This window comes from Bos grunniens, chromosome 16 (genome assembly GCF_055505025.1).
Source record: "Bos grunniens cultivar Pamir isolate PY7600 chromosome 16, Bosgru_T2T1.0, whole genome shotgun sequence".
Lineage (NCBI taxonomy): Eukaryota > Metazoa > Chordata > Mammalia > Artiodactyla > Bovidae > Bos > Bos grunniens.
The window spans coordinates 14,909,467-15,019,111 of NC_141180.1; the positions used below are offsets into that span (position 1 = coordinate 14,909,467).

At 40.0% G+C, this 109,645-nt stretch overlaps 1 protein-coding gene and 1 pseudogene across 2 annotated transcripts; one reads left to right on the forward strand and one right to left on the reverse strand.

Annotated features, from left to right (window-relative positions):
- Positions 1-2,505: 2,505 nt before the first annotated feature.
- Positions 2,506-47,232, reverse strand: RNF2 (ring finger protein 2). 2 transcript variants are annotated; one of them, XM_086343404.1, is made up of 8 exons: positions 47,140-47,232; positions 34,640-34,686; positions 12,046-12,134; positions 9,006-9,166; positions 8,186-8,401; positions 5,724-5,996; positions 4,750-4,921; positions 2,506-4,479 (listed from the first exon to the last, which is right to left on the reverse strand). In XM_086343404.1, the coding sequence occupies exons 3-8, from the start codon at positions 12,130-12,132 to the stop codon at positions 4,378-4,380; spliced, it is 1,011 nt and encodes a 336-aa protein (XP_086199530.1). In that variant the 5' UTR covers positions 12,133-12,134; positions 34,640-34,686; positions 47,140-47,232; the 3' UTR covers positions 2,506-4,377. The 2 variants fall into 2 exon arrangements, with proteins under 2 accessions (XP_086199530.1, XP_086199529.1); XM_086343403.1 differs by lacking the exon at positions 34,640-34,686.
- Positions 47,233-47,526: 294 nt separating this feature from the next.
- On the forward strand, positions 47,527-105,424 carry LOC147356209 (small ribosomal subunit protein eS4, X isoform-like; annotated as a pseudogene).
- Positions 105,425-109,645: the final 4,221 nt, after the last annotated feature.

The following is a 109,645-nucleotide window of genomic DNA, read 5'->3' on the forward strand; positions in this document are numbered from 1 at the left end:
ACAACTCTGCCTTAGCTTTCACTTCCTACTTACAGAGCCTCAAGTTCTGTCACAGGTTAGATTAATGCTTTTTCTTTTGGGTATGCATACATCTTATACATGCAGCCTTCTAGATTCCCAGGAATTATGCTGGAACTTTTCAAAGCCCTCTACAGACATGATATTTTTTTGTTTTTGTTTTTGGTCAGCATCTGTTTAGCCTCAATTGTTATCACAGCCTCAAGTAGCTTCTATGGTAAACAGGGTAAAGATACAGATCTTTGCAGAGTGAGTGGAGTCAGGTCAAATAAAGACAGAACTCTTTAGAATACAGAGCTTTTCAGTGAGGTACCAGACAGGTCAAATAGTGACAATTCTCTAGAGTGGGCTTTTTGTGGTGCTTCAAGTTCCCTCCAGTGGTAGTACTAGGCTGCTGGTTTTAACAGTTGCAAGGTTGCTTGTTGTCAAAGCTGACCTAGAACTGAGGAAATATGGACAGGGAAATTTAAAATGTTACAAACCATTTTGTTACAGTTTCTGTTGAATAAATGCTTTTTAGACTACTGGAAGCTTTTAGTTTTTTTTTTTTTAGAGTTCTGACAAAGTTGATTTTGACAACTTTTAGTGTTATCATTGTTTTTATGGAACAACAGATTTTCAGCGGTCCTTACTCCATTAATTCAGAAAAGTTATCAAGGAAGCCATTTTTATAGTTACAACAATGGAACACTAATTACTTTTCCTTTCTAATAATTATGTTTCTAAGACTTAGTAAACTAAGTTTTCTAAGTAGAAATGTGGTGGGAATTTACGAGAGATCTTTTCTCATTTGGCATTTCAATTATTTCATGTTTGGTTCTCCAAGTTGAGAGTCCTGAGACTCAATTTTCTCAAAGGTACAAGTGAAATATTGTCGTTCCCAGGGTTCAGAAGACTTAAAACGATAATGTAAAACTAATTACAAAGGTACAGGAATCAAAACAGAGTGGTACTGGCAAAAGAAAAGTCATACAGACCAATGGGATACAAGCCCATACATAAACCATCCTATATGTACGGTCAATTGATTTTCATTAACTGAAAATTAATTAAGGCTGCCAAGACAATTCAGTGGAGAAAGGGCAATCTTTTCAACAAATGGTGCTGGGGAAACTTCATATCCAAATGCTAACAAAGCTGATTTCTTATCTTTTGCCATATACAAAACTCAAGATGGAAAAAAAGACCTAAAAAAAGACTCTTGGAGGAAAATCTTCATGATATTAGATTTGGCAATGCATTCTTGTACATGACACCAGAAGCACAGGCAACAAATAGAAAAATTGGAACTTATCAAAATTAAAAACTTTTGTGTATCACAGGACACTTCTGAAAGAGTGAAAAGCCAGCCCACAGAATGGGAGAAAATACATGAGTAAATCATATATCTGATGACAGATTAATATCCAGAATATATTAAGAACTTCTACAATACACACAAACAATCCAATTAAAAATGGGCAAAAGACTTAAATGGGTATTTCTCCACAGAGGATATACAAATGGCCAGTAAGCACGTGAAAATATGCTTAGCATCACAAGCCATTAGGGAAATACAACTCCAAAACACAATGAAATAACACTTTATACCCATAAATACAGCTACTGAAAACAAAAACAGCAAGTGTTAGTGAAGAAGTAGAGAGAGTGGAATCCTTCTGTATTGCTGGGGGGATTGTAAAATGGTGCAGCCATTGTGGCAAAGTCTGAGGTTCCTCAAAAAATTAAATATAGAATTGACATGTGATTCAGCAACTTCACTCTTAAGTGTATACCCAAAAGAACTTAAAGAACTCTCACAGATACTTGTACAAAAATGGTCATAGCAGCATGATTCACAATAGCAAAAGGTTTCCATTAATCTAAGTACCCATCAACAATGAATGGATACAGTGGAATATTATTCAGACATAAAAAGGAATGGAATTCTGATATATGCTACAACTTGGATGAACCTTAAAACCATTATGCTACAAGACATTAAGACACAACGTACAAATGCTGCACGATTCCACATATATAATATGCCTAAAATAGTCAAATTCAAAGAAAAATAGAGTTTACCTGGGGTATATCACATATCAGGTACAGTTTCTGATTGGGATGATAGTTCTAGAAATAACAGATAGCGGTGATGGCTAAAAAACACTCTGAATGTATCTTAATGTCATTCAATTGTATGGTTAAAGTGATAAATTAGGTTATATATATTTTAGCATAATATTAATAAATTTAAAATGATAATGTATAATCCAAAGGCCCTATTTAGTGAGTCTTTCATTTCTCAGTTGAGAAGGTGGTCATAGAAGTTACTTGGATAATACTTTATGAAACACTCATAGTTAATAGTATGTTTAACAGTACCCACCCTCCAGCACACACAAACATACACACACACACACACACACACACAACACTATACACTCAGTGCTCTATCAAACACCTGTAATTATATTTTGCAAAGGATTACACATCCAGTACATTCACTAATGATGCAAAGAATTTATATCCTCCCATACTGATGGATAAAAACACATACATTCTCTAAGCACAAAGCTTATATTCACAAATAACTTTTTGCTTAAAGACAAATGTCAATTAATAATCACAATGGAATTTAGTTGTTTAATGCAACCACTAATCTAATATCACCAATAAAATCTAAGCAGTTATATCACAAAACCAGGGTTATATTCAGTGGACATGCATTAATAATCTATACAATTTAACATTACACCAGAAAAGGAACTGAATACAAAATTTTCCTTGATATTTGGTGGTTTTCAAACTTCATGGCACAGATTACCAAAAAAAAAAAAAAAATTGTAAAAACAGATTTTAAATATTTTCAATAGAATGGTAAAAAATTGAACAAGCCTTTAAATTTTCATATTGGGGTGAATATTTAAAACATCAAGCTGGCCCCGATCTGTCAAAAATGACAGGTAAATATTTACAACGACTAGACAGGCTTTCAGTTACAATGGTATTGGAGGGTAACTTTCCCCTGGTAAAAACCTTTTATGGTTAATTTCCCAATGCAAATATGTTTTCATAAATACTGTGATAATTTAAACTTGGAAACATACCTGAAATCAGGACAGGGACAAAAAAAAACAACACAAGTCAATCTTATTTCTGACCTGTTATCATAAAGCCTTTTTGGGTCCAGACACCACACACTGTCCTTCATTATAAAACTAAATTAAGAAGAGTAGAATGACTTTACCATTCTGGCTGACATTCTTCTACAGAGTTATCTTTCACTACACATCAAGGCAGGGTTCAAGCTCCATTAGCTTGCTTCTCTAGATACAGTGTAATTAGCAGAGCACCAAATTTATAAACTGATATGGCAACCCAAAATGCTAAACACACTTTTCAAACAGAAGCAAATTTTCCCTATTGTTAGTTCTATGTGCCATGTTATTTTTGAAACTTATGCAGCTATGAATAAGAAAAGAATTAGGGAAGCTTTGAACATATCTTGTACTTTTCATCCAGGCTAAAGTGCAAAATATCTCCATGTCTCTGGTATTTTAATAGGAAAAAAACATACACATAATAAAGGAAATGAGGTGACAATAAAATACAAAGAAAAAGACTTTTTAAAATACACACTTGAAAACTACATAAGAACAATTTAATTTTTCTTTCTTCAATGAAATCTGTGAATGAACCAAGTTCTCACAGAACTTGGGATCTTGTTTGGTTCTCTTTCCCAGGATCAGAAATTCCAAATTTAGAGGGACAAAAATGGAAGAAAATAACATTGCATGACAATGGACACTAAGTTCATAAAGAACTTTTCTTTAAAAATGAGATATTATGGAAGAAAATACCATGAAAATAATAATCCTATGAGAATTGTTTTTTAAGCACAGTAAATTTGAGCCTTGGTCTTCATGAAGATACTACAGCTTATATAGAAAACTATAAATATACAAGACTCCAGGAAAAAAAGTCAAAATACATATTTAACATTCTGTAGGCCTAAAAAACTTCTGAGGGGAGGGAGAAAGATGGCCAACTAAATCTTCGCTTAAGAATACAGAACTATGAAAAATTCCTGGGTCAAAAGCTCCAAGATGCTCCAAATGGAACCACACTCTGTGAAAACATACAATTTAGATATACTTTTTAAAGGAAAAATAAAGTACTGAATAATTGCAGTTCCTTCCAAAAAGGAGATCTTAAATTAAGGGGAAAAGATTCTAATAGTGTAAACGAATCTGGCTCAGAAAGAAAACTGAATAACATATCCAAAGTTCTGTCCATAAAAGTAATGACGGTACATCTTTAATATTAAAGAAATAGGCTATAAAAAAGTTCATTCTCAGAACTGGTTTTAGTAAAATCTCATTTGTGCTCCTTTGTGGGTGCATAATAAAGTTCCATGGGTTTGTTCACCTTCCAGTATTTCTCACTGACCAATTCCAAAGAAAAAGAGCCATTTAACACCTAAAACAAAAAAGAAACAATTATGAAAACTACTCAAAGCACAAAATAGTGAGATGGAACTACATTAAAGTCCATCTGAAAAAAAAAACAGGATAAACTTGTTGTCACTTATACCATTCATAAAAGAAAAATGGATATATCAAGTTAACTACCCTGCTGCAATTTCTCTTCAGTGTATGCACCGTTTTATTAGGCCCCACCCCACAACTTGCCACTCTCAGATGTTCAATGTGCCCCCAATATCAACAGCCTATTATTTTAAATACTTACAGTGAACTGGCCACTGGCTGTTGCTATGTAAATGGTATACTGCTTCTCACTGGCCGTATCAAGGTTCATCTGGTTTGATTCTCCTTTGCTTCGAAGTTCTTCTAAAGCTAACCTCACAGCCAGATACTTGGATAAGTGATCAACAGTGGCATTACCTGAAGTCTTTATGTATCTGGAAAAACAAATCATTAAAACCTTAATTTCTAGATTAATGATAAAAATGTATGTAAGTTATAAAACATTTCCAAAAAGCCATACCAAATGCAAATATCTCAAATGTTGACAAAATAATATCAGAAATTTATTCCTCTATTATCTAAAAATTTCTTATTGAAAGGTACAGAAGAGAGAAAAGTACAAGCTCACATCCACCAGGCCATGAAAGCTCTACCTACCTTACCATCCATAATATATGACATAAAATAACAAAAATCAAATACACACTGTACTAAGAGGAAAAACAGAACATATCGCTCAACCCCAACAATCAGTTCTGAATCTATAGCAGCAAGAATACTGCTAAGAATAAAAGCAAATTTCTTCTTGTCTTTTTTAGGTTTTTCAGAATGAGCGTAAGTGCTAATTTTCATGTTTTTTTTTAAAGCATGGTGTATCATTCAATCACTCACTCAACCTGATGCGTATCTGCACTTGATGGCAGGTAGTGTGCTCTTTGGAGAGATGTAATAAAGCAGCCATGCTGGCCAGCCAAAAATTTTAGAGCATTACTGTAAAGACATTTAAATGATTCTTTCTCCTCCTCTGCCTAGGAGGGTCATTCCTTTCAGATATGCATGTGTAGACGGCAAGCACATGAGGAATAAAGAAAACAAAATGCAGGCAGCTAAACTATCCAGCTGGCCTCTGGCAACAATAGGATGACAAATATCACCCTTAATTCTTACCTGAAATTGCTTTCTAACTCCAAAGTAACCATTCTAAATTCAGACAATCTGAAACTAACCCACACTTACCTTGTCTGTGCACTGTCATCTTTTTCCATAAGTGTGGGATGAGGCCTGAATACTAATTCAATTTCACTAGCGCCATCCATTACTGGGTCAATTGCCACTGTTGCATTATTATTATCAAGCTCAAGCCCGGAATCATCAGATGTTTTGGTCCGTTTGTTACTAGGTCCTGCTTCCTGATTGCTATGCGTGGATGCATTACTACAGTGAGAACTGTCTCCATTGTCTTCTGCTCCGCTACCATTTTCAATCTGTTGTTTCTTACCTCGCTGTAATCTAGTTAAGAGGAAAATAACACAAAAACAGGTTGCATGAAATTTACATGTAGGCCTTCTTAATGCATCAAGTTAGAAGTACATTCATTGAAGTTATTAAATTCTAAGTTCCCTGGTAGCCTAGAGGTTAGGGTTCCAGACTTTTATTGCTGTGGCCTGGGTTCAACCCTTGGTTGGGGAATTGAGATCTTGAAGCCACTTTAGTGTGGACAAAAAAAAAACCTAAATTCTAAAAACATGTTAATAACTGAATTTGCTCCAAGTTGAATAACGGCATCTATTTCCCACATGTCCCTGAAAAGTTTAGGGAAACACACACAGGCAAACATTCGAACAAATTTAACAAATATTTACATTCACTGAAAAAATTTCTTTTTTGATTATGGGGACTACTGGCAAATACTTATTTACATTTGGAGACTTTTCTTATGAGATTTTAAATCGAAACAAAGGTATAATTCAGATATGTCAGCACTCTCTGCCTGCTGACCTCACCCAAAGTCGGCTAATGCAATGCAAAATTATTCTAAAGCAAAAGATGAGATATCTAAATACAGAGCATGAATACAGAAGCATCTCTCTAACAAGCTCAAATACTATAAACCGGTAACTGGGCAAGGCGCTTCGTGCACACATCTTATTTATTCATCAAAACAACCGTCAAGGCAGTTAACAATACCATCACTTTATAACTGGGGTGGAAAATGGAAACTTAGCAGACACTTGAAAAAATAGTGTATGCCATGCAGATTATCTAGAAGAGGTTCCTGAAAGACAGAACAGTAAGTATAAAGGCACCAAGGCATAAACAAGCTTGCTAAGTCTGAAAAACACCGAAGAAGCTTTAATAATGTTGTTAACAACTGAACAAAGCTTCTGTCACATACTCCCACCACTAGAAATGTTCAAGCAAAATCAAAAGTCTATCTATAAAGGATTTCACAAAGGGGATTCTTTCTCTGGGTAGATGACTGAAAGTCTGCATTTCAGAATCACTTCTAGAACCTTTAAATATGAATGCATATTCCCCAGTCAAAGATTTTGATTTACTTAGCCTGGAGTGATAACTTTGAGGCTCTAGGATTCAAAAACTTCCCAAGTGATTCTGATGTTCAGCCAAAGTGAAAGCCGCGAGACTGGGATGTGGCTTTGGAAAGTCCTGACTCCCCCTGAGGCCTAAACATATAAGGAGATGTCAGAGCAGAAAAAAGAGTGGGGGTGAAGAAAGTGCTCAGATTATGTAGGGCTTTGGAAGCTACCATTAAGGTCTTTTAGCCTGAATATGAAGAGAAGATATTAGAGGCCTCAAAGCAAAGGAGAATTTGGACCTGACTTTCACCTTATCATTCTGGCTGCTGTGCTTTGAACAGATGGTATGGCAGTAAGCATGGAAAGTAGAAAGACAAATCAGGAGGCTACTTCAATACTTCAAATGAAAGACAGTGGCTGCTTATACCAACTTGGATGTATTATGGGAAAAGCTAAAAATATATTTACTTGCAGACTGGTATACAGGCTGGGGAAAAAAGGAGAGAGATTAAAAGTAACCCCAAAATTTTTGGCTAAAGCAAGTGTGATGATGGTTTTGCCATCAACTGAAACAAGCAAGAAAGAAGAGAAGTAGGGGGTAAAAACTGACAATTCAGTACTGAACATGTTAAGTTTGGAGACAAGAAACAGCTAATGACATACAAAGGGAATCAGGAGAATATGATCTCTTGAAAGACAGGTAAAGAAAACCAATCAAAGAGAAATTAACTGTGTAAAATATTAAGTAAGATTAGATCTCAGAATCAGTGACTAGATTTTTCCATGTGGAGGTCAATGATAACTTTGACAAGGGTGATATGAGGAGTCAGGGTGAAGCCTGACTGGGGGAGTTCAAAATGGGAAGAAATCGGAGCTGGTGAGCACAGACAACTCTTATGAAGAGAAGAAGAGAAGTACAGTGGTGAGTGGAGACAGAAGTGGGTATATGAGAGGTTTCTGTTTTGTTTTTAAGATTCTATTACTTTAAAGGAATCCCCTATTACCCCAGGAAACATATATTATACCTGCATGAAAAACTAATTACAGAGAACTACTGTTGGTTACTGCATTTTATCTTTTCAAAATGGAAGGCGGTAAGTAAATTCAGTCTTTAATAAAACACTAAGAAAAGCGGCCACCGTCTCTGCCTCTCGCCCCTACCTGTTCATAGCCTGAATCTTCAGTCCCTCCTCAATGCTGTGGCTGAGTGCCTGCTGATTATTGTGCTTGTTGATCCTGGCTAATACTCTTTCTTGATGAGCTTCATACTCATCACGACTCGGATAAATTTTGCTGATGAGTGCATCGAAGTTTGGGTCTGGTCTTAGTGATCTTTTGGAAACTAGCTTTTTCCGACAGGTAGGGCATTCTTTATTGCTAAATAAAAAGAGGGAAAAGAAATGTAAGTAATGCTAGTATCTTTGGGCTGAAGACAAAAATAGCCAGCTTCCAGATTATTATCATCTTTTCCCCAATACCTTTACTAAGTCACAGAAAGTTAAACTGATTACCTGACTTCCCGTGAATATCTGACTAGTGGCTATAAGCACGATCTCTGAAAACTGAGATACTCTCTACTACTTGCCAATAGAGAAAAATCTAAATACTTCCTTGTGATAATTTATATATAACCATTTAGAAATGAAAATCTAGTTTTTCCTAATATAAAGTTCCCCTTTCTGATATCCATGCCATATAAGGAAAAAGTATCCATTAATATATATTCATGTTATCAATTATTTTATTAAAATAGCTTTCATCAGGGTATTATTTTACATACCTAAGAAGTGGAAAAGCCATGGTTTCAAGCTTTGTAGTTTCCTCAAAATAAAAACTCATCCTGAAAAGCTTCTAAAATTATATAAAACCAACTGTTTCAAAACAAAGATTCTCCAACAATTACAACCTGGACTTTAGATAAAGCACTAGAATACCGTCCTCACATAATTTAAATACCTAGGTGTCACTCATTTTAACATACCCACTTCTGAGGGCTGTGATAATGCAGTCTGCACAAAAACGATGTAAGCACTCTTTTGTAGTCATGGTGTTCTTCAACATATCCAAACAAATTGGGCACATTAATTCACTGTGTAGACTTCGAGGTGAAACCACAATTTCTAAGCCATCTGTTATTGCCTCCTGTAAAAACATCACTTTAAAATTAAATGCTACCTTTTTAAAAAAAAGTTATGGACAAGTTCAAACATATAAGAATACAGAAGCGACAAAAATGAACACCTGTGCAGCCATCATCCAGTCACCATCACTGTCAATTCACAACCAATCTTGTTTTATCTATAATCTCCTTCAACTTCCCTCAGCCCCAGCACCAAAGCATTATATAAATCTGTTATCATAATGTTAAAGATAGCATATCATATATTTAAAAGACAACTAATGGTAAGTTAGCCTGGTATAATTTTAAAATAGCACTGAATATGGAGTCAGATGGCTTAGGTTCTAGTTCAACAACTAGCTCTGCAACTCTAAATATTTTAACATTGTCTTCTTACCTGAAAAATGAGGAAGTTAAGGCTAAAGGAACCCTAAAAATTCTTCCATCTGCAAAAGTGCACCACTATGATAATAAACTATATATTTCATGCCATCCATTAAGATTTTAAAATATGAATTTAAATATTCTCTAAGGACTGATGCTAAAGCTGAAACTCCAGTACTTTGGCCACCTCACGTGAAGAGTTGACTCATTGGAAAAGACTCTGATGCTGGGAGGGATTGGGGGCAGGAGGAGAAGGGGACTTCCCGACAAGAGGATGAGATGGCTGGATGGCATCATCAACTCAATGGACGTGAGTCTGAGTGAACTCTGGGAGATGGTGATGGACAGGGAGGCTTGGCATGCTGCAATTCATGGGGTCACAAAGAGTCGGACATGACTGAGTGACTGAACTAAACTGATGCACAGTTTAACAGGATTTTGTTTTAAAATCACTTTTTAAACCTTAAACATTCTTGATCCACAGAGCAGTTTTATACCAAGTGGTCAGGTTCTCAGGCTAATCTACAAACTGATTTAAACTACAGCACGTCTGTCTGAAGTAACAAGTATTAGTATTTCTAACTGTCATGACTAAAACTGTTGTCAGTGAGAAATGCACTTGGAGTTGCAATGTAGAATTCAGGCCGCATCTCCCAGAGGCACAGATCAGCAACTCCTACTTTTGGCCTCACTACCACAACCTACCCTTCCCACAAGGCAGCACTGAGAACAAAGGCACCAATACTCCTGTGGATTGAGGGGAGAGGTCTAGTTAGTGGCCATGAAAAGGAAGATGCAGGTAGAAATGAGGGCTTCCAACAGGCTTACTGACACTTCCTATTTCCACTGGCTCTCCATCATACTTGTGTTTTCTCTATAGGGTCAAAGATTGATGACTCCACAAAAAAAGACAATGAAACTGTGGATACTGTCCCTTATCAAGTTATCTCTTATATTTCAACCTTTCTATATAAAGCACTTTCTGCATTTTACTTAGTTTAATATGCACACAAACTTTTGACTTAGGAATTATAACCTCCATTTTATGAATCACACAGGGTATGATGATGACCCAGCTAGTAATCAAGCCTGTCCCCCTCGGCCTCTTGAAAACTTGCCTAGCAAAATCCCAAGCCTGGAAAACCATCCATCTGGGTTTGCATTCCTGTCCCTGTGCATCTGTGTAGCACTGCAGAGGGGAAAGGGGGAGGGATCACACACCAGACTGGTGTCAGTAAAACTCACTTTTCTTTTCACTACAGCGTTTTTCACACCTTTTCTTCTATCTGCAGACCTTCTACCATGTAAACGTTAAGCAGATTACCTTACTTCATTAAAAGGAGCTCTCATTTTCTCTCTACCTGATCTTTATTAGGTATCTTCCTCATTCTTATTATAAGGAGAAAGCACACCACTTCCTATCAAATGTACGTTCCTTTCTACCTTCTCAAGCATGCTCCCCTTTCAATTATTCTGTCTGCTCTCAGACTTCAGCAATCTCTCCCTCCTCACTAAATCAATCTGGATTAACATAGGATTGCTGCAGTGAAACGTGAACCTTAGAGCTGTGTCCAGAGGGAGCTGGGGTTCCTGATTCTAAGTTCCCCTCAAGTTTTCATTCATTTTGCATCTCTGCACAGCCAAACTTCTCTAAAGCGTTACCTATCCATCTTCACCTCCCCTCCTCCCTCTTTAACACAGCACAGTCTACTCAAGTGAATCTATTCTTCTCAAGGGTTACCAACTTTATACTGCCAACTCGAATGTTCACTTTTGTAATCCTCATCTTACTCATCCTCCCAGTAGTACTGAACACAGTAGCTGCATCCTCCTTGAAACACTCTGTCCTCTTTTTTTTATCTCCTCTCATCTCCCACTTTTCCTTCCATTTCTCTGGCTGTTCCTTCTCAGCCTCCTTTCCTATTACTTAATTTCTAAATGCTGAAGCTCCTGTGGATGAAGTTCTGAGCCTTCTGCTCATCTCTCTAGGTAATCTGGCATTCCTGTGCTCCAAATGCACTGACAAGTCCTGAAACTTTATATTTAGCCCAGACCCCTAGGTAGCATTTCTGCTTGTCTTACAGGCATTTCAAACTTTCAGACTTCAGTTTTAAGAATGTTTATCTCCTTCAAACTTGTTCCTTTCCCAGTCTTTCCCGTCTTCACCTTCTCAAAATAGTCTTCCCTAGTTACCCTGTTATTATTACAGCATCGAGGAACTTACCTATGTACAGCTTCTCATATGTGTAATTTACCTGCTTGGTGTCTAAACTCCCTGAGCTGATGCCACATCTGTTTTATTCACCACTTTACCTAGTCCCTAATTTAGGACCTGGTACACAATAGGCACTCAAATTATTTCTTCAATGAATGGTCAACCAACATACACAAAAATTAGGACTATTTTGTATATAAATGTATTATTATGGTTATGTTCTTTCAAATTTTCATTTTCTAAAAATATATTCCGGTTTACATATGTCTCATATTTTCCCTAAATTATCTTGGTCTACATTACCTGAGGTGTTCGTTGTAGTTCATATAAACTGAGTTCCCATGTTTTGCTTAATGGCTGAGTTCCATTTGTCTGCACAGCCTGAGACATTGCTAGGAATAAAGAGGAGAGAAAAACAATTTTAGTATCTGAAAGGGAAGTAAATCTCAAAACTAATTTTTGGACATTGTAAATCCTGAGAATAATAGTAAAAAAAAAAAAAAGTTACACACTGGTTCAAGAATGGAAATGAAGAAAAGCTCGAGAATATTTCCATTTATAAATACAAGCTACTTGACAGCAAGAGGCTATCACTGATCTCTGAACACCTAACAGCCCGCATACAGAGAATGCTTCATTACTAACGTACAGAAAATCCTCTTCAACCAAGATAGCAAGTTATCTTTCTGAAACTAGTGGTCATGGAATTTAGAACTAAGTCAGGAAAATGTCAGACTTTTCAGCATGGCCACCTGGTTTTTCCCGGAAACACAGAATCTACCGTCTAAGCACTTTAAGCCACCAGCTATCCCGCCTCTACTTTCACAGCTCCACTCATGAAAACTCCTGTCTACTAAGTCAGCTTAGAATTCAGAAAGCTCCTCCTAATGGTGAGTCCAAAACTGCTACCTATCCACCCATAGCTTGCCCTCTGGAGGCAAGCTGATTTAAGCCAAACCATTTTTCTACACAACAGTCTTTCAAATATTTGGACACGGTTATCACATCCCACCTGATTTTTCTTTACTTCTGGCTGAATGTCTTAGTTCCTCCTAGTACTGACCATTTGATACAATTTCAAGGTCTCCTTGAGTTCTAGTTATTTAATGGAGCACTAAGGGAGGGAGAGTGGTCCAGTAGACAGTGAGAAGGAAAAACATCACACTTGCCTAAAGACACAGCTTGCACGATCACAGAATGTCATATACTCTACACTGGCACATAAACAACGAAGGACATGATCCATCTGTATCCAGGATGGTGAATTTCCCACTTTTAGCAGATACCATTTTAAAATACCTGCTCAAGACTCCACCTAATGAGCAATTAACTCAACTTTGCTTTTATAAGTAAAAGCACTTTACTGAACTTTAACCTAAATTCTAGTCCCCTCTAAAATTCAACACACATTGTTTCATTGACAGAAAGCTACATTTTCACATGAAGTTTCTCCTTTGTCCAAGCAAAAATGTGAAATGTTCAAATTTTTCAAATTTGAATGAATCATGGATTTTGTTTATAATTTTCAGGCTGTCCACTGAGTCTACTCTAAAGACTTGTTCATTTTGCTTACTGGAACTAGTGACTCCCAAACAAGCAAACATTCCTTAAGCCTTTTGTCCTTGAACTAAAATTAGCATTCAGGTCCTGTATGATCCCTGATCAGTGTCCCCAACGGTAATCTGGAATCTCAGCAATTTTTCTCAGCTATTATAGCTGAGTTGCACAGTCACTAGACTAGCTGAGTTTGTTAATTCTACGATTAGTATCCTGTGGTTCTTTGAGTATCTCCCTGAATGCTTTAACTCCATTCTCTGAGAATCATAAATTGAAAGAATTTTGTGAAAGAAACTTCTTGATGAAATACTGTCTTTTCTGTATCATTCAATCTTCAGAAGATCAAATGATGGCACAGGCTCTACTAACTGCTATGTAGTTAAACTTTAGCAGCCAACAGATAAGAGACCCAAGAGACCAGTGTCTGGTCTCTGGAGCAACAAACTTTGCCATAAGCCTCTCTAAAATCTTCAATAGGAGATATCTAAAAGAGACATCACTTTGTTTAATGGAGGAGGCCATTCTTCATTTTTGTACTCGGGGACTAAGGTTAACATTTCTGTACTTTAGGGACTAAATCATGGTTTCTAGCCACCACGTTATGGGCTTCCCAGGCGGCTCAGTGGTAAAGAATCCGCTTGTCAACGCAAGAGACACAGGTTTGTTCCCTGGGTCGGGAAGAACCTCTGGAGAAGAAAATGGCAGCCCACTCCGGTATTCTTGCCTGGGAAGTCCCATGGACAGAGAGGCCTGGTGGGCTACAGTCCACAGCGTCGCCAAGAGGGGGACATGACTTAGCAACTAAACAAGAAGCCACCACTTTATGAGCGTTGCTTGATCCTACTGTCTGCAGTGTGTGTTATCAATACAACTAAAACAAGCTCTAGAAAAGAAAGGAGAAAAAGTACCAAATATACGCTGGCCAGTCTTTCTGACTGGCATGCTGAAGCCTTAAACTTGGAGTTCAAAGCAGCGTATATTTAAAGACTCTCTAGCAAAGAAAAATGCATTCAGATTATCTGAAACCTGCCCTCCTTATGTACCCAACATTATGTTTTGGCATCACCACCTTTTATACTCTGTTCCCCTTTACTGCCTCCCCTGAAATTCCAAATGAACTATCTTTTTCTCAAGGTCTTCCCCAAGAAAACAACAAATGGCCCAGACCCACTTAAGACTGCTACAATGGTAGATAAACCAATGGAAACTAAAGTAAGGTACAGTTCAGGTTAACAGTCATAATAAAAAACTTTCCAAAACCATAAGGCAGAGAGACTAATGGCCGCTATTGGATTTCATTCTGTTAAGACACTGTCCAGGAATCCCAGGCTTATATTAATGACTCCATTTACTTGTAGCCTCTCAGATGAGTAAAACTGAAAACTGGCTGGAAAAACAGAAAAAAAGAAAGTACAAAACACTTCACAGGAGACTAGGGAATGCAAGGGACTAGAAAAAGCAAGAAAACAAGAGTGATACACAGGCCTTTTCTGATGCCTTTCCTTTAAAAGTCAGACTAAAACTCAAGGCTGAAAGCAAGGAATGGAACAATAAATAGGAAACATAAGAAACTGGCATCAAGGTGTGCAACCTGTATTGTGGGACAGGCCCAACAGATAATGTAAAAAGAACCTGTCCTTCTTTTTCTTAACAGGCTCACATCTAAAATACAGGATTAAAAAAAAAAAAAAAAAAAGGATCGGAAATTTGAAAATTTGGATAATTTCCAACACAGCAGTTGAAAATGTGAGAAGACCTTTAGAAAACTGACAAAGTACAAAGTAAAACAAACATATGATACTTCAGATTAAAAAACCAAAGATCCTTTAGCCTCTAAGTTTCAAGGACCTATTCGTAAAGATACTGACCGATACAGCAATCAGAAAAAATTAGTGGAAGAGGCACTGCCCCATAATAGCAAATAAAGGGTATATGTGGGGTGGGGTCAGGTGGGATGTGTGTGTGTAAAGAACAATGGCCTCAAACCTACAAAGGATGCAGCTCTGAAGCTGACTCTGGCATTCACTGAACTCAAGGTAAACTACCTTTAAATACAGCTTCCCTGTAAACACATGTGCCACTTTTCTACCATAAACTCTGTACTAACAAAATTAATCTATTAGAAACTAAAACTACTAAGACAGGAGGAATTTCTCAGAACTCTAAATCCTAACCCATGTCCCCACACTGTTACCCTGGGGTCAACTATAAACAGAACACGCCTTTCATCTGTCTAAAACGCTCCCCCAGCAAATAATAGGAACTGTCAAATAAAATGTTCTCCTAAGGCCTTGTTTCTAGAGATATCAATTCTGCTGAACATAGCCAAATTTTATCTGATTTGGGTATTGGTATACCTGTGGCAACTAAGATTTAGAAAGTAAACCACAAGTTAGTTGTAGTTCCAAAACATCACAGTATCATTTGGAAAACTAGGATCAATATGACTTTTGAAAATTTTCCAGTCTTTCTGTTTGAATCTGTATTACAATCAATCATAAGTTCCCTGGTAACTAGTCTTTAATGCTACTGCATGGATGCCATCTTACCAGATAACACAGCAGGTGTTACAAAAAAAGAAAAAGAAAAGGATACAATGTTGCTGATTACCAAAACCACTATCTCATTTTTTTTCTTCTTTCTTTTTTAAATTATGAAAGTATGATAACACAATTAGAGGAGATCTGGAAAATACAGAACAAGGTTACATATAGTTCCACTATATATTATTTTTTAAGTAGATTACGATTTTTTAGTTGGAGTTTCAACATCAAACTCTCAAAATTAACAGAATGAATATAAAGAGAAATAGAAGAATACAGTAGACCTGAAAATCACTATGAGAACCAATTCAACATAATTAAGACTTCTACAGTTTTCACACAACAGTGGGATACAAGTTCTGTTCAAGTTCCCAGACAATAAACTAGGAAACAGTGGAAGATACCCATGGACATAAAACAAAGTGCAAAAATTCCATGGTCTAAAGGTACTGAAATAGAGTCTGTTTGTTCTCTTATCACTGTGGAATTATGTTAGAAATCAGTATCGAAAGATATTTGAAAATAACCCACATATTTCCAAGTGCGATGTGACACTTACCAAGAGAGATCTTTGACTTTGCCATTGAAAGCCTCAATAAAGTTAGAAGTCTAAGAAAACACAGAGGGTGTATCTCAATTTTTGAGAACATGTCAGCAGTGCAGATATCAACAATGTTTAGTAACATCTCCTGTGATCTGGCCAAGGAGGGTCAAAAGGGGATCTGAGATGAAAACTTCCATTTTTTGACTCAAGACAATCCACATATACAGAGGGAGCTATAAATTCTACTTTGGCCTAAAGCACGTGAACTGCATGTATTCAGGAAGCTCACACTTCCACTCTGGCAGTTACCAAACAGATAAGCGCCCCAGAACTAGTTCCTCTTTGCTTTTAGGTCAATATATATTTTTTCACTTAAATTTAACCTAAATTCTATCCTTCCCCCAAATCATATACAAACTTTCCCCTTCTTTGGTTTAGTGACAAGCTGCATTTCTGTCTGCAGCTCATTCCTGCCCAAGCCAAGAACATGAAAGACATTTAGCTTGTTTTTCAGGTGAGAACGAATTGACTTTGATGACTGGTATTTGGGAGTCATCTAGATATTCATACTACTGACATATACATAGAGCAAAGAAAGAGAAAAGGAGTAAGAATAGATAGCCTAGATAAAAACTACAATCTGAAAGGCTGGAAAGTAGAGCTGAAGCCCGTGAAGGAGGGAAATGAAGTGTCAGACAAAGTAGATTCTTTCTAGTAACAGGAGTTGACTACTGTCTCAAGATCCTTGCCACAAAACAGAAGATCTGGGTCTACCCATGGCCCAACCCCCACCTAGATGACACTTCTGAATAAGAAAAGAGATACCCAACAAAACAGAAATGTTTCTTGCACAAAGTAGACACTCAAAGTTGTGAAGTGAATATTAGCATTACAGTTCAGACAAGATAATTTTAGTAGCAGTGACAGAAACAAAATAAATCCTGAGAAAAGATCTAGTCACAGTTAAATGTTGAGAGTTCACAGTTTCAATAACCAAAGGGAAAATATCAATAGTATATTCAGAACATTCTTTGAAGGACCATAAATATCTGGCTTTCATGCTGACTTTCCACATTGTCACATACGGCAAATCACAAAGTCCTTCTGTGGATACTCAATGTGGTTTCAAAAGCTTTTTCAATACAACAACCTCAAAATGATTGGATGGCATCACGAACTCCACACACAAGAGTTTGAGCAAACTCTGGTAGATGGAGAAGGACAAGTGTGCTGCAGTCCATGGGGTGGCAAAGAGTTGGACACAGCCGAGCGACTGAACAACTGAACGCCACCACTCAACAAGTTCAGTTCAGTTCAGTCGCTCAATCGTGTCCGACTCTTTGTGACCCCATGGACTGCAGCACAGCAGGCTTCCCTGTCCTTCACCGAGTCCTGGAGCTTGCTCAAACTCACATCCATCAGGTCGGTGATGCCATCCAACCATCTCATCCTCTGTCGTCCCCTTTTCCTCCCACCTTCAATCTTTCCCAGCATCAGAGTCTTTTCAAATGAGTCAGTTCTTCGCACCAGGTGGCCCAAGTATTGGGAGTTTCAGCTTCAGCATCAGTCCTTCCAATGAATATTCAGGACTGATCTCCTTTAGGATGGACTGGTTGGATCTCCTTGCAGTCCAAGGGACTCTCAAGAGTCTTCTCCAACACCACAGTTCAAAGGCATGAATTCTTTAGCGCTCAGCTTTCTTTATAGTCCAATTCTCACATCCATACACGACTACTGGAAAAACCATAGCTTTGACTAGATGGACCTCTGTCAGTAACATCTCTGTTTTTTAATACGCTGTCTAGGTTGGTCATAGCTTTTCTTCCAAGGAGCAAGCATCTTTAATTTCACGGCTGCAGCCACCATCTGCAGTGATTCTGGAGCCCAAGCAAATAAAGTCTGTCACTGTTCCACTGTTTCCCCATCTATTTGCCATAAAGTCATGGGACTGGATGCCATGATCTTAGTTTTTTTGCATGTTGAGTTTTTCTCAACAGTAGTACTAAAAGTAGTTTTTCTCAGAGGCCACTACTACTAAATGCCTTTTTGTAACAAGTGACTACCCATAAAGAGAAGGGCAGAGAAGGGAAAGAGATGAAAACTCCTACGCATTCTACACAAAGAGGTTTACTAGCTTATCTTTCTCTTTTCAAAAAAAAAAATAAGAAAAAAGATTAAGACTTTCATTTCCAGTTCTGCATGTAAAGCTGAACAGACTGAAAAATGGACTACTCTTCCAGGATCCATAAGTGAGGGGAGGACAAAAGCATAGTGACTGTCCCCAAACTGGAGAGACAGAAACTGGGAATCTCAACACCGCAACTGCAGGAGGAACCAGTGTCAGGGGGGAGACTCTACACTGTACCTGAAAAAGTCTTGGAGTATGCTGAGTGTGGACAAGGCTGAGAGTTAGAAACTCCAGGAGGACCCAGTCACAGAGAGGGGAGGCCCCAAAATACCGTCACATTTACCTCCAGAACCCCAAACATTCCCACAGCAAGTATCAGAGAAAAATCCCTTGATGCTTCCAGCAGAGAGAGAGGGAAAGGAAACCATTTTAAAATACGCCAGAGCACTCTAGTTCTTAACAAAGCCTGCCCTTAGAGAAAACTAGGTAACCAAACCTAACCTGCTGGGATATTATCAGAACCTAGGTGACCTGGGGAAGGGAAATAAACAACTCCAGTCCATTCTAGTCATCCTGTCCCACCTAAAAGGGGTTAAAAAGAAAAAAAACTAACAGCCACTAGTGAAGTTCACAGCCCAGAGGAATAGATTGTGAGACCAATTAAAAGAGTACGGAACCATCACTTTCCCCCAACACCTCACCAACACACTACTAAAGGCCTTTTTGCAACAGTTGCTTTTACCCAGTACAACACATCAGCATGCTGGCAATAGAAAAAATTACAAGGCATATCAAACAACAAAAACATAATCTGAGAAACAAAGCATCAGAACCAGACATGGCAGGGATACTGGAATTATCAGACCAGAAAAGAAAGACATAAGAAAATTTAAAGATAAACCAATTGACAAAGAGAAAATTCAAACAACAAAAACATAATCTGAGAAACAAAGCATCAGAACCAGACATGGCAGGGATACTGGAATTATCAGACCAGAAAAGAAAGACGTAAGAAAATTTAAAGATAAGCCAATTGACAAAGAGAAAATACTTGCAACATACATAATAAACAAAGGTCAAAATCCATAATATATAATAGATCCTGCCCTAAGTCAATTTAAAAGACAACTCAATATAGGCTAAATGATAAATGGGTAATTAATGGGAATTACGAGTGGCCAACAAAATCAAATCATGCTTAACTTCACTACAAATCACTAAACTGCAAATCAATGTTATCTATATATGTTCTATTTTTTGGCTGTGATGCTGACAAAAATTAAGATGACTGATAGCTGGGTGTGTGTTTAGGGGGTGGGGGTGGGGCCAAAAAGGACCCAATGATGGCAGGCAAGATAAAAGGCCAAGAGGGAGACGTCAGATTACAGCCACGGATTTCTACCGATTTCAAGTTTTCTTTAGATGACAGAAAATAACTTTTCATTGAAGAAGATAGAAATTAGCGTTTCAGAAGCAGAAAAGCGAACTGGAAGAAATGCCATGAACATGCAGGAAACAGAAGCAACTGACAAACAACTAATCTCAAAAATATACAAGCAACTCCTACAGCTCAACTCCAGAAAAATAAATGACCTAATCAAAAAATGGGCCAAAGAACTAAATAGACATTTCTCCAAAGAAGACATACAGATGGCTAACAAACACATGAAAAGATGCTCAACATCACTCATTATCAGAGAAATGCAAATCAAAACCACTATGAGGTACCATTTCACGCCAGTCAGAATGGCTGCCATCCAAAAGTCTACAAGCAATAAATGCTGGAGAGGGTGTGGAGAAAAGGGAACCCTCTTACACTGTTGGTGGGAATGCAAACTAGTACAGCCACTACGGAGAACAGTGTGGAGATTCCTTAAAAATTTGCTCTTTATTTTCAGAGATTTTCAGTCCCCTGTTGTTTTCACTTCTTTCATTAGGTAGCTTCTGTTCTATGGTCCAGCATTTCTAGCATCCTCCTGTCAATATATTTAAAGTCTTTCTGTATTTCCAAAAAAAAAAAAAAGAACTGCCTTATGATCCAGCAATCCCACTGCTGGGCATACACACTGAGGAAATCAGAATTGAAAGAGACACGTGTACCCCAATGTTCATCGCAGCATTGTTTATAATAGCCAGGACATGGAAGCAACCTAGATGTCCATCAGCAGATGAATGGATAAGAAAGCTGTGGTACATATTCACAAGGGAGTATTACTCAGCCATTAAAAAGAATACATTTGAATCAGTTCTAATGAGGTGGATGAAACTGGAGCCTATTATAGAGTGAAGTAAGCCAGAAAGAAAAACACCAATACAGTATACTAACGCATATATATGGAATTTAGAAAGATGGTAACAATAACCCTGTGTACGAGACAGCAAAAGAGACACTGATGTACAGAACAGTCTTATGGACTCTGTGGGAGAGGGAGAGGGTGGGAAGATTTGGGAGAATGGCATTGAAACATGTATAATATCATGTATGAAACAAGTTGCCAGTCCAGATTCGATGCATCATACTGGATGCTTGGGGCTGGTGCAGTGGGACGACCCAGAAGGATGGTATGGGGAGGGAGGAGGGAGGAGGGTTCAGGATGGGGAACACATGGATACCCGTGGCGGATTCATTTTGATATTTGGCAAAATACAATATTTTAAAGTTTAAAAATAAAATTAAAAAAAATAATAAATTAAAAAAAAAAAAGGAAATAAGATGACTGATAATACTGTTAGAAAAGGTGTACAGAAACAGGAGTTCTCAAATCACTGGAAGTGTACAGTGGCATGGTTTCGAGGACAGAATAATCTGGCTATTAAATTTTTATCATTCTGACACAAAGAATTTGGTTGCTAAAACATGTCTTGCAATTCAGGCTTTAGGAAAAGTGACAATTTTTTTAAATGAATACAAAAATTAGTTTTCAGGACAAAAGTATATTAATCCCCAACTTAGAAATTAAAATTACCACTTAAAGTTTTTTTCCATTAAAAATATATTATACTTAAATTATGTGTCTATATTACTGGAAAATGTGTACTTGTGTACTAATTCAATTACATTATGGATTCATCTTTCGGAGACTCATCCAGGGACTTGAGACGCTAATCATAACATTGTTGGGCTTCCCTGGTAGCTCAGTGGTAAAGAATTCACCTGCGATGCAGGAGATGTGGGTTCGATCCCTGGGTCAGGAAGATCCCCTGGAGGAGCAAACAGCAAGCCACTCCACTATTCTTGCCTGGGAAATCCCATGGACAGAGGAGCCTGGCAGGCTACAGTCCATGGGGTCGCAAAGAGTCAGACATGACTTGAGCAACTAAATACACACGAACACACATAACATGGCTGCACATAAATATTCACTTAGTAGTACCTGGCAAAGTACTGCAAAGGCTCTCCAAAGTGTCTTTTTATTCCACCCCGATCTCTAACCCTCAAATTGGTTGAGGGGAGTATTAAAAAACCATATAGACATTGTTATTGTTGTTGTTTAGTCGCTGAGTCATTTCCTACTCTTTTATAGCCCATGGACTGTAGCCGGCCAGGTTCTCTTCCATGGGATTTCCTAGGCAAGAAATACTGGAGTGGGTTGCCATTTTTCTCCTCCAGAGGATCTTCCTGACCCAGGGACTGTACCCACATTCCCTGCATCTCCAGCATTGCAGGTGGATTCTTTACCACTGAGCCACCTGGGAAGCCCCTATAGACACTAAATGTGGCAAAGAGCAGGTTTCATATGAAAAAAAAAAAAAAGAGGACAATACTAATACAGGTTCCATTCAACTCTTTGAGACCTCCAAAACCCTCAAATTCCTTGACTAGGTTATATTATATATTTGCTCCCAAGATCATTCTCTGGCTCCCCTAGAAGGAAAAACAAATCCACTAAACCAAAAATTCCTCAAGCATAAAGTCAGCAAACTTCATACTTTAGGGATAGCCTTGTTATAGTAAAATACATGAGACACCTAGAAAGCACAGAGTTCTTTGGAACTGGATCAGCTTGAGTTCCCATCCTAACGCTAGCAGTTACTGGCTATGGATCCATGAACAAACACTCAAGGCTTTATCTTTTAATCTGCAAAGTGACAAATCTTTTCAGGGTCATTGATAAAGCTGAATGAGATGGTCATAATAAAATGTGTGGCATTTTATAAATGATAAGCCATAAAACTGAAGAGATAATTTTCTCTGTTTCAACAAATAGGAACTATTATTTCTTAGGCTCCCAACAGGTGAAGTACAAGGGGAAAAAATGATTTAGACACTCTCTAACATTAACCCCCTTTTAAAAATAATAATTTTATTATTTTCGAAAAGACATGTTCATGGGGTTCTCATTCCCATCACTTCATGGCAAATAGAAAGGGAAAAAGTGGAAGCAGTGATAGATTTTATTTTCTTGGGCTCCAAAATCACTGTGGATGGTGACTGCAGCCACAAAATTAAAAAGACACGCCTTGGAAGGAAAGCTATGACTAACCTAGACAGTGTATTAAGAAGCAGAGATGTCACTTTGTTGACAATGGTCCACAGAGTCAAAGCTACGGTTTTTCCATTAGTCATGTACAAATATGAGAGCTGGACCATAAAAAAGGCTGGGCACCAAAGAACTGACGCTTTTGAACTGTGGTGCTGGAGAAGACTACTGAGAGTCCCTTCGGACTGCAAGGAGATCAAACCAGTCAATCCCAAAGGAAATCAATCAACCTTGAATATTCATTGGAAGGACTGATGCTGAAGCTCCAATACCTTGGCCACCTGATGCAAAAAGCTAACTTGTTGGGAAAGACCTGGATGCTGGGAAAGCTAGAAAGCAAAGGAGAAGGGGGCGGCAGAGGATGAGATGACTAGAAAGCATCACTGATTCAATGGACATGAATTTTGAGCAAACTGGAAGACGGTGAAGGACAGGGGAGCCTGGCGTTCTGCAGTCCATGGGGTCACAAAGAGTCGGACACAACTTAGCAACTGAATAACAACAACAAAGGAACATAAGAATGCTTCAGCATGTGCCTTGTGTGATTAAAAAAAAATTTTTAATCAAACTGACAGGCTTATTTGCTCTTAAGAATTTAAGGCTTTTTCTATAACAAACAAAAGTTACCAAAAAGGGCTGATGTGTCATCGTCTATTGCTAGAAACCTGTATGTAGATGAATACTAAGAGTAGTTTCTGGAAGCTTAATGGAAAAAAAGAAGTTATCAGAAACATTTCTGGCTCAAATCCCACTAGAAACTTGTGGATTTTTTTATAGAAGGGGGCACTAGATGGCATAAAAAAAAGAGCATCTTAAACCACAGCTTTGAATAACATATACAGACATTCAAATGCATGTTTCCTGAATTATCCTTCTCTTTCCCCAAACACATATATAATCTTTGAGAAGGTGAAGATACTATAGGCCAGGTACACTGGTGTCTGATCATTAATGATATGGGGCTAAAGTGCAAAGAACCGATACAATCTTTACGCTTGGGCAGACTCCCAGTAAACCAGTCTCAAGTCTTGAAGACTCCCTGGCAGAAGCCTGGGTCATCAGATCAGATCAGATCAGATCAGTCGCTCAGTCGTGTCTGACTCTTTGCGACCCCATGAATCACAGCACGCCAGGCCTCCCTGTCCATCACCAACTCCCGGAGTTCACTCAGACTCACGTCCATCGAGTCAGTGATGCCATCCAGCCATCTCATCCTCTGTCGTCCCCTTCTCCTCCTGCCCCCAATCCCTCCCAGCATCAGAGTCTTTCCCAATGAGTCAACTCTTCGCATGAGGTGGCCAAAGTACTGGAGTTTCAGCTTCGGCATCAGTCCTTCTAATGAACCCCCAGGACTGATCTCCTTCAGGATGGACTGGTTGGATCTCCTTGCAGTCCAAGGGACTCTCAAGGGTCTTCTCCAACACCACAGTTCAAAAGCATCAATTCTTCGGCCCTCAGCCTTCTTCACAGTCCAACTCTCACATCCATACACGACCACAGGAAAAACCATAGCCTTGACTAGACGAACCTTTGTTGGCAAAGTAATGTCTCTGCTTTTGAATATGCTATCTAGGTTGGTCATAACTTTCCTTCCAAGGAGTAAGCGTCTTTTAATTTCATGGCTGCAGTCACCATCTGAAGTGATTTTGGAGCCCCCCAAAATAAAGTCTGACACTGTTTCCACCGTTTCCCCATCTATTTCCCATGAAGTGGTGGGACCGGATGCCATGATCTTCATTTTCTGAATGTTGAGCTTTAAGCCAACTTTTTCACTCTCCACTTTCACTTTCATCAAGAGGCTTTTGAGTTCCTCTTCACTTTCTGCCATAAGGGCGGTGTCATCTGCATATCTGAGGTTATTGATATTTCTCCCGGCAATCTTGATTCCAGCTTGTGCTTCTTCCAGTCCAGCATTTCTCATGACGTACTCTGCATATAAGTTAAATAAGCAGGGTGACAATATACAGCCTTGACGTACTCCTTTTCCTATTTGGAACCAGTCTGTTGTTCCATGTCCAGTTCTAACTGTTGCTTCCTGACCTGCATACAAATTTCTCAAGAGGCAGGTCAGGTGGTCTGGTATTCCCATCTCTTTCAGAATTTTCCACAGTTGATTGTGATCCACACGGTCAAAGGCTTTGGCATAGTCAATAAAGCACAAATAGATGCTTTTCTGGAACAATCTTGCTTTTTCCATGATCCAGCGGATGTTGGCAATTTGATCTCTGGTTCCTCTGCCTTTTCTAAAAACAGCTTGAACATCAGGAAGTTCACGGTTCACATATTGCTGAAGCCTGGCTTGGAGAATTTTGGGCATTACTTTACTAGCGTGTGAGATGAGTGCAATTGTGTGGTAGTTCGAGCATTCTTTGGCATTGCCTTTCTTTGGGATTGGAATGAAAACTGACCTTTTGCAGTCCTGTGGCCACTGCTGAGTTTTCCAAATTTGCTGGCATATTGAGTGCAGCACTTTCACAGCATCATCTTTCAGGATTTGGAATAGCTCAACTGGAATTCCATCAACTCCACTAGCTTTGTTCATAGTGATGCTTTCTAAGGCCCACTTAACTTCACATTCCAGGATGTCTGGCTCTAGGTCAGTGATCACACCATCGTAATTATCTGGGTCGTGAAGCTCTTTTTTGTACAGTTCTTCTGTGTATTCTTGCCATCTCTTCTTAATATCTTCTGCTTCTGTTAGGTCCATACCATTTCTGTCCTTTATCGAGCCCATCTTTGCATGAAATGTTCCTTTGGTATCTCTGATTTTCTTGAAGAGATCTCTAGTCTTTCCCATTCTGTTGTTTTCCTCTCTTTCTTTGCATTGATTGCTGAAGAAGGCTTTCTTACCTCTTCTTGCTATTCTTTGGAACTCTGCCTTCAGATGTTTATATCTTTCCTTTTCTCCTTTGCTTTTTGCCTCTCTTCTTTTCACAGCTATTTGTAAGGCCTCCCCAGACAGCTGGGTCATAAAAACTCCTAACTCCATTCTCAATAAGAGTCTCAAGTGCACCTTTTCTGTAGTATGGGTAAAAGGATTCTTATTAAATAGCAGATGCACAGGCAAAACAGCTGACATTGTGTTGTAAAATTTTAGGAGTCTAAAGTGTACTCTTACCAAAGTGGAGCTACAGAACAGCCACCAGGGAGATTCCAGAATGAATAAAAACTCTTCTCCCCAAAAGGAGGTTCAAATATAACATGTTTTGAGCTAAACCTCAGAGTTCTGTGCCTAAAAATGCTTACCAGTTGCTTTAATCATAAAAATTGCCTGGTCTTTTCAGAGTATCTGAAATAGAACTAGTCTAAGGAGTTTGAGCTATAAGTATACCCCCGCCAAAAGGATGAAGAGTTAAAGTATATGGAGTATATTATACTTTAACTCTTCATCCTTTTGGGGGGGTATACTTATATGGAGTTATTTATACTCCATATACTTTATATGTATAGGGAATTCATTTATACTCTGAAGAATGATTGATGTATTAGTTTCCTGTGACTGCTGTAACAAATTATCACGTTTGGTGGTTTAAAACAACAGAAACTTCTCTCTCTCAGTCCTGGAGGCCACAAATCCTAAACTGGTATCACAGGGCCAAAATGAAGGTGTTGGCAGGCTGCGCTTCTTTCAGAGATTTTATGAAAGATTCTGCTCCTTGCCTCTTCCAGCTTGGAGTAACTGCTGGCGTTTCTTGACCTGCGGCCACATGATTCCAATCTTTGCCTCTGTGGTCATACTGCCTCCTCTTCTAAATGTAAACTCTCTCTGTTGCTCTTTTATAAAGACACACGTAATTAACATTTAGAACCCACTCAGACAACCTAGGGTAATCTCCTTGTATCAAAATCTTTAACTTAATGACATCTACAAAGACTCCTCCCCTCTAAAAAAGTAACATTACAGATTTCAGGGGTTTGGATGTGGATATCTTTGGGGGGGGGGGGCGGGCAGGGGTCCACTTTTTAGCCTACGAGGACTGCTAAAGGTAAAAGTTATTATATAATCAACCCCTCACAGCCAACACTTATGTCTTTATTCTGTATATGATTTACAGTTTTTTTAAAAAAAACTGTGAACCATATATTGGAAAACACAATCACTTTTAAAGTACTTACATTATCCCATTTTCCTAGAAAGCATCTTTCTTCATTTGCTTGAGATCCCTACCACTATGAAACCCAACTATGAAACTTTTTCCCCCTATATTAAGAAACTTATCTTTTTCTTCCATGGTTATTGCCATCTTTGAACATAAAGTAAATAAAGGTCACATCAAAATTAACTCTCCCAATCTTTAACATTTTTATTTTCCTCTTGTATTTCATTATACAACATGGGAATGAGCAAACAATTTGTTCCTTAATTAAAACACTGCTTGCTCAAAGGATACAGGTGTTAAAAGAGTTTAGAAATTTATTCAAGACTAGGCAAACCATGGAGCAATAATAAATTCTGAGTAAGCAATCCAACTGCCATCATAACACTGCCTGCAGTAAGCATCACCTCATAAAAACCACTCACAGCAGTTTAATCTAAAGCTACAGCTGTAAGACAGATACTGATTTCTGTAAGCTTCTAAAAATGCAAAGAAAGTGTTCTTTATTGGAAAAGTTGTTTTTGGATTCAACATCTGGAATAAAAAGCTAAATTACTTCCAGTAACCCAACAGCTTTATTTAAAAAGAAAAAATAATCAATTCCTATTTGGATTATATCTTTTCACACTATGGAACATAGAGCAGGAACCTTTCAAAGGTGATTTACCAAATCTTCATTATCCAGTCTTAATTAAGTTTTTGACTACTGTTGGTAACAGATGTAACATTTTTTGGTCTCTATGTAAAATTAACTTATTGTCACAGGAAAAATAAATGCTTTAAGATATTTTTAAAGCATTTAAAATGCAGATCTAGATAATTTAGTGTAAACTGTACCCTCCTATAATACTTCTCATTACTATCTCACCTCCTCTAACATTACTACTTCAGTTCCCAAGCCCCTACGGATACTTTCTTAATAGCCCAAGTCAGTCTTTCCCCCAGACTTCAGAATGCATCAAGGGTTATTATCAGCCTTGTTTTCATTCTGTCCCTTTGTGTATCCATCTGGGACGTTTTGAGCTGTGATACTAGAGAAAACACCTGGGAATCCCATCAACAGCAAGGAGATCAAACCTGTCAATTCTAAAGGAAATCAACCCTGAATATTCATTGGAAGGACTGATGCTGAAGCTCCAATACGTTGGCCACCTGATGCAAAGAGCCAATTCGTTGGAAAAGACGCTGATGGTAGGAAAGACTGAAGGCAGGAGAAGGGGAAGACAGATGAGATGGTTGGATGGCATCACCGACTCAATGGACATGAGTGTGAGTAAGCTCCGGGAGTTGGTGATGGACAGGGAAGTCTGGCGTGCTGCAGTAAATGGGGTCACTAAGAGTCGAACACAACTCAGCAACTGAACTGAACTAATCACTGAACTGAACTAATCACAGGGGTGGGCAGTAGAGTCCACATGCCAATGTAAGAGACACAGATTCGATCCCTAAGTCAGGAGGATCCCCTGGAGAAGGCAATGGCAACTCACTCCCGTATTCTTGTCTGGGAAATCCCATGGACAGAAGAGCCTGGTGGTACAGTCCATAGAGTCATAAAAGAGTGAGACACAACTGAACACCTAAACAAGAATCAGAAGGGTCCTTAAAAAAAGAGAAGGCAATATGATGGAAGCAGAGATATAAATCAAAGAAAGAAATCTGAAGATGCTATACTGCTGGCTTGACAACGGAGGAAGAATTTGTGAGCCCAAGGGCTGTAGGTATAGCAGCCTCTAGAAGCTAAAGAAGAAAAGGAACGTGAATTCTCCCCTAAAGCCTCCAGAAGGAACACAGCCCTGTCAACACCTTGATTCCGCAAGATCCACTGTGAACTTCTGGCTGTCGGAACTGTAAGATAACAAACTTGTGTTATTTTTTAAGCCATCATATTGCGGTAATTGATCATCGCAGCAATAGCAAAGAAATATACCACCTGAACCCAAATTATCAAGAGAAAGCCAAAGGGAGAGTGGGACAAAGTGAAAAAAATATGAATTTCAGTTAACTTGTCCAGTAGTCTTATCTTCTGCCAGAAGAAAATTAATGCACTCACAGGAAAAATAATCTTAATCTAGAGATGTAGTTCTCAAATTTGGCTCCATACAGGAACCACCCGGAGAGCTTTAACACAATTCTGATACCAAGGTTCCATTCCAGACTACCTGAATTATCATCTCTGGGGCTCTTGGTACGGTTAGAAAGACAACCACAAGGTTGGTGATGGACAGGGAAGCCTGGCGTGCTGCAGTCCGTGGGGTCACAAAGAGTTGAACACAACTCAGCAACTGAACTGAACTAATCACTGAACTGAACTAATCACAGGGGTGATTCCATGATTCATTTATCCATGAAAACATGCATAGCCAGGGTGGAGAACCCACTGTTCTAGCTAAAGATTAGTTTTTAGTGATCCAAGGAAACTTCTGAGATTCCCAATTGGTACAAGTTTCTGAAACTGTCCCCCATAAAGATGTGGTTCACCATTCATCAAATGTATGTTTTGTTGACTTTATATTTTACAGTAAGAAGTTGCCTAGGCAAATTCCTAAAGGCAAAATGACTGGCTCAAATGGCAGGTAACTATTTTTATTCAGACAAATACTGCTAAATTGCTAGACCACTGTACCCTTCTACCAATTAAGAATCAGCAACACTTTGTTTAAAAGCCTGCCTGATTTGCCAGATGGAAAATAATATTTCATTGTTGTTTTCATTTGCAAGCTTCAACCATGAGTGAAACTGAGTAAATTTTCATAGCTTTACTGGCCATTTTGGGGGCTCTGTCAATTACTTATTCATATTCATTTCTATTAGTTTTTTAAAAGATAATTTGTAAGAACCTCTTCTGCTAAGGAAATCAACCTTTTGCCTGTCATGACTGTTAAATATTTCCCCCGTTTGTTGTCTTTTGCCTTCGGCTTCTTTAAGCCACAGATTTTATTTTTTATATATCTTTAATGTATCTTTCCCTCTATGGCTTCTTTGGAAAGCTAATCCATACTCTAAGATTATAAACAACATCAACCATACACCCATACTTTATTCTAATATTTCCAGAATTTCATATTTTACAAAGGTTGGGACCTTTTCCCCTCCACCCGCCCCTCATTGTCCAAGTATCATTTACCGTTTAGTTCATCTCTTCTCCGTAACGTCCATTGACAGAAGTTATCATGCTTTTAACTTAAAACAAAGATGGAAAAAGAGGGGGAAAAATGTATATATGTGTGTGCGCGCACACACACACATATCCTTATGTAATATGTATGTGTGTGTACATGAAAAACTCTGAAGTAAAAGCTTAACACACTTTTTACATAGTCAACAATAAATATAACACCTAATTCAGGTATAAAGAGTTTACAAATTCCCATAAGGTTATGGAAAATTAAAGTAAGCATTAGGCACATTGTCTCTTCCTCTCCCCTCTCCAAAGCAACACAACTGTCAGCAGGCTGACTTCCTCACAAGCAGTGAGGAATAAAGGCCCCCAGCGGTTTTTTCCTACAGTTGTCCTCATTCTTGCAAAATACTTGTTGCCACTAGGTGGAGACAATTTTATAACAGGAAGATGAGTTACTGAAAGCGGAGTAGCCACAAATTTTCTACAAATATATACAAATAGTAAAGAAGGTCTGCTTTCAATTTTTGGGTAAACTAAGGCTGCTGCTGCTAAGTCGCTTCAGTCGTGTCTGATTCTGTGCAACCCCATAGAGGGCAGCCCACCAGGCTCCCCCGTCCCTGGGATTCTCCAGGCAAGAACACTGGAGTGGGTTGCCATTTCCTTCTCCAGTGCATGGAAGTGAAAAGTGAAAGTGAAGTCGCTCAGTCGTGTCCGACTCCTAGCGACCCCATGGACTGCAGCCCACCAGGCTCCTCTGTCCATGGGATTTTCCAGGCAAGAGTACTGGAGCGGGGTGCCAATGCCTTCTCCTAGTCATTTTAATTGAGGATCCAGTTTCCTTATTTGTAAATTTAAGAATTTATATTAAGTAATACCAAGAGCCCCCTTAGCCCTAATATTTTATAGATCAAAAGGCTTTCCAAATGTCCTTTCCCTAATGGCTCAGCAGTAAAGAATCTGCCTGCCTATGCAGGAGACACAGGAGACGCAGGTTCAATCCCTGAGTCAGGAAGATCCCCTGGAGGAGGAAATGGCAACCCATCCAGTATTCTTGCCTAGGAAATCCCATGGACAGAGAAGCCTGGCAGGCTACAGTCCAAAGGGCTGCAAACAGTCAGACTCAACTGAGCAACTAAGTATGTCCTCTTGGGCTAAGAAGGTATTCTACTTCCAGCAACTTCTTTCAACTTGAAAACTTCACCAACCAAAACCAGTCATTTCCTCCAATCTTTTTTTTCAAAGCTGATCAAAAAGAGGTGTGTTGTGTATTAAAGTTCACACATCTAACACTCCAGGTCACATACAAGGCTTTCTGCACTTCCTTATATATACTTCTCCACATCCATCTGGCATGTGTGCACACATATTTTAAACAATGAGCTAGCTATATAGATTTTCCTCTGACCTGGTATCTCTGTGCTAGAAGTTGTACATCTGGAGGGGTTTCTTTGCTTTTTCCCTTGTATTTTTTTTCTTCTTTGCTCCATTTGGTCAGAACCTTCCATTTTTGTTGATTTCCTGAATTCTTAGTTGTCTGCACTCTGATAAGACATTCCCTGCACTTGCACTTAAGCTCCTGGTTCTCATCTGCCGGTCTAGATTTTGTAACCCTTCTAAAATTTTATCAACCTCTGCTTGCCTAAGGGGTTCCCAGTCAGCTGCTTCATCCAATTATTGAATCTAGTGAACTACTGGCAAACTACTGATTTACTTAGCTCTCAAACTCAGGCACAATCTAGGTTCTCAGCCCCGAACATGCACCAACTCTACCACAAACTAACCACATTCTTAGAGAAGGATTAATTTTCATTCTCCCCATGCTTCAAGATCAAGAGACACACCGTACACTGTTAATTTCCTGAGCAGAGCAGAAAAATTCTGAGTTCTTAAGCTGAGCAAGAGGAGCTACCAACTTCATTTCACATCCCTACCCAGATTACAAGAAACTGTAAACAGGGCAACATATTGATGTGTGTAAACAGCTTACTACTGACTGTGGACTACTGCTCTATGCCGTCAGCATACATGGTTGGCTCCCAATAAAAATCTGCAGATTTAATGGCAGAAACAGATCAGTATTTCTATCTCTGAGAGGAAGATGTGAAACACAAGGAAAGCATAAAGCAAAGCTTGAAGATTTACATATGCTTATCAATAATGGCAAAGCTAAAAAGAGACTTCTAACAACTAATGACTTTTAGTCCAAAATCCCACGTGCCAGAATAGACGTTTAACAACTTTGGAAAAGTGGTACACCTCCCGTTCTTGGGAGGAGAAATGCCCATCAAGTGCAGATTCCTGCTGGAAGGAGCAGAAATGCTGCTGAACACACGTCAGCAAGTGACAACACACGAGGTAACAGCAACATTCCCTACGTCACAGAAAATAGACCCACAGGGTCTACATTTCTCACAAGGGCATACTTCGTTGAAAAATTAAGCTGCAGAAAGGGACGGACAGAGAAATTTAAAAATCACATTAGGAAAGATAAGAGAGAAAGCTGAAGGCTGATGTCTCCACATTCTCTCAACAACAACTGGAATAAGCCTTTCAGAAAACAGCTAGGCAATTCATTTCCAGAGATACAAACATTCATAATCTTTCACCCAGTAATCCCAGTCTAAGGAAATAACACTATTAATAACAACAGATAACATTTATATTTATCACTTTATATGAAATCTTTCTTAATCCTAACAACCCTATGAAACATGTACTATTAATTTCCTTCATTTAATAAATCAAGCCAAAATATAAATAACTAAATAAACAAGCAAGCAACTAGCTTAAAGTTTGCAGTGTCAGAGTAAAGACTCAAAACTCAGGTTTGCCTGACTAAGAAGGCCATGCCCTTAACTATCACACCAATTATTACTCCTACTACAACAGTAAAAATGCTGTCAGCACGGACACGTCTGCTGCATCATCAACAATCGGAAATTTTTTCAATCATTAAAAATAACAATTAGTCATACTATAGGAAATGATTAGTAACACTTATAAGGCAGAGAGAGGAAAGGAACGACTAAGTTGTAGTTGTGCTACAATTTGTTGTTGTTGAGTTGATCAGTCGTGTCTGACTTTTTTTGCAACCCCACAGACTAGACCGCCAGGCTTCTCTGTCCATGGGATTTTCCAGGCAAGAATACTGGAGTGGGTTGCCATTTCCTTCTCCAGGGGACCTTCCCAACCCAGGGATGGAACCCGGGTCTCCTGCATCTCCTGTAATGGCAGGCAGATTCTTTACTACTTCGCCATCAGGGAAGCCCCGTGCTACAATTACAGCTACGTAAAAGTTAACATTTTAGAAGGCAGCATGGAGTTGTCAGGAGTCTGTGGAGAGGGTTTCCCTCATTTTCCAACTCCTACTACTATTATGACCAAAATACAACAGGCACAGGTTTGAACAGTTTTAAAACAATAGATTACAGGAGTAAAGAATGTGTTTCTGGTGTCACTTTGGCACACGGGGTAGATTTTCTCTTGCAGAAAAGCAACTATTATGGAAAACAGCGGCAGCCAGACTGGGATTTAGGAGACCTCAATTCTCATTGTGGGTTCTTGATACTTCAAAAATGTAAACTGATTTCTCTTCTACCCTTATCTCCTGGTTTTTGCAACTTGCATCAAAAAACAAAGTTTAAAACTGGCAAAAAGCAGAGCCTGCAGTTTCAAAGGCTGGAGTCTTAGAAGAAAAATGAAACCAGAAATTTTTAGAAAGCTGTGTTACAGCTCTAATAAATCTAAAGATTAGCATAATCCCTAGATTCATGAAAGCAGCAAAAATTTGGCATAGCTCAAATATACCAGAAATCAACATGACTTTGAACAAGTCAATATACAGCTTTTAATTTATCTATAAAATGAGCATGCTTTAGGAAATACATACTTATTTTCAATGTCCATTAGGGCAGAGTTTCTTATTAGCAATTAAAAAATATATTTAAATGTGTATATATTAAAAATGTATAGATACATATGTCTACTAGGGTAAAGTTACTTATTACCAATTAGCTTTCAAAAATCTTTATGTGGGTTCTTCAAATAACCAATATTAAGAAGAGAAAACCATAATAATACTATAAAAAAGAAGAACTTAAGTAGCTAAAGCAGCAAAACTCATTGTCTCCTAAGGAAAATTTATCCTATATTAAATAATAAATGGAAAGGAAAACTAACATTAATTTGGTACAACAGACACTGTTTTCGGGCACTTTTTATAAATAGCTTTCCCTCTACCTCTACTTTTTAAACAAAATCCTATAAGTTCATGGCCCTTGCTTAATTTTTCTAAGTCTATATGCCCCTTGAGAATCTGATGAAAGCTAGGAATTCTTATCTTGGGGGAGGGAATACAAAGATAAAAAAAAACACAAAAGAACACACATACAAAATTTCAGAGTATTCATGGATCCCTAAGAGATACCTGGACTGAAGGCCAAGAACACTTGCTCCACACAAAGAGTTCCAGATCTGCAACAAGGAAACAGAAGTTACCTTCTCTCTGTTTTCTTCAGCTGTACTACACAACAAGCTGTTGCCAACAATGATGCATTTATTCTAAGCAAAAATAAACAAACAGGACCTAATCACACTTACAAGCTTTTGCACAGCAAAAGAAACCATAAACAAAATGAAAAGACAATCTACAGAATAGCAGAAAATATTTCCAAATGATGTGACTGACAAGGGATTAAATTCCAAAACATACAAATAGCTCATACAGCTAAACCACAACAACAAAAACCAAACAACCCAATTGAAAAATAGGAAAATTACTGAAATAGACATTTCTCCAAAAAAGATATACAGATGGCCAACAACCATATAAAAAGATGTTCAACATCACAAATTATTAGAGAAACGCAAATCAAAACTATGTAAGGCACTGTCTTACTCCAGCCAGAATGGCCATGATCAAAGTAAACAAATAACAAATGTTGAAGAGGATGTAGAGAAAAGGGAACTTTCCTACACTCTTGGTGAGAATGCAAGCTGGTGCAGCCATTATGGAGAACGGTATGGCAGTTCCTCAAAAAACTTAAAATTGAGTTGCCATTTGATCCAGCAATCCCAATTCTGGGCACATATCCAGACAAAACTATAATTTGAAACGATACATGCACCCCTAAATTCACAGCAGCACTGCTTACAATAGCCAAGACATGGAAGCAAACTAAGTGTCTATAACAGATGAATGGATAAAGAAGATGTGGTACATATATACAGTTGAATACCACTCAGCCATAAAAAGGACTTAACGCCATTTGCAGCAACATGGATAGACCTAGAGACTCGTACTAAACGAAGTCAAGTCAGAACGACAAAGACGGATCCACACAATATCACTTAGATGTGTAATCTACAGTGGGACACAAACGCACCTACGGATAACACAGAAACAGATGTGACAGACAGACCTGTGGTTGCCAAGGGGGCGGGGTATGAGGGAGGGAAGGACTAGGAATTTGGGATTAGCTCATGTAAACTAGCATATATAGCACGGATAAACAACAAGAAACTATATTCAATATCCCGGGATAAACCACATGGTAAGGAATGTATGCACACAGCTGAATCACTTTGTTGTACAGTAGAAAATAACACAACACTGTAAATCAACTCTGTGTTGCTGTGTGCTGTACTCAGTTGCTCAGTCGTGTCCAGTTTTTTGCGAACCCATGGACTGTAGCCAGCCAGGCTCTTCTGTCCATGGAATTCTTCAAGCAAGTATACTGGAATGGGTTCACACTTCCTACTCCAGGGGATCTTCCTGACCCAGGGATCGAACCTGTGTCTCCTGGGTCTCCTGCACTGGCAGGCAAATTCTTTACCACTGCACTACCAGGAAAGCCCTTAATCAACTATACTTCAATTAAAAAAAAAAGATTTGTTCTTACAAAGATAAACTACGGAGACAATAGGTGCTACTTGTTAAATACTTCCATCTGGCTGCCACAATGAACGCTGTAGGTCCCTACCATCAACATCAGTACAAAGATAAAAGGAACCTTAGAATCCAACCATAAGGAAATGGATAAATACACCATGATACATCCACTTGAAATATCACACAATCATCAAAAATGTTATCAAGTTGATTATGGAATAGAAAATGTTAGTAATATCAAAAGTTAGATTTTAAAATACACATAAATTTAGACTTATATAAAAAACACAGTTAAAACTATGCTTTAAAAAGCCTAAGTCAGTCAGATCAGTTAGTTCAGTAGCTCAGTTGTGTCCGACTCTTTGCGACCTCATGAATCAGAGCACCCAGGCCTCCCTGTCCATCACCAACTCCCGGAGTTCACTCAGACTCATGTCCATCAAGTCAGTGATGCCATCCAGCCATCTCATCCTCTGTCGTCCCCCTTTCCTCCGGCCCCCAATCCCTCCCAGCATCAGTGTCTTCTCCAATGAGTCAACTCATCACATCAGGTGGCAAAGTATTGAAGTTTCAGCTTCAACATCAGTCCTTCCAATGAACACACAGGACTCATCTCCTTTAGAATGGACTGGTTGGATCTCCTTGCAGTCCAAGGGACTCTCAAGAGTCTTCTCCAACACCACAGTTCAAAAGCATCAATTCTTCGGCCCTCAGCTTTCTTCACAGTCCAACTCTCACATCCATACATGACCACAGGAAAAACCATAGCCTTGACTGGATGGACCTCTGTTGGCAAAGTAATGTCTCTGCTTTTGAATATGCTATCTAGGTTGGTCATAACTTTCCTTCCAAGGGGTAAGTGTCTTTTAATTTCATGGCTGCAATCACCATCTGCAGTGATTTTGGAGCCCCCCAAAATAAAGTCTGACACTGTTTCTCCATCTATTTGCCATGAAGTGATGGGACCAGATGCCATGATCTTCGTTTTCTGAATGTTGAGCTTTACGCCAACTTTTTTACTCTCCACTTTTACTTTCATCAAGAGGCTTTTGAGTTCCTCTTCACTTTCTGTCATAAGGGTGGTGTCGTCTGCATATCTGAGGTTATTGATATTTCTCCCAGCAATCTTGATTCCAGCTTGTGCTTCTTCCAGTCCAGCGTTTCTCATGATGTACTCTGCATAGAAGTTAAATAAGCAGGGTGACAATATACAGCCTTAATATACTCCTTTTCCTATTTGGAACCAGTCTGTTGTTCCATGTCCAGTTCTAACTGTTGCTTCCTGGCCTGCATATAGGTTTCTCAAGAGGCAGGTCAGGTGGTCTGGTATTCCCATCTATTTCAGAATTTTCCAGAGTTTGTTGTGATCCACACAGTCAAAGGCGTTGGCATAGTCAATAAAGCACAAATAGATGTTTTTCTGGAACTCTCTTGTTTTTTTGATGTTCCAATAAATGTTGGCATTTGATCTCTGGTTCCTCTGCCTTTTCTAAAACCAGCTTGAACATCAGGAAGTTCATGGTTCACGTATTGCTGAAGCCTGGCTTGGAAAATTTTGAGCATCACTTTACTAGCGTGTGAGATGAGTGCAATTGTGCAGTAGCTTGAGCATTCTTTGGCATTGCCTTTCTTTGGAATTGGAATGAAACTGACCTTTTCCAGTCCTGTGGCCACTGCTGAATTTTCCAAATCTGCTGGCATATTGAGCGCAGCACATTCACAGCATCATCATTTAGGATTTGAAATAGCTCAACTGGAATTCCATCACCCCCACTAGCTTTGTTCATAGTGATGCTTCCTAAGGCCCACTTGACCTCACATTCCAGGATGTCTGGCTCTAGGTGAGTGATCACACCATCGTGATTATCTGGGGCATGAAGATCTTTTTTGTACAGTTCTTCTGTGTATTCTTGCCACCTCTTTTTAATATCTTCTGCTTCTGTTTGGTCCATACCATTTCTGTCCTTTATCGAGCCCATCTGTGCATGAAATGTTCCCTTGGTATCTCTAATTTTCTTGAAGAGATCTCTAGCCTTTCCCATTCTGCTGTTTTCCTCTATTTCTTTGCACTGATAGATGAGGAAGGCTTTCTTATCTCTCCTTGCTATTCTTTGGAACTCTGCATTCAGATGCTTATATCTTTCCTTTTCTCCTTTGCTTTTCACTTCTCTGCTTTGTGCAGAAGCGCAGTGGCCAAGAGGAGCTACCCCATGCCCAAGGTCAGGGGCAGCGACCGAGACGAACTACCCCAAGTCCGAGGTCAGGGGCGGCAGCCGAGAGGAGCAACCCCATGTCCAAGGAGCGGCGGCTGCGCGGGCGCAGGAGGGCTGAGAGGAGCTACTCCACGTTCAAGGTCAGGAGGGGCGACCTCGTCCAAGGTAAGGAGCAGCGGCTACACTTTGCTGGAACAGCTGTGAAGAGATACCCCACGTCCAAGGTAAGAGAAACCCAAGTAAGATGGTAGGTGTTGCGAGAGGGCATCAGAGGGCAGACTGAAACACTGAAACCATAATCACAGAAAACTAGTAAATCTAATCACGTGGACCACAGCCTTGTCTAAATCAATGAAACTAAAGCCATGCCCTGTGGAGCCACCCAAGATGGACGGGTCATGGTGGAGAGGTCTGACAGAATGTGGTCCACTGGAGAAGGGAATGGCAAACCACTTCAGTATTCTTGCCTTGAGAACCCCAGGAACAGTATGAAAAGGCAAAATGACAGGATACTGAAAAGAGGAACTCCCCAGGTCAGTAAGTGCCAAATATGCTACTGGAGATCAGTGGAGAAATAACTCCAGAAAGAATGAAGGGATGGAGCCAAAGCAAAAACAACACCCATTTGTGAATGGGACTGGTGATGGAAGCAGGGTTCAATGCTGTAAGAGCAATATTGCATGGGAACCTGGAATGTCAGGTCCATGAATCAGGGCAAACTGGAAGTGGTCAAACAGAAGATGGCAAGAGTGAACATTGATATTTTAGGAATCAGTGAACTAAAATGGACTGGAATGGGTGAATTTAATTCAGATGACCATTATATCTACTACTGTGGGCAGGAATCCCTTAGAAGAAATGGAGTAGCCATCATGGTCAACAAGAGAGTCTGAAATGCAGTACTTGGATGCAATCTCAAAAACGACAGAATGAACTCTGTTCGTTTCCAAGGCAAACCATTCAATATCACGGTGATCCAAGCCTATGCCCCAACCAGTAACGCTGAAGAAGCTGAAGTTGAACAGTTCTATGAAGACCTACAAGACCTTTTAGAACTAACACCCAAAAAAGATGTCCTTTTCATTATAGGGGACTGGAATGCAAAAGTAGGAAGTCAAGAAACACCTGGGGTAACAGGCAAATTTGGCCTTGGAGTACAGAATGAAGCAGGTCAAAGGCTAATAGAGTTTTGCCAAGAGAACATACTGGTCATAGCAAACACCCTCTTCCAGCAACACAACAGAAGACTCTACACATGGACATCACCAGATGGTCAACACCGAAATCAGACTGATTATATTCTTTGCAGCCACAGGTGGAGAAGCTCTACACAGTCAGCAAAAACAAGACTGGGAGCTGACTGTGGCTCAGACCATGAACTCCTTATTGCCAAATTCAGACTTAAATTGAAGAAAGTAGGGAAAACCACTAGACCATTCAGGTATGACCTAAATCAAATCCCTTATGATTATACAGTGGAAGTGAGAAGTAGATTTAAGGGACTAGATCTGATAGACAAAGTGCCTGATGAACTATGGACGGAGGTTCCTGACATTGTACAAGACACAGGGATCAAGACCATCCCCGAGGAAAAGAAATGCAAAAAAGCAAAATGGCTGTCTGAGGAGGCCTTACTGTGAAAAGAAGAAAAGCAAAAAAGCCCAAAGCTAAAATTTATTTCCAAAGGGAAATACGTCAAAATTTAACAGCAATTAAAACTGAATACTGAAAGCATGATTTTTCCAGTTCTTAAATTATCCAATATTAAAAAAAAATTTTTAATAAACTGACAACTGAAAATTATTGTATTGGTTAAAAAGACAACTTAATAACATCGATTTTCCCCCATTCTTAGCTCTTAATTACTTTTAAAAGGACTGAGCAACATATTGCACATAGGAATTAAAACTAAAAACAATCCATTTAAGAAGTGAATGACAGCTTATGTACTCTGTGAAACTTCATGTTTCAGAATAAAATTAATTGACATTAAAAATCATGTTACTTAAATTATACAAAACCGTAACATTAGTTTTTCAAAAGTTACAGAGACTTTTGTGGAAAAAAATATTTCAGGAGACTAAACTATGGTTTCCATGGTGGCTCAGATGGTAAAGCATCTGCATGCAATGCAGGAGACCCAGGTTCAATCCCTGGATTAGGAAGATCACCTGGAGAAGGAAATGGCAACCCACTCCACTGCTCTTGTCTGAAAATTTCCATGGACAGAGGGGCCTGGTGGGCTACAGTCCATGGGATCGAAAAAGTCAGACACGACTGAGTGACTTCGCTTTTTTTTAAACTATGATAAATTATCACTAGTTAACTCAAATTAGTAAATGAGACCCACCTCTGAAGACAAACGAAATCGATTACAACATTAGTAAAAGAGAAATTTAGTCTTGACATTTTAGACAATACTCAACTATCAATATCCTAGAGTCTTCAACGTGTTACCATTACTTTACAATTTGGAAGGAAATATTCCTAGAGGACAGCACCTCACAAAAAATAAAAAAGCTATAAAAAAATCTTTCCACTAATTCAACAAGGCATGTTTTCTTCACAAATATGTCAATTAAAACTTTTAAGATCAAGGATAAGAGGGTAAGTTCATTAAAACTAAACAACAGATACAATTTCTAATCCTGCTAAATGTATTTTTAAAAGTACAGAGATTTTTCTCTAAGTGATATTATAAAACAGCATAAATAAAAATAGGTAGTTTCCAGTAAAAATAGTAATAGCATCTACTTCTACTCCCTCAGGCCCGTCATTTAAACAATCTGTGAAGTGGTAGTTTTGGTCCTAGGTGTGTAAATTTCAGGTATCGTCTCCTAAGATATTTAGTCCTGGAGAAAAGAAATTAATGAAGCACATCGACCTTAACAGTTACTTGAGGAGATTGAGAATACTACACAATCGACCAGACTTGGGGAAAGTAGGGTTACAGGACATCCACAATTCCTCCTACACCCCATATTTTCACTCTAACAACCTTCTTTTAAATATGAAGACTCAAAAACTTGGAAGTAGACACACAACTATTCCCAAGATCTCTTTCAAGATCCATGCCACAGATAAATCTCTGTCTCTTTCTTAACATACATCTTCTTATATTTACAATGCTCTTTGCTGTTTACCTCTTTTTACCTACATTACCTCTTATATCTTTACAAATAACCTCCAAGTTCAATGGGGATGCAACTTTTTTATTATTATTTTTATAGAAAAGAAAATAGACAGGCCAAGAAGCTTGCTAGTAGTGGAACCAGGCCTAGAAACCAAGTCTCCTGCCTTGAATTCTAAAGTGCCTTCTTCCATGCACAACACTACCCCTCTGTAATACAGGAAAGCCTTCCATAAAACATTTGGCTGGCTTCCAAGACAGCCGTCCCAGGCTGAATTAAACTCTATATAGTAAATAGTATAAATAGTGAGGGTTTAATGCAATTACTGGCATAGAGGCATACATCTTTTTATAAGTGAAAAATCAGTTGGTTTTAAGTTAAATCAACATAGTCTGTGTATGGTGGGGGAAACAAGTAGAATAATTCTAAAAACAAGTCAAAATGAAGTATACAGATCTGCACATCTTACAATAGCTAACAGAGCCAGCATAATCAACACAGGGAGTAGATAAAAACAGTGGACAACTAAGAAGAATAATGTAAAAAGAAACTGCATGATGCTTTTATTTTTAGAAAATAAAATGAGGAGCTTGTCTTTTCTTCCTCCCTCCATCCCGAAATAATGGAAATTTTAGAACATATATTAGGCTATAAAATAGTAAGAGAAGTAGAAGAGGATTTTATTTAATAGCCATCAAACGAAATCCCTACCAAAATGGCTGGCTCTGGACTATAACACATCAAAAATCCAAAGTCCTATTTCTAGTTCAGTTACTGGTAGTATACAGCTTACATGAACCAATTACTTTCAGCTTTCAATTCTCACATCTATTAAATCATAACACTCTAGCCAAACTATTTGCTCATGACCCTGGAAGGAGGAAACAATGTCTACAAAGGTAATGAGCAATACTTTAATCCCCATTATCCACTGCAAAAATAACTATTTCTCAAACATCTTCTAGGTGTGAAGTACTAAGCTAGGCTAAAAGTGCAGAGAAAACGATGGTCTTTATAATCTAAAAAAATAAAGCAAAGAGAAATACTTAACTAAAGACAATAACTGCATGATAAAATTAAGGCATCTCAGAGGAATGGCTTTCATAGGACATCAAACGGAATGAACTTGGGTTTGATCAAAACACCAAACAAAAATAGTGGTCATTAGGTTTAGCTGGGAAAAGAGGCAAGTAGGCTGCTTGTCCTCTGGATTCCCAAAGCACATCATTTATGTATTATTGCATTTAACACTCTGTACAGAAGTTTGTCATCTCCGCTTAGATTGTAAATTCCTCAAGAACAGAGACTTTATTCAATTCACTTTTATATTCCTAATTCCTAGCAGAGGATCTGGCACACAGAAGATAATCAGTAAATGTTTTTTTAAGCAGGCGAGGTAAGGACAGGATTCCCTATCTAAATTATTTTAATCTGTATTACTTGTACAGGTCATTTACTCCTCGTCTCTACTCCAAAATCACCACTCGAGACTGCTCTGTGGTGCTGGGCTGAGACTGTGCAATTGCATTTCACCAACTCTTCTGCCAGGGGAGGTCCGTGTTAGGCTTTGCCAATGGAGGTAAGAAAGCAGTAGAAGGGCTGAGAGGACCTCCTTCTAGTCACTGGCAGCAACAATTGGTTCCAGCCTCCAGCTTCTTTCAGTATTCCCCAGAACTAGCCTCAACAGCAGCTCAACAAGGCTGACCTCAAAAGTTCAGAACTAGGCCAATAGAACCTCTTCTCCGAGCTCTTTGACTGATTACTATAATGTTCTCTTTCTGCTCTTACATTCATCTAACCATCTCCCTGTATTCTGTTCAAACTCCTATTGAACTTTCTATTTTGTCTATTGGACACTAATACCCTGTTCTAACTGCTCTCCTCTGAGATAGATATCTTGTTGCTTTATTTAAGGGGAAAGTAAAGGAACTTTGAAATTATTCCTACAGATAAAACATATTTTAGAAAGAATAATGCCAAGCCCTTTAAATTTGTGTGTTACATTGTAACACAAATATCACTTAACTTTTGCAATTTAAACTATCCAGCATGCAAAGAAACACACAAAAAAGAGAGAGGAAATGAGAAATATTTAAACAGTTCAGGCTATTCCAAGCACACCCGCCACGTTCTCTCAGAACACAGGCATCCTAGAAAAAATGAGAGTACAGCCGATCTGCGACTCCGACTCCTCGGTGGTCTCAGTTCCCATAAGCCTCTCCTAGAATGAGCATGACGACATGCTGAATGTGATTCTTAAGTTTAAGGATTTTCTTTTTATTTGCTGTGTTCAACATGGCCCATAGTGCAGGCTGACTACTTCATCTAGTGTTCAGCAAAAGAAACAGCATTCTTCCAAAACTAAAGCTGAACTGAACTTACTGGTATGTTTTTCCCATCCTGAGAGATTTCAAGCATAATTTTTTTTATTATATGTGATTTTCATTTTACACATTGACTTTAGAAGCAAACTTCTTCATAAAATACAACTCCATGCTACAGCAGAGACACAGAAAGAAATCCGTCCTGCAGGAGCCCCAAATCAATACAACTGGTGAAAACAAATGACCAAAATATTTTGATATTTTTATATGGTTTGTTACTTCATTTAATAAGATGTCCTCACTAGACAATTTAATCTGAGGTTAATTTCGAAAATAATTTTTCATTATTGTACTTAATAAACTGAATTTTTAAAATTACGACAAAATGGCAGATAGTAGAGAAAAGGCAAACTCAAGCAATAAGAATCTTTCTCAGAATTCTTAGTAATGTATTTATATAGCTCCTGAGCATCCAAAAAAAGTATCACTAGGCCCAGATATATTAGTCCACCTCTGCTGCCTATTAACCATAAGACAAAAGAGAAGTGAAAAAAATTTTAAACTTGAAAGTTCCACTGGAATTCCTCCACACAGCATAAAAACGGAGAGTGGGCCACCTGCTCGCTTAGCACCTATAAAGTCGGGGACTCATCACCTAGTTCCTGCCTATGGACATAATAACACTAGTTGCTACTTAACTGCCAAAAGTTTTGTTACCACAGTCAGTATATCTATGTAAAATCAACCAAGCTCTATGCCTAACAAGGGACACCAGAGGACCTGTTTGACACATGAGGTAGAAAAAATGAAAAATCTGATGGGGGAACAGACAGGATATCTCAACCTACAGAGAATGGACAGGGTAAATTTTACTGTACCTCTGTACTCAAATTATACCAGGATCTACTCATTTCAATGCAAACAATCATTCAATACGTTGCTATAATAACTTGTTGATATAAGGTTTCAGAGATGAAAAAAATCAGGAAATTAAATAACTAGTGTCTGACGACAATGTCTTCCACAACATGTCTAACAAACAACACTAATTAAAAATCAAGTGTAGATCTGTACACCAGCAGTCTATATAATCTTACAGTGCTTTCCCTTTTTTAAAAACTGTAAACTGTGATGCATTGTCTAGTTTCCCCAGATTTAACAAGCCAGTGAATACAAAATTCTGAATGCTTTAAATCATATCAGAAACACAGCCATGATTTTAATAAAGTGCTTTTTAATGTTAGCTCACTTCTCTCGCTGGAAGGAATTATGCTTCTGTGCTAATGTATAGAAATGAAACTGTCACTGAAACATCTGGTTATATATTATTCATTAGACATATATCACCTTTACTCCAAAGACTGCATAATATAAACACAAACCACAAATAAATCAAGTTAAAGAGATAGACCTGACACCACATGCTGAAGGTCAGTGATAGACAAATGAAATTCCAAAGATGTTTGCTGACCTGCTCCATATTTCTCTCCTCACAAACCTGGGAGCTAGCAGTCTGAGAGTTCCAACAGGCAGAGGAAAAACTCAAAATTCTCAGTATGCTGAATGTCTGCATTGTCTACATTATGTTAATGGTTCTAATTTAAAATTTTTCTATGCAGCACATTTGAGAACCATCAGCATATTTTTCTAATACTCAAGCCCACTAGCCTATTCTGGCAGTTGTCCTTCATAAATTCTTCACTTCACTCTCACACCTACTATAATGAACCTCAAATGTGTATTCCACAAAGGTACCTGAAGAAATATCACCAACCCTTAGAAAAAGTAAGGGGCCATATTTGCTGCGCTAGCCTTGGAAAATGAAGTCTTACATACCCATTGTTTTATTAAAAATTACGTTAAACGTACAAACAAGATTTTTTAAAAATACCTGTTGATTGTGACAAGTAGAAATTTTAGGGGGAAAAGGCAATAACTAAGAGTCATATTGCTGCCATTTAAATTCTTGATAAATCAAAGAATGAAATAACCACTTTAAAAACACAAGTTCTACTACCAATCTGAGTTATTAAAATATTCAAAAACTACACTCTTTTGCAAGTGAGGAAAGTAAATTCTCTGCCAATTATACTAAGTATTCTAGCCGATCATCGTGGAACTACAAAAAGGAGATAATGCAATGCAAATCACACATAATTAGTTTTCAACATAATTCTCAGTCTGAAACACTGAAATCATGTCTCAGTTTTTTTAATTTTTAAAAGAAATAAAGCATACTACGAAAAGGCCGAATGCAAACCTATCCTGTTCACCGCAAACCAATCTTTACACACCTCCGAGGAACCTGACATTCTCAAACCATTTAACCACGTTAAAGGCACACATTCTCTAAAACTTGGGAGACCCAGGCAGTAGAAACCCAAAAAAGGTTTCAAGGAGATAAGCCTGTAAGTGGTCTTCGGGTCCCCCCCAAAATAATCGCAATGAACCTCAAAGTTTTAGCTCAATTTTTTTTTTTTTTTTTACTAACAGTAGCTCTGAGAGCAGGGAGACGGCTTCACTAGGAGGGAAACGACCTGACAACCCGGACGAGGGCTCCCCGGCGACACTCGGGGCCAAAGCTCTCGCGTGCAAGACGGGGTTCAAAACGCGAAGCTTCCATCAGGAACAAACCCAGACGCCCCCTCCCCCCTCGACTCCTCCGGGGCACCCTCGCGGGTTTGAGAGCGCAGCAACAGATACTCCCGAGCAGGCAGGCGGCACTCCAGGAATGTTTTCACCAGGAGGGGTCTCCCCGCCGCCTACAGGGAACCCCGACGCCAAGGAGCGCCTCGACACGCCAACCCCGACTCCAGCACCCCGGGGGGAGAGCGGGCTCGGCACACAAAGCGCCCCTACCCCACCCTCACAGCGCGGACACACACACCACACACACACCCCCGGCCGCGAGGGGGAAGCCCGAGGGGGAAAACCCTGCATTCCACGCGGTTCGTCTCCGGAGAGGGGCCGCGGAGAGGCTGGGGGCCCCGCCGGCCCAGGGAGCCGATGGGGTGCCGCAGCGTAGCCCCGGCCTCCGCGCAGAGCTAGCGGCGGGCGGTTCGCACGAAGGAAGGAATCCCCGAGCTTCGCCCACGGGGGGTCCTCCTCAAGCCGGACTCCCACCCCCGCCAAGACCCTCGAAGAAACGCAAACAATGAGAAGCCGCCTTCCCCCGCCATCCCCGCCCCGACAGCGGCCGGGGGCGGCGGCGCCATCTCCCCTCACACCCCCGCGGATACACACACCCGCCCCCCCCTCAGCTCCGGCCCCGGCGCGGCCGTCAGCGGCCCGCAGCCCCGCCGAGCTGACGCGCGGCCGAAAGCGCCGCGCCCGCGCCCCCTCGCCTCCCCGCGCGTCCCTCGCCTCACCGGCTCCTGCCCCAACCCGGGGCTCCGCGGGCCGCGGCCGGAGCGAGACTCGGGCACAAGCCGCCGGCGCCGCCGCACAATATGGCGAGCCTCGGCTTCCGCAATGGAGCTCGGGAAATACAACAGGGGCCGCTCAATATTCATGAGAGACCGAGGGGAAGCCGGCTTGGCCGGCGCGGCGGGGAGGGCGGGAAGGAGCGGGCGGGCGGGCGAGGGGGCGGAGGCGCGGGACGGGGACGTGCGCGGCGCGGGGAGGCCCGCGGCGCGAGGGGAGGGGGCGCCGCCGCGTGCTGCCGGGAGCGCCCGAGCCGCCGCCCCGCCCCGGGCCGCCCGGCCCCGCCCCTCGGCGCCCTCCGCGGGGCGACGCGGCCCCCGGGCAACGCCCGGATGACGGCGGCGCCACCTCGTTCTCGGCGCTCTCTCTCCTTGAGCTCTCCTGACCCTGCCTGCGCCCCTCACTGCGCCTCCCTGGCCCGCTGCTGGGGTTCGCGCTCGCACTCCTGCTCTCGCCCGAGACTGCCTCCTGTTCTTACACCCATCCCACTCGGTAGACGTCCTCGTCAGGCTTTCACCTCTAGAACTTCACCTGAACTTCGGCACTCTGCCTTCCCCACCCCACAGCAACGCTTACACACACTTTCCGTCCTTGCAGAGTGAACCAGCAAGACCCAATTCCAGGGGAAGCGACCTTCAATGCTAAGCGTGTATTCTTGGACGTCTGTAAGCGTTCTCCTGGTTCTCATCGGTTTACTTACCTTGCGGCTGTTTGAATCCTTCCTCAGCCCCTCCCAGTATTATCTTCTGAGTTTGAGAATAAGTGATAGATGTAACAGATGTAGTCGTTACCTAAAACACAACCAATTAGTCTATCACCAAGTATATAAAATGTGAATAGATTACGCTACAAACTGAAATAAAGAGTTCCTGATCGCAAGATGTACTATTGGTGAGATGATCTGTTCTCTTGAAAAATAACCAACAATTTCAGGTAGTAAACTGAAGTCACTTGGAACAGGAAGGAAGGGAGTGCACTGAGAATTGGGCAAACTAGGTTTATAGCCTCCAATGTGTCTCTTAACTGTGTGACTTAACTAAAGAACATAATTGTTCTGGACTTTACTTTCCTCAGTTGCAGAATGAGAGGATTGTGTTGAATGATTCTTAGGTCCTTTCCAGCTTTTGAACTCTCTAAACTCTCTACAAGCAATGCCAAATAAATGGTATGAATTTACATAAGATTTGGGGAAAGAAAAGGATCAATTCTAGCTGGTGTGTTAGCGAAGATTTCCTGAGGAGCTCGGAGCTGAGTAGGACTGTGAGGGATAGCTTTGGATAAGTAGAAAGAAAACAGGCGTTAAAATATTTAAGACAATGCATCATTTGCCCTACCTAACAATCCATTAAGATAAACAAGAGCAAAACCAGAGACTTAAAACTTCCACTTACTATCTAAGGCTTTAAATAAGAAATGACAATTCTCAGACTCTACAAGCCCTTCAAGGTTAAGCTGTTTTTCCAATGTGGAACAAAAAAAAAAAGAAAAAATCAGGAATGCTCCTGCCTCTCCCTTCCTGTAAGGGTCCACTTTCTAGAGAGAATGCAGTTGCAGAAGTGTCTCCCTTCTTTGTTCACAACTGCATGTGTCATCGCATTAATGCTGTTCATAATTCAGAACATTTTACTCTAGTGAAAATATATGCAAATAATACGTGGTGAGGTTATGATTTTGAGAATGAACTTTGTAAAAAAAAAAAAGCACAGGAATTTTATGGATAAAAGCTAAAATAGTACTTTAAAAAGATTGACTAGAGAATTAGTAGAAAAATGGAAAAGTTATGGGATGTCTGGATTAAATGTGATTAACAAGCTAGACCTCAGGCTGGCATCCTTAATTTGAAAGACACTACTGACAGATTAATGGAGCTCGTATTATCTATTTTATCTCTTCCTCAAAAACTTGGACTGAGAGTGTTATGGAAGTCCCCTGACTACATTAATCAGGAAAGGCTATATTATGGTACAGTAGCAGACACCTCATCTCCCAAATCTTCATGCCTTAGCACACCAGAAGTTTATTGCTTGTTCATGATTCTTGTGAATCGGGCTTATTCTATTCCAGTCACTCCAGGAACCAGATTGGCAGAGAGGTCACCCAGAACACAGCAACTGAGTCTCTGTGACAGAGGAAGAAAGTGACTGAAGAATCCCTATGAACTTTTCACATCCTTAGGTTTGGAAGCAAAGGTCATGGCCAAAACTAGTTACGTAGCCTCCTCCATCTTCACAGGGACTGAGTCCCTAAACTGAGGCTGAACGGAGTTCAGGAGAGGTGGTGATACCTGTGGACAACACTAATGTCAGTCACCCTGAGCCCACCAGTTCATTTCTAGATATTATGGAAAAGCTCTACGTTTTATTTCGTAACACTGGCTCTCTTGAATGCCTTCAAGAAAGGTATGTTTTCAAAAAAAGAAAAAAACCTCACTGTACTTGTTAAGAGTTGACTATCATATAAACAGAATGCACTTTTCATCTTTCTTCCGCCTTTTAAAATTGTATTGTACATTAAATCAATGTCAAGTCCATAGTCAGTCTATCAATAGTGGTTTGACATATCCAGCCTAATTCTTTTTGCTATTTTTTGACCCGACGTAAAGGTCACCACTTTCTAAAACATTTCCTATTAACACTCTCCCCTCTTGTTAAAGTAGTAATTATGTTTTAATCAGGAAGACACTAAATTAATACTATATAATACAAGTATTTTAGGTGGATGACTAGATGATTTCTAGTTAGAAAGTTCCTTTTCCCTCAAAACTTTAAAAGTAGTACCCTGTTAATCACATGCTGAATTGGGTAGACATCTCTGATCACAAAAATCACCTCTTCCCTGGTTTTCTGTTACGGTGATACTGCAAACTGAGATTAGTTCAGCTTGGTCAACTTTTGTTGACCAAAAGTATTAGCACATAGTAGATGTGCTAATACTTTTGCACAGGTAGCACAAGTAGATTCCAAGTGCTTGAAATAAAGATGTTAATATTAACTAGGATACAAGTTCCTTGGGAGCAGAAATCTTGTTTATAAGAAAAAAAGTGTATATCTAGCACGATGTTTGGCATATAGTAGATGCTGAATAAATAGGCATTAAGAGAATGAAAGACTGGGAATCTTTGATCCCAGTGTGTATATGAAGTAGAATAGTTCATATGATCTTGGTATGTCTCACTTTACTGCATAAGAGCAGATATTTTTTATCAGAATTGCATTTAGTCCCCTAGAGGCTTTCTCTACTTAGACAGTTTGTCTTAAATGGAAATTCTTGCCTGCCTATTCTATATCCACCCCATGGATTTTTTTTTTTCAGCTGTGCTCCAGATATCTAATTGTTACCTGCTAATCTGAGATGAAGATTGCAGTCCATCAGCATTTAATGATTTAATTATCAGTCCCTATGCTTTTGAACTGTGGTGTTGGAGAAGACTCTTGAGAGTCCCTTGGACTGCAAGGAGATCCAACCAGTCCATTCTGAAGGAGATCAGCCCTGGGATTTCTTTGGAAGGAATGATGCTAAAGCTGAAACTCCAGTACTTTGGCCACCTCATGCAAAGAGTTGACTCATTGGAAAAGACTCTGATGCTGGGAGGGATTGGGGGCAGGAGGAGAAGAGGATGACAGAGGATGAGATGGCTGGATGGCATCACTGACTCAATGGACATGAGTCTGAGTGAACTCCTGGAGTTGGTGATGGACAGGGAGGCCTGGCGTGCTGTGATTCATGGGGTCGCAAAGAGTTGGACACGACTGAGCGACTGATCTGATCTGAAGAAGCTATAGGGACTTCCTTGGTGGTCCAGTGGTTAAGAATACACCTTGCATTGCAGGAGATGTGGGTTCAATCCCTGGTCAGGGAACTAAGATTCCACATGCCGCAGAGCAACTAAGCCCCTGAGCTGCGATACTGAGCCCAGGTGCCACAACTAGAGTCCGAATGCAACAAAGATCCCACATGGCACAACAAAGACCTAACATATCTAGATAATAAATTTAAAAAAAATATATGTGCTTGATTGCACATATTTTTTAAAAGAGGATTATATATATAAGCTGTAATATATATATATATATCACAGTTTATCAAACACTTTTACAGTCATTATTTCACTGACTCTTCAGAACAGTTCTCCAAGGTATTATTCCTACTTCACGGAAGAGGAAAATGTCACTTCTGTGGGTAACTAACTGTCCCAAACATTGAGCTCATAGCAGAGCTGAGACTCAAAGCTGGGCATCTGACTCCAAGTCCAGGCTACACTCCATGATGCCACCTATGCCTTCCCTCTCTGTGCTACATACGCAGCTCCAGCATTTTTCTTCTTTCTAATGGGTAAGCAGGCTGAGACAAACACCTCCACAGAGGTGCTCTCAACACTAGTGTTTATTCCAAGCATTTAATCATCAGTGTGGTTCATTTTAAAGAAGCTAGAGACAATGCTATATATAATAGATGCTATATATAATAGTATATGAAGCTGACCTGTTGACAGAAAATCATCAGGTTTTGTTTTTGTTTTCTTAGAAAAGTTACATAAGAAAACAAAACTGAAAGGTAGGTTAAAGGACTGGAATATATTGAGATTTAATCACTATAAGAAAACAAAAACAAAACCTGAATCTGCTTGCCAGTGCAGGAGATACAAGAGATACTGCTTGGATTCCTGGGTCAGGAAGATCCCCTGGAGGAGGGCATGGCAACCCACTCCAGTATTCTTACCTGAAGAATCCCATGGACAGAGGACCCTGGCAGACAACAGTCCTACTGCTGCTGCTGCTAAGTTGCTTCAGTCGTGTTCGACTCTGTGGGACCCCATAGATGGCAGCCCACCAGGCTCCCCTGTCCCTGGGATTCTCCAGGCAAGAATACTGGAGTGGGTCGCCATTTCCTTTTCCAGTGCATGGAAGTGAAAAGTGAAAGTGAAGTCTCTCAGTCATGTCCAATTCTTCGTGACCCCATGGACTGTAGCCTACCAAGCTCCTCCATCCATGGAATTCTCCTGGCAAGAGTACTGCAGTGGGTTGCCATTTCCTTCTCCCGGCAATAGTCCATGGGGCACAGAGACTCAGACACAACTGAGCAACTGGGTGCACACACACATACACATTTATAATATAATTTTCAAGGGATTCCCTGGTGGCTTAGAAGTAAAGAATTCGCCTGCTAATGCAAGAGACGCCTGTTCAGTCCCTGAGTTGGTTAGATCCCCTGGAGAAGGAAATGGCAACGCCCTCCAGTATTCTTGGCTGAGAAATCCCATGGACACCACCACCACCACCACCATAATTGTCAAACTACATCTACCAGCATCTTTATTTGCCATCTTTTAGATTTGTTGTGCTTTCTTTGAAAGGGTGAAATTAAGTAGGAACGTTGTAGGAAGGCCTAAAGAGACCTGTAATTCAAGGTGGCTTCAGGAAGCAGGCAACTCGAGATTTACTACCTCTTCAGCTGAAAAAATATAGCTCTAGCCACAAGCTTTAGTGAAGTTTTATTTGTATTTCAACATAGTGCGTTTCTTTTTGTGACACTTCCCTTGGTGTTTTAGTTCATTGTTCCTTTTTATATTCCCAAGACAATCAAAATAATTGGTGCTACTCTTAACTGTTCAGCTTAGAGTTAAACAGATTAAATGAGATGGGCTAGTTAAGCTTTGGGGGAGAACTAAATACTATTGCTATTTCCCTCCTATGGAGACTTGGAATGGTATTTTATATGTCGCAGATGTGGCCACATTCTGCCTAACATCTGTTAGTGCATTTTATTAAAATAATGAACTAGCATGTGTTTGAAAAGTCAAAAGAATGAATAAAAGTTTTCATTCTGATGCAGCCTGACTAGCCAACTGTTTCTTTGTAGTTAATAATGGAGGGTACTATTGTGATATCCAACTTGATATATAAAATAAAGTGTGATTTAATAATTACTGGCTTTAGTTTTCTAATATAAAGTAAGTTTATTCTATTCAAACAAACTTTGTAAGTTTTTTTCCTTTCAAAATGTTTACTGCAAGCGGTGAGAACTGTGCCTTGACGTTGATCTAGGAACACCAAGAATAATCCTGGAAACTAACAAGGAATAGATAATTAAGATCAAAACTTAGAACTAAAATGGATATTTCTCTAGAAAAGAAGGCTGAAAGAGCCCCAGGGAAAAAGTACAGATGAAAAGTGTGAAATATTTAAATCAAGTTACAGCTTGTTCAAACTGCCCGTGTGGACATTTTAATTTTTCCCACGTAAAACAAGCCACGGAAGAATAGTTTTTGTGGGGTGAGAGAGTGGAGGGTAAAGACCCCTCTTATCTAACACATTTCTTGGAAATGTTTTTTAGTAAAGAATTTAAAAGAACTGCTAAATCCCAAGCAGACAAAGAAAATGTCTTTTTATTTTAGACTACATCAAGATGTAGAAAACTCTGCAGTATCCATCTGCTGAATCATTAGCATTTTATACTCCACAAAAGTAAACCATTTACATATGCATCAAAGAACATACTGAAGTAGGTTATAATTCAGGTAAATATGAAAACCATTCTGGTCAACCAAGAATACCAAGGTTTTATGTGTTACATCCAGGAAGATATATTTTCTAAAGATTTTAGTCTGTAGAAAAATATTTGTTTTACGTTTCAGTGTAAACAGTGTATTGAAGAACCATTAACTTATAGTATTATTTTCGTTTCAGGTGTACAACTTGGTGTTCTGATGTTTTTATAGACTGCATACCATAAATATTATGAAATATTGACTGTATTCCCTGTGTTGTACAATGCATCTCTGTGACTTATTTATAGCTACTAGTTTGTACCTCTTAATTCTTTTACTTGTTCTGCCCATTCCTCACCCGCACCTCTCTGGAAACGCCTCGTTCGCTCTATCTGTGAGTCTGTTTCTATTTTATCATATTTGTTAGCTCGTCTTGTTTTTTAGATTCACCGAGGAACCAGAGATCAAATTACCAACATCCTTTGGATCATTGAGAAAGCAAGAGAGTTCCAGAAAAACATCTACTTCTACTTTATTGACTGTACCAAAGCCTTTGACTGTGTGGACCACAACAAACTCTGCAAAATTCTGAAAGAGATGAGAATACCAGACCACCTGACCTGCCTCTTGAGAAATCTGTATGAAGGTCAGGAAGCAACAGTTAGAACTGGAAGTGGAAAAACAGACTGGTTCCAAATAGGAAAAGGAGTACATCAAGGCTGTGTATTGTCACCCTGCTTATTTAAGTTATATGCAGAGTACATCATGAGAAATGCTGGGCTGGAGGAAGCACAAGCTGGAATCAAGATTGCCTGAGAAATATCAACAACCTCAGACATGCAGATGACACCACCCTTATGGCTGAAAACGAAGAAGAACTGAAGAGCCTCTTGATGAAAGTGAAAGCGAAGAGTGAAAAAATTGGCTTAAAACTCAACATTCAGAAAACGAAGATCATGGCATCTGGTCCCATCACTTCACAGCAAATAGATGGGAAACCAGTGGAAACAGTGACAGACTATTTTGGGGGGCTCCAAAATCACTGCAGATGGTGACTGCAGCCATGAAATTAAAAGTTGCTTACTCCTTGGAAGAAAAACCATGACCAACCTAGACAGCATACGAAAAAGCAGAGACATTACTTTGCCAACAAAGGCTCATCTAGTCAAGGCTGTGGTTTTTCCAAGAAAGCTGAGCGCTGAAAAATTAATGCTTTTGAACTGTGGTGTTGGAGAAGACTCTTGAGAGTCCCCTGGACTACAAGGAGATCCAACCAGTCCATCCTAAAGGAAATCAGTCCTGAATATTCATTGGAAGGACTGATGCTGAAGCTGAAACTCCAATTCTTTGGCCACCTGATGCGAAGAGTTGACTCATTTGAAAAGAGTCAAGTGAGTGATGTTGGGAAAGATTGAAAGCAGGAAGAGGAGAGGACGATAGAGGATGAGATGATTGGACGACATCACCGACTCAATGGACATGAGTTTGAGTAAACTCCAGGAGTTGGTGATGGACAGGGAGGCCTGGCGTTCTGCAGTCCATGGGGTTGCAGAGTCAGACACGACTGAGTGACTGAACTGAACTGAACTGAAAGGAAAATACACAGTATTTGTTTTTCTTTGTCTGACTTATTTCACTAAGCATAACACCTTCCAGGTCCATCCATGTTGTTGCAAATAGCAATATTTCATCTTTTTATGGCTAATATTCAATTGTGTATATTGTTTCATCATTTTTAAATAGACACACTTCATAAGTAATGCTTATAAGATCAGAATTGACTGTGATTCCTTAAGAATTTTAAGTTCTGCCACATATGGGGTAAGATAAAATAAAGGTAGCTGCAAAAGAATCTTTTTGTTATAGTATCTTGTAAAGAACATATGAGTGGCCTAACCCACCTAGTTCTGTCTCTCCCCAATACTCATTCATCCTCTGATCTAATTATGTTTTGTTCTAGAACAGTATTGATGTTCGAAGTTAGTGGATTTCTAATTCCTTGACCTCTTGATCCTTAGTCTCCTGTTTCACTTTTTTTTTTTTTATGGTATTATCCTATGGATCCTTTCTTGTTTTTTACTTTTTCACTCAACATTGTTTTTATTTATTTATTTATTTTTGACCATGCTGGGTCTTCACTGCTGCACACGGGCTTTCTCTAGTTGTGGCAGGCAGGGGCCACCCTCCAGTTGTGGGGCATGGGCTTCTCACTGTGGTGGCTTCTCACTGTTGTGGGGCACAGGCTCTAGGTTTGTGAGCTCAGCAGTTGTGGCGCACAGGCTTAGTTGTCCTGTGGCATATGGGATCTTCCTGGACCAGGGATTGAACCCGTGTCCCATGCATTGGCAGGACGATTCTTTACCATCTGAGCCACAGGTGAAGCCAGGCAGGATGATTCTTAACCACTGGACCACTGTTTCACTTTTGGACTGTATCACATTAGCTTCCCTGATTTGACTCTCCCTTTCCTAAATTTGAAACACTACTCTGGGCCTGAGCTCAAAGGACAGCTCAAAGGACAGCTGTCCTTTCTTCTACATGATCTAGTTCCTAGCTATATGTCAGCCTATTCATTTCTTGACTTGTCTCTTTAGTTAGACTTGGCTATATTCTCATCCCAGCCCTTAATGTGGCTTGACACATAGTGATTACAAATGACATTACAGGAAGATGTCACAAATATAGCCTACAGACACCATGTCATTCATAGTATGGAAAAAAGGCCATCTCTGTCAACAGATACAGAAGATAGAGAGCTCTTTAGTGGAAAAGAACAGAGAAGCAATGAGTTTTCTATCTTTGGAACTGAATACCCCAGGAATAGTCTTGAGTAGGAATGTCATATGATATTGTTGCAGCTATTCAAAGAAAAGTTATGGCCAACAGGAAAGTTAGTTATCGGTGGCCTTTCAAGTCAAACTGCATTAGGATGTAGATTTTAAAGCCTTGTCAAAACACAGTAACATTCCATACCAAAAGTAGAAGTTTAAAATGCTATATTTAATCCTAAATTCCCACTGGAACGTGAAGTTTGCTGTTCTATTCAGTCACTAAGTCATGTCCAAATCTTTGCAACCCCATGGACTGCAGCATGCCAGGCTTCCCTGTCCTTCACTATCTCCCAGAGTTTGCTCAAATTCAAGTCCATCGAGTCAGGGATGCCATCCAACCATCTCGTCCTCTGTCGTCCCCTTCTCCTCCTGCCCTCAATCTTTCCCAGCATCAGGGTCTTTTCCAATGAGTCGGCTCTTCGCATCAGGTGGCCAAAGTATTGGAAGTTTGTGAAGTTTGACTAGTTCTCAGACCACATTTAGTGTCTCTCTCTCCCATACTTAGATTAGCAGTGTGCACGTATGTCCTCTCCCACACTGCAGAGTGAAAGCAGCAGGGGGCAAAATGTCATTGTTCACCTTTCAGCACCAGTCGTCATTCACACTTGACACAGTGTAATATATATATTGTGCTCATGCGCGGTCACTCAGTCATGTCCGACTCTTTGTGACCCCATGGACCGTAACCCGCCAGCCTCCTCTGTCCATGGGATTCCCCAGGAAAGAGTACTGGAGTGTGTAGCTGTTCTTTTTTTTCTCCAGGGGATCTTCCCGACCCAGGGATTGAACCCTGGTATCCTGCATTTCCTTCTCCCAGAATAAGGAAATGGCAACCCACTCCCCAGTATTCTTACCTGGAGAATCTCATGGACAGAGGAGCCTGGTGGGCTACAGTCCACGGGGTCGCAAAGAGTTGGACATGACTGAGCAACTAACACTCACTCACTCCTGCATTGCTGCCAGATTCTTTAGCATCTGAGCCACCAGGAAGCAATGAGGTAAAAAAAATAATTGCTCTAGATCAGGCATCATCAACAAACAGGAAAACAGAACTTGGAAATTCTTTACTTTGTTTCTAGAGATCTAGTAGTATCAGTCTCAGTCATGTCTGATTCTTTTGCGACCCCTGTGGACTGTAGCCACTAGCCTCCTCTGTCCATGGATTCCCCAAGCAAGAAAACTGGAGTGAGTTGCCATTTCCTTCTCCAGGGGATCTTCCCTACGCAGGGATTGAACCTGCATCTCCTGCATTGGCAGACAGATTCTTTATCACTCTGCCACCTGGAAAGTCCCATCTAGTAGTACAGAAGCCTTGAAACTCGGGGTTTCAAATGGCTTATTACTACACCTCAGTCTCTAGTTCCTTAAATATGCCTAACCCTTCCTGGTAATAATTTAAGCTAAACAGAGACCAATCAATGCTTATAGAGCCCTCAAATAGCAACTCTTTAAAAGAGTTCTAGGACCTGATTATCTTGGGATTCTCTTCTCCTCCTGCTAAATTATATCCCATGGTCTCTAGGTCAAATATCAGGTGTTGTTTGCTAATTAGACTCTGTAGTGCCCCCTTAAGAAATTCCTACTGATTTAGCATGTGATTTCAGGAAGCAATTACAAATTATAAGCTGAAAATCAAATATTTGAATTTTCCATCTCGTGCATCTCTATTCTGGGAAAATTTCGCCCCAAACTCTTTGTGCTGTGCTAAGTTACTTCAGTCGTGTCTGACTCTTTGTGACCCCATGGACCATAGCCTGCATGGACCATAGTTAGTAGGATTCTCCAGGCAAGAATACTGGAGTGGGTTGCCATTTCCTTCTCCTTCAGACTCTGTAAGATCACCCTATAGTAAAAAGTCTGGACAGTATGTTAGGGTGGGTTCAGGAGACTTGACCTTCCTCCAACTATGGCTCAGATGACCCAAGAGGTCATAGCAAAAATTCTAGCCACTGAAGTTGGGGTAAAATGCAGATGGGGTTGTGCAGAAACAGAAGGACTCAGAGACAGACTGGAATCACAGGTTTCTCCAAAGTGGCTGAATGCCCAGAACTGGAGCAAGAAATAGTACTCAAGAAGGAAGAAGTCCAGGAAAGCAGGGCTTAGGATAAGTTTAAAGGGATACAAGGCACCCATCTGAAAGTTGAGTCACACGGTCTGAATTCAAGAACGTCAAGAATAGCTATCTTTTTGTCTCTTTCAGTGGAGAAGATGACAAGTGAGGTGAGGAATAAGGGCAGTGTACAACATGGCTTACATGAGACTGAGGCTGCAAAGGGACACCCTGACCCCATGTCCTCAAGTTGAAAGTGGGTCTCTGAAGACACATGCAAAACAGAGAATCATTGAGTAAGGGTCATGAGAAGCAGAGGGGCGGTTAGGAAATTTAGACATGTGGATCCAAACAGTGCACTGAAATTGGAAAAACCTCATGAGATAGATGAGAAGCATCAGAGAGTGAGTTGAAAAGAGCCAGGGACAATGAGAGCTGAGCATATGATGATTGATTTTCTCTGTGTTCTGACCCTCTCTAGATCAGTCTTTCTTGTGGCTTCTAATCATCACCCCAAACTAAGTTTTGGAATGTCCCAGGCTTTAGTCTTAGGACCTTGTTTCCTGTTAATTTGTATCCCCTCCCTGGGTGATTCCTATTCAGTCATATGACTCTAAGTAGTACCCATACTGACAATTCCCAGTTTTCTCCAAACTTATAATTTCTGTAAGTTTCCAGAAATTAAGGAACCTCTCCAAGTTCATGTCCATCCCTGTCCCCACTTCAGACTCTCCACTTGGATGTCTAATGGTCATCTCAACTATAAAACAGCTGAACTGTGACTTCATCTTTGAAATTGTATACAAAGAAAAACACGTGATTGTTAACTGTCCATTTTTTTGTAGCTGTAATGTCTATATTGCTCTACTAGACTCAGTTAAAAGAAATTCTTCTCTCTAGTTACTTAAAATCATCTAAATAACTCAAATTTAAAATGAATGTTTCCAGTATATGTACACATATGTTCATTTATACATTCCTTTAGCAATAGCCTACAGTTAACCAGACTCAGTAATTCTAAGAGACATGAGACATAGACCCTATCCTCAAAGAACCTAGCATCTAGTGGGGGAGATGGACACATACCAAACGTGGTGAGACTGATAAAAGCCACAGAAAATATTCTTCCCTGACAGTCATTATTAATTACACACTATGGAACAGCATGTCTCATAAGGCTCCACTCTTGGCAATGTTAGCTTTAGTTCTAGAAATTAGAAGACGTGTAGGTAAAGTCACAACTGTGCTAATATACAACAACCTCATAAAATTTGTACGTGTTAGATACTGTGCTAGGGCTTCCCTTGTGGCTCAGCTGATAAAGAATTCACTTGCAATGCGGGACACCTGAGTTTGATCCCTGGGTTGGGAAGATCCCCCGGAGAAGGGAAAGGCTACCCACAGTATTCTGGCCTCTTTGACACTGATTCTTTGTGTGAAAGAGTCAGACACAACTGAGTGACTTTCACACTCAGACACACTAGAGCTTCCCAGGTGGCTCTAGTGGTAAAGAATCCCACCTGTCAATACAGGAAAGGCAAGAGATGCGAGTCTGATCCCTGGGTCAGGAAGATCTCCTGAAGCAGAAGGTGACAACCCACTCTAGTATTCTTGCCTGGAAAATTCTATGGAAAGAGGAGCCTAGCCGGCCACAGTCCATGGGGCTTCAAAGAGTCGGATGCAACTGAGCATATAATAATAATAGATAGTGTGCTAAGTAAGGTGGCTCAGCAGTAAAGAATCCTCCTGTAATGCAGGAGTCAGGGGTTTGACACCTGGGTCTGGAAGATACCCTGGAAGAGGGTATGGCAACCCGCTCCAGTATTCTTACCTGGAGAATCCCATGGATCAAGGAGTCTAGGGGACTACAGTCCATGGGGTCACAAAGAGTCCGACACAACTGAGGTGATTTAGCATGCATGCACAGTGCTAAGCATTTTATAAGCATCATCTCAGTTAATCTTTACAACAACCCTAGGAGGAAGTTACTGCCATCGTTACTACCATTTTATGGATTAGAAAATAGAAATTTAGGAAGTTCTCTTGTGGCTTAGGTTCCAGGCTGTCACCACCATGGCCCAGGTTCAATCCTTGGTCAGGGAACTAAAATCCTGCAAATGACACAGCATGGCAAAAGAAAAAAAAAAGAAAATAGAAGTTAAAGCATTTTAATACTTGCCTAAGTCATCTTAAGCAATACGGTGGGCAAATTCATGCCCTTAACCACTATTTAAAACTGCCGTGTCACAACGGGTAGTCCTGCTTTAACTGATAAAAATGGGGATACTTTTTAAAAAAAATTTTGTATTAAAATAAGAGAATAGATGCATGAATAATCCAAACAGTGAATATCCATTACACTTTAGTAGTAATCCTGAATTACTAAATGGTATTGGATAAAAAGGACTATAGCATAGGAAGTTGTGAAAGGGTGGGTTCAGTTTTTCAAAGCTCATAAAGACACAGCAGCAGCAATGATGGCTCATTTCAAGTTTTCCACTGATTGCATTTGGAGACAAGTTCTTAGTTCTAAAGCACATTCTGTATGAGCTAAGAATGGAAAAATCATCAGACTTGCAAACGCTAAGAGAATAGAAGCCAAAGCCCTATGGGAATACAATCTTCCAAATTTATTATCTGTTAGGCATTGATTTATCACATATGGCAGGAATTTAAACCAGATGTGTACTTCATGGAGGAGGCCATCCCATGACGGACAGGGGAGAGGAATGTGACCTCAGCGTAAAAGTAAAGAATCAGAACTTATAGGTGATTCAGAAGTTTCCTTTTAAGCTAGTCATATAATAGACTAAAAGCTCTCCAATCATCTTTTCAAATTAACTGCGACTTCACTTCTTAATCTGGAAGTTGTTGAAAGTTCTGGCTTTTGAAATTCAGTTATTTTCATTGAAATGCAATTATATTTGAAAAATATTTCAAAGATCTAAGATTTTCTGAGTAACTTTTACTTAATCTAAAGCAAAACATCCTTGAAAAATACAGCTCTGGTATGTAAATATGATATTTACTGATCCCCATTGTTTCTTTTTCCATCTTAAATTTCAGATATCACATTTCAATAGCTAGAATTCAATAACACATCTTTGTCTGACATCTGCTTTTTTTAACTGAAGTTATAAAAAAAAGTCTATTCTTTCAAGTCACATTCAAGTACTGAAAGTAATTTCATTTTAAGGATCTGTATCTAAGGAAAAAAGATTATTTTCTACATTAGCGTAACATATTTAAAAAGTTATACAATCTTTCCATTTTTCAAAACTTTAAAATTATTAGTAAAGAAAAGATTTCTCATAATAAGTGTTTGAATTTGGAAACAGTCTTAGAACAAAAAAATACTTAATAGAAAATAATTTTGTAGTCATTGCTCTAGTGTGAGGGGAAATTATCTTGAAAATCATGAGTTAAGCAAAGTGCTTTTCTCAAAAATACTTGTGATTTAGTTTTCAGTTTATTTTTACTATTCATTTAGGTGATCAGATAAAAGTTTTAAAAGTAATTAATCAATTTAGAATGTAATTTCTATCACAGGAGAAAAACTCAAGACAATTGCTCACACTGGGGAGACAGCCACACATGCACCTCATACATTTATATTGACCACTAACGAGAGTTAATTTGCTCAAAGTTAGAGTGCTCATTGAGAGTTGAAGAAAAGCAGAGAAGGAAGGTCCCTGTCTCTGTGAAGAGTTATGGTAGGAAACCAGACACATGCCTAGAAGAAGCTACTTGAATGTCTAATTGCATGGCTATAAACTTTTAAAACAATTTCTTCATTTAACTTTCCTCACATGTGTACTAAGCCTTCACTGCATTCTGTATACTCTTCTAGGGGAAAGAAAATGAAAAAGATGTGTATATGATATGTCTTGCTTAACAAGCTTAAGGTCACATTTCTTTCTTAAGGAGGTAAAAGTGACAGACAATGAAATGCAATATTCGTTAAGTGTACAACTGGGTGAGTTTTAACAAATGTATATACTCATGTAGGTGGTGGGGGTGGTTTAGTTGCTAAGTCTATAAAGAAAGCTTAGCGTAGAAGAATTGATGCTTTTGAACTGTGGTGTTGGAGAAGACTCTTGAGAGTCCGCTGGACTACAAGGAGATCCAACCAGTCCATCCTAAAGGAGATCAGTCCTGGGTGTTCATTGCAAGGACTGATGTTGAAGCTGAAACTCCAATACTTTGGCCACGAAGACCCGACTCATTTGAAAAGACCCTGATGGTGGGAAAGATTGAGGGCAGGAGAAGGGAATGACAGAGGATGAGATGGTTGGATGGTATCACCGACTCAATGGACATCTGGGTGAACTCCGGGAGTTGGTGATGGACAGGGAGGCCTGGCATGCTGCAGTTCATGGGGTCACAAAGAGTCGGACACGACTGAGTGACTGAATTGAATTGAACATGTCCAACTCTTGCGACCCCATGGACCGTAGCCCGAGAGGTTCCGCTGTCCACAGGATTCTCCAGGCAAGAGTACGGGAGTGGGTTGCCATTTCCTTCTCCAGGGGATCTTCTCAACCCAGGGATTGAACCAAGGTCTCTGCATTGCAGACAGATTCTTTACTATCTGACCTATGAGGGAGCTTAACCAACACTCAAATCAAGTTATAAGATAATTTCATTGCCCCTAAAAAATTCCTTTATGTCCTCCTTCTATCAATTTCCCTTCCGAAATAAACAATCATATTCTCATTTCTTGGAGAAGGAAATGGCAACCCACTCCAGTATTCTTGCCTAGAGAATCCTGTGGACAGAAGCCTGGTGGGCTGCTGTCCATACGGTCGCATAGAGTTGGACACGACTGAAGCAACTTAGCATATGCATGCATTGGAGAGGGAAATGGCAACCCACTCCAGTATTGTTACCTGGAGAATCCCAGGGACAGGGGCTGCTGTCTATGGGGTCGCACAGAGTCAGACACAAGTGAAGCGACTTAGCAGCAGCAGCATTCTCATTTCTATCACCATGCTTTTAAAGTCACATAAATGGAATTACACATCACACCCACTAAAATAAAGAATTATACAATATGTATTCTTTTGGGGCATCCCTGGTGGCTCAGCTGGTAAAGAATCTGCCTGCAATTCAGGACACCTGGGTTCAATCCCTGGGTTGGGAAGATCCCCTGGAGAAGAGAATGGCCGCTGCTGCTGCTACTGCTGCTAAGTCACTTCAGTTGTGTCCGACTCTGTGTGACCCCATAGACGGCAGCCCACAAGGCTCCCCCATCCCTGGGATTCTCCAGGCAAGAACACTGGAGTGGGTTGCCATTTCCTTCTCCAATGCATGAAAGTGAAAAGTGAAAGTGAAGTTGCTCAGTCGTGTCTGACTCTTAGCAACTCTATGGGCTGCAGCCTACCAGGCTCCTCCGTCCATGGGATTTTCCAGGCAGGAGTACTGGAGTGGGGTGCCATTGCCTTCTCTGAGAGAATGGCTACCCACTCCAAATCCGGACTGGAGAATTCAGTCCATGGGGTTGCAAAGAGTCAGACACAACTAAGCTACTTTCATTTCACTTCACTGATTCTTTTACTCTGTGCAGTGTTTTAGAGATTTATCCATGTTGTTGTTAGTAGTTCATTTCCATTTTATTACTGAATAATATTCCTGTATACAAATATAAAACATCTTTTCAAAACTTGATAATCCTGTTGATGGACATTTGTATATGCTTTCAGTTTTTGGAATAAAGCTGTTTTTAACACTCTTGGCAGGTTTTTGTGAATTGATAATATCCTTCTTTTTGGATAAACTAGGGTTGGAATTGCTGGGTCATTAGGTAAGTGTACAGTTTTATAAGATCCCAAACATTTTTCTGTGTGGATCACAATAAACTGTGAAAAATTCTGAAAGAGATGGGAATACCAGACCACCTGACCTGCCTCTTGAAAACCCTGTATGCAGATCAGGAAGCAACAGTTAGAACTGGAACAACAGACTGGTTCCAAATAGGAAAAGGAGTACGTCAAGGCTGTATATTGTCACCCTGCTTATTTAACTTATATGTAGAGTACACCATGAGAAAAGCTGGGCTGGAGGAAGCACAAGCTGGAATCAAGATTGCCGGGAGAAATATCAATAACCTCAGATATGCAGATGACACCACCCTTATGGCAGAAAGTGAAGAGGAACTCAAAAGCCTCTTGATGAAAGTGAAAGTGGAGAGTGAAAAAGTTGGCTTAAAGCTCAACATTCAGAAAACTAAGATCATGGCATCTGGTCCCATCACTTCATGGCAAATAGATGGGGAAACAGTGGAAACAGTGTCAGACTTTTTTTGGGGGGGGGGGCTCCAAAATCACTGCAGATGGTGATTGCAGCCATGAAATTAAAAGACACTTACTCCTTGGAAGGAAAGCTATGACCAACCTAGACAGCATATTCAAAAGCAGAGACATTACTTTGCCAACAAAGGTCCGTCTAGTCAAGACTATGGTTTTTCCAGTAGTACTGTATGGATGTGAGAGTTGGACTATAAAGAAAGCTGAGTGCTGAAGAAATTGATGCTTTTGAACTGTGGTGTTGGAGAAGACTCTTCAGAGTCCCTTGGACTGCAAGGAGATCCAACCAGTTCATCCTAAAGCAGATCAGTCCTGGGTGTTCTTTGGAAGGAGTGATGCTAAAGCTGAAACTCCAATACTTTGGCCACCTGATGCGAAGAGCTGACTTACTGGAAAAGACTCTGATGCTGGGAGGGCTTGGGCGCAGAAAGAGAAGGGGACGACAGAGGATGAGATGGATGAATGGCATCACCGACTCGATGGACATGGGTTTGGATGGACTCCAGGAGTTGGTAGGAGGCCTCGAATGCTGTGGTTCATGGGATTGCAAAGAGTTGGACACTACTGAGCGACTGAACTGAACTGAACTGAAACAGTTTTCCAAAGAAGCTGTATCACTTTATACTCCTTTGAGTAGCGTATGAGAGTTACACTTCTACCACACACTTGGCAACAATTGGTGTTGTCAGTCTTTAGATTTAGCCATTTTAGTGGGTGTGATGTAGAATTTCAATGTAATTTTAATTAACATTTCCCTGATGATTAATGATATTAGGTATCTTTTCACAAGCTTACTGGCCACTTGTATGCCTACTTTTGTGAAATGTCTGTTCAAGTCTTTTGCCCATTTTAAATTGGGTTTTTTAATCCTTTTTTTTGTTTGTTTGTAGGAGGCCTTTACATATAATGGTATAATTATATAAATTCTTTATTGGATATATGTATAAGAATATTCTCTAAGACTATTTTTTAGAACAGTTTCGATTAGAAACAAAACTGAGCAGAAAGTGCAGAGAATTATACCTCATGTTGCTACATATGCACGGCCTCCCTCACTATCAACATTCTGCGCCCCAAGTCCGTGGTTTACTTTAGGGTTTTCTCTTGGTTTTGTACATTCAAGGGGTTTAGACATGCAGCCACTGCTATGTCTTACAGAGTAGTTTCAAATCCCTAAAACTCCTCTATGCTCTGCCTATTCATCCCTCTCTCCCCTGAATCCCTGACAACCACTGATCTTTCTACTGCTTTTGTAGTTTTGGCTTTTCCAGAATGTCATATAGTTGGAATCATTTAGTATGTAGCCTTTCCAGATTGGCTACTTTCACTTAGTAATATGCATTTAAGATTCCTCTGTGTCTTTTCATGGCTTGAAAGCTCATATTTTTAGTGCTGAGTAATATTGCACAGTTTATCCATTCATCTACCAAAGGACATCTTTGTTGCCTCCAAGTTTTGGCAATTATGAATAAAGCTTCTATAAACATCCATATACATAACTTTTGTTGAAAAGTTTGGGTGAACAGCAAGGAGTGCAATTGTTGGATCACACGATAAAAATATATTTGGGCGGGTACTTGCATGCTCAGTCTTATCCAGCTCTTTGCAACACTATAGCCTGCCGCCCATCAGTCTCCATGTCCATGGAATTTTCCGGGCAAGAATACTGGAGTGGGTTGCCATTTCCCCCTCCAGGATCTTCCTGACTCAGGGTTTGAACCCACATCTTCTGTGTCTCCAGCATTGGCAGGCAGATTCTTTAGTACTGAGCCACCTGAGAAGATATGTTTAGTTTCATGAGAATCTGCCAAACTGTCTTCCAAAGTCTGCATCATTTTGTATTCCCATCAACACTGAATAAGAGTTTCTGTTGCTCCACATGCTCACCAGCCTTTGGTTGCTGTTAGTGTGTTATGTTTGGGCCATTCTTTTTTTTTTTTTTAATTGGAGGATAATTGCTTTACAATGTTGTGGTGGTTTGTTGGGCCATTCTAATGGGTATGTAGTGATATCTCATTGTTGTTTTAATTTGTAGTTGGCTAATAACATATACTCCAGGAGTTGGTGATGGACAGGGAGGCCTGGTGTGTTGCAGTCCATGGGGTCACGAAAAGTTGGACACAATTGAGTGACTGAACTGAATGATGTATAATATTGATCATATTTTTCATATGCTTATTTGGCATGTGTATATCTTCTTGGATGAAGTAGTGGTCAGTTTAGATTTTTGTCCATTATTTAATTAGATTGTTCTAATTAAATTTGGTATATGTATGTACACATTGTGAATAAATTAACACTATCAAGCTAATTAACATATCTATCACTTACTGTTTTTTGTGTGTGTGGTAAGAATACTTAAAAGCAACTGTCTTAAAAATATGGACACATTATCCTTGTGTGAAGGCTGTGCTAGTCTTCTCTGTATCATTCTCATTTCAGTATACAAGACGCTGAAATGCGTGCTCAAGATTTCTTTTTTTCCATACATTTTTTCCAAGTGTTGTAACACTATTTGTTTAACAAACTTTCCTATCCCATTGAATTGACTTGGCACCATTGTAAATATTCAATTAAATGTATATGTGTGGCTCTATTTTTTATTTCACTATACTGTTTTATACACAGACACACACATTTTATGACTGTGTTGTGTAATCCAGGCTGAATTTCTTATTATATTTGTATTATAATTTACCCAATTTTAAAATTCAAATTTAAAAAAAAACCTGAAACAAAAACATTTTAATGGGCCCATAAAAGCACTGGGGGCCTTGGGCACTGTGTACTGTGCCTGAGAATAATTGGCTGTGGTGGGGATAAAGCTAGCACCTGTAGCCATGCCAGGAATGAAGCACAGGGGCCTATGAAATTTTTCTGTGAGCACAGGCTGGGTTTGCAGGCCCTGAACGCATCCGTTTTCTCGTAGCCTGTGATACGTTACTTTTAATACAGTATTTTCCTCATGGTATCCCTGACCCTTCAGTAAAGTCTTTTAAATATTGAGATCCTGACTTAGTTGTTCTATGGGGAATGAAGGAAAATGTCTTTATCGGTCAGGGTTCTTGGTTGTAAGCAACAGAAGCTGACTTTGGCTGACTGAGTGGAAAAGGAATTTTGTGAAAAGGTATGATGTAGTTCACAGAATAGTTGGAATGGTTGGAACATTAGACTCAAGGCTAAACTTTTAGGAAGAATGCCCAAACCCACATTCCATGAGCAGGTCTAATGAAGAAAATATTGCCACCACTAAGCACTATAAGTTATAGTTTACCCCACTGGAATTCTATGCCAGGAAGGCAGTTATCCTGCTATTGCTCTAGTTATTAGCCCCAGTGTATTATTTGTGCCAAGAATTCAATCTTGCAGTCCCTGTACTGCTAGTACAGAGAGGTTGAATGTTTCATCAATAATTATGTAAAAACACTTTGTCACATATAAGACCAACCAAAATGTCTGAAAAGCAGCAAGTGAGAATAGGGAATTTTCCATTTCTTGAGAAGTCCTCAAGAAAACAAAAATATTGCATAATACATGTACTCAAGGAGCTCACAGTTTTATGAAAAACATATTCACAGCTACTAGGAAAGCCATTCTCTTTAATACAAATGAAATGCTGTGGGAGAAGAGAGGAAAAGACAATTTCAAACAAGGAGTGTTTGAGCCTTAGATCTTGAAAAAGAAGCAGGATTTTGGTTAGCAGAAAATGACACATTCTAGGATGCTAAGTCACTTCAGTCGTGTGTGTGATCCCGTAGACGGCAGCCCACCAGGCTCCCCTGTCCCTGGGATTCTCCAGGCAAGAACACTGGAGTGGGTTGCCGTTTCCTTCTCCAATGCATGAAAGTGAAAAGTGATAGTGAAGTCGCTCAGTCGTGTCCGACTCTTAGCAACCCCATGGACTGCAGCCTACCAGGCTCCTCCGTCCATGGGATTTTCCAGGCAAGAGTACTGGAGTAGGGTGCCATTGCCTTCTCCGCACATTCTAGGATAGAGGGAACCAAAATAAGCTGAGTTCAACTACACGGTGTATTTGAGAAACTCTGTGAAAGTGAAAGTCATTCAGTCCTGTCTGACTCTTTGCGACCCCATGCAATATACAGTCCATGGAATTCTCCAGGCCAGAATACTGGAGTGGGGTAGCCGTTCCCTTCACCAGGGGATCTTCCCAACCCAGGGATCGAACCCAGGTCTCCCACATTGCAGGCAGATACTTTACCAGCTGAGCCACAGGGGAAGCCCAAGGACCTCTTACGTGTTTACCATGAGTGGTGGAGAGGCTGTGTGGTGAGATGGGAGGCTGAAGAGGTAGATGACAATTATAGCCTGTGAGCCTTACTTGAATATGAGCTCCAGAGTTCAATTTTTACTCTGGAAACCCATTGGAAGGTTTTGAAAAACAAGAAGTAATATGGTACTCAACTTAATCACTGTGCTTGAGATGGATTTATTATCCTAGATTAGAGGAGCACTATGGAGGAGCCTGGTGGGCTGCCGTCTATGGGCTCACACAGAGTCGGACACGACTGAAGTGACTTAGCAGCAGCAGCAGCAGCAGCAGAGGAGCACTAAGAGACTCTGGGGAAGTGATTCAAGAGTAATGTGGACTTTGGACTAGCTTACTCCAAGGTGCTTTCTGACCACAGGACTTGATCACTGGAGACAGAAAGGCAAGAAGATAGCAAAGAGTGACCAAAAGTACTTCAGGAATAAGGTAATAAGAACCTGGACCTGGTGGTAATAGAGGGAGTGGAAAAGAATACAGACATTTGAGAGGCATATTAGAGAAAGAAAACCTGTGTTAGTGTCACACTGAACATGAGTGAGAGAAAGGAGTCCAGAAATTCTCTAGGATACTTGAATACCACAGAATCCTCAAAGCTCAGGAAGAGCTGTGGTCCTGAAGACACTGGATTCACTTGCATACTTCTGAAAAGAAAATCTATTGAGCTCTGTTTTATTAAAACAGCTTAAAAAAAAAAAAAAAAAAACTAGTGGGGAAATGGGGAATTATTTAATCTGCCAGGAAGCTTGTCTTTCTTCAACAGATAGAGCTGTAAAGCTTGAACTTGGTCTGGGGCAACCCTCTTCTATAGCAATTAAACCGAGCAAGACGCATAACCATAAACTTGACTTGAACCAGGAATGTAATCCTTAAGTTCCGTGTGTGAGCAATCAGTCATGTCTGACTCTTTGTGGTCCCATGGACTGTAGCCTGCCAGACTCCACTGCCCATGGAATTTTCCAGGCAAGAATACTGGAGTGGGTAGCCATTTCCTCCTCCAGGGGATTTTCCCAAACTAGGGATCAAACACACATCTCTTCTGCCCTCTGCATTGGCAGGCCGGTTCTTTACCCATAGCACCACTTGGGAGCCCTAGTGTTTAGTTTTGTTCCCCCAGGAGATTCTACTCTAGATATGTTGATTTTGTCCTTAAAATCACCAATTCTCTTTTTTTATAAGGCTACCATTTTTCACGTCTTCAGCCCGGAGGAATACTAGTATCAAAAAGTGAAGGTCAGAGGGGGTACTAATTTGTGAAAAAAGATCAAGAATTTTATCTCAGATGAGTTGAGTGTGAATTAAAGGCAAGAAAACTAAGTGCAAATTTCCAGCAGTAGGTAAAAAACACAGATCTGAGCTCAAAATGGAAATTGGAAATAGAGGTACAGATAGAAAGCCCTGGTCAAGAGCTGAGAGTTAAAGTTTCTGAAAGTTCCAATGGGGAGTGGATATACTGAGAGCCAGAGGGCTCTGCTCTGTAACTTGGAGCTGGGTCACTTTCATGCAGTGCGGAGAGGAAGGAAGAGTGAACGGATCCAAGAGCAAAAGAGGAGGTGAAGACAGATGAAAGAACATCCAGGAGACTGTGGGTTCAATCCCTGGTTGGGAAGATCTCCTGGAGAAGGGCATGACAACCCATTCCAGTATTCTTGCCTGGAGAAACCTGGACAGAGAAACCTGGTGGGCTACAGTTCATAGGGTGGGCAAAGGGTTGGACATGACAGAAGCAACTTAGCACAATGCATGTAGCCTCATGAAAGCAAGGGAAACAATTTCCAAAAAAAGAGGGTGACCGTCTATATTGGTTATAGTTTTTTTAAGTTTAAAGGGTTTGTCTAAAGGGAGGCCAAAAGAAAAACAAAAAAATAGTATAGAATTTAATTAGGCAGGAAAGAGATTCTTACCAGGTCACAGTAACAATTAAGGTGATTGCTTGTTTGAAAGAAAAAAGGGTCTGAAGGCATATCCTCTGTCTGCTGGGATCTTCAGCAACTCTAACTTTCAGTGTCTGACCAAGACTTTCCAATCTGTATTTCTTTTTCTAGCTTCCTTTCTGACTTCACTCTGTTTTCTGTCTACTTACTAGGTTGGAAGAAGATGGGCAGACAGGAGAATACCCATCACCACAATAAAGGGTTCAGAAAATGGTCGTACATTAATTATCTCTGATAGACCTAAGTCTATAGTTTTCTTGCTGTAACACAGGTGAGGACCTTGGCATTTCAGTATTATATTGAGACAGAACCTCTTTATTGTGGATTGTCTTGAGCATTATAGGAAATAACATAATCATATGACACGGGGCCTGCCCTCAAAATGCTTATCATCTAGTGGGAGAGAAGAGATTGATATTCTTCAAACAATGCATGTCACTTTTAAGATTGTAGATGATTGATTTGACTTAAAATTCCATGAAACCAAAGTAAAAATGGTGGGTAATAGGCAGCATCTAGTGATCAGCCATTGTTTTCTTGTGTTCCATCACAAGTTCAGTTCAGTTCAGTCACTTAGTCGTGTCCGACTCTTTGCAACCCCATGAACCGCAGCATGCCAGGCCTCCCTGTCCATCACCAACTCCCGGAGTTCACCCAAACCCATGTCCATTGAGTCGGTGATGCCATCCAGCCATCTCATCCTCTGTCGTCCCCTTCTTCTCCTGCCCCCAATCCCTCCCAGCATCAGGGTCTTTTCCAATTCGTCAACTCTTCACATTAGGTGGCCAAAGTATTGGAGTTTCAGCTTCAACATCAGTCCTTCCAATGAACACCCAGAACTGATCTGCTTTAGGATGAACTGGTTGGATCTCCTTGCAGTCCAAGGGACTCTCAAGAGTCTTCTCCAACACCACAGTTCAAAAGCATCAATTTATTCGGCGCTCAGCTTTCTTTATAGTCCAACTCTCACATCCATACACGACTACTGGAAAAACCATAGCCTTGACTAGATGGACCTTTGTTGACAAAGTAGGTGTATTTTTTTTCTTTTTTTGACCCACACCACTCATCTACTTCTGCTTTATTGACTATGCCAAAGCCTTTAACTGTGTGGATCACAATAAACTGTGGAAAATTCTGAAAGAGATGGGAATACCAGACCACCTGACCTGCCTCTTGAGAAACCTGTATGCAGGTCAGCAAGCAACAGTTAGAACTGGACATGGAACAACAGATTGGTTCCAAATAGGAAAAGGAGTATATCAAGGCTGTATATTGTCACCCTGCTTATTTAACTTCTATGCAGAATACATCATGAGAAACGCTGGGCTGGAAGAAGCACAAGCTGGAATCAAGATTGCCAGGAGAAATATCAATAACCTCAGATATGCAGATGACACCCTTACAGCAGAAAGTGAAGAAGAACTAAAAAGCCTCTTGATGAAAGTGAAAGAGGAGAGCGAAAAAGTTGGCTTAAAGCTTAACATTCAGAAAACGAAGATCATGGCATCTGGTCCCATCACTTCATGGCAAATAGATGGGGAAACAGGGGAAACAGTGTCAGACTTTATTTTTTGGGGTTCCAAAATCACTACAGATGGTGATTGCAGCCATGAAATTAAAAGACACTTACTCCTTGGAAGGAACATGATGACCAACCTAGACAGCATATTCAAAAGCAGAGACATTACTTTGCCAACAAAGGTCCGTCTAGTCAAGGCTATGGTTTTTCCAGTAGTCATGTATGGATGTGAGAGTTGGACTGTGAAGAAAGCTGAGTGCTGAAGAATTGATGCTTTTGAACTGTGGTGTTGGAGAAGAATCTTGAGAGTCCCTTGGACTACAAGGAGATCCAACCAGTCCATTCTAAAGGAGATCAGCCCTGGGTGTTTTTTGGAAGGAATGATGCTAAAGCTGAAACTCCAGTACTTTGGCCACCTCATGCGAAGAGTTGACTCATTGGAAAAGTCTCTGATGCTGGGAGGGATTGGGGGCAGGAGGATAAGGGGACGACAAAGGATGAGATGGCTGGATGGCATCACCGACATGATGGACAGGAGTTTGAGTGAACTCCTGGAGTTGGTGATGGACAGGGAGGCCTGGCGTGCTGCGATTCATGGGGTCGCAAAGAGTCAGACACGACTGAGCAACTGAACTGAACTGAACTGAACTTGGCATGTGGGGTCATAGTTCCCGACCAGAGAAGCCCCCTGCAGTGGAAGCACATAGTTTCACCCACTGGACCACCAGAGCAGTCCATCATGAGTATGTAGTATGGTTTCAGATTCCCTAGAGAATTCTGTCAGCAAAAGTGCTGTCTTGAAATTGTGTTGTAAAGTAGTCAGACCCATTTCAAATGTAATGCATGGTATTATTGCTGTGATTACACGCCTACAAGCTCCTGACCACCACCACTCCCATTCCAAATTTCCTCTTTGGAAAGAGCAGCTCTGGTAATAATTATCACTTGGCCAGTAACCATTTCTGTACCTTTTCTTTCACCTTTAAATAGGTTTCGGCTTGTTGTTTGAATATTGTTAACAATCTATGAAACAAACCCTGCTTTAATTTTGACTCTTAAATCATGCTGTAATGTGATTTTAATTTAACCAGTACCTGCTTTTCAGTCTAGATACACGTTTACCTCACAATACTAGGTGATATCATCTCTTCATAGGCATATGCTCTTATTAAAGTTCTCTGTTGTTGAAAGTACCATCTTTTTGTGGGAAACGATGTAGCAACAGCTCGGCTTGTGTTTGGGGGTGATGAAGGGAATGATATAGTTCCTCCTTAGCTTATTATAATTAGAGATATTTGTGTGAAAATAGAATCTCTGTTGCCTAAGTGTTGCTCAGCTCCTGCTGATCAGTTCTCACTCATAGGCATCTTCCTTTGTGGTATAATAGTTAGTTGCTGTGGAGATGATTATCCTGTCATAGAGAAAAGAGACTTATGAATTTAAATGAAGAACAAGCAGCAGGAGCAAAAGAACTCTGCCAAAAGCTAGCATTTCATCCAATTTAATTTTCTCTTGCCTTTTAAATATATATTATATCATAAAGTTGGAGGTATCAACTTAAATACTACAGTTTCAGGATTAATTATGAATAATGACAGAAGGAAAATGTAAAAGAAAGGCAAAATATAATGCTGACATCTTACACAGAGGCTAGAAGGTGTTCAAGTTAAAGCAAACTTGAAATAATAAACATATACTATTGGGCTTCCCAAGTGGTAAAGAATCCTCCTGCCAATGCATGAGACGCAGAAGACGTGGTTTTGATCCCTGGGTCAGGAAGATCCCCTGGAGGAGAAAATGGCAACCACTCCAGCATTCTTGCTTGGAGAATCCCATGGACAGAGGAGCCTAGCGGGCTATAGTCCATAGGGTTGCAAAGAGTTGGACGACTGAGCACATGAACACCACGGTTTAGATAAACTATTTGGACGGTTCTATTGCAGCATCACGGAGAAGGCACTGGCACCCTACTCCAGTACTCCTGCCTGGAAACTCCTGTGGACGGGGGAGCCTGCTGGGCTGCAGTTTGTGGGGTCGCTAGGAGTCCGACATGACTGGGCGACTTCCCTTTCATTTTCCACTTTCATGCATTGGAGAAGGAAATGGTAACCTACTCCAGTATTCTTGCCTGGAGAGTCCCGGGGACGGGGGAGCCTGATGGGCTGCCGTCTATGGGGTCACACAGAGTAGGACATGACTGAAGCGACTTAGCAGCAGTAGCAGCATTGCAGCATCAAAAACCACTTTTCATGAGTTGCTGAAATAATTTACACATCATTTAACAAGTAGGAAGCAGAATGTTGAAACAGAAAGAGAACAGACTTTGTATGAAGAAGGCCTGGATGGACTGATTTTTGGTAGGCCACTTGACCTTCTTTGAACTTTATCTATTTAAGCAACTGGGATAAGTTTGTAGAGTTACTTTCTAGGCTGTTCATCTGGTATGGACTCATATAGCCATACCAGCTGTGTACACCCAATGTCTGTTCTGATTGGTCATTACATTCATTCTGATAGTCAGGGCCCATTCTGTACTAATATTTAATTAGTTATTAAATATCTTGAATGTCGTCTATGTTAGTCAGGACAGGGAAGACTATGCTGCAGCTGCAAATTTTTAAATCTAAGTAGTTTAACACAATTAAATTATATTTTTTGCTCTCATTGATTCCACTATGGATGTGGCAGCCCTCCCTCTTATGACTAACAGCTTTCAATCCAAGAGTTTTATAGCAGAAGAGGAATGGAGGAGGTGTACTGGCTTTTAACTTTGTTGGCCCTAAAGAGACATACGTTTTTTCTACTTAGTGCGTGGGCCAGAACTAGTCACATGGCCCTAACCTATCTGCAAGGGAGGATGCGAAATGCAAAGGCTACGGAATCATTGGTGAGCACTGTCTTTGCCACATCACCCTGTTCTGTGAGGATTAGATGAGATAATGTATATAAAGGATTTACAATTGTACCTGAAGAGGCAGGTCAGACCACACAGGCTGATTCAGGTTTAAAGCTTGGTTTGAATGACGAGTGGGTTCAGATTATTTTCATTTTCACCTGTAACCAACAAAGAAGCAGAAAAAAGGATACACTAGAAATTGATCAAGAATAGAGGATAGCACATGTTGAATGCAGCATGCCAGTGCCTCCTTGTTCCTTATGAAAGCATGTCTCACATTCAGCTCATGTCTCAGCAGCCCGGGTTGGGGAGGAATTTGCCAGGTCACTGTTTTAGGATGGGCTGGACTGTGGTGATGTGAGGAGTGTTGGGAGAAGTTAACAAGTAAAGGTCCACTCTGTTAGCACAGAGGGATTTAATACTGAGTTATAGTTGCCTATTACATAGTTTATTCCCTACTGTATCTTTGAGATTGCATTAATCAAAATTTTCCAAGTTCATACTTTGTCTAAGGTAGAATTATAGTGGATGTTATGGGGGGATGCTAAAGAAAAAGAAATCTAGTCTCTTCTCATAAGGAATTTATAAGCTAGGAGATTAAATCACTATCAGTAAAAAAAAATAAAGTCAACTCAATAAAAGGCAAAACTATACCTATGGAAGAAAGACAATTTTCAGATAGGGCAACATAAGACTCAAAGATATAGAGAGCAAACTAGTGGTTACCACTGGGGAGAGGGAAGCAGGAGAAAGAGAAAGAGAAGGGTCAATGTAGGGCTGGAGGACTTTTTAAAAAAGGGTTATTATGGGATTATATGAAATCATGTGTATGAAACTTTTGAAGATTGGAAAGCACTATAGAATTTAAATAATTTTTCACTAAAAATATTTTAGAAATAAAAATAGGGCAGCATATAGTAAGATTGATTTAGAGGTACAAATGACAAAAAAGGAGAGAATAATTACTAGGAAAGTTAGTAGAAGTCAGGCAGCATTAATTCTTCATGGACAATTAAAGAATATTTCAGTTTAAGTTCAGGTACCAAAGCCAGGATGTACAAAGAATTTCATCACATTTAATTACAAAACTGGCCTTGGAGGCTGAGGAAATTCCAGCCCAGTTGCTGTGGACTAGATTACACCAGAAGTAGCTTGTACATTGTGGGAATGTAATGTACATGTGATATACCCTGAAGCTTCCTAGAAATCCCGATGAGGACTGGGGAGACAGAGCTGAGGTCTCGCCTAGAGAGGGGCTAGTGAGAAAAAAAGTTGCACATTAATATAGCATATCAATAGATTATAGCAATATTTAGATTATAGTACAATTGCAATCATTTTCTGCATATAGTTCAAATTTTAATATTATGTTGTAAGCATTTCGCCATATTCTGAAATAATACTTTAAATATTTGTAATGAACAGGAAAAATATTTCTCAAGTGTTAGATAATGTGCTGGAGAAGGCAATGGCACCCCACTCCAGTACTCTTGCCTGGAAAATCCCATGGATGGAGGAGCCTGGAAGGCTGCAGTCCATGGGGTTGCTGAGGGTCAGACACGACTGAGCGACTTCCCTTTCACTTTTCACTTTCATGCATTGGAGAAGGAAATGGCAACCCACTCCAGTGTTCTTGCCTGGAGAATCCCAGGGACGAGGGAGCCTGGTGGGCTGCGGTCTATAGGGTCGCACAGAGTCGGACACGACTGAAGTGACTTAGCAGCAGCAGATAATGTGCTGTTTAGAAGCATACATTCTTTCACTTAATTTTTATATCTAGATGTGCTGTGCTGTGCTTAGTCAGTCATGTCCGACTCTTTGTGACCCCGTGGACTGTAGCCTACCAGGCTCCTCTGTCCATGGGGATTCTCCAGGCAAGAATACTGGAGTGGGTTGCCATGTCCTCCTTCAGATCTTCCCAACCTAGGGATCAAACCCAGGTTTCCTGCATTGCAGGCAGATTCTTTACCCTGTCAGCCACTGAGGAAGCCCACTTTATCACTACTTAACAGATGAAAAATATGAGGCTATAGGATATAAAAGTCACACAGCAAGTATCTGCTGGAGTCACCATCAAATCTTAGTATGACTCATCTGAAAACCTACCCTCTAACTAGCATATTATACTGCCTTTTCTACTGTTAATGTGCCATCAGTGAATAAATAAATCCCTTTTTAAACTTCAACGCATGCATGCTAAGTTGCTTCAGCTGTGTCCAATTCTTCACGAGCTTGGAACAGGAAGCTCAAACCCAGGTTTCCTGCACTGCAGGCAGATTCTTTATCATCTGAGCTACCAGGGAAGCCCAAGAATACTGAAGTGGGTAGTCTATCTCTTCTCCAGGGAATCTTCCCAACCCAGGAATTGAACGGGGCGCCTCCTGCATTACAGGCGGAATCTTTAGCAGCTGAGCTACCAGGGAAGCCCCCTAGGTCCTTCCATGTTGTCTCAAATGGTAACAATTCATTGTTTTTTTTAATGGGTGAGTAATATTCCATCATAGACTTCCCAGGTGGCTCAGTGGGTAAAGAATCTGCCTGCAATGCAGGAGACGTGGGAGACGCGAGTTCGATTCCTGAGTGGGTAAGTGAGTGAAGTTAGTGAAGTCGCTCAGTCGTGTCCGATTCTTTGCGACCTCGTGGACTGTAGCCTACCAGGCTCCTCCGTCCATGGGATTCTCCAGGCAAGAATACTGGAGTGGGTTGCCATTTCCTTAAGATTCCCTGGAAAAGGGCATGGCAACCCACTCCAGTATTCTTGCCTGGAGAATCCCATGGATAGCGGAGCCTGATGGGCTACAGACCATGGGGTGGCAAAGAGCCACATACTACTGAAGCAACCGAGTATGCACGCACCCACAGTATTCCTCCGTATATGTATATACCACATCTTCTTTATTCATCTACTGATGGGCACTTAGGTTGCTTCTATCCTCTGTATATGTATATACCACATCTCCTTTATTCATCTACTGATGGGCACTTGGGTTGCTTCCACATCTTGGCTGTGGTAAATGAGACTGTAATAAACATAAGGATGCATATATCTTTTTGAATTAATGTTTTCATTTTCTTTGGAAAAACCTAGGAGCAGAATTGTTGGATTTTATGGTAGTTCTATTTTTAATTTTTTGAGGAAACTACGTATTGTTTTCCACAGTGGCCGCACCAGTTTACAGGGCACACCAACAATGCACAAGGGTTCCCCTTTTTTTCACCTTCTTGCCAACACTTTTAATTTATTTATTACTCTTTGATAAGAGCCATTCTGACAGGTGAGAGGGAGCATCTCACCATGGTTTTGATTTGCATTTTCCTGGTGGTTAGTGATGTGAAGCATTTTTTCACGTGCCTGTTGGCCATTTGTGTGTCTGTTTTTGGAAAAATGTCTATTCGCATCTTCTGCTTACTTTTTTTTAAAGCAATGATATATCACTTTTATTTATTAAAAAACTTTTATTGGAGTAGAGGTGATTTATGATATTGTGTTTGTTACAGCTGTAAAGTGAATCAATTATACATATACACATATCCACTCACCCATAGAGCTCTGCCTACTTTTTAATGGAGTCGTTTGTTTTCCTGATGTTGAGTTGTATGACTCTTTGTATATTTTGGAAATTAATCCCATATCAGATACATTATTTGCAAATATATTCTCCCATTGAGTAGATGGCCTTTCCATTTTGTTGACAGTTTGTTTTTGCAAAAGCCTTTTAGTTTAATGTAATCCCATTTGTTTATTTTTGCTTTTGTTTTTCTTGCCTAAGGAGACATATCCCCTCAAATATATTTTTCCCCCAAATATTATTAAGATATTAAGACCAATATCAGATTGTACTATTTTTTATTTTAGGAGTTTTATGCTTTAAGGTCTTACATTTAAGTCTTTAATCCATTTTAATTTATTTCTGTGCATGACGTGAGAGAGTAGTCCACTTCGATTATTTTGCATATAGCTGTCACATTTCCCCAACACTATTTATTGAAGAGACTACCTTTTCCTCACTGTATATTCTTGCCCCCTTTGTTATAAATTGCCCATATAAATGTGGGTACATTTCTGGGCTCTCTGTCCTATTCCACTGATCTTTGTGTCTGTTTTTGTGACAATATCATACTGTTTTGGTGACTAGTTTTGTACTATAGCTTGATGTAAAGAAGCCTGATACCTCCAGCTTTGTTCTCCTTTCGTGTTTGTTTTGGCTATTCAGGTCTTTTGTGTTTCCATACAAATTTTAGAGTTATTTGTTCTAGTTCTGTGAAAAGTTTCATTGGTGTTTGGACAGATTTTGCATTGAACCTGTAGATTTCTTTGGGTAATATGGTCTTTTTAACAATATTAGTTCTTCTAATCCAAGAGCATGGAAATGTTCTCTCCAACTATTTGCTTCATCTTAAATTTCCTTCATCAGTGTCTTATAGTTTTATATAAAATATAAAAAAATAGTTTTTATATTTTACCTTTTCAGTTAGGTTTATTCCTAGGTATTTTATTGTTTTTAATGAGACTGTACATGGAATTTTTTAATGTAAACTGACTCTTTTGCATATTTATTTATTTAAAATTCTTTTTCCCCCAGTTTTATTGATAAATCATTGACATACATCACTGTATAAGTTTAAGGTACTCAGCAGGATGGTTCTATTTATATATATAATGAGATAATTACCACAATAGAGTCAGCTAACATTCATCTTCTCGTACAGATACAATAAAAAGGAAAGAAAGAATGAAAAAAATGAAAAGGAAAAAAGTTTCTCTTTGTGACAAGAATTCGTAGAATTACTCTCTTGACAATGTTCCTTCATAACATACAGCAGTGCTAGAGATAGTTGTCATGGTCACGTTGTACATTACATCCCTTGTAGTTATTTATCTTATGAACTGGAGTTTTTACCCTTTGACCACCTTCTGCCAGTCTCCCCTCCCCTCACCTCCTGCCTCTGGTAAACAGTGTTTTAGGTATCAGTTCAGTTCAGTTCAGTTCAGTCGCTCAGTCGTGTCCGACTCTTTGCGACCCCATGAATCGCAGCACACCAGGCCTCCCTGTCCATCACCAACTCCCGGAGTTCACTCAGACTCACGTCCATCGAGTCAGTGATGCCATCCAGCCATCTCATCCTCTGTCGTCCCCTTCTCCTCCTGCCCCCAATCCCTCCCAGCATCAGAGTCTTTTCCAATGAGTCAACTCTTCGCATGAGGTGGCCAAAGGACTGGAGTTTCAGCTTCAGCATCATTCCCTCCAAAGAAATCCCAGGGCTGATCTTCAGAATGGACTGGTTGGATCTCCTTGCAGTCCAAGGGACTCTCAAGGGTCTTCTCCAACACCACAGTTCAAAAGCATCAATTCTTTGGCGCTCAGCCTTCTTCACAGTCCAATTCTCACATCCATACATGACCACAGGAAAAACCATAGCCTTGACTAGATGGACCTTTGTTGGCAAAGTAATGTCTCTGCTTTTGAATATGCTATCTAGGTTGGTCATAACTTTCCTTCCAAGGAGTAAGCGTCTTTTAATTTCATGGCTGCAATCACCATCTGCAGTGATTTTGGAGCCCCCAAAAATAAAGTCTGACACTGTTTCCACTGTTTCCCCATCTATTTGCCATGAAGTGATGGGACCGGATGCCATGATCTTTGTTTTCTGAATGTTGAGCTTTAAGCCAACTTTTTCACTCTCCACTTTTACTTTCATCAAGAGGCTTTTGAGTTCCTCTTCACTTTCTGCCATAAGGGTGGTGTCATCTGCATATCTGAGGTTATTGATATTTCTCCCTGCAATCTTGATTCCATCTTGTGCTTCATCCAGCCCAGCACTGCACATGATGTACTCTGCATATAAGTTAAATAAGCAGGGTGACAATATACAGCCTTGACGTACTCCTTTTCCTATTTGGAACCAGTCTGCTGTTCCATGTCCAGTTTTAACTGTTGCTTCCTGACCTGCATACAGATTTCTCAAGAGGCAGGTCAGGTGGTCTGGTATTCCCATCTCTTTCAGAATTTTCCACAGTTTATTGTGATCCACATAGTCAAAGGCTTTGACATAGTCAATAAAGCAGAAATCGATGTTTTTCTGGAACTCTCTTGCTTTTTCCATGATCCAGCGGATGTGGGCAATTTGATCTCTGGTTCCTCTGCCTTTTCTAAAACCAGCTTGAACATCAGGAAGTTCATGGTTCACATATTGCTGAAGCCTGGCTTGGAGAGTTTTGAGCATTACTTTGCTAGCATGTGAGATGAGTGCAATTGTGCGGTAGTTTGAGCATTCTTTGGCATTGCCTTTCTTTGGGACTGGAATGAAAACTGACCTTTTGCAGTCCTGTGGCCACTGCTGAGTTTTCCAAATTTGCTGGCATACTGAGTGCAGCACTTTCACAGCATCATCTTTCAGGATTTGAAATAGCTCAACTGGAATTCCATCACCTCCACTAGCTTTGTTCGTAGTGATGCTTTCTAAGGCCCACTTGACTTCACAGTCCAGGATATCTGGCTCTAGGTGAGTGATCACACCATCATGATTATCTGAGTTGTGAAGCTCTTTTTTGTACAGTTCTCCTGTATACAACAAAGCAATTCAGCCAAAAATTGCAAATCCACTATACTTCCAAAAACGTGATTTTTCTTAATAATAATTGTTAATAAATAAAATTTTAAAAATATTTTGTGTATTTATTTATGGTTTCAGAGAAATAAAAACCTGCCAGGATTTAGTAAATAATGTCTAGAAAATATATATAGCTCACAAGAAAGAAGTAAGTTTATTAGGTGAAAAGCAATTTAAATGTTTCTTGGATGTATTAACATTACTTGAAACTAGTGGCACTTTTTTGGTTACTAGTGCAATGCTACCTTAACTGTATCTGTTCAACATACTGAGGCCCAGTATCTACGAGAGAGCCACCTGAATTCCTAATTTCGGATAAAAGTACGCAGAGAACAAATGTATGTAGAATGTGAAAATTAGTAGCACTTGACAAAATTTTATTATATTAAGGGCATAGGTTTTGGAGTCAGAAAAAAAATATTGAATTTATAACAAGTTCTGTCACTTCCTAGCTGTTTAATTTGAGGGTGAGGGGGCAGTTGCTTAACCTCCTTTAGTGTCATTTCCTAAATTATAAAATAGGGATGCTTATATTCACCTGCCACTGGATCATAAGACGTAAAGGAAAATCTGCATCTAAAATGACTACACATAATACAGAGCTGATAAGTGTTACCTACTTTATCATCCAGCATGTTCTTGATAGATAGACTAGTCATTCCAGACTCATCATAATTTGCTTACTTACAACAAGTTGTCGTTCTCACTGAGGGTACTAATTAGGTGTGAAGTAAACAATCTGTAGTTTGTGGTTTTCAGCTAATAGTAATACAAGCTGGTTTCCAGAGAAGAAAAAAGAAAACGGAGACTAAAGGTGAAGGCAGTACAATGGGCTGTAGAATAAAAAGTAACTTTTAGAGAATTTTGAGGAAATTAATTGTTTCAAGGTTGACATTTAGATACGGGCAGGGAATTTGGTGCTTTGGGTGGACACGGTTTAGCACTAAACCCTTTAATGTATTTTAGTAGCCTCATAATCTGTTAAATAGCTATATGATTTTTATTTTTACATATTTTATGCAGCAAAATAAATCGCCATTTAAGTGCTTTTTGATGTGTGAAGTAATGGACTCTTTAATTGCCACTAGTAAGTGTCCTTAATTTAGTGAAATCTCTCCCCTGTCTGCTCTTTTACTCTTTGATAAGGCAAAGAATATTTATTTGCTTGCTGGTAATCATCTTTTATAAGCATGGTGATAAGGGATTCAAGAATGACATGTACATAGATATATATGGAGATTTATATGAGCTGTATCAGGTAAAAAATTCTCTTTATAAGTGGCACTTGAATTTATCTTATGGAGGGAATTGTCTTACTTTAAGAAATACTTCAATCAACTGCTAAGGGTAAAACATGAGACTCTCAGCAGAGTCAGCAGCAGACATGAGAACAAAAGAGGTACAATACTGCTTAGTATGGGAAAGGAACGATGTCCAGAGAAGCTAGGAGAAGACAGGCTGAGGCATCTGTTTGCTAAGTGATGCTTATTGAACTTGGGCTCCTACCCTCCAGAGACTGGGGTTGTATCTTTTCTGATGACTACATTTCAGAGAGATGGCTCCCAGGTCCATGAAAGACACATTCTTGAGTATAGAAGACAGATCTCAAAGAGACAGGGAAAGAATTTACAATTGCAAGTCTTTTTAAAAAGTAAATGCTCTATGGCAGAAATCACAACATTGTAAAAATGGAAAAAAAAAAAAGTAAAAAGAGCCCACGCATTGGAGAAGACCTTGATGCTGGGAAAGATTGAAGGCAGGAGGAGAAGGGGATGACAGAGAACGATGGGTGGCATCACCAACTCCATGGACATGAGTTTGAGCAAGCTCCAGGAGATGGTGGAGGACAGGAAAGCCTGGAGTGCTGCAGTCTGTGGGGCCGCAAAGAGTAGGACACGACTGAGCGACTGAAGAGCAACAACTGGTGGCTCAGTGGTAAAGAATCCACCTGCCATGCAGGAGACTTGCATTTGCTCCCTGGCTCAGGAATATCCCTTGAAGAAGGAGTAGTTACCCACTCCACTGTTCTTGCCTGGGAAATCCCATGGACAGAGAAGCCCTGCAGGCTACAGTCCACGGGGTCGTAAAAGAGTTGAACAGGACTTAGTGACTGAACAATAACAACAATCCCTATTTCGGTGGGCAGAATGACCCTAGCTGACATATCCTATGTATGTAAAGCATTCCTAGTTTTGATTAAACTTAATAGTTAACACTTCAGCATATTTGAAGAGTTATTGGGAGAAAGAATCCTCTTAAATTAGTATGCTTACACAATTAAATTTTGCCTTAATTCTCTGCAGTATTTTATGAATTTGCCCATGTCTTTTAAACTTTCAAATTTTTGGCATAAAGTTCTTCATAATATTATCTTATTAATTTTTATTATTTAAAATTCACAATTGGCCTTTATTTCACAAAGTTCATATCCTTTAGAAGAGTTTTTTGTACAATTTTTGCTATATGATGCTATTTAAAGAGAAAATAGACAAATGCACAAATTATGTCCTTTAAGCTACTTCTTTAACGTTGAGGAAATGTAAAGGTAGAAAAGTATTAGTTCCAGAGCCTGAGGAGTACATTTACTTATGTGTGTATTTATTAAATACTTATTTATTTGGCTGTGCCAGGTCTTCGTTGTGGCATGTGGAAATCTTGTGTCTTTGTTGTAGCTTGCAGGTTCTTTTAGTTGTAGCGGGTGGGATCTAGTTCTCCAACCAGGGATTGAACCTGGGACCCTTGCATTGGGAGTGCAGAGTCTTAGCCTTCCGACCACCAGGGAAGTCCCAAGAGTACACTTATATTGCCTGAACTTGGATTTTCCCATTTAGTTAGATACATACTACACCAAAGTGAGTTTCTGAATTATCTGTTGCCTTGCTCTGGTACATACTTTTATTAACTTTCTAATGTCTGTAGTAACCATAATTGTGTCTGCTTTTCCATCCTGATATGCTTATTTGTTCTTTCTTAACCCATATCAATAGATGTGTATCAATTTTTAATTTTTTTCAAACAAATATCTGGCTTTGTTGATACTATTATATTTTATTTTGTATTTCCTTATTTTTTTCCTTATTATTTACTTTATTATGTTCTCCCTTCTCCTGTTTGGGTTTATTTTGCTGTAATTTTTTCCAACATCTTGAGAAGTCTGCTTAGCTCCTACATTTTCAGCAATTTAAGTTTATAATTTTTGCAATTAAATCTGTAAATTTTCTTTTGGAAACTTAGAAGTATCCTCTAAGTTTTGATTCATGGCATTTAAAATTTTCCATATCTATTCCATATCTATGTCTTTTTTGACCCATGAGTTATTTAGAAGTATATTTCTTAATTGCTAGTTATCATTTTTAAATTATTGATTTCTAGCATAGCCATATATGATTTCAGTCTTTTGAAATTCATGATGACTTACTTTATGGCCTATACAGAGAATATTTGTAAATGTTTCTTGTGTCTTAGAAAAATTTTGGGTTAGCCTAAAAGTGTGTTCAGGCTTTTCACCATAGCATCGTATGGAAAAACCTGAACACACTTTTTGGCGAACCCAGTAACAGGTAGTCGACGGTTGTTGGGTCCAGCGTTCTGTACATGACGATTACATTTTATTTGTTAATATTCAGATCTTCCATCAGTTCAGTTCAGTTGCTCAGTCATGTCCAACTCTTTGAGACCCCATGGACTGCAGCAAGCCAGGCTTCCGTGTCCACCACCAACTCCTGGAGTTTACTCAAACTCACGTCCATTGAGTTGGTGATGCCATCCAACCATCTCATCCTCTGTCGTCCCCTTCTCCTCCCGCCTTCAATCTTTCCCAGCATCAGGGTCTTTTCCAATGAGTCAGTTCTTTGCATCAGCTGGACAAAGTATTGGAGTTTTAGCTTCAGCATCAGTCCTTCCAGTGAATATTCAGGACTCATTTCCTTTAGGATTGACTGGTTGGATCTCCTTGCCGTCCAAGGGCCCATCAAGAGTCTTCTTCAACACCACAGTTCAAAAGCATCAATTCTTCAGTGCTCAGCTTTCTTTACAGTCCGACTCTCACATCCATACATGGCTACTGGAAAAACCATAGCCTGGACTAGATGGACCTTGGTTGGCAAAGTAATGTCTCTGCTTTTGAATATGCTGTCTAGGTTGGTCATAACTTTTCTTCCAAGGAGTAAGCGTCTTTTAATTTCATGGCTGCAGTCACCATCTGAAGTGATTTTGGAGCCCCCAAAAATAAAGTCCGTTACTGTTTTCACTGTTTCCCCATCTATTTCCCATGAAGTGATGGGACCAGATGCCATGATCTTCGTTTTCTGAATGTTGAGTTTTAAGCCAACTTTTTCACTCTCCTCTTTCACTTTCATCAGGAGGCTCTTTAGCTCTTCTTCACTTTCTGCCATAAGGGTGTGTCATCTGCATATGTGAGGCTGTTGATATTTCTGGCAATCTTGATTCCAGCTTGTGCTTCTTCCAGCCCAGCGTTTCTCGTGATGTACTCTGCATATAAGTTAAATGAGCAGGGTGACAATATACAGCCTTGACGTACTCCTTCCCCTATTTGGAACTAGTCTGTTGTTCCATGTCCAGTTCTAACTGTTGCTTCTTGACCTGAATACAGATTTCTCAAGAGGCAGGTCAGGTGGTCTGGTATTTCCATCTATTTCAGAATTTTCCAGAGTTTGTTGTGATCCACACAGTCAAAGGCTTTGGCATAGTCAATAAAGCAGAAATTGATGTTTTTCTGGAACTCTCTTGCTTCTTCCATGATCCAGCGGATGTTGGCAATTTGATCTCTGATTCCTCTGCCTTTTCTAAAACCAGCTTGAACATCAGGAAGTTCACGATTCACATACTGTTAAAGCCTGGCTTGGAGAGTTTTGATCATTACTTTGCTAGCGTGTGAGATGAGTGCAATTGTGCAGTTGTTTGAGCATTCTTTGGCCTTGCCTTTCTTTGGGATTGGAATGAAACTGACCTTTTCCAGTCCTGTGGCCACTGCTGAGTTTTCTAAGTTTGTTGGCATATTGAGTGCAGCACTTTCACAGCATCATTATTTAGGATTTGAAACTGCTCAACTGGAATTCCATCACCTGCACTAACTTTGTTTGTAGTGATGCTTCCTAAGGCCTGCTTGACTTCACATTCCAGGTTGTCTGGCTCTAGGTGAGTGATCACGCCATTATGGTTATCTGGGTCGTCAAGATCTTCTTGCCACCTCTTTTTAATATCTTCTGCTTCTGTTAGGTCCATAGCATTGCTGACCTTTATTGAGCCCATCTTTGCATGAAATGTTCCCTTGGTATCTCTAATTTTCTTGAAGAGATCGCTAGTCTTTCCTATTATATTGTTTTCCTCTATTTCTTTGCAATGATCACTGAGGAATGCTTTCATATCTCTCCTTAATATTCTTTGGAATTCTGCATTCAAATAAGTGTATATTTCCTTTTCTACTTTGCCTTTAGCTTCCCTTCTTTTCTCAGCTATTTGTAAGGCCTTCTCAGACAACCATTTTGCCTTTTTGCATTTCTTTTTCTTGGGGATGGTCTTGATCACTGCCTCCTGTACATTGTCGCAAAACCTCTGTCCATAGTTTTTCAGGCACTCTGTCTATCAGATCTAATCCCTTGAATCTATTTTTCACTTCCACTGTATAATCATAAGGGATTTGATTTAGGTCATACCTGAATGGTCTAGTGGTCTTCCCTACTTTCTTCAATTTAAGTCTGAATTTGGAAATAAGGAGTTCATGATCTGAGCCACAGTCAGCTCCCGGTCTTGTTTTTGCTGACTGTGTAGAGCTTCTCCACCTGTGGCTGCAAAGAATATAATCAGTCTGATTTTGGTGTTGACCATCTGGTGATGTCCATGTGTAGAGTCTTCTGTTGTGTTGCTGGAAGAGGGTGTTTGCTATGACCAGTATGTTCTCTTGGCAAAACTCTATTAGCCTTTGACCTGCTTCATTCTGTACTCCAAGGCCAAATTTGCCTGTTACCCCAGGTGTTTCTTGACTTCCTACTTTTGCATTCCAGTCCCCTATAATGAAAAGGACATCTTTTTTGGGTGTTAGTTCTAAAAGGTCTTGTAGGTCTTCATAGAACTGTTCAACTTCAGCTTCTTCAGCGTTACTGGTTGGGGCATAGGCTTGGATCACCGTGATATTGAATGGTTTGCCTTGGAAATGAACAGAGTTCATTCTGTCGTTTTTGAGATTGCATCCAAGTACTGCATTTCGGACTCTCTTGTTGACCTTGATGGCTACTCCATTTCTTCTAAGGGATTCCTGCCCACAGTAGTAGACATAATGGTCATCTGAATTAAATTCACTCATTCCAGTCCATTTTAGTTCACTGATTCCTAGAACGTCAATGTTCACTCTTGCCATCTCCTGTTTGACCACTTCCAATTTGCTTTGATTCATGGACCTAACATTCCAGGTTCCTATTCAATATTGCTCTTTACAGCATCGGACCTTGCTTCCATCACCAGTCACATCCACAACTGGGTGTTGTTTTTGGTTTGGCTCCATCTGTTCATTCTTTCTGGAGTTCTTTCTCCACTGATCTCCAATAGCATATTGGGCAACTACTGACCCGGGGAGTTCATCTTTCAGTGTCATATCTTTTTGCTTTTTCATACTGTTCATGGGGTTCTCAAGGCAAGAATACTGGAGTGGTTTGCCATTCCCTTCCCCAGTGGATCACATTTTGTCAGAACTCTCCACCATGACCTGTCCGTCTTGGGTGGCCCTACATGGCATGGCTCATAGTTTCAGTGAATTAGACAAGGCTGTGGTCCATGTGATTAGACTGGTTAGTTTTCTGTGATGGTGGTTTTCAGCCTGTCTCCCCTCTGATGGAGAAGGTTAAGATGTTATGGAAGCTTCCTGTTGGGAGAGACTGACTGAGGGGCAAACTGGTTCTTGTTCCCATGGGTGGGGCCATGTTCAGTAAATCTTTAACCCAATTTTCTGTCCATGGGTGGGGCTGTGTTCCCTCCCTGCTATTTACATGGGGCCAAACTATGGTGGAGGTAATGAAAATAATGGCGACCTCCTTCAAAAGAATCCATGCGTGTACTGCTACACTCAGTGCCCCCAGCCCTGCAGCAGGCCACCACCGACCCATGCCTCCACTGGAGACTCCCGGACACTCACAGGCAAGTCTGGGTCAGTCCTATGAAAGTGAAAGTGAAGTCGCTCAGTCGTGTTCGACTCTTTGCGACACCATGGACTATAGCCTACCAGGTTCTTCCATCCAAGGGATTTTCCAGGCAAGAATACTGGAGTGGGTTGCCATTTCCTTCCTCAGGCGATCTTCCCAACCCAGGGATTGAACCTGCATCTCCTGCATTGTAGGCAGAGGCTTCACCATCTGAGCCACCAGGGATGGTAGTCCTTCTATAGTCTACTATAATTCTTTGGCTTCATTTTCCAGAAAAATTTGTAAATTTGTGGATTCAGAAGCCCAGTGATCACATTTGCTATGTGACAAAGTTACGTTATTTGACATAAATGTTATATAAGAAGAAATTTAACTTCTCAACCAATAATGTAATGAGTGATGAAATATTTATAATGTTCATCTATAAGAATTAAAAGCATTCAGGATAACTTTTTTGGAGCGTTAGAAATTGCACTGTTATCTTTTAAGCTTTGGGGGCAAAAATATTAACAGAGGGGCAACCACCAGTGATACATAGGTACCCTAATTATCTGGCATAGATATTTGGAGAGTATGGCCCTGTATACTCTGATTCTTTTTTCTCCAATTATTTATTTCATTTGAATTCACTCTCTTTGTGTCTTTCCAGTCTTAGCACTTTTCAATGAAGCTGCCCGACTCATACAAAGCTTCTGTTAATAGAACTTAGCCTCTGATGTTAGCTTCTGAGTATTTCACTCATTCTATCTGCATATTCCTCTTTCACCTGGCTTGAGCTGCCCTTCAGCTCCCCTCTCTCTCTGCTTGATGACCTGTTTTTTTGATGTGCTTCTCTGACTCATGCACTTTGCTTTTCTTCAGATAGTAACTGTGAGTCACAGCCCCCACCCAACCCCTTACCCCCTTCACCCAGGGCCTGTGGAACTGTTCAGACAGAACTAATTCCCACCAGGCCTTCCCATCAGAAGAGGGGAATATTGTGTTGGGTTCACGCATCAGTCCAGACACACTTTTCTCCCTGGTTCTCGGATGACGATTTCCCCAGCAACCTCCAACTCCCAGATGTCTGTCTGCTCTACCACAGAGTTCATAGTTCATCATAGTTTTTGCACTTGACTTTCAGTTCTGGCCTCTCAGTTGATTTATCTCCTCTCTTTCTCCCTCTGGCAAGTCCCAGTGGGTAAGCCTTAATAATAACCCTAGTATACCCTTAATGACTATTCTCTCTGCTTCTATTTCCTGATTTTTAAAAAGGCACAACATATAAAATGGCTCAGTGGGTAAAGAATCTGCTCCTCTGATGCAGGAGACACAGGAGACACAGGTTCGATTCCTGGATCAGGAATACCCCCTGGAGAAGGAAATGGCAACCCACTCCAGTATTCTTGCATGGAAAATCCCATGGACAGAGGAGCCTGGTGGGCTAAAGAGTCAGACATAAGTGCGCATATAAACTCAAAATATATAAAAAGGAATGAAGCATGAATGAAACTTGAAGAGACAATGCTAAGTGAAATAAGTAAGACACAAAGGGACAATATTGTATGATTCCACTTATACGTGGTACACAGAGCAGTTCAGTTCATAGAGACAGAAAGGTGTTTAGAAGTTACCAGGGGCTTGGGTTAGGGGCAATGGAGAATTATTGCATAAAGGCTATAGGGTTTCTGTTTGGAGTAATGAAAAAGTTTCAGAAATAGTTGTAATGGTTTGTGCCGTGTGGTAGATGTAATTCATGCCACTAAATTTTGCACTTAACAGTGGTTAAAATGGTGTGTTCGGTGTCATATATAATTTGCCACATTAAAACAAAACAGCACAATAATAGCTCCTTGACCTTTTGCAGCATCCTCCAGGGCTGTTCTTTTCGTCTGCCTCTTAAATATTAGGATTCAGCAGTTTTGGTCCTTGGTTCTCTCCTTTCATCATCCTGCCCTCTTCCTCTGGGGACTCTCATTTAGTTTGCTAATGAGGACTAAACCTATATTTTTAGCCTAATCCCTCTCCCAAGTGGCAGACCTGGGTTATTGTGATTACTTGAGATTTCCACCTGGATATTCCAATAGCTCTTCAATCTCTTCATTCCCCTACTCAGCTCATCTTCTTCCTTCCAAAGCAGTTCGTCCTGTCTGTCTCCAGCCTTCTGTTTTCCACAGCCATGTTTCCCAAACCAAACATTCAGGCGTTTTTCCCCTTTCCCCCATTTCCAGGCTCTCGGTAAGTCCTATCTTTCTTACTTTACCTTGCGCAATGCCCCACCACATACCCTACAGCAAAGTCAGGCTGCTAGTCTGGCCCTAACTCGAATTCTGTGTCTTTGGAAATCTCCTGCCTGGAGAGATTTGATCCTTTTTCTCTGCACTCTCAAATGACCCGCTCTGTCTACCTCAAGACCCAGGTGAAAGTTCACCTTCTTTGGAAGGCTCTCTCTCACCTTCTCTTTGCAATCTCTCTTTCTTTAGAGCAGTCATCCTTCTGTCCTTCCTGCCTGGGGAAAGTTTTCTCCCAAATCAGCATAAATGAAATCATTTTGCAAAGCATGTTGCAATTCATTGCAATTGTTTGTTTACATGTCTGACAGTCTCCTCCACTAGACTCTAATGTTTGTCGAGGGGGGAGCTGTGTCCAACTCCCAGCCAGGACTCTGGTCCATGGTAGGTGCTCCTTAAAGACCTACGTTGCCTCCCTATATAAACTTGAGAAAATTAGACATTTTTTCTTTTACTTTTCAACATGCTTTTGTTAAAAAAAAATCTTTCAATATGGACCATTCTTAAAGCATCCACTGAATTTGCCATAACACCACTTCACCCCATGCCTTGACTCCTTGGCTTCAAGGCTCATGGGACCACAGCTCCCCAACCAGGAACTGAACCTACAGTCCCCACACCGGAAGACGAAGTCCCAACCGTCGAACTGCCAGGGAAGTCCCATAGGCATGTTTTCAACACTTGAGATTCAAACACTTTTCAGAAAAGTCAGCTCACTTTGTGCTTCATTCTCTCTTTTCTGTTCCGTATTGCTAAGTGATTGTCCCCTAATTACTCAGAGCATTATGGTATTTTCCTCCAATTTTTTTTTTTTTTTTGGTGTGTGTGGCTGCTCCAGTTACTTTCCTGATAGTTCTTATTTCATATTTTAGTGATTTTAAAATTAGTAAAGTTTAAAAGTTTAGGGGCACATCTAAAGATGGATATGGTAATACAACCTGGATAAAACCTAAGGAGTGAAAGAAAAATCCTATGGGATCCCTAAAAGTAGTGCTTCAGAGTGTTTAAATAAATCACATGTGTTTTAAAAATTAAAATGACCTGCAATTAATTTTACTTTTTAAAAATGATGGGTCTTTTTGTACTATAATTAGAGACTGTAGGACTTCAAAGCAGATTTGGAATTAACGTTTCTGAATAAATGTTAGTCAGTAAGAGACTCAGACTCCTCATTATTTCAGTCTTCTTAATACTAGTTTATTTTTGATCTGTTGCAAATAGCATAGCTTCTATATCAGTCACCGTTCTCCAGAGAAACACAACTTATAAATATATATTAGAACTTGAAATGAATTATTGTATATTAAAACCCATATGTTTTTCTAGTAGTCATGTATGGATGTGAGAATTGGACTATAAAGAAAGCTGAGCACTGAAGAATTGATGCTTTTGAACTGTGGTGCTGGAGAAGACTCTTGAGAGTCCCTTGGACAGCAAAGAGGTCCAACCAGTCCACCCTAAAGGAGATCAGTCCTGAGTGTTCATTGGAAGGACTGAAGTTGAAGCTGAAACTCCAAAACTTTGGCCACCTGATGCGAAGAGCTGACTCATTTGAAAAGACCCTGATGTTGGGAAAGATTGACGGCAGGAGGAGAAGGGGATGACAGAGGATGAGATGAGTTTGAGCAAGCTCTGGGAGCTGGTGATGAACAGGGAAGCCTGGCGTGCTGCAGTCCATGGGGTTGCAAAGAGTTGAACAAGACTAAGCAACTGAACTGAACTGATCTACCTGGAGATAGAATCAGATTCTGCAGGCTAGGGGCTCAGTCTGACAAGACTGTTTGTCCCCACCCCCTGGTTTAGATGCCCATCTCAAGTCTAGGTTGTTACCTGTACTTCTGACCAACTGGCTGAAGATCAAAGGTTCCCTCTACTCTCTTCTTGGGTTGAATTAGTTTGCCAGAGTGTCTCACAGAAACAATTTACTTACTAGATCATTGGTACATGATAAAAGGATACCAATCAGGAATAGCCAGAAGGCAGGCATGTGGTAAGGGCACAAATCTTCCATACCCTGTCCGAGCACCAGTCTTCCAACCCCTGCAAACTCTCTGAACCCGGTCTATTTGGGTTTTCATGGAAACTTCATTACATAGGAATGGCTAATTAAATCGTTGGCCAATGACAACTGGTTCAACCTCCAGCCCCTCTCCCCTTGTGGTTGGCTTTCCCTGGCAACCAACCCCCCTTGCCTCACACCCTCTCCTCCTTCATTAACCTAGGGCTTTACAAAAGTCACTCATTAACATAAAAAAGACATTTTTATCGTTCTCACATTTATGAAATTTCAGGGGTTTTAGGAGCTCGGTACCAGAAATGGGGATGAAGACCAAAGATATATTTCTTATTATAATTCACAATGCCACAGCCCCCATCTGAATATTTACTCCCAAAGCTTAAAAGATATCAGTATAACTTCTGATTAAACAGAAAGTATTTAGGGAATTCCCTGGCTGTCCAGTGGTTAGGACTTGGTGCTTTTACTACATGGTCAGGATTTAATCCCTGGTTGGGGAACTAAAATCCTGCAAGCCTCATGGTGCTGCTAAAAAAGCAAATAAACAAATTTTTGAATGTTTTGATTCTTACAGCTGAGCATTATGAATGCTCTTCTCCCAAATTATTTTACATATATGTAAATAAATATAAAGAGATTTAATTTTAAGGAATTGATTGTGGGGACTGGTATGTCTAAACCTCATAGGGCAGGCCAGCAGCTTGGTAACCCAGAAAAGATTTCTATATTATTCTTGACTCAGAATTTCTTTCCAGAAATCCTTAATTTTTGCTGTTAAGGCTTTTAGTTAATTGAATGAGGCCCATCCACTTCATTGAGGGTAATCTCCTTTCCTTTATCCCTGGGTGGGGAAGATCTGCTGGAGGAGGGCATGGCAACCCACTCCAGTATTCTTGCCTGGAGAATCCCATGGACAGGGAATCCTGGCGGGCTACAGTCCACAGAGTCACAAAGAGCTGGACACGAGTGAAGCAACTTACATGAATGCATGCACTGATTATAGATGTTAATTACATTTACAGAATACCTCCACAGCAATATTTAGACCATTTGACCAAACAGCTGGATACCATAGCCTAGCCAAATTGACACTTAAAATTTAATCATCAGCTACCCTAGTGGTTATATTCATCAGCAAGGGATGATAAAAAGCAATAGTATAATCATTCACTGTGTCTTAATTTCCCCCACAAAATGTCTGGATAGTAAGTCAAAGAGAAATCTACCAAGCTAAGTCCTAGTGGAATTCCAGACTACTTTGTTGCAAGTACCTTTTGAGCAGCTATCTTAGAGCTATATATTTTTACTTTAAAAGTGATCAGAAATATGTATAGAGGTATTGCTGTATTATTTTTATCTTACCCTACAGCTTGGCTTCCAAGTTAGAACATTTGCTTGAGAAAGATACTGTAGCTAATTTTGAAATTAGATAGGCAGAGTTCAGGCTATTGAGCTATAGATGGAATGTTTTAGGATTGGCTGATTTCTATCATTGAATAGTTTGTGTACCTCCTTTAGAAGATAACCCCTTTCTTATCTACGAAGTAGGAATAACATTTATCTCTTATTATTGTTGAGAGGTTTAAACAATGTATTGACGTGTCTAATGCAGTACCTCATACACAGTAGGTATTCCATAAATGTTTTCTTCACTTGTCCTACAATAGTTTTCAGAACTGCAACCAGAGAGAACCTCTAAGCAATGTGAACTCATTGAGCTCATGAACTGGATAAGAAGATGAAACCTTTTTCTTTGTTGTTGAACTTTCCATGAACCTTAGCATCTCATTTGTTTTCTTTTGACTGTGCAAGGCTACAGAAGTAGAAAGAGGATTACTTTCCCTCCATTTTCTCTCACGAACTCAAGTATGCATTCATTTATTTGTCCATTCATTCAACAACTCTTTACCGAATGCCTTTATGCTCCAGGCATCGTGGCAGGTACCAGGGATATGACAGTGATCACTCATTGTGGTCTTTGTTCTTCAGGGGCTCACAGGAGATGATAGGGTGACCAGAACTACTGACACACACACACAAAAGCATGGAAAGAGGTAGGTTCAGGTTCTACTGATGGTTTCATATTTGCTTGTGGAAAAGATAATGATGTTGTCAGCAAGCATTTTGTAAATAATATTTTACAGCTTAAGAAAAATACAACATACTGAAAGAGAAAAAACGAGAACAATAGATGATGAAAAAAGGTCTTAATGAGAAAATATTTGCCAGCTATTAGTGTTGGCATTTTTATTATCCATCCATCATGTTCCATTTGTTAAATGGACCAGTTTAAATTACTTACATTTCACAGAATAACAAAATTAAGACTTAGGAGAACAGCTTTTGCTTTAAAATTTCTGCTGCTTTGATATTCACAGCAAATTAGAAATGATGCTCATTACCCTTTGGTGTGGCCTTACTCTGGGTCCAGCATTGGGCTAAGCAGTTCAAGAATCCTGAGCTTCAGTTCTCAAAGTGATCCCCATCTTGGAAAATAGGAAAGCTAAAGCACAGAGAAGTTAAGTAGATTACTTAAGGTTGCTGGTGGAATCAGAGTTTGAACCCAGAAAGCCTGACTTCAGAGCTCTCTGAACTACCTATCTTATAGGGAATCAAAAAAAAAAAAAAAAGTCCTAAAATGCTGAGACATTACTATGAATATACATGGAGTCATATTTTATTTTATTAAAAAAGTAGGCAATACTCTTACATGATTAAAAAATTTAAAGGCATAAAAGGATATCAAGTATTTTCTCATGGTCTTTCTTTTTGTCTCATGGGACTCCTATGATTCGAATGTTGTGGCGTTTAATATTGTCCTGGAGGTCTCTGAGATTGTCCTCATTTCTTTTAATTTGTTTTTCTTTTCCCCTCTCTGATTCATTTATTTCTACCATTCTATCTTCTATTTCACTAATCCTATCTTCTGCCTCCGTTATTCTACTATTTGTTGCCTCCAGAGTGTTTTTTATCTCATTTATTGCATTATTCATTATATATTGACTCTTTTTTATTTCTTCTAGGTCCTTGTTAAACTTTTCTTGCATTTTCTCAATCCTTACCTCCAGGCTATTTATCTGTGATTCCATTTTTATTTCAAGATTTTGGATCATTTTCACTATGATTATTTGGAATTCTTTATCAGGTAGATTCCCTATCTCTTCCTCTTTTGTTTAGTTTGGTGAAAAGAGCCTTCAGAATGGGAGAAAATAATAGCAAATGAAGCAACTGATAAACGACTAATCTCAAAAATATACAAGCAACTCCTGCAGTTCAATTCCAGAAAAATAAATGACCCAATCAAAAAATGGGCCAAAGAACTAAACAGACATTTCTCCAAAGAAGACATACAAATGGCTGACAAACACATGAAAAGATGCTCAGCATGACTCATTATCAGAGAAATGCAAATCAAAACCACAATGAGGTACCATTTCACACCAGTCAGAATGGCTGTGATCCAAAAGTCTACAAGTAATAAATGCTGGAGAGGGTGTGGAGAAAAGGGAACCCTGTTGGTGGGAATGCACTCCATACATAGTATGGAGAACAGTGTGGAGATTCCTTAAAAAAAACTGGAAATAGAACTGCCTTATGATCTAGCAATCCCACTGCTGGGCATACACACAGAGGAAACCAAAATTGAAAGAGACACGTGTACCCCAATGTTCATCGCAGCACTGTTTATAATAGCCAGGACATGGAAGCAACCTAGATGTCCATTAGCAGATGAATGGATAAGAAAGCTGTGGTACATATACACAATGGAGTATTACTCAGCCATTAAAAAGAATACATTTGAATCAGTTCTAATGAGGTGGATGAAACTGGAGCCTATTATACAGAGTGAAGTAAGCTAGAAAGAAAAACACCAATACAGTATACTAATGCATATATATGGAATTTAGAAAGATGGTAATGACAACCCTGTATGCGAGACAGCAAAAGAGACACAGATGTATAGAACAGTCTTTTGGACTCTGTGGGAGAGGGAGGGGGTGGATAATTTGGGAGAATTGCATTAAAACATGTATAATATCATATAAGAAACGAATTGCCAGTCCAGGTTCGATGCAGGATACAGGAAGCTTGGGGCTGGTGCACTGGGATGACCCAGAGGGATGGTATGGGAGGGAGGTGGGAGGGGGGTTCAGGATGGGGAACATGGGTACACCCGTGGCGGATGCATGTTGATGTATGGCAAAACCAATACAATATTGTAAAGTAAAAATAATAATAAAAATAAATAAATAAAAGGATATCAAAAAGCAGAGACATTACTTTGCCAACCAAGGTCCGTCTAGTCAAGGCTATGGTTTTTCCAATAGTCATGTATGGATGTGAGAGTTGGACTACAAAGAAAGCTGAGTGCTAAAGAATTGATGCTTTTGAACTGTGGTGTTGGAGAAAACTCTTGCGAGTTCCTTGGATGGCAAGGAGATTCAACCAGTCCATCCTAAAGGGAATCAGTCCTAAATATTCATTGGAAGGACTGATGTTGAAGCTGAAACTCCAATACTTTGGCCACCTGATGCAAAGAACTGACTCATTTGAAAAGACCCTGATGCTGGGAAAGATTGAGAGCAGGAGGAGAAGGGGATGACAGAGGATGAGATGGTTGGATGGCATCACTGACTCGATGGACATGAGTTTGAGTAAACTCTGGGAGCTGGTGATGGACAGGGAGGCCTGGCATGCTGCAGTCCATGGGCTTGCAAAGAGTTGGACAAGACTGAGTGGCTGAACTGAACTGAACTGAAAAGGATATGTAGTAAAAAAGCTCTCTCCAGATCTCATCTGCCAACTACCTACTCCCCCTGTCCTGAAAGACAACAAATAAGCTTGTATATATTATCGGTTTCTCTCTCTTTTTACATAAATGGTAGGCTACCTTGTGACCCATTGCATATCTTTCTTTCCCCCCTTAAAAATGTATCCTAGACATCTTTCTCTTTTTTTAAACATAAATTGCTTTCTATTTCTCTTTTAACCTTTGCCTAGTTTTCTATGGCATAAATGTCCCATGTGAGCTCATGTGTGTTCAGTCACTAAGTTGTGTCTGACTCTTTGCAACCCTATGGACTGTAGACCGCCAGGCTCCTCTGTCTGATGCTTTGTCCAGTACTTTTAAAATTACATTTTATTTTGTGTGAAATTGATTTTGCATAAAGTTTGAGCTTTATTTTATTTTTTCCAGATGGCTCCCTGTTGCTCCAATAAAATACTAAAAAACATCTGCATCAGTCAGTACACTTACCAGCTCACACAACAAGAAATCTGAGGTAGGGCTGTTCCAGAGTTGACTATTTCAGTAGTTCAACGTGATTTCTAGGACCCAGATTCCCTTCACATTTTCCATGTATTGACTGACTTTCCTCCTTTATTCAAACAAAAAATTGAGGGCTTTGTCTCTTCTACATGTCCTCAAGACAAGCTTAGTGCTACAAGAATTCCATTTAATTAGATAAAAGACATTTTTGTACAACTGAACATAACAGATTTGCAGAATATTTTCCACGCTTCAAATTAACTGAAGTAGGAATCACCTCTATCAACAGTTTCAGCTATTGTGTCCAATACAAGAAATATGACATTATTTTCTATTGGAGGCTATGTGGTTATACTCCAGAATGGGATTTGAGAAAATTGAATACAACTCTGATAGAACTGGCCAAGAACTGCCTCAACTCCTTACCAAATCCTGCAGCCCACCGGCATCTGAACCTCAGCATCTGTGTTTCCCTTGAGTCATAGTGGGTAAAGCATCCTTGCCCCAGTCAAGGGCAAAGGCCAGTTCTTTCACACAGCTGTGTATCTTCAGTTATCCCCTTGCGCTTTTGTATCATCAGATTCTTTCTATTGCATTGCCTCCACTAGCAGTCTAATATCTCTCTCTCTGTCCTCCACCCGCCACCAATCACCACTCCATTTCTCGTCCCTACTCAACAGAAAAATTTCTGAAAGCCATGTTTAGCTTGCTGCCTTTTTGTCCTGCCTCTCATTCTTGCCATAATGCACTTCAGTCAGGCTTTCATTCCTCCATTCTCCCAACCCCACATCGATAAGAGATAGTTCCTGTTAAGGTTGCTTGTGTAGATGTCCGTGAAGCCAAACTCATCTGATTTTCCCCTAACTGGCCTGAGAGCTCTTTCTTAGCATCTTTTCTGGCTCCTCCTCCTCCAGCAGACCTCTTGCAAGCCTCTGTGTTTTCAACCTGCACTCTGTACTTCCCTACTGCCATGGCTTTAAGTATCATCTATTCACAGATGACTTCAAATCCATACCTCTTTTCCTGACCTCTATCCTGAGTTCTAGACTTATTTATCCAACTACCTTTCAGAATTTCCTTATAAGTGTTTAATAAAAATGTCAAACTTAATATGTCTGTTCATTGTTCAGTCGTGTCTGATTCTTTGCGACCCCATGGACTGTAGCCTGCCAGGCTCCTCTGTCCATGAAATTTTCCAGGCAAGAATACTAGAGTGGGTTGCCATTTCCTACTCCAGGTGATCTTCCAGACCCAGGGATTGAACCCACATCTCCTGGGTCTCCTGCATTGCAGGCATATTCTTTATGCAGAACTAATTATTTCTCCCTTCCTCCCAGTTTACTCTTCCCAGGGTCTTCCCCATCATGGTAAATGGTATCTTCATTTGTCCAACTGCCCACAAGCAATTATCAACAAGTCCTGTAGTGCTTACGAAGTATGTCTTGAGTCTGGCTACTGCTTCCGTCTTCACTGACACACCCTAGGCCAGGTGACCACCATCTAGCCTGAACTACTAAGACCATCTTCCAATCAGTCCAGATTCCTGTCTTTTTCAGTCTGATCCTTTCTCCATATAGTAGTCTCAGTGATTTTTCTTTTTTTCATTAATCTTATTTTTTCCTTCAACTTTTGTTTTTTAAATTTTAATTAATTTTTAAAAATTGGAGTCTAGTTGCTTTACAATGTTTCTTTAGTTTCTATTGTACAGCAAAGTGAATCACCTATACAGATACATATATCTCCTCATATTTGGATTTCCTTTTCATTTAGGTCACCACAAAGCACTGAGTAGAGTTCCCTGAGCTATACAGCAGGTTCTCATGAGTTATCTACTTTATACACAGTCTCAATAGTGTATATAAGTCAATCCCAACCTCTCAGTTCACCCCCCTAGTTGTCCATACATTTGTTCTCTATGTCTGTGACTCTATTTGTGCTTTACAAACAGGTTCATCTACACCATTTTTCTAGATTCTGCATATATATATGTTAATATACAGTATTTGTTTTTCTCTTTCTGACAAACTTCACTCCGTATGACAATGTCTAGGTTCCATCCACATAGCTGCAAATGGCTAAAATGAAAATTAGATTTTGTGACTTCTTTCCTCAAAACTTATATTGGGGTCTCATCACCCTCTGTAATAAAACCAAAACTTCTCTTCCTGATACACAGGGTTCTACAGGGTGTGGCATTTGCCCACCAAACCTCATCTCTGTTCATTTCCTCCCCTTTTCATTCCAGCAGAAGCACTATGGCTGTTTTTCTTTCCATCAAGCACACCAAGCTTGTTTCCATGTTAGAACCTTTGCACCTGCGCTTGGAATACTCTTCCTCTATATTTGCATAGATGTGTCCTCATCACTCACGGCTTGGCTCAAATGAGAGTTCTTAGAGATTCTGTGCTGAGTAACCTACTAAATCAGCTGTGTCTTTCCCCGTGTTCTGTCATTCTCCACCACAATTCTATACTAGCATTTTGTAGCATCATTTATAAGGAATGGAAATCTCATTTACTCACTGACCACTCAGTCATCACTCTGAATGTAAACTCTTGATGTCAGAGCCTCCGGCTGTCTTATGCTCTGCTGTATTCCCATTATCTGAAACAGTTCCAAATATTCATCAGCAGTGAATACTCCTTAAATGTTTGTTAACTGATTAATTACTCCATGTTTGTTCTGAACATTTACCTCTTCTGATCTCAGTTCCTTCAGTATTAAAATGAGGAAGCCTGGAGAAGAGAATACCTGAAATTCCTTCTGGATCAGTCTGATAACCTACAGTAATTACAGGAAAAATCTTGTTGCATCAGAGATTTGTATCTACTAAAGAACATTCATTCATTCATTCAACAAGCTCTTTCTGAGTGCTGACCAAAAGCCTGGGACTGTTCTAGGCATCGGAGGCCAAGTCATAGCCATCAAGGTTCTAGCACATAAGTCTCAACAGACAAACAGAAAACCTATAAAGTTAATGTGATCCTTGTTTTCCATCTGCTTTTCTACTGATACTTTCACAACAGTTTTCTCGATACTGCTTAGTTTATCAACACTGGGCTCCCTCTTACCATGGTTAATTTCCAAGACTTCTAGGATTAAGGGACATAATTTATGTGGCTATAACTTTAATAGCACCATGTAAAACATAGCCATTAAGGCTGCAGAATTCCTGCCAATTTGATTTAGCTCTAATCCAAACTCTGCCATACTTCCAAATTTAATTGCAGCCTGACTTACACTAAAATTTTAAATTTTATGAATCTAATTTTTTAAAAAATGAGATCAGTAAGGAACTAAAATTGTAAACATTCAGGTAGTAACACGTACAGGACTGCTAATTCTCTTGCCAAAATTTGAGACAGATGACTTTAAATTTGAATTGGAATTAGTGTACATAGAGAGCCAATCATTAATCAAGTGTCTAGAATGAAAATAAATCACTTTTAAACATGACTGTAGAGAATGAAAAATGATTACGAAAAGTAAAGCAAATTATTATATATTGTGCTAACTGCCATTTGTTGGCATAGGCTACAAATCACTCATAGAAAGCAATGTCTATTTATATTTGCTTTAATCATTTATATAAAGAGATTTAGTATAGCTACAGAATGTTTTAATCTTGCATATAAGTACTATATTTCAAGCAATATATATTGGTCAAAATGTTTTTGGTTGGAAAGGAAGACAGAAACCCAATTCAAACTTAACCAAAAAAAAGGGGGGGGGAGGGAACTATTTATTGTTTCATGTAACTGGGAAAGCCAGAACTCAACTAATAGAATGTCATCAGAGAACTCTTTTGTTTCAGTCAGAGGCTCTCCTTTTGGTGAACAAATGTTCACTAGCTGCTTTATTGACTATGCCAAAGCCTTTGACTGTGTGGATCACAACAAACTCTGGAAAATACTGAAAGAGATGGGAGTACCAGATCACCTGACCTGTCTCTTGAGAAACCTGTATGCAGGTCATCAAGCAACAGTTAGAACTGGACATGGAACAACAGACTGGTTCCAAATAGGAAAAGGAGTACGTCAAGGCTGTATATTGTCACCCTACTTATTTAACTTATATGCAGAGTACATCATGAGAAATGCTGGGCTGGAAGAAGCACAAGCTGGAATCAAGATTGCCGGGAGAAATATCAATAACCTCAGATATGCAGATGACACCACCCTTACGGCAGAAAGTGAAGAAGAGCTAAAGAGCCTCTTGATGAAAGTAAAAGAGAAGAGTGAAAAAGTTGGCTTAAAGCTCCACATTCAGAAAATTAAAATGGCACCTGGTCCCATCACTTCATGGGAAATAGATGGGGAAACAGTGGAAACAGTGGCTGACTTTATTTTTCTGGGCTTCAAAATCACTGCAGATGGTGATTGCAGCCATGAAATTAAAAGACGCTTACTCCTTGGAAGTAAGGTTGGTCATGACCAACCTAGACAGCATATTCAAAACCAGAGACATTACTTTGCCAACAAAGGTCCGTCTAGTCAAGGCTATGGTTTTTCCTGTGGTCATGTATGGATGTGAGAGTTGGACTATAAAGAAAGCTGAGTGCCGAAGAATTGATGCTTTTGAACTGTTGGTGTTGGAGAAGACTCTTGAGAGTCCCTTGGACTACAAGGAGATCCAGCCAGTCCATCCTAAAGGAGATCAGTCCTGGGTGTTCATTGGAAGGACTGATGCTGAAGCTGAAACTCCAATACTTTGGCCACCTGATGCAAAGAGCTGACTCATTTGAAAAGACCCTGATTCTGGGAAAGATTGAGGGCAGGAGGAGAAGGGGATGACAGAGGATGAGATGGTTGAATGGCATCACCAACTTGATGGACATGGGTTTGGGTGGAGTCTGGGAGTTGGTGATGGACAGGGAGGCCTGGCATGCTGCGGTTCATGGGGTTGCAAAGAGTCGGACACGACTGAGCGACTGAACTGAACTGAACTGAGCAGCTCAAGATTCATGACTTACCAGTTTATCAGCCCAAGGGGAAAGGGAGCAGTTGTTTTCCTTTAAAAAATTGTTATTAATTTATTGGCTCTTCGTTGCTGCCTGGGCTTTTCTCTAGTTGCGTTGCGTGGGTTTCTATAGCTTCTCTTGTTGCAGAGCACAGGCTCTAGGGCATGTAGACTTTAGCAGCGGCAGCTCCTGGGCTCTAAGGTCCAGGCTCAATGTTTGTGCTGCATGAGCTTAGTTGCTCCACAGAACGTTGGATCTTCCTGGATCAGGGATCAAACCCGTCTCTCCTGCACTGGCAGGTGGATTCTACACCACTGAGCCACCGGGGCAGCCCAACAGTTCTTTTTCAGTAGCTACAATAGAGAAATCCTGGGCAAGATTCTAACTGGCCCAGTTTGGAAACAGACTAACAAAATGTATTCCAAAGGCCCTAACACGCTTTCTTCTTCAGAACTGTTATTCTTGCAGTGAGCTAATTAATGTTGGCTAAATTTTAGGAGAATATAATCTGATTAAATTGATCCACCTTAAGGTGTTTAAAAGTGATAGATTTATCATTTACAACTTAAATAAAATGATAATTTGGTGCAATGTCAAAATAAGAAAAGAAATTTAAGGCAGTGTGGATGAAGACAGTTTTAATTGGGTTCAATAAATTATGCCAATGTGTAAGGATACCTTCTTTCAAACATAAGGCATAGAAATCTGGACATGTCTGTCCTACTCACACTATTTGTGAGTGCAAAGAGTATTGGGAAGATGCTGTGAGAAGGGTCTGTCCTTGGTTCAGGCAATAAAGGATACATTGTCTGTAGAGAACAAAAAGCAATAATAAAACTAAGTCAGCTCCTTTTCGTGCCTAGTGCCTAGCGCAGCCACAGCTTGTGGTCCCGAGAAGCACCTGAAGCCCATAGCAGCTCCAAAGCTTTGGATAAACTGACTGGTGTGTTTGCTCCTCGTCCATCTACCAGCCCCACAAACTAGGGAATGTTTGCCCCTAATCATTTTCCTAAGGAACAGACTCAACTATGCCCCAATAGGAGACGAAATAGAGATCTATATGCAGAATTTCATTAAGAGTGATAGCAAGGTCTGCCCCAACATAACTTACCCTGCTGGTTTTATGGATGTCATCAGCACTGATAAAACTGGAGAGAGTTTTCATCTGATCTATGACACCAGTGGTTGCTTTGCTGTTCGTTGTATTACACCTGAGGAGGCAAGGTACAAGCTGGGCAAAGTGGGAAAGATCTTTGTGGGACAAAAGGAATCCTTCATCTGGTGACCCACGATACTCGCATCATCCGCTACCCTTGATTCCCTCATCACGGTGAATGACACCATTCAAATTGACTTGGAGACTGGAAAGAGTACTGATTTAATCAAATTTGACACTGGTGCATGGTGACTGGAGGTGCTAACCTGAGAAGAACTGGTGTGGTCACCAATCAGGAGAGATATCCTGGTTCTTTCGATGTAGTTCATGTGAAAGATGCCAACGGCCACAGCTTTGCCACATGGCTCTCAAAAGTTTTCATTATTGGCAAAGGCAACAAACCATGGAACTCCCTTCCCTATGGAATGGGTATCCGCCTTACCATTGCTGAGGAGAGAGGCAAGAGCCTAGAAGCCAAATAGAGCAGTGGATAAAATGATTCCTGGGTGACATGATTGGAAAAGTCTTTGTACTTAGTTAAAGATAATACCACATTAAAAAAAAAATGGCTAAGTCATTTTGGTCTTCCCTGGTGGCTCAGACAGTAAAGAATCTGCCTGTAATGCAGAAGACCTGGGTTTGATCCCTGGGTCGGGAAGATCCCCTGGAGGAGGGCATGCAACCCACTATTCTTGCCTGGATAATCCCATGGACAGAGGAGCCTGGCAGGCTACAGTCCATGGGGTTGCAAACAGTGGGACATGACTGAGTGACTAAGTCAGCTTGCATTTTCTTATTATCATGTATAGGAATTCTAAACAATTTCAGTGATGTGATATCCATCCCCAACTTGATGGACCAGCCCCACTGTTACTGCATCTCCCTGGAGTTGCTTGTCAATACCTCCTCTCATCTCCCGATTCAAGCACGCTGCAGTAGAAGTCAGAGCGCTGGCATATTACTTTTCACAACTATTGCTACCCGACTAGGAGAATTAATGCATTATATAGAAAAGAGGGAACTGAGACTGCAAAAGGAAATAATCAAGAGATTATGCTTTACAAAATGGATTATAATTAATGTCAAACTGTGCGTTATAAGCAGTTAGTATAAGCTCGTAATATAAAATAATTGAATTAGTCCCCCAAATAAATCCAACAGAAAAGTCTGTTCTGGAAGAGTAATTCATTTGTCAGCTGAGCAAAAGAAGCTTATAAGGAATAGCTGAATAATGCCAAACGACTGTTAAACTAATTTAAAGGCAAGCATGTGAATTTGATTTGGACCAGAGTCTGTGTCATTTCCTTCATTTTCATGTAGTCCCAGCCCAGCACGGAGTATCACAGCTCGTCCAGCAGGTGGCACTCTTCTCTTTGTGCACTTGTACTAAACTAACCACTTGTCCAAGTACAAGGTAATCTTGACTTCAGAAGAACTCTATAATCTGTTTATTTATGGCAATAATACAGTCATAGATTTTTGCAAGAGTAACTATGCTGGTCTATTCTTTGTCAGTTTTCTTTCTTAAATCAATCTGCTCTTCCCCAGTAGCATATTAGACACCTTCTAACCTGGGGAGCTCATCTTTCAATGTCATACCTTTTTACCTTTGCAAACTGTTCATGGCATTGTCACAGAAAGAATACTGGATTGGTTTGCCATTCCCTCCTCCAGTGGCTCGTGCTTTGTCAGAACTCTTCATTATGACCTCTTCATCTCTGGTGACCCTGCCCAGCATGGCTCATAGCTTCACTGAGTTATGCAAGTCCCTTCAACCACAACAAGGCTGTGATCCATGAAGGGGCTTAAGTCAAAGACTTGTTTTACCATACTACGTGGACTGGGACTGATGGGAGAGGGTGGATATAGCGGGCAACACTGCCCTGATTAGCATCGTATGTCCATCCTGATAGCCATGAATGTGCTAAAGCTGCCACCACACTGCATCATGGTTTTCCTGAAACCACCCATCAGCTCCTGACCCCATATACTGGCCCTGAGAAGGGAAAAAGATGCTGAAGAGCACCCCAACCACCATGCCCACAGCTCAACCCATCACAAAACCCATCTTCACGAGGTGGAAGTAACATGGCTGGAACTATGCTCAGGGATCCGAGGCCACCAGCATCTCACTTGCGGCCTTGGTTGCTTTTCGTCTTTGTTAGATTTGAAGACTGGTACATACACGTCTAATTGCCCTCTTGGGTCTAGAGTTTGTCATCCCTAGTTTCAAGCCTTTGTCAGTTTCTGTTAAAATACTTTGACTTCTACTCTATGTCTAAGGTCTTACACTGTGCTGGAGATCTACATACAATTGAGATGATTCATATTTGAAAAGCACATTGAACTGAAGCAATCTTTATAAACTTAAAAAAAGACTTTTTCTAATAAAAATTCCACACATCCTTGGACCTTTTGAAACTTCCCCTCAAGACTCACTGATGAGCAGAAGTTGAATTCCATCTTCTACATATTCTCTCTATTTCAACCAGCTTCATTTTCTAGAGTTTGTATCAAGAAAACATTTTTTTTCAGATATACAACTAAAATATAATAGGCACATTGCTTTCCCTTTCAAAATTTGTCCTGATGCCCTGCCTCCTGGAAAGTGTGATTTGTTGTACACAAATCAAAGTACTATAATAAGCACAAGAATAAAAAGAATTAACATTATTACGTTAATAAAGCACATTTTCATTTATTACCTTTTTTCATGCTTGCTTCATTTAGAGATTGTGAGATATATGCTGGACGTATTAGTATGTATTATGTGTATTATATATGTAGTCTTATCTCATTTAATTTTCACAGATACTCATTTTGAAGAAAATAAATACAAAGAGAAAATTTAAGTTATTTCCCCAAATCATGAGGCAATGTCAGAATGGTGACTGGAGATTCTAAACCTTGTACCTCTGAAAAAGATAGACCATATTAGAGTATTGAAACAATCTTGCTAGTAAGTGTAGGAGCTTCATTTAAAAAAAGAAACAAAAAACTGTTCATAAAGTGACTTTCAATAGTTAACTCTATTTTGTGCAACAACCTATGAGAGTTTTGTTGATAAAGTTAGGCATTCTTTAGAAATTGTACAAAGAGAAGAGGAGAAAAGAGTGCTAAGGAAAGATGGGAGAGGTTCAGAGACAAATTTAATTAATTTTACAGTTTGCCTACAGTTAGCACAACCTTCAAAGATTATTCAAGGGAGAATATAAGGAAATGTGTTTTACTGTGGGCAAGAATCCCTTAGAAGAAATGGAATAGCCATCATATTCAACAAAAGAGTCTGAAATGCAGTACTTGGATGCAATCTCAAAAACTACAGAATGATCTCTGTTCATTTCCAAGGCAAACCATTCAATACCACAGTAATCCAGGTCTATGCCCTGACCAGTAGTGCTGAAGAAGCTGAAGTTGAACAGTTCTATGAAGACCTACAAGACCTTCTAGAAGTAACACTCAAAAAAGATGATGTCCTCTTCATTATAGGGGACTGGAATGTAAAAGTAGAAGTCAAGAGATACCTGGAATAACAGGCAAGTTTGGCCTTGGAGTACAGAATGAAGCAGGTCAAAGGCTAATAGAGTTTTGCCAAGAGAACACACTGGTCATAGCAAACATCCTCTTCCAACAACAAAAGGGAAGACTCTACACATGGCTGTCACCAGATGGTCAACACCGAAATCAGACTGATTATATTCGTTGCAGCCAATGATGGAGAAGCTCTATACAGTCAGCAAACACAAGACCAGGAGCTGACTGTGGCTCAGATCATGAACTCCTTATTGCCAAATTCAGACTTATATTGAAGAAAGTAGGGAAAACCACTAGAACATTCAGGTATGACCTAAATAAAATCCCTTATGATTATACAGTGGAAGTGAGAAATAGATTTAAGGGACTAGATCTGATAGAGCGCCTGAAGAACTATGGATGGAGGTTCATGACGTTGTACAGGAGACAGGGATCAAGACCATCCCCAAGAAAAAGAAGTGCAAAAAGGCAAAATGGTTGTCTGAGGAGGCCTTACAAATAGCTGAGAAAAGAAGGGAAGATAAAGGAAACGGAGAAGAGCAAATATATACCTATTTGAATGTAGAATTCCAAGGAATATCAAGGAGAGATAAGAAACCCTTCCTCCGTGATCATTGCAAAGAAATAGAGGAAAACAATAGAATGGGAAAGACTAGAGATCTCTTCAAGAAAATTAGAGATACCAAGGGAACTTTTCATGCAAAGATGGGCTTGATAAAGAACAGAAATGCTATGGACCTAATAGAAGCAGAAGATATTAAGAAGAGGTAGCAAGAATACACAGAAGAACTATACAAAAAAGGATCTTCATGACCCAGATAATCACGATGGTGTGATCACTCACCTAGAGCCAGACATCCTGGAATGTGAAGTCAAGTGGGCCTTAGGTAGCATCAGTATGAACAAAGTTAGTGGAGGTGATGGAATTCCAGTTGAGCTATTTCAAATCCTAAAAGATGATGCTGTGAATGTGCTGCACTCAATATGCCAGCAAATTTGGAAAACTTAGCAGTGGCCACAGGACTGGAAAAGAAAGGCAATGCCAAAGAATGCTCAAACTACCACACAATTGCACTCATCTCACACACTAGCAAAGTAATGCTCAAATTCTCTAAGCCAGGCTTCAACAGTACATGAACCGTGAACTTCCAGATGTTCAAGCTAGTTTT

What these genes read in the sequence shown, in the direction of transcription:
- RNF2 (XM_086343403.1), bottom strand. Translation starts at nt 12,132, where the DNA reads ATGTCTCAGGCTGTGCAGACAAATGGAACTCAGCCATTAAGCAAAACA. An exon ending in GATGACAGTGCACAGACAAG is followed by an intron (nt 4,922 to 5,723) that starts GTAAGTGTGGGT and finishes TTGTTTTTCCAG; the next exon opens with ATACATAAAGACTTCAGGTA. An exon ending in CAGCCAGTGGCCAGTTCACT is followed by an intron (nt 4,480 to 4,749) that starts GTAAGTATTTAA and finishes TTTTTGTTTTAG; the next exon opens with GTGTTAAATGGCTCTTTTTC.